The sequence below is a fragment of the Myotis daubentonii genome, chromosome 2 (assembly GCF_963259705.1).
Source record: "Myotis daubentonii chromosome 2, mMyoDau2.1, whole genome shotgun sequence".
NCBI lineage: Eukaryota > Metazoa > Chordata > Mammalia > Chiroptera > Vespertilionidae > Myotis > Myotis daubentonii.
This window is the reverse complement of record NC_081841.1, coordinates 144868852-145013030: the sequence shown is the minus strand read 5'-3', so window position 1 is coordinate 145013030 and position 144179 is coordinate 144868852.

Genomic DNA, 144179 nt, shown 5'->3' with positions numbered 1-144179 from the left:
AGTGTAGATGACAATTCAGTTAAATTTACTGAGATCATTTTCTGAGTTTTTTTTTTAATTCTTTTTTTTCCCCATACTGGCAGAATTGACTGTGGTACATTAAACCAAAGATTAGTTGACCTCTGAGGGTGAAAATCCTCAGATATTATGTACAATAATAATGCACTTGGCAGTACTTGGTAATTCATGGATTTCAAAACATCACCATTTTGCTCATTGCACCAACAAGAACTGATTCCAGAGAAAACTTTTTAATAAATTAAAAATTGTCATCTATTCCCATTCATCTCACATTCTCACATTTGTAAGCTTCTTTCTCTGCCTCATAATTGGGGTCTTTTTTCCATTCCACCAAGGACTTGCTTTCTCATTATTGATATCTATCACAAGCAAATTATAATATAAAGCATTTAACACAATACTAATGTGGTTTAAAGCATTATATTTCATTGTGAATTTTAACTGTAATAGGATCCTTATCAAATGATAAATCATTAATGCCAGGTATCAATAAGAAAGTAATGAAGGCATCTTTGATGGCCTAAGAGCCTTAGCAGTGGTCCAGAAGTAACAGTACATATACTAGCACTAATTTTACTTATAATTTTAAGAATTGTATGACTGGGAAAGAGTCTGTGTTTATTTTATTTTATAAATGCATACAAAATCTATGTATCTAATCTCTCTATAAGCTATGTCATGGCACTTCAACTGAATTAAATTGCTTTCTGTGTACATACACATTAAAGCAAACTGGTTATCTTGTAAAGAATATTCATTCTATATTCTATACTTAAGACCTATATATACCAATACTAATTTCTGAAAACTTTGTGAATAGCACTACTTAATTTAATTTTATTATAATATACTATATAGGATAAGTTAGTGTTCAGGGATTAAAGATTTCTGGAAGGTATCTTTTAACTATAGATATTTTTTTCTTTAGGAATATATTTTTTAAGTGTTTTTAAGGTTTTGTTTTGCTTACCACATTTAAGAGAATATAAATGATGAATGTTTAGAAGTACTGAGTTAAAATTTCCTTCTGTATTGACTTTAGGATATCAAGGTCCTTATAGGCCAATTAATATTTTTGCTCAGATTTTAGCTACTCTACTTGAAGCTGTTTGAAGTGAAGTGACCGTAGCAATGATTTTTGCCTAAGGCTAGGAGGACAAGTCATGGACTTCGTGAATTTTCAACAGAGTGAGAGCTTCCTCAACTGAATATAGCTTAATAAGGCAGCAGGAAAAAAAAATTGTTATTACTGCTACTACTACTGTGATTCTAAGCTTGTATTTGACCATACTGCTATCTTTTCTCTCACTTGTTTCCTGAGCAAAGAGCAACATCACTTGGGGGAGGGGGAGGATTGACTATACAGAATAGACTAGGTACTAAATGGTACTGATCAAGCTTATATATTATAGATATTCAATAATTGGTTACATAAATGAATATATTTTTTCCTGGTTTTCAATGGTCCTGATGGTATAGAGGGGGGAAAAAACCTACATCAAAATTGCACCAAAATTTCAAAATTGCATGGAAATTTTTCTATATTAAAAAAGTCAAAAAAGAAGAGTGGATTTAGAATTTTTAAAGCTTGGACTAAAAACTCAATTCCATTAGTTACTACTGGATGACACCAAAGCAGGCAACTCTACTTATATGTGAAAATAAAATAAAACTCGCTTTGTAAGATTGGTGTGAGAAAAAAATAAAGAACTATAGAAGTGCTTAGCACAGTGCCTGAGGAAGGTTGTTTTTAAGATAAAGTTTAATAGCTAGAAGGTTGACAATTTTTTCTATGACCCTTAATACAATATTATGGTAAGAAAAGAGAGAATAAACCCAAAACAGGCAAGCAAACAAGAAAATGGTAACCAGTGGGCAGTACTTCTCAAATCAAAAACTGGACAAAGTGTTGTTGGATAAAGTGCACTGAGGAAGGTACAGCTTAGAGAAGGAGCCCTCACTGCAGCCAGGAAAGGGCTGATCTGCCCAGTGGAACCATGCAAGGCTGGATTCAAGGCAGTAGATGAGGCCCAGGCCAGCAGCGGCAGCCAAAATGAAAATGGGCATTCCTTAGTCTGCATGCAGAATAGGTTATAGTTCTCCACTCTTCTTCACAACATTGGCTGTTGTAAGTTCTTGGAGCCAAAACTTGCCTGGGCGGGGGTGGGGGGTAGGGAGGCTTCAATATTTCTTCTTTAAAGAAATTGAATAAGTTGGTTTTAATTGGGTCAATTAGCTTTGGTATTGGCTATTTAGTTAAGCCCTTCTCATTTTGCCATTCAGGGTTTTCTCCAGTTAAGAACTCAATCCTCTCCAGACTTCTAAAAATTTAGTGTTGAAGAAGATAAGACCCAAATTTAAATTAAGACTTTCCCATCACAGGAAAGACCCTGAGCACATAATTCATCAAAAAATACAAGTTTTATTTTATACACTTATAAAACTTTAAATCTCCTTCCAAATTGTCTTGTGGTCATCAGGGGAGAGGGATCTTTGACAGTTAGGAAATGAAAATTCATGTTATTCAGAAGTAACATTGTTAAAAGAGCAAGTTCTAAAAAGTCTATTTGAAAAGGATACTGGTAACATATTGGGTAAGGTCACATGGCTTGTGCAGTACAATATTAAGGATAAGGATATATCATTTTGTTACTATTCACAGTAGTGCTGTCTTATTATAGAGGCTAATTTTTCCATTTTGCTTTCTTTATCATTGTGCAATCCAAATATTTAGACCTTAGTATAACGTAGCCTATCTATTCCCAAGATTAAAATTGTTAATTATCACTCAGTAGACTATGAAAGAGAGGAACATATGAAGAAATAAGATAAAATTTTATTCCAACAGGGGAAATTAAAATAATGGTTTCACTGACCATGCCACAATGCCTAAAGGTATTTGTTCTTGATTACCAAGTAGTTCTATAAGTTTTTCCCATAGTCCCCTGGGATTCTGTTGGGTAACTATTTTCCTTCTAGATTAAATCTACCACCAAACGTGAAAACCTAGTGGTTCTCAATTATGCTTTTTTTTTTCTTTTTTTCATAAGTGCAGCTAGCAAACTTTAATATTCTGTTTTTAATTCTACCACATTCTACAATCCCTTCCAAGGGTTTGGTTTTTTGGTTTGTTTTATTTTGTTTTTGTGGGGTTTTTTTTGTTGTTTTTTTTTTGGGGGGGGGAGGGAATTTCAAAGAGTGTACAAAATAGTCAATATATTACCTTTAAAGATTTTGATCAACCCTGGCCGGTTTTGCTTAATGGTTAGATCGGTGGCCCGTGGACCAAAGGGTCACGGACTTGATTCCTGGTCAAGGGCACATACCTGGTTTTCAGGGTCGATGCCCAGCCTGGTCGGGAAGTGTGCAGGAGGCAACAAGTCTATGTGTGATGTGTATCTCTTTTCACATCAATGTTTCTCTCTCTCTCCCCCAATCCCCGTCCTACACCTCCCACTCCCACTCCCTTCCTTTCACTTTCTCAGAAAAAAAAATCAGTGAAAAAAATATCCTTGGGTGAAGATTAAAAAAAAAGATTTTAAACAGTGTATGTAAATTAAATTTCTCTTTTATGAGTTCAATTGTCTGGAAATAAACCTTCGTTATTACTATATAATTCTTATAATTCCAGAAAAAAATTAAAAATAGAAAATAAACCATTCTCTGGGATATTTTAATGCTAAGTGTGTGCTTAGAAATATTTGAAATCATAAAGATAAATCAATTATTCAAAGTATAGTTATAATGCAGTCACTCCAACAGGCTGAATCCTACCTTAGATTACAAGTGAATAAAATATCAAGTATTTAGAGATTCCTTTTTGACATAAAATATTAATATTACTAGAGGCCCGGTGCACAAAAATTTGTGCACTTGGTGGGGGGGTCCCTCAGCCCGGCTTGTGCCCTCTTGCAGTCTGGGACCCCTCAGGGGATGATCACCTGCTGGTTTAGGCCCACTCCCTGGGGGATTGGGCCTAAGCTGGCAATCAGATATCCCTCTGGCAGCCCAGGAGCCCTGGGGGGATGTCCACTTGCCAGCGGGGAGCAGGCCTAGCTGCAGTCGGACATCCTTAGCGCTGCTGAGGAGGCGGGAGAGGCTCCCACCACCACTGGCAGCCATCAGCCTGGCTTGTGACTGAGCAGAGCTCCCCCTGTGGGAGCACACTGACCACCAGGGGGCAGCTCCTGCATTGAGCGTCTGCCCTCTGGTGGTCAGTGTGTGTCATAGTGACCCGGCATTCCCAGTCGTTCTGCTGTTAGGGTCAATTTGCATATTACCCTTTTAATATATAGGATGTTTTTTTAACCTTCTTATATATAATTATCTAAGGTTTCAGAGATATTTGTCAGTATTTCATTGAGGCTGTTTACTAGCTGAGATTTTCGGAATAATATGCTGATCAGTTCTTCTAGACCAGCGGTTCTCAACCTGTGGGTCGAGACCCCTTTGGGGGTCGAACGACCCTTTCACAGGGGTCACCTAAGACCATTGGAAAACACAAATATAATTGCATAGTGTTTTTGTGATTAATCACTATGCTTTAATTATGTTCAATTTGTAACAATGAAATTGGGGGTCCCCACAACATGAGGAACTGTATTAAAGGGTCGCAGCATTAGGAAGGTTGAGAACCACTGTTCTAGACTAACCAATGGTGTATGCTTATTGTCTTTTGTAGTTATGCCAAGGACTCCATAATTTAAAATATGAGTAGTTATTTACCTACTTACCTGGTGTCAAATTATACTTAGTATTCAATGCATCTGTCATTTCATAGAAATCCTTTGCTTCAATGTGAAGTATAATAACCTCCATCTTGGGTAAAAACTGCTGTTTAAAATTTTAACCCTGCTATTCTGGCTTCTGTAAACATTTGCTTGCTTAAATAATAGGGAAAATAAGACTACTCCCCACTCCAGAGAGGCTATAAACTCTGCCCCAGACAGAGTTGTCAGTACTGGCACCAGGCCAGGCCTTGAGATATGGTCTCACGGCCCTGTCCCAGCACACAGGACTTTTTCTCAGAGGGTCCGGAAGTCTCATTCCAAATTTGGGAGACAAAGAGCTGAAAAAAGTATAAATAAGAAAGACTTCCACCATACTGGGCCCCAGAATTTGAGAAGCAATATTTCCTCTGGGCCCGCTAGTGCTAGCAAAATGAAAAAGACTCTAAATAAATTTGACTTATCGATTAAGGTCTCTTCTGATTTACAATATAACAAATGGAGAATGAACTCCTAATTGGGATTGGGATTCTTAAAATGCATTATAACTCCAGAGCATTACACTCAATAAACATCACCATGCTTTTATAATTGATATTTAAAATTATAACTAATGGAATACTGATATCTGATTTGGTTTTGTCATATCCTTAGTCATAAAATGCATTTTATGGAAAGCATATAATATTTATTGGTTTCTATAGTTTTCACTATTACAGCAAAGGTATAAAAATACCAATACAATTTAATAGCATAACTAAAAATTATAATATTTGATGCTATTGCCTCATTTTTGAATACTTTATATTAGCATTATATTAAATTTTTATTTTAGGGTATCAAAGATATAATGCATTATGATCTATAGATATTATACTCTTTTTTATGCTCAAAATAATAATAGTTGGCCTGTAGGAGCCCTTTTAAGTTGGCTTCTGTGTCCTTTTGACAAAGTCCCATTGATCCTTGAAAGCATTCCTGCTTATGGGATAGCAAGATCATTCAGCCTTCCTTTGAACTTGCCTGTAGCAGACATAGAATCAGTCAGTTTTCTGTGAAACCTCAATGGAAAAATATCACTAGCAATCACAATCTGTTCATTTCTCTCTTAATTAAATGATACCTTATTAACAAGTACATACAATTACCTATGTGATGTAAGTAATAATATGACAAAATATTTCTAAAACAACAGTAAAATATGGAAAGAATAAATAAAGCTACTATATGAAATTTAAGATTTTAATTTGTATTTGCTTTGCTCTTAAAGTGCATTTCTCTGTAAAGATGCAATGAAATTTATTCTAGAATCAATAATAAATCCTCACTGTGAGTGAGGTATTATGATTCAGTAGTGGTAATTTTAGCTCAGTGCTTCAATTTGAATATATTGGCATTGTAATAGTTAACAGTTATATTTTTTAAAAGAAAGGAAATGTAGCTACAGAAAAATGGAGTGTCCTCTATGAATTGTTCTTCTTTTTCTTTAACGTGATAGAAAATGAACTATCCAATTCTCCTAATTTATGTTAGAGTTTTATCTTCCCAAAAAATGGGCTATCTTTTATGACCTGATGCTTGTTTATAAGTAAAGAAAATATATTTGGGAGTGCTGGTTGGATAAACCATTCCTGCCTCTTAATAATTTCAAATCATATTAAACCACACGTTTTCATATATACAACTTAGTTGTATAAAATTCTGCTCTAATATTAAAATTTTAAATTTACACTTTGATTTGCAAGTTTTTATTTTAACTTAACACTTTAGACATAATTTGGATTTGAAGTGTATAAACTCAACTGCTTCTCCCAGTTGGCATTATCTTGAGCCAACACCAACTGTAGATAGATTTTCTCCAAATAAGACCAAGGAGATATATGATATCATAGAATTTCATATAATTGGAAAGCATAATACAGAGAAATAAAATTTTTTAAAGTTTGGTTTAAAAACTCATTTAATTATGGTAAACAACATAAAATATCTTTATTTATGGACAACCTTAGAGTAGAAATCCAATTTCTCAGAGGTCTTGGTAGGTATATTTCAACTTTTCAGATGCTAAATCCAAAAAGCAAGTAAAAGTAATAGGAAAAAAAAAACCATAATAATAAAAAAATTAAGAAATAAATAATATTTCAATTATATTTTATATCACTAATATTGTTTTTCAAATTACCTGGTTTTAAAAGCCAGTGTTTTAACAACTATAATATGTTTTAAGTGTATTACATATTTGATTACTATAGTTCACGTATTTTGTATCACATAAAACATTAGTTATTAAGTTTTAGTCTTTAGATATAAATTCTTAATTTGTATTAAAATATGCTATATCTCTCAAGTTCCATTATTTTATTCTGTACAAATATGATCAATGCCAAAAAAATTGCTAGTATGTTATAAATTAAGTAAAAACTATAAGTTTTCTAATGTAATTATATCATGCATTTGAATTATACTTTGAAATCTAATTTAAAATAATATAAAACCTTAAATTCTGAATAAATATTTTGATGAACAATGAGATTAATAAATCATTGTTTCACCAAAAATTTCAGTGGCATATTTAATCTCCATATTTCCAGAATCAGGCTTTGTTGTTGTTTTGTCATTGTTGTTGTTTAATAAGATTTAAATACGCTTCTATTGGAGCAACATCAGTGGCAACAATGAAATAAGAATCTCCAAAAATCTGTTTCTCCATAAGCACAATCAGAATATTGGGAAAAAGAAATAACTTTTTCAGAATTCTTGAAATTAACCAAAGGCTTGAAAAAAACTGCAATGCTTATGCAAGAAAAACTACTAAATCTTGGTAAATGCAGTAAAATTTGTGTCATTTTAACTTGCACAATTTCTATTTTTCCCTCCACTGCTACACAGTAGCCTGGGTTACCAAGATCTCCACACTTATAGTAACAGCCAGCAGTAAAGCAACCCTATGAAAAGTAGATGGATTGGAACTGTGCAAAATCCACATTCCCAGAGAATTGTTAGTATTTGACCTATTTGCCAGTTCCCTGGAAAACCACTCTCCTAGTGGTTGTATTCATTTCACTTGACTCTGAAATTGTTATTTGCAAAGTGTCTTTTCCTCTGGGCATTTGTAGGAAACAATCAACAGCAATTGCTTAACATTGCAGCTGTCTGAGGCAATACAGTGAGGCAAATAGGATTTGATCAAGAAACTTAAAAAGAAGAGCTGGAAAATAAGATATCCTTAGGGGGCTTTGAAAGCTTTGACATATTTATGGAAATAAAAAGTAATGCACATATGTACACCTGTGCACCTACCCAGGAAGACCTGAGAAGGCCCTGAAATCACACTTTAAGATGACCATAAAGCTAAGCGAGAAGTTGAAGTTCAGGCAGAACTGTAGACTGCCTGAGAATCGAGTGTATGGCCCAACATGCACAAAGAGACTTTTTGCAAAGGACTAGAGACTTATTAGTTTAAGATTTTTTATGTAAAACAATCTACACAGTCAAGAAGCTTAAGATCCTAAATAAGATAAACTCAGACATTTCTATCCAAAATAAACTGTAAAATGAGAAAGACCAAGAGAGAATCTGAAAAACTTCAAAAGAGACATCACATAGAAATATTTAATATGATTAGTGATCCATTTCTTATCAGAAACCACAGAAGCTAGAAAATAGTAGAATTCTTATTCAAACCGATGAAATAAAAAAGATAGTCAGGTAAGATTTGATATCCAGGAAAATGAGTATTTCAAAGTAAAGGAGAATTTAATACATTATATGTAAGATAAAACAAAATATATGTCACAATCAAAGCTTGCCCTACAAGAAATGCTAAAGGGGAACCCTTAAGGTTGAAATAAAATAATACCAAACAATAATTAAAATCCACATGGAATAATAGAGATCTGACAAAAGTAACTATAAGTGTAAATATAAAAAGCGATTTTGTTTGAAATCCTTTTGCTCTCCCATATGATTTAAAATATAGCTGTACAGCCTGGCTGGTGTGGCTCAGACCTTGAGCATTGAACTAAGAACCAGGAGGTCATGGTTCGATTCTGGTTAGGGCACATGCCCGGGTTGCAGACATATCCCAGAAGGGGCATGCAGGAGGCAACCAATCAATGATTCTCTCTCATCATTGATGTTTTTATCTCTCTCTCCCTCTCCCTTCCTCTCTGAAATCAATAAAAAATATATATTTAAAAACATAAAATTAAATTTAAATATATATAGCTGTACAGACCTGGCTGGTTTTGCTCAGTGGTTGGACCACCAGGCTACAGACCAAGGGGTTGAGGGTTCACTTCCCAGTCAAGGGCTAAAGTACCTCAGGTGCAGGTTCCCCAACCCCAGGTAGGGCCAGTTTGGGAATAACCAGTCAATGTGTGTCTCTCTCTTTCCCCACCTCTTCCCTCTCTTCCACTCTCTCTAGAAGTCAATGGGAAAAATACCCTCAGGTGAGGATTAAATAATAATATAAATACATACATACATACATACATAAATAAACAAACAAATAAATAAAACATAGCTATACAAAGTAAATACATGCAAATCTGTTTTGAGAGGTAAATAATGTCCAAAAAAAAAATGCAATTTGTATGACAATGATAACAAAAAGGAGGAGGGTAATTGTGCTACATAGGAGCAGAGTTTTTTATCAAATTGAGATTAAGTTGGTATTAATTCAAACTAGACCGTTATAATTAAGAAACTGGCAAATGAAATACATCCAATAGACTGGAAGCATGCAATAGACTAATGACTTTGGGGGGGGGGGGTGGTCCACAGGGGTGGGGGAAGGGGCAAGGTGGGAAGAGATTAACCAAAGAATTTACCTGCATATATGCATAACCCATGGAAGCAGACAGTATTGTGGTGAAGGCTTGGGAGGAGGTGGGAACTGGGAGGAAGGAGTCAATGGGGGGAAAAAAGGTAACATCTGTAATACTTTCAACAATTAAAAGAATTTCTTTAAAAATGATGTTAATTATAATCTGAAGGGAAACCATTCAGGAAAAAATTCAAAAAATTATAGTAAGTGAAGCAACAAGGATATTTAAATGGTACACAAGACAATGTCTATGTAGTTCGAAAAAGGAAGCAATGTGGGATTGGAATAACAAAGAAGACTGCATAAAGAAAACAAATAATAAAATAGAAGACATTAATCCTAAATTACCAGTAATTACATTTAATATAAATGGACTAAAGATTTCAATCTAGAAACAGAGATTAGCAGAATGGTTTAAGAAAAATATAGATTAGCAGATGACTTAAGAAGAAAACATGATCCAAATATATGTTGCCTACAAGAAATAAACTTTAGCTTCAAAGACACAAATAGTTTGGAAGTAAAATGGCAAACAGAAACCAAAAAAAATCTGCAATGCCTATACCAATATCAGGAAGAGTAGAGTTTAAATTAAAAAGAGTCGTTTTGTTGTTGCTGTTATTTGTTTGTTTTTAATATGTTCTTATTGATTTCAGAGAGAGGAAGGAAGAGGGAGAGAGAGAAACATCGATGAGAAGGAAACATCAATCAGCTGCCTCCTGCAAGCCCCCTACTGTGGATGGATCCCACAACCCCAACACGTACCCTGACAGGGAATGGAACCAGAGACCTCCTGGTGCATGGGAGGGATCCTCAACCAACTGAGCCACACCAGCTGGGCTGGAAAGAGTTTTTAAAGAAAAAGAGACTAGGTGGATGTGTCCTGTGCCTTCTCATGGAGCAGATAGAAGAAACAACTAAATTGAATAACATCCACCCGGACTTGGCCAATTAGACACGGCTTGTGAGACAATCTGTGGCCGGAAAGGACAGAGGGCACCTGGAGAATGGTAGGATCGGGGATCTGAGCTGGAGAGAGAGAGATGCCCGCCTACCAGGACGGGAGGGTCAGAAGGAACCTGTGCTGCACCAGGTTCGCGTCCCTTGGGGACACATGTAACACTCTACTGTGGAAGGTGGTCCACAGGGCTGCTGGAAGTCAAGGAATAGATCTAAGTCCATAGCCGTGAGAGGCTGCACCCAGAAAGGCAGCCTGAAGAACTGCCCTAGACACACAGAACCAGGGGGAGAGACACACAGCGGCACTGCTATTTTGCCTTTATATTTCTCTTGCTTTTACTTGCTAAACCAGTTCATAGGAACTTTCAGTTACAAACACTCACCCAGGCTGTGGTGCAGGTGGAGGTGCAGTTTTGTGGAGGCTGGGGATAGGCTATGGAGAGGAGCAGGATAAGGAAAGGTGACCAGGAATCCAACAAGGACACATTCTGGACCTTACAACCCTAGCAGCCATTTTTCTCCTGAAGATCAAACCCCGCCCAGGACCCATGGGCAACTAGTGCAGCCTTGAGCTCTGCAGAGGAAACAAAGACTCCCAGTAGCCCCAGGGAGACATTGGGGACTAGATTGAGGGGCCGGCCGTTTGGTCCTGGAAATGAATACAACAACCCCCCACCTAATGCCTGAGTCAGAAATAGATGCTTGTGTAAATATGACCGTAAGAGGGCAAACAAAGCGGGCAGATTGGTCCCGCCTGCCTGAAAACGAGGCTGTGGAGACAGACACAGAGGAGCAGTGGATCACTGGGAAGTTTGACACAGAGCTGACTACCTAACAGGAAACTGAGAAGTGGCAGGCAGAGCAATAGAGAGGGGTCTTAAAGCAGCCACCATGGAGCATTAAAACTCGGCTGAGGCAAAAGACACTTCAATGTTTTTTTTCTTTTTATCTTTTACTTAAAAAGGGATTTTTATTTCATTTTATTTTAAAAACATTTTTAACATTTTATTTTTGGATTATTTTTCTTCATTCTATTTTATTTTTTATCATTATTTTACTTTATCTTACTTTTTTTTGCAATCCTTTTCTTCCTCACTTATCCCTTTTTTATCCTGTTTTTCTTCTCCTGCCCCTGCTTTAGTTTTTCTCTCCTTTCTTTTTACCCCTTGTTAAAAAATTGATCTTAATTATCTGTTTTATTGACATTTTATTATTATTGTAGTCTCCGTTGGCTTACTCATATATCTTATTTCCTCTCCCCTGCTCCGAGTCAATGAACCCTTCTCTTTCTTTAGTCTTTCTTTGCTAGGCAATTTTTTTTTTTATGCTTTGGTTTTTCCTCTCCTCTCTTGCTTTCCTCTTCTCCTAACTGCTTAATTAGTTTCACTCAATTAATTCAGGCCTATCTTCTCTATCCTCTGTTCTACTTTTCAAAAAATAGATAAATAGCACCAACAGGTTTGGCTCAGTGGATAGAGCATCGGCCTGCGGACTCAAGGGTCCCAGGTTTGATTCCAGTCTAGGGCATGTACCTTGGTTGCAGGCACATCCCCAGTAGGGGGCATGTAGGAGGCAACTGAATCGATGTTTCTCTCTCATCGATGTTTCTAACTCTTCTATCCCTCTCCCTTCCTCTCTGTAAAAAATCAATAAAAAAAAATAGATGAATAGATAGATTATAGAAAAAAATTTGACTTTCTATTTTATGTATTTATTATTTTGTTTTTTACTTTTCTTCTTATCCACTCATTCTCTTTCCACCTCCTCTACATGGAACTGTGGCCTTCCCCCTATTCATTCAATTCCTTTACCTTACTTTCTGAAAATAAGCTCTGCCTCTACAGATTCTGACCTCCCTTTTTTTTCTGGGTGTTTGTTATTAGCAATTTTTGGTTTATTTGTTCATTTGTGGCGTTTTCTCCCCATATATGTATATTTTCCCCTTATTTTTTTTGTTTTTCCTTTCTCTCTTACCTTTTTTCCTTTTAAAAAAATATCATTTTTGCTCTCTTTTATCTCTCCTAATTCTCTTTTCTCTGGTGGTCACTTTTATTAGGTTTATTGGTGTTGTGAATACATTTGTGTTTTATTCCCTCAGTTTCATGTCTTGCCAAGTTGTATTTTGTGCTTTTCAATCAACATGGTAGAGAGTGAACCACATAACCACACACCCTGAGACCCTGAGAGAAAACTCCATCCATGGACGGCATTATAATACTCAAGACCCAAATACCCCAAGAGAACTCAAATATCCCAAGTAGGGACATACCTAGAATACCCAGCCCAGAGAGCTGAGAGATTGCACCACTGGGTCCCACAAAACATCAACTATAAGAGACAGACTCAGAAAAATCTGGGTGACATAGAAGTTTGATCTAATACATAGAAACAACCACAAAAGCACAGCAAAAATGGGGATATAAAGAAACAGACTCCATATGAAAGAAAAGGAGAAATCACCAGAAAAGGATGTAAAGGAAATAGAACCAAGCAATTTGTCAAAGAAAAAATTCAGAGCAATGGTCAAAAGGACTTTTAAAAGAATGGAAGATAAATTCAACAACATATGGAAGAATCAAGAGGAAATGAAGAATGAGGAGGAAATGAAGAATGAGAAGGAAATGAAGAATGACATAGTGGCAGTACCAAACATAATGGAAAGTATCAATAATAGATGAGAAGAAGTTGAGGACAGATTCAGAGAGCTAGAAGACAAGGTAGAAAAAACAACAACAACAACAACACTGAAACAGAGCAGCAACTGGAAAAAAATAAACTTATAAAGCAGGAGAAGAGCCTAAAGGAGCTTTGGGGGACAACATGAAACAAAACAATATCTGCATAATAGGGGTGCCAGGAGAAGAGGAAACTGAGCAAAGAATAGAAAATCTGTTTGAAGAAATAATGACAGAAAACTTCCCTGATATTGGGAAGAAAAAACTCACACAATTCCAAGAAGCATACAGAGTCCCAAACAAGACGAACCCCAAAAAACCGACACCAAGACACATCATATTTAAATTGGCAAAAACCAATGACAAAGTAGGAGTCTTAAAAGCTGCCAGAGAGAGACATAAAGTTACCTATAAGGAATCTCCCATTACACTATCAACTGATTTCTCAACAGAAGCACATCAGGCCACAAGGGAATGGAATGAAATATACAAAGTGATGCAAAGCAAGGGACTGAAACCAAGAATACTATACCCAGAAGGCTATAATTCAAAATTGTAGGTGAAATCAGGAGCTTCACAGACAAAAAATGACTAAAAGAGCTTATTACCACCAAGCCAGCAATGCAAGAAATGCTAAAGGAACTGCTTTAAAAAGAAGAAATAGGAAGGGAAGAAGAAACACAGGCGTAAAGAATAAAAATTGCAACAAACAAGTGCCTAGCAATAACAACCTTAAACATAAATGGATTAAATGCTCCAATCAAAAGACATAGGGCCGCTGAATGAATAAGAAAACATGACCCATATATCTCCTGTCTACAAGAGACCCACCTCAGAACAAAGGACTCACACAAACTAATAGAGAAGGGCTGGAAAAAAATTTTTTCAGGAGGATGAAAAAAAAAAAAAAAAGCTGGGGTAGAAATACTTATATCTCACAAACTAGACCTCAAAGTGAAGGCCATAACAAGAAATAAGAAAGACAACTTCATAGTAGGATGAAGGGGAATGATTTACAAGAGAATATAACTCTGGAAAACATAATGCACCAAATACAGAACACCCAAATACAAAAAAAACAGCAACAACTTTTGGAAGATATGAAGGGAGAGATTGACAGCAATACAATCATAGTAGGAGACCTTCATACCCCATTGACACCACTGGATAAATCCTCTAAACAAAAAATCATCAAAGAAACAGTAATCCTAAATGACTCACTAGCTCAGATGAACTTAATCGACATCTTCAGAACATTTCACCCCAAAGCTACATAATATAAATTCTTCTCAAGTGCACATGGGACATTTTCAAAGATAGACAACATATTGGGACACAAGCAAAGTCTCTTCAAATTCAAGAAGATATAAATCATGTCAAGCATCTTCTCAGATCACAAGGGCATAAAATTAGAAATCAACTACAATAAAAACAATGAAAATAATCAAACACTAGGAGGCTAAATAACATGCTATTAAACAATGATTGGGTTACCAAAGAGATCAAAGAAGAAATAAAAAGCACCCTGGTAACAAATGACAATGAAAACACAACAATTCAAAATCTATGGGACACAGTGAAAGTAGTCCTGAGAGGGAAGTTCATAGCTCTAAAGGCCCACCACAAAAAACAAGAAAAAAAATGGTAATAAATTATCTAACCCTTCAATTTAAAGAATTAGAAAGAGAGCAACAAGAAAAGTCCAGAGTAAGCAGAAGGAAGGAAATAATAAAGATCAGAGCAGAAATAAGCGACATAGAGATAAAAAAAAAAAAGATCAATATAACCAAGTGCTCGTTCTTTGAAAGGATAAACAAGATTAATGAATCTCTAGCCCGGCTCACCAGGAAACAAAGAGAGAGGACCCAGATAAACAAAATCAGAAAAGAAAGAGTTGAAGTAAAAACAGACCCCACAGAAATACAAAGGATTGTAAAAAAAATACTATGAACAACTCTACTCCAACAAACTGGACAACCTAGATGAAATGGATATGTTGTTAGACAAATACTAGCTTCCAAAATTCAATCAGGAATAATAATAAACCCTGAATAGGCTGGTAACTGCCTTGAAATTGAAGCATAATCCAAAATCTTCCAGCAAACAAAAGCCCTGGTCTGGATGGCTTTACAGGGGAATTGTACCACATATTCAAAGAAAAACTAAAACCTATCCTCCTCAGACTATTCCAAAAAAGTCAAGAGGAAGGCACACTTCCAAGGTCTTTCTATGAAGCCAGCATTAACCTAATTCCAAAACCAGATAAAGAAACTATGAAGAAAGATAATTACAGGCCAATATCCCTCATGAACAAAGATGCTGAAATGCTCAACAAAATTGTAGCAAATGGGACCCAGCGTTACATTAGAAAATCATACACTATGACCAAGTGGGATTTATTCCAGGGATGCAAGGATGGTACAATATCTGAAAATCAATAAGTGTGATACATCATATAAATAAATTGAGAGAAAAAATCATATAATCATATCAATCAATACAGAAAAAGCATTTGACAAAATCCAATACCCTTTTCTGATAAAACTCTATTCAAAGTGGGAACAGAGTGATCACAACTCAACATAATAAAAACCTTATATGACATACCTACAGCCAACATCACACTCAATGGGCAAAAACTAAAATCATTTCCCCTAAGAACAGGAACAACAAACGGATGCCCACTTCCACCACTCCTGTTCGACATAGTATTGGAAGTCCTAGCCATAGTGATCAGACAAGAAGAAGAAATAAAAGGCATCCAAATTGGAAAAGAAGAAGTAAAATTCTCATTATTCGCAGATGACATGATACGGTACTAAAGACTCACTCCATCAATAAACTGCTAGATATAATAAATGAATTCTGCAATATTGCAGGATACAAAATTAACACCCAGAAATCTATGGCTTTTTTATATACCAATAATAAACAGAAAGAGAATTTAAAAAAAAACAAAACACCATTTACCATTGAAACAAAAAAAAAAATAAGATATCTAGGGATAAACTTAACTAAGGAGATAAAACCCTGTACTCGGAAAAATACAGGAGGTTGGAAAAAGAGATAGACGAGGGCATGAACATATTGAAGAATATACCTTGTTCATGGATTGGTAGAATCAACATCATTAAAATGGCTATACTACCCAAAGGAATCTATAGATTCAATGCCATTTCCATTAAAATACCAATGGCATATCTCAAAGACTTAGAACAAACTCTCCAAAAATTCATATGGAATAAAAAAAGATCCTGAATAGCTACAGCAATCCTGAGAAAGAAGAACAAAGTTGGAGGGATCACAATACCAGATATCAAGCCACGGTTCTCAAAACTGCCTGGTTCTGGCACAAAAACAGACATATAGACCAATGGAACAGAACAGAGAACCCAGAATTCGACACAAGCCATTATGCTCAATTAATATTTGACAAAGGAGACAAGAGCATACAATGGAGTCATGACAGTAACTTCAATAAATGGTGTTGGGAAAATTGGACAGATACATACAAAAAAGGGAAACTAGACCACCAACTTACACCATACACAAAAATAAACTCAAAATGAATAAAGGACTTATGGGAAATGTAAGATGGGAAACCATAAAAATTTCAGAAGACTCCATAGGCAGCAAAATATCAGACATATGACATAGCAATATCTTTGCCACTACAAATACTAGTGCAATGGAAACTAAGGATAAAAAAAAAAATACATGGGACTACATCAAAATAAAAAGCTTCTGCACAGCAAAAAAAAACATCAGCAAAACAAATAGAAAACCCACTGCATGGAATAACGTATTTGCCAATGTTATCACCGATAAGAGTTTAATCTCCAACCTTTACAGGGAACTCATACAACTTAACAAAAGGAAGATAAACAATCCAATAAAAAAAATTGGCAAAGGATATAGACACTTTTCAAAAGAGGACATACAGAAGGCCAAGAGACATTTGAAAACATGCTCAAAGTCATTAAGCATATGAGACACGCAAATCAAAATGACAATGAGGTACCATCTCATACCTGTCAGAATGGCTATCATCAATAAATCAACAAATGACAAGTGCTAGTGATGATGTGGAGAAAAGGATCCCTCATGCACTGCTGGTGGGAATGCAGACTGGTGTAGCCACTGTGGAAAACAGTATAGAGTTTCATCAAAAAGTTAAAAATGGAAATCCCATTTGACCCAGTAATCCCACTTCTAAGAATATATCCCAAGAAATCAGAAACACCAATCAAAAAGGATATATGCACCCCTATGTTCATAGCAGCACAATCTATAATAGCTTAGATTTGGAAACAGCCTAATTACTCATTAGCAGTACTGTGTACAGCTACACAATGGTATACTATGCTACTATAAAAAAGAATGAACTTTTACCATTTCCAACAGGATGGATAGACCTAGAGAGCATTATGCTAAGTGAAATAAGCCAGTTAGAGAAAGGTAAATATCACAATATCTCACTCATATCTATATCTATCTATCTATCTATCGATATATATATATATATATATACATATATATATATATATATATATATATATATATGTATATATATATATATATATATATATATATATATATATATATATGAAAGCCTAAGCAACTGAACAACTAGTCAACTGGTCGACTGGTTGCTATGACATGCACTGACCACCATGGGGCAGACACTCAATGCAGGAGCTGCCCCCTGGTGGTCAGTGCGCTCCCATAGCAGCAGTGCCACTCAGATGACTGAGCCATCCCAGTGACCCACCAGCCCGGTGGCAACCACTCACTCCCTCAGTAGTCCTGCAGGTTCAATCTCTGGAGAACAGTCCAGGCACCAACAAATCAGCACTGCTGGCATAATCCTGACAGCATTGTTGGCCTCTTAGAAGTCGGCCTCAGGCACTGTGGCTGCTTCCCCCCCCCCCCCCCCCCTAGATGCTTAGCAAGGAAGAAATGATATAAAAGTGGCTCCCAGGTGGCTCCTGACAACCAGCACAAACATCAGTGGGATGGATCCAAATACCAGGCTGGCAAGGTCATCCCACCACCAGACCAGAGGGCCGATCGCATCCCGGCCCACCTGAACCTCCTTCAGATGGGTGGTGTGAGCCTCTCCCAATAAGGACTGACTGGGTGCAAGCACCAGGCAGGTGCAGTGGGGCCGGGATGAGCAGGAGCGTCAGGCAGGAGTGGCAGGCAGCATTGGACTGATGGTTTTGGCCCAAACCCTGCAAGCCATGCCAAGGGACCCCACTTGTACACGAATTTGGGTACTGGGCCTCTAGTGTGGAATATAATGAACAACATAAGCTGATGAACAAAAATAGATCCAGAGACAAAGAAACACTGAACAGACCATCCAACCTCAGAGGGAAGGCATGCTAGGGTGGCAGTGGGGTGGAGGGTAAGAGATCAGCCAAAGGACTTGTATGTTGTATGCATGCATATTAGCACAACCAATGGACATGGGCACTAGGGCAGTGGGGGCTTGTCCTGGGGGGTGGGAGTGGCTGGGGAGATGTCAATGGGGGGAAAAGGAGACACATGTAATACTTTAAATGATAAAAAATAAAATAAAAATTATATATATATATATATATATATATGTATATATATATATATATATATATATATATATAAAGGAAAGGAGAAAATACTAACTATAATGATAAAAAGAGTTCAATCCATCAGGAAGTTGTAAAACTTATAATCATTTACATAATGTTTGCAACATCAGAGCTCCAAAATACATAAACCAAACCCTTATAGGTTAAAAGGAGAAATAAAATACAAATAGAAGATTCTACTGTAACAATTGGAGACTTCAATACTCTATTTTAATAATAAATAGAAATTTAGGCCAATGATCAACAAGGAAGTCAAAGACTTTACAAGAACTATAAAAGAGTCAAACCTAGCAGACATCTATAATTTGAGAACCAAATATAAAACCTATGCTTATGGACAACTGATTTTCAACAAGTGTGCCAAGATAATTAATTATATAGGGAAAGAATAGTCTTTAATAACTGATGCCAGAATAACTGAATTTGGACCCCTACATCATATTTTATACAGAATACAAAATTTCTTAAAGACCTAAATGTAAGAGGAAAATTATAGAACTCCCAGAAAACAAACAAACAAAAAACGTGTAAATCTTTGTGCCATGGAGTAGACAATACTTCCTTACATATGACAATAACAGCACAAATAACAATAACAACACAAATATGAATAGGACTATGTCCAATTTTAAAACTTTTGTGACTTAAAGGACACTATCAAGAAAATCAAGGACATCTTTAATAGAGTCAACTTTAAAAAACAAACATGTTGCTATATACAGATTTTGTAACTGAGAAATCCATGCATGAAACCTATATGTTCATGTTGACCAATGTCACACTAATAAAATTTAATAAAATAAAACTAAAACATACAAACATTGAAACCATGCATAGGAGAATAAAATATTATGATTATTCATAAAAGTGAAAAGACAATGTATAGAATAGGGATAAATATTTGCAAAACAAATGAAAGGATTACAATTCAGAGTACATAAAAAAAAACTTAAACTCTCATAACTCAACAATAAACATTAAAAAACCTGCTTTAAAAATGCATCAATAATCTCTAGCAAAATGTAAACCTAAACCATAATGAAAGACATTCCCACATCTACTAATGGGTCTATTTTAAAAAATAAACAATAACAATGTTGGTGAAAAAGTGGTTAAAAAAAAAGGAGCCTTAATACATTGTTGGTAAGAATGTAAAATGGTACAGTTGCTTTGGAAAACAGTTTGATCATTAATTGAAAAGTTAAATACTCAGCCCCCATATGACCTAGTTTCCAGTATATATGTGTGTGTGTGTGTGTGTGTGTGTGTGTGTGTGTGTGTGTGTATGTGTATATATATATATATATATATATATATATATATATATGCACATACACACACGCACTAGAGGCCTGTTGCAGGAAGATTCCTGCAAGAATATGGCTTCCTGCGGCTGGAGCAAAGCAGAGAAGGGAGCGAAACCTGCTGAGACGGGCTTCGCCCCCGCTCCCAGCCACTGTGGCTGGGTTTGCCCACCTGCTCCGGTTGGGTTTGCCCTCCCGCTCCCAGCTGCTGCGGCTGGGTTTTCCTTCCCACCTCCAACCACCTGCCTCTGCAGCCTTGGCTCTGTGCCTGTCTCTGCCGCCTCTACTTAGCTCCCTTCTGTAGCGTTTCACTTTCATGTTGTCTTCAGTCTTTGCTCCCAGCTGGTATATGCAAATTAACCGCCATCTTTGTTGGTGGTCAATTTGCATATTGTGCTGATTAGCCAATGGGAGGCATAGCGAAGGTACGGTCAATTACCATGTTTGTCTATTATTAGATAGGATATATATGTATATACTCAAGAGAATAGAAAACACAGGTTCACACTAAAAGTTGTATACAAGCTCTAACCAATTTGGCTCAGTGGATAGAGCGTCGGCCTGTGGACTCAAGGGTCCCAGGTTCGATTCTGGTCAAGGGCATGTACCTTGGTTGTGGGCACATCCCCAGTAGGGAATGTACAGGAGGTAGCTGATCGATGTCCCTCTCTCTCTCATCGATGTTTCTAACTTTCTATCCCTCTCTCTTTCTCTCTGTAAAAAATCAATAAAATATATTTTAAAAAAGTAGTATGCAAATGTTCGTAGTAATATTACTCACAATAGATAAAAGGTGACTTAACATAAATGTTCATGAATTGAAAAAAGATAAGCAAAATGTGATCTACCTGCACAATGGAGTATTATCCTATATAATAAAAGGTTAATATGCAAATTCTCCCCTCAGCCAGAAGTTCTACGGGAGTTCAACCAGGGGGTGGGGCCAACCTGTCAACTGCCTGCGGCCCCTCCCCCCAGCTGGCCTGACCCGATAGGACCTGATCAGAGTGGGCCAGCCGGACCCCACCTGTGCACGAATTTGTGCACCAGGCCTCTAGTCCAGTCATAAAAATGGACATAGTACTGTAATACTGTATATTACAACATGTATGTATTTTGAGAACATTATGGTAAATTAAAAAGTCAAACACAAAGGATGGCATACTTTGTGACTCCGAATATCTGTAATAGGTAAATCCAGAGAAACAGAGATTATTGGCTCTCAGGGACTGAGGTGAAGTGGGGAGGGGAGTGACTGCTCAGTGACACAGCATTTATTTGTAGGTAATGAAAATATTCTGGAATTTGATGTGGTGATTAGTACACAACCTTCTTAATATTCCTAAAGCCATAGTAATATACTTTCAGAAAGCTCAATTTTATGGTAAAATCATATTTCAGTAAAAGGCAATTGAAAAAAAAAATTCTCTTTTTCTCCTCTCTATTCAAAGATTTTATTAGTCCAAGCTTAAATTTCCTATTTGACCTCAAAATTAAACTAAAGAGAGCAAGGATGAGAGAGTGAACAAGATAGGTAGAATTATTAGAGTTAAGTGGTTTTAATTCACATCATTTTTAGCATCATAAAATTCACTTGCATAATCTTTCTGCCTTTCTGGCTAGAAATATAACAACATATTCAGTAAGAACATTAAAACGTATTCTCTTCATTATACTTTTACCAATAAGTGTCCCTTCACTTTTATTAAGTACCTTTCAATTTTTACAACTGCACTGACCAGGAAGTTCACCACTTACCATGTAGGGCTCTTAAGCAATTGAAACACAGCATGTGCGTAAGATGCACACTGGCTTTTGCAGATACTATGAGATAAAATCTAATGCAGACATCTCATTAATAATTTTAACTTTATATGTTGAAGTGATAATATTTTTGATGCATTGTGTTAAAGAAAACTTTATTAATATTAATTTATTCTTTATGTTTAAATGTGGCAACTAGAAAATTAAAAATCACCTATGTGGCTCCCGTTACATTTGTATTGGTCAACATTTCTTAGAACATCTTCCCACATAGACATTTGATCTTGAGACCTGAAATGTCTGAACATCATTCTTAATTCTATACATTTTAAAAATATGTATTTTTAAATGTATAGAAATGTATCTCAACACTCCAGTCACTTTTAGAATGAAGAAATACATCTATAATAATAAAAGCATAATATGCTAATTAGACTGGACAGCCAAATGACCTTCCGGACATCCTTCTGAACATCCTTCAGGACGACCTTCTGGATGAAGCCAGGGCTATAAGGTATGAGGCAAGCCGCCACGGCTGTGAGGGCCGAGCCCCTTGCACGAATTTCATGCATTGGGCCTCTAGTTTATCTATAAAACAAAGAATGACTCACAGATTAAAATGTAGTTACTTACAGTTATGTATATTTTAAACTTACCATTTATCTTTAATTTTCTCTAATCCTGATACTTTATTGTAAACTCTGAGTGAAGACATCTGGGATCTAGTATCTCTACTCTGCTAGTATCTGTAATTTAAGGTTAATATAGGAGGATTTATATTTTATAAACTTCTAACTTACTAAAAATTTAGAATCATTAACAGCTCTGAAAATTGTGTTGGATTGTCTCTGTTTTCCCCTCCATTTCATACTTCTTCACTATGCCATCCACGGGAGTCTGTGTCTGCCATGCTGCACCACCAGGATTTCCTGCCCTCGACCTGCAGTGGGGCCTGGCCAATAAGATACCAAGAAGAGAGAGGAAGAGAAACTCCAGGCATTTATTTTCCTATTTCTCTCACTATCAACCTCGGTTTGAGCTTGGCTGTGTTTGTCTGCCTGAGTTCAGAGGTTGAAAAGCAATCCTGTTTTATACCTATGGTTCTCTCAGTGGGATCTGGTGAAGACAGTGGCTGTCAAAGACTTCCTAACTGTATGTGCTTCATCATTCCTTGTCTCCTTACCTATGGCTCTACCTTGGAACCGAGCTCCTGTCTTAAATTATCTTCAGTCACCTGTTTGAATGCACCATCTGTTATCTACCTGGACCTTGATTGACACACAATGTATCTTTTCTATGCTATATCCATTATTTCTGCAGTGGACTTTTCTAAGGACCTTGTATTTAAGGATATACCTAAGGGGACTAATCTTCTGGAATGTGAAATTGGACTTTTGCTCTTAGAGGCTTGTAAAGGTATCTGAAAAGTTTTTATGTCTAATTTCTTTCCTAGGTACTTAATATGATTTTGCAGCTCTTCCTGAATATCTGAGTAAGAGACAAAGATTTTGTTTTCTTTTGCTAAGCTTATTTTCCACAAAAGCTATAACTGTCCAGTATGGAAATTGTCCATGTTGTTTCTCATGTATCACAGAACATCATGATCTCCTAGATAAGTGGTCATCAAATATTTTTGATCATGTATCATTCAGATGAATTTCAAAAGCACATATTTTTAATCACATATTGTTAACTTGACACCTAAAACATTTTATCTGAAGTTTAAACATAGCTGCAAAAGATGTTATTTCTATGCATTGTAAACATATATTTAAAGCATTGTTCTCACATCACTCAAACATATATGCTCAATGGTATCAGAATACCATAGAAATTTGGCATCATTATCATCCAATTTAAATACTAATAAAAAATCCCTTCATCAATAAGTGGAAATTTTACATCATTTTTCTCTTCTACTTTACCCATATTTCCATTTCATTTCCCACACAGAACTATAAATCAATGTATTATGTTTTCACTCTTAAAAGTATTTTATTGATCCTCTTTCATATTTCAGTAAAGAAAAAAAAATGTATATTTAGCATTGAAGTTTTCCCAGTAACATAAGCTCTATGTGTTAAATAGGCCTTGGTGGAGGGGGTCAATGAGGGGAAAAAGAAGACATCTGTAATACTTCCAACAATAAAGATACATTTAAAAAAAACATGTAAAAACAAGAACTATTCTCTGTTTTAAGGTCCAGTTTGATTGCAAATCAACAAAAACATATTATAACGAGAGTCCTGGTGCACAAAATTCATACACTGGAAGGGGGTGTCCCTCAGCCCAGCCTGCATCCTCTCCAATCTGGGAACCCCCAGGAGATGTCCTAAACCGGCAGTTGGACATCCCTCTCACAATCAGGGACTGCTAGCTCCTAATTGCTCACTTGCCTGCCTGCCTGATTGCCCCTAACCACTTCTGCCTGCCAGCCTGATCACCCCCTAACCACTGCCCTGCCAACCTGATCAATACCTAACTGCTCCCCTGACAGCCTGATCGCCCCCAACTGCCCTCCCCTGCAGGCCTGGCCCCCCCAAACTGCCTTCCCCTGCAGGCCTGGTCAACCCCCAACTGCCCTCCCCTGCAGGCCTGGTAACCCCCAACTACCCTCCCCTGCAGGCCTGGTCCCCCTCAACTGCCATCCCCTTCCGACCTAGTCACCCCTAACTGCCCTTCCCTGCTGTCCTAGTCACCCACAACTGCCCTCCCCTGCAGGCCTGGTCGCCCCCAACTGCCTTCCCCTGCTGGCCATCTTTTGGTGGCCATCTTGTGACCACATGGGTGTGGCCATCTTGTGTGAGGGCATGATGGTCAATTTACATATTGCCTCTTTATTATATAGGATTGTAACATATCATTATTGAGACGATACAAGGTAGAATATAAAACTGAGAAAGTACTGACGCTCCTGTTACCCCATGGAATAGCTCACAGATAGAAGGACATGTGGATTGGGATAGACTTGGACTGTCACATTGCTGGTAAAGTTTGAAGAAAATGCTTCAGTAGTACATGGACAATAGGGATGCAAGGGAGAAAGGAGGAGACAGTGATAGGGGTGGGCTAGGAGTGGAAAAGTATTTGGTAGTGAGTCAGAGTGGGGGAAAGTGTCTCTAAGCTCCCCTCCCCACCACCACCACCACCATCACCACCACCACCACACACATAAGGAGGTCTCAGTAGAAGAGCCTGAAGAAGACTTCAGCCCAAGGCTTCTGATAGACAGACAGGAATGAAGACTCCAAGAGCTAGGAAAGCAAATATGCGAAGAGCATGACAAGCCATTGTATGCCTGTGGGGGGGGGGGCAGGGGTGGCGAGGAAGGAGAGCTTGACTTATTGATTGTAACTCCCTTCAGAAGCTGCAATGCATGGCCTGTGCAACAGTTCTGGTGTGGGGAGGGCCCCATTTCCCCATGAAGCCTGCCAGGCAGAGCCTTTGTAACTGAGTATAGACGTGAATTAAAATATCACACATAGGTATTTAACCAGGAGCCAGACTCCTAAGTTATATATTAAAAATCTCAATCTTATCTGTCACTGAACATTATGTTTAATATTTCAACTGACAACTGGATCAAGTCCTCTTTCAATTATGTCAGAATAAAGTTTTCAGTTGACATACATAAAATGTAAAGCACCTGTTTTGCAAAAGTATTTTGCAAAAATATTACCCAGTAGTTAGAAAAAGGTGTTTAGGAAAGAAACCAAACCTCAGCAAAATCAGGTGCCTTCACAGTCAGATCAATTTTGGAAAAGTATATATAAATATAGTTTTGGGATATGGAAATCAATCCCATTGAATAATCTATACTCTTTAACCTCCTCCAAGATCAGATCTTCAGGTACTGCAAAGGGTGCACATACTCAGAATGAAGATTGGCAAGATAATCATATAGGCAGTAAATGGAAGAGCCAGGACACAAATCCTGGCAAACTGCCTGCAGAAGTTCTCTACCCTCTGCACTGCTTGAAGTGTAGGTTTCAAGGTCTGCCTTCCTGATATGACTTGGCCATATAGATAATAAAATATTTTGCTTCCCACACTTGTTTTCTTAGGAAGTGGCTGGACTGTATCTAACAAAAAATGGATATAACTCAGGAGAATAATATTCACAATGAGAGCTGGGCAGCAGATCAAGAGTACAAGTCCAGTTTGAACCAAGAAGAGAAAGGCAGCAATAAAGTTCACTGGGGAAGCCATCAACCAATGGCGCTGCCAGAATTGCATTGTTAATCTCCTGAGAGCAAACAAAATGCTGTCTTTACTCCCACACAAAAGTCTCTTGATGGATTCAATGTGAAATGAAAAATTGTGTACCTTTTAGAAGAAAGTAGAGAAAAATAGCTTGTCCTCAAAATAGGGGAACATTTCTTAAATTAGAAACTAACAAAAAAGAGCACAATCCCTTAAAGAAATGTGATTAAAAAGTATAATCATAAAAACCTGTGTTGAGCAAAATTTTGTTTTAAATAAGTGAAAATTAAAGCCATACAATGGTGGTCAGAGGGAGGGGGGCAGGGGCTGGGTGGAGGTGGGTAAACAGGGGGAAATAGGGGACATCTGTAATAGTAACATCAATTAAAAAAAGAAAATGTGTAAAGTGTAATATATATGTAATATATATATCCAAGATAATAATTTTTGACCCTCATAAGTACACATTTATATAAAATAATTCGTGCACCAGTGGGGTCCCTTGGCCTGGCCTGCAGGATTGGGCTGAAACTGGCTCTCCGACATCTTCCGAGGGACTGTGGGAGAACTCCAGGGCGTGTCCGGCGGGTCTTGTTCAGTCTTGATGGGCCAAACCCCAGCAAAAGCTAACCTACCAGTCAGAGCATCTGTCCCCTGGTGATCAGTGCATGTCATAGCGAGTGGTTGAGCAGCCCTAGCATAGCATTAGCATATTATGCTTTGATTGGTTGAACGGTCAACTGGTTGACTGGGCACTTAGCATATTAGGCTTTTATTATATAGGATGTTCACTGGACAAATTATGTTTGTAAGAATAAAAAACAAAAATCTTAAACATTTGTTGACTCCAGAATACTAAATATCATGGAGTAAAATACTTCTACACAGCGGTGGAAATGAATGATCTAAAATGAGATACTCTTAAAACAATATGAACACAAAAGCAAACTGGTGAATGAAATACACAGTATGGTAATATTTAAATGAGTTATAGTACATAAAAACATGCTATATGTTATTTAGTGGCATGTATGTATAATGATATATTTATTTTAGTCTTCAGGGAAATAATGAACTGCAAATTTAGAGTGGTAATTAGCTCAGACAGGCAGAGGAGAGAAAGAGATTGGGAGCAAGCAAATGATGTCCAAAGGTACAAAACTCTGTTTGGTACCTTTTATTTCTTAAGCTGGCTTGTGGAAACTTGTTCTTCTCTATATCATCATTCATGTAATTTTAAATATACTTGACCCTTGAACAATACAGGGATAAATAGCATGGACCTTGCACAGTAGAAAATCTGCATTTAACTTTTGGATCCACATTGGCCATTTATATCTGGGATTCAACCAACCTGTGCCCCAAAACAGTATTTTTGATGCAAGATTGGGTATCCAAGTTTGAAATCCATGTCTTGGTATACGAAAAATCTGTTTTCCACCCAAGGATGGTTGAATCCTCCAATTTGAAACACACAGATACAAAGGAAGGACTGTATTTATTGGAAAAAAACAAAACAAAAAAAACCAACCTGCTTTTAAGTGTACCTGACAGTTCAAACAACTGTTTCAAGGGTCAAATCTAATGCTTTCAAGAGGGTTGTCCTTTAGGAAAGAAGTAGATACTAAAGGCTATACAGCACTATGGAAAGTGTATAAAAAACATGATTAAAAAAAACAAACAAAAGTAAAGTAAGGAGTGAAGCTGCACCAGAAAGTCATCAGCCAAGTACAGAATACAACCCACCCCAAGAAAAGACCACATTAGAATAAGAAGTAAAAGGTTCCAAAAAAAAAAAAAAGATTCCAAAAAAATCAGAGTTATCTTCCTACCGGTTGTTTAATCTTTTTTACTCAATTACTATCTGTGCAAAATTTCAAAAATGTGAATTGTTACTTTTGTAATAAAGAACTCACCAACTTATTTGCAAATGCCAGCTAGAGAAAACATGTTATAGAAAACTCATCCATACACAATCCCTTTTCTTGTTATCCAGAAGAAGTGAAAAAATAATTCTAAGTAATTTTCCAATCATTTCAGTGATATGAGATAGTGTGGCACATAGAAATTACTAGATAATGGTTTTCTTTTATCCTCATTTAATTATGTTATGGACTATAATGTAGTTATTTTCAGTCTTAACAGAGTAAAGCCTGCATGTGACAGGACAGAAGGCAAGGAAAAGCAGGTGAACAGATGGGTAAGGCACTAATGCCTAATCTTAAGAGCGAAGAATCAGGAGATATTTTTATAGTTAATGGTATAAAACAAAACAAAGTGTTAAATATGCCATTTGATATTGCAACAGTGACCTCTCAAGGAACAAAGATAAGAATATAACAGGAGTGATATTTACATAATATGTCAACTTTTATAGCTAGTTAGACCAAGCAGAGTGCAACTCCCCCTTCCCCCGCCACCACCACCAGCATCAGTGCTGGAGCAGGGCTCTGAAAGACCCTCTGTCCTAGGAGACCTGTGGGAATAGGCAGCAGAGGGCACTCGGGGTCCTCAGTACTGGCTATTTTACTAACGTCCAGGCATATTTAACAACTCTTAAGGCTGTACTAATACATACCAGCTGAACAAAAACCGTACATAAAATTGCTTTTGGAGATTCCGGGGTAGGACTGTAACTGACTTTTAAAAAGTTCTTTCCATCATAGCAGGAAGCCAAACATTCCTTCCTAAAATAAAATAAGCAGCAGATTAAGCATATTATTGAAAATATTTCATTATCTGGAATCAAAAATAAGAAGTGGTAAGCATTTTTTATTACTTATCAACCTTCTCATCATTTTCTATACTAACTGAAGACTGTGGCTTGATCAGATTTTCTATCATATTCCAAAAATATATTATTTTATATATTCTTTGCTCATATATCTGCTGACATTGATTTCCTCTTCTTCTTAGCCATATGTTCACAAATTTACCAATTTCACAATATTTTGTCCCATTCATTTGTCCCAATCTTCTTCTTCTCTCATCTGCTCAAGTATATCCCCATTATTCTCTTCCACATCCTAAACCACCATTATATCTATTAACAGCTTCCTGTCTTCTCTTATGTTGTATCCAGCTTAGATTTTCTGATCCATAAAAATACATGCTCCTTTGCAAACATATATAGCTTCCATTCAACACACCTTCTTCCCTGCTCATCTGGAAGAATCTCAGTAATATAATGACTCAACAGGACATACTCCAACACAAGTGTGGGTAGATGAAAATGAAAGTCATATAAACATCTAGGTCAGCGGTTCTCAACCTGTGGGTCGTGACCATCGGAAAACACATATAGCATATCAGATATTTACATTACAATTCATAACAGTAGAAAAATTACAGTTATGAAGTAGCAACGAAAATAATTTTATGGTTGGGGGTCACCACAACATTAGGAACTGTATTAAAGGGTTGCGGCATTAGGAAGGTTGAAAACCACTTCTAGGTTGATGTAAAGTGAAGTTTTAAGTTCAATGTGTACCATCACATGTCAAGTGGGCTCTCATCACTTTCTCCATCTCTAGAAGGATATTCAGGATTCAAGATGGCAGCAGAGTAGGTGGAAGGCTTACCACCTCCCAGGACCAAACTTGATTTACATCTAACATATAGAACAATCAAACTGAATAACCAACTGAAGACTAGCAGAACAAAAGTCTAATAACCAAAGATTTAGAGAAAAACCACATAGAGACTGGTAGGAATGGAGGAGACTTGAAAAGGACTGGCCTCACTCCCATAGTCAGCAGCTAAGTTCCCAAAGGACTATCTCAGCTGCAAAGGTTCCCCCTGAGGGGTGTGGCATCTCAATCCACATGGGGCTCCCTAACCCAGAGCACCAGAGCCTGGAAGAGGCACCCATGAAACATCTGGCTGTGAAAAGCAGTGGGATTCTGTCTACAAGGGAGACAGGAGTCTGCTAGAGACACAGGTGCCCTCTTAAAGGCCCAGCACACAAAATCCCTAGCAATCACTTACCCTAGGATCTGGTAGAGGGAGGGAAGAAAGCACTAGAGTCATGTAAGGAGAGATTGGGGTTTGTGGCTCTGGGGAGAGAACTGAAGGAACAGCCTTGAGGATCCCTGTGCTGAGTCCCTCTCTCACACTGCAGATGCCATCTTTATTAGGTGGATCACTCCCCTCCTTATCACATCAGCATGGGGAAATGCATTAGTCCCACCCTGTGGAATCTCTGTTGCTCACCTTGTGGAGTTCACAACCTGCTGATAAGTCAGCTCCTGGGACAGGGTATAGAGGTCTGAGATGACTCAAGGGATGTCACTGGCTGTGTGAGTGACTTTGAGGCAGGAGCCATTCTCCCCACTTTCCCATGAATCTGAAAAGTGGCACCTGCTCCACATGGGAGATCCATTAGCCACACCCTTCAGGCTCCCAGTGGCTCCACCCTCCCAATGCCTTGTGGCCCAGCCCTGCTGAGCCCAGTCTCTTGACGGAATCTGGGGCAGACTGAGTTGTGTGGCTCTAAGACAGAGGCCATTTTCCCCTCACACACTTGACCAATGCAGAGCCCTGCCTTCACACCGCCAAAATCTTTGTCTGATTGGGCCTGATAGACTGACTCCACTGGCCTCAACCTGATGACACCCTGAGATCACCACAAAGGTCTATGGGCACCAGGTGGGGGGCAGGACAGTTAGACTTGGTATACCCTAAGATTTTTCTGAGTGAACTCAGAACCAGCACTAGTACCGAGTTTGAACCTGAATCAGTCTGGTAAACACCACTCATCCCTACTTTGTGACTGATTGAGAACCTACCTCATGCAACTCAAGTACTGCCAGAGGCTCTCTCATAGCCAGCAGTGAGAGGAAAATGAAGGTGGATATCTGTATGTCTTGAGACTTTTGCTGGCCAGACCCTGAGTTCTGCGCAGATGGAAGCTGGCCTCGTGGTGCAGCTTGATACTTCCCACACACACCAAGGCCCAGCAGGGGCAACCACAAACTGTGAATTGCTTTGCAGCTTCAAACAGGTTACTCAGGACCATTTACAGGCAGCATCTGACATTGACCTGAAACAGAGATCCTCCCAAGAAGCCCCAAAACAGACACAGCCAGTGTCCAGTTTCAGACAAAAGATCAGGATTCAATTAGCTTCACAAGTGGCTTATCCAAAAGAAGATCTCAGAGGGCACCAGATCTGCTGGGATGAAACCTGCTTCATGCGGTCAGCACCTTCACAATAGCTTACATACTGCGGGCAGGGTTGATTCTCACAGTCAAATAGCATGAGGGTCATTCCCACACACAAATGGGCCAGTAGCAATCAAGACTGGATTACAACAAAAGGGCTCACATATTACGCTCAAGGGACATTTATGAGCACCCGACTCGGGTAAAAAAAAAAAAATGGTGCCATTGGGTCCTATAAGACAGCTACAACAGTAGGTGACCCTACAAAGACTTGGAAACATAGTATATCTACCTAATAAATAGAGACAAACACAAAGAGGCATACAAAATGGGGAGACAAACATGTCCCAAATGAAAGAACAAAAAAAAATTCATAAAAAGAACTAAATAAAATAGAGGCAAGCAATACAGCAGATGCATAGTTTTAAAAAAAGTTATAAGGATTTCCAAAGAACTTAGTGAGAACTAAGCATAAAAGATGACATATAAATAATAAATATAAGCAAGAAATAAAGAATACAATATCTGAAATAAAGAATACACTAAGAAGGAATAAACAGTAGGTGCAATAAAGAATCAAATCAGCAATTTGGAATACAAGGAAGCAGAAAACACCAAATCAGAGCAACAAAAACAAACAAAAAATAATTTTAAAATAATGAGAATAGTTTAAGAGACCTTTGGGACAACATGAAGTATAAAAATATTTGTGCCATAAGAGTACCAGCAGGAGAAAAGAGAAGCAATGTAATAAGAACTTATTTGAAAAAATAATGGCTTGAGAACTTCCCTAATCAGATGAAGAAAAAAGACATGCAAGTCCAGGAAGCACAGAGATTTCCAAACAGGATAAACTCAAAGAGGCCCACACATCATAATTAAAATGGCAAAGGTTAAAGATGAAGAGAAAATTTTAAGAGCTGCAAGAGAAGAGCAGTTAGTTACATACAAGGGAGCTCCCATAAGACTATCAGATGATTTCTCAATATAAACATTTTAGGCCAGGAGGAATTGTCATGAAATATCTAAAGTGATGAAAAGCAAGAACCTACAACCAAGAGTATGTTATTTGGTAAGGCTAGCATTTAAAATTGAAAGAGAAATGAAGAGTTTCCCAGAGAAGTATAACCTAAAGGAGTATAATACTACCAACTCAGTATTACAAGAAATGTTAAAGGGTCTTCTTTAAGAGAGAGAAGAAAAAAATAAACAAAGGAACATAGTTATAAATAATAAAATGGCAATGAATACATACCTATCAATACTGACTTTAAATGTAAATGGCTTAAATGCTCCAATCAAAAGACAAAGGGTAGTTGAATGAATAAGCAAAGATTCATATATATGCTGTCTACAAGAGACCCACTCAGCATAAACAATATATACAGACTAACAGCAAAGGGATAGAAAAAGATAATTCATGCAATTGGAAACTTTTTAAAAAGCCAGGGTAGCCATACTTATATCTGACAAAATAGACTTTAAACAAAGGCTATAGTAAGAGACAAAGTGGGACAATATATTATGATAAAGGGATCAATCCAACAAGAAGCTATAATACTCTTGTAAAAATATATGCACCCAACATAGGACCTAAATATATAAAAGAATTCTTGTTTGCCATAAATGGAGATATTTACAGTAATGCAATCATTGTAGGGAATTTTAACAATCCATTGACATCAATGAATCAACCTTCTAGACAGGAATCAACAAAGAAATGGTGGACTTAAATGACACATTATATCAGATGGATTTAATTGATATCTTTGGAGCATTTCACCTCAAAGCAGCAGAATATACATTCTTTTCAAGTTCACATGCAAGATTTTCTAGGATAGACCACATGTTGGGACATAAAACAAATCTCAAAACATTTAAGAATGAAATCATATCAAGCATATTCTCTGACCATAATGGAATGAAACTAGAAATCTATCACTCACACACACACACACACACAAAACACACAAAAAACCTCACACATAAACATGGAGGCTAAATAACATGTTACTAAACAATAAACAGGTTAACAATGAAATAAAGGAAGAAATCAAAAGATACCTTGAAACAAATGAAAATAAAGACACAACAACTTCAAACCTATGGACACAGCAAAAGCAGTCCTAAGATTAGGGAAATTCATAGCATTATAGGCCTACCTTAAGAAACAAGAAACAATCTTAAATAAACAATCTAACTTTACACCTAAAGGTACTTGAAAAAGAACAATTAAGCCCAGAGTGAGTAGAAGGAAGAAAATAATAAAGATAAAAATAGAAATAAACAATAAAGAGACTAAAAATTTACAAAAAAATCAATGAAACCAAGAGCTGGTTCTTTGAAAAGATAAACAAGATTGACAAACCTTTAACTGGACTCATCAAGAAAAAAAGAGAGAGAGAAAGGACCAAACTAAGTAAAATCAGAAATGAAAGAGAAGTACTAGTAACAACTGACACTACAGAAATACAATGGGCTGTAAGAAACTATTATGACCAATTATGTGTCAACAAATTGAACAACTTGGATGAAATGCATAAATCCCTAAAACTATACAATCTTCCAAAATTAAGTCAGGAAGAAGCAGGAAACCTGAATAGACTGAATACAACTAATTAAACTGAAGCCATAAAACAAAACAAAAACAACGAACAAAAGTTCTGGACCAGATAACTTCGCAGGTTAATTTTACCAAATATTCAAAGAAGAACCAATCAATATCCTTCTCAAACTATTCAAAAAAACTCAAGAGTAGGAAAGACTCCGAAGCTCATTTTATGAGGCCAGCATTATCCTATTTCCAAAAGCAGATAGACACTACAAACAGAAAAAATTATAGGTCAACATTTCTGATAAACATAGATGGTAAAATTCTCAACAAAATATTAGCAAACTGGATCTAACAACACATTAAAAATATCATACAGCATGATCAAGTGGGATTTATGTTGGGGATGGAAAGTTGATACAATATCCACAAAGCAATAAACATGATAAACCATATAAACAAAATGAAAGACAAAAATAACATGTTCATATCAATAAATGCATAAAGATAATTTGATAAATCCAGCACCCATTTTAGGTTAAGTCTCTCAGCAAAGTGGGAATAAAGAGGGAACATAATTCAACATACCAGTAATAAAGGCCATGTATGACAAATCAGTCAACATCTTACTCAACAGGCAAAAACTCAATGTATTTCTCTTAGTATCAGAAACATGATTGGATGTCCACTTAAATCACCCTTATTCAAAATAGTAATGGAAGTCCTTGCTGAAAGGGCGAGGGCTACACTCTCCATCTTGCCCCGGATCCTCCATTTTTTTTGGCAGCAGCCATTAGCCATGTGCTCAGCAAGGAGCTTTTTCCCGGAAGCCCAAGCCTCTGCTAGCCACATCTAGGATTTCTTTAAACAAACCAATGACGATCAAGGGAAGCGCGCGCCATAGACACAACCACATTCTGTGTAACAAGACCCAGACTTGTGCCTGGCCAATCGGCAGGGCCCACAGTCCTCTCTCCTCCCTTTACTCCAACCCCCCTATAAAGCCCCTTTTCCCACAGGGCTAGCGCTCTCTGCCCCCTGCCGCTGCGTCGGCAAGTGTGGTCGGGGAGCACGAGCTAGCTCGAATAAAGACTCTATCTGCTTTTGCATCGGACTCGACTGGCTCCCTGGTGGTCTATTGGGGATCCTGAAATCTGGGCTTAACACTTGCCATAGCAATCAGATAAGAAGAAGAAATAAAGGAATCCAAATTGGAAAGGAAGAAATAAAACTCACTATTTGCAGATCATATGATGCTCTATATATTAAGCCCTAAAGATTCCACCAAAAAACTACTAGAAAGGATAAATACATTCAGTAAAGTAGCAGAATCCTATATAATAAAAGCCTTGGTCTAGGTGGCGTCATGCGATGTTGTCACAAGATGGCCGTCCACGTCATCACAAGATGGCTGCCACAATATGGCCACCCCCATGTCGTTACAAAATGGTTGCCATAAGATGGCCATCCCCACGTCATCACAAGATGGCTGCAACAAGGTGGCCACCACAAGATGGTCTCCACAAGATGGTCATCACAAGATGGCTGACAGGGGAGGGCAGTTGTGGGCCATCAGGCCAGCAGGGGAGGGCAGTTGGGGGCAATCAGACCAGCAGGGGAAGGCAGTTGGGGGCAACCAGGCCAGCAGTGGAGGGCAGTTGGGGATGACCAGGCCAGCAGGGCAGGGCAGTTAGGGGCAATCGGGCTGTCAGGGGAGCAGTTAGGCATCAATCAGGCCAGCAGGGGATCAGTTAGGGGGCAATCAGGCAGGCAGGCAGGCGAGCGGTTAGGAGCCAGCAGTCCCGGATTATGAGAGGAATGTCTGACTGCCAGTTTAGGCCCAATCCCTGTGGGTCCCAGATTGGAGAGGGTGCAGGCTGGGCTGAGGGACACCCTCTTCTGTGCCCGAATTTCGTGCATCAGGACTCTAGTAGAAAATAAATATCCGTAAATCATTTGTATTTTTATACACCAATAATGAACTATCAAAAAGGAAGACTAAGAAGACAATCTGATTTACAGTTGCATAAAAAACACACACACACACACAAATAACGAGGAATTAATTCAACCAAGGATGTACAAACCTGTACTTAGAAAATTATAAGAAACTGAGGAAAGAAAATACAAATAATTGGAAGCATATACTATGTTCATGGGCAGATAGAATTAACACCATTAAAATGTTTGTACTACCCAAAGCAATGTATAGATTCAATGCAATTCCTACCAAGATTCCAATGATATATTTCACAGAACCAGAAAAAATATTCCAAAAACTTATGTAACCACAAAAACCCCTGAATAGCAACAGCAATATTGAGAAAGAAGAACAAAGTTGGAGGAATTACTCTTCCTGATATCAGACTATTCTATAATGCCATAGTAATCAAAACAGCATGGTACTGGCATAAAAACAGACACGAAGGTCAATAGAATAGAATAAAGACCCCAGAAATAAATCCATGCCTTTATGGTCAATTAATATTTGAGGCAAGAACATACAATGGGGTAAAACTAGTCTCTTCAATCAATGGTGCTGGGAAAATTGGACAGATATGTGCAAAAAAAATGAAACTAGACTACCTTCTTACACCATATAAAATAATAAACTCAAAATGGATTAAAGACTTAAATGTTAGATTCAAAACCATAAAAATACTAGAAGAAAACATAGGCAGTAAAATCTCAGACATTACTTGTTCTAATATATATTTTTCAGCAAGGAAAATAAAAGAAAAAATAGACAAATGGGACTACATCAAACTAAAAAGTTTCTGCATGGCAAATAAATCTTCAACAAAATAAAAAATATATAATCCACTGAATGTTGGAATATGTTATCTGATACATCTGATAAGGGATTAATTTCCAAAATATTTAAAGAACTTAGACAACTCCAAAAAATCTAACAACTCAACTAAAAAATGGGCCAAAGATTTGAATAGACACTTCTCCAAAGAGGACATACAGATGGCCAATAGACACATGAAAAAATGCTTCCCATCACTAATCATCAGAGAGATGCAAATTAAAATTATAATGAGGTACCACCTCACCCCTGCCAGAATGGCTACCAGCAATAAATTAACAAGTACTGGCTAGACTGGAGAAAAGGGAATTTTACACTGTTGGTAAGAATGCAGACTGGTGCAGCCACTGGTGTAGAAAACAGTATGGAGTATCCTCAAAAAATTAAAAATGAAACAGCCTTTTGACCTAGTGATCCTGATTCTGAGAATATATTATAAGAATCCTGAAACACCAAGAAAAAAGAATATATGCACCCCTATGTTCATTATAGTGTTATTTACAATTGCCGAGACATGGAAACAGCCCAAGTGCCCATCAGTAGATGAGTGAATAAAAAAACACACGTTATTTTACATTTACACAGTAGAAGACTACTGAGCTGTAAAGAAGAAGGAAATCTTATCTTGTGCAAAAGCATGGATGGACCTGGAGATTATTATGCTAAGTGAAATAAGCCAGTCAGAGAAAGACAAATACCATTATTTTACTTACATGTGGAATCTAGCGAACAAAATAATCTAACAAACAAAATAGAAACAGACTCTTAGGTACAGAGAACAGAATGACAGCTCTCAGGGGAGAGGAGATTTGTGAGGCTGAGTGAAAAGGATGAAGGAATTAACCAAAAAAAAAAAAAGAAAAAGAAAACCTCATAGACAGACAATGTACGGGGATTACCAGAGCTAAGGGGGCTTGTGGGAGATAGAAGAAAGCAAAAGAGGGATAAATGGAAGAAAACTTGATTTGGGGCAGTGAACTCAGGGTACGATATACAGATGATGTATTATAAAGTTGTACACGTAAAACATATATCAGTTTATTAACCAATGTCACTGCCATGAATTCAATTAAGAAAGAATATTCATATTGGCATACAAATGTGCCTTATTATTTCATATTATTTAAGAAATAACTAGTTACACATACAGACTTCACTTACTTTCTCGCTTTCCATTTACTCCTTGAAGTTCTATAATTTAGCTTGTGTTTCCATTATTAGACAGGAAAGTCTTTCATCGAAATCTCTAGAAACTTTACTTTTGCCAAATTCAGTGGTCATTGTTGTCCTAATTTTACTAATCCACAGTCTCTATCACAGTTGAATGTTCCGTTCTTGTGAAAACCATCTGCTTTCTTAGCTTCAAAGACATTGATCATCTTGGTTTTTCTAATAACCTTCCAATACCCTTCCTTATACCTACATGTTGGAGTCGCCAGGGCTTATACCTCAGTAATTTGCTCTTTTCTATGTCTGCTAATGACTCTTAAATTTCTTGTTGTAACTCTTTATTCTCTATTTTAATGGAAACTTTCTTGTTTTACTTACAAATATCAAAAGTAACATAACCACAGTGGACATGATAATTTTGCCTTATGAAACTTGGATGTGTTGCTTATTTTAGTAAATGACACAATCATTCCTATAGTTTCTCAAGTAAAAACAAAACAAAACAACAACAAAACAAAACAAAAAAAACCCAAAAAACTACGGGGGGCTTTATCTCTCTCCTTCATATCCCTCTCTATCCAAAATATTGGCAAGTGCTGTTAATGCCATCATTAAAAAAAAATTGCCTCCATGTGTTTCTATCCAGTCCACTATTAACATTCAGGCCACATATCGGCTGAACTGCTGCCACAGTCTTTTATTGGTTTCCTGATTTTCCACTCTTGTCCTCCATACTCAGAACTGCCAATAATCGTTAAAGCACAAAGTAGCTTGGGTCATCTTTTTTAAAGCCATAAATCAGACTGTCATACCTCATGAACTTTTTTTTATTGATTCTTATGTAACTTTGAATGTAATCTAAAATCCTGCACATGGCATAGAAATGCTGCCCCTTATGTACCTTTCCAACCACACTGTAAACAACTCTTAATTAGTTCTCTATGCTCTAATCACATTGGACCCTGTAGATTCTTTAAATACACCAAATCCTGTCTTATCCAAGCACAAACCATTCCACTGCCTGGAAGGCGTTATGTGTGTTCAGTACATAGTTGTCTCTCTCTTCATGTCTCATCTTAAATGGCACCTATCTGAAAGGCATATGCTGCGCTCCCTCTCGTCTAATACGTTGCCCCTCTCATCTATTTTTCTGTCACTAAAATCTTTTCAATTTCTTCGGAGAAAAATATTTCTAATTTTAAAGTTATTTTTTGCTTGCATGCATATTTTGTCTTACTCTTTTAAGAGTAAATTCCATCATGGCAGCAATGATGTCTTTTTTTCAGAACGAAGTATTTACTGAACTTGTTTATTTATAGAACAATAGACTATTATAGGTTTCAAATAAACTCATATGTTTTCAAACAACCAGCTTCATTGTGTCTAAACTCAGAGATGATACATACGCTTCTTTGTATTTCTATAAGGCTTCTAGCTATGCCTATATATATTTGATTACATTTATGAGATTACATTGGTTAATAAAATTATATAGTTTTCAAGTGTACAATTCTATAATACATCATCTGTGCATTGGATTGGGTGTTTACCACCCAAATTCACTAAATCTTTATGAACTTTATAAAATTCACATTCACACGTAAAGTTAACAACTCACACAATGTTATACCATTTTTTATAATTAATTTCTGCTTAGGTAGTATTTTCTGCCTTGGATTCAGTACTCCTCTTCAGGGCTGTCTAAATGAGCAACATACAACTAACTAATAAATATTTTTAAAAAGTTAGTTTTATTCCCCTTCTGTTATTGCTAATTTGGAAGCAAAATGTACATTCTAATTTCATTGACTTTTTATAGGAAAAATGAATTAGTAACATTCCCTTCCAGCAAAATAAAGAAACCCACATGGCTTCTATTTTTACATGAAACCCACATGGTTTCATTTTTTATTGTAATTTTAAACCACCCAAAACAATTCAAACAATCTGTGTGCTTTCTTCTCTGGGGAACTTGCTAAATTTGCAATTGAGATAAGCAATCAATACTCACCTCTGCTAATCTGTACATAAATATTATTTCAAAATGAAATTCCTTGGAGGAACTGCTTTATGGAATGTAACTTCATTAGTAAGTAATGGATTGCTCTATTGTAGGTTTCCTCCCATCAAGCTAATTTGGAAACTGTTAATTGTCCTACATTTCTTTTATATGGTAAAATGAATGATATCCCTGTGTGAGAATCGACCTCATTATAATTATGCTTTCCATGATAATGGTATTGACTTCATTTGACTTTCATGTTCACATTAATCTATTTATTATAGAATATTTGCAGAATTAAATTGCAATGGAATTCATCCTCATATCCACTTTGTTTCTTCAGCTTTCATAAGTCTAGTAATAGAGAAAAAGTATAGCCAGAATTAAAGAAAAAGATGCAAGTATTCTTTTACCTTTTCTCAATGTTCATCCAAATGCTTTTCACTGTTCTTATGAGTTTACCTAAAACTTTGTTTATTTTTCTTAAAAAGAAAATTACAAGATATAGCTCTTGATTCCCATTAGAAATTTGGTTTTCCCAGTAGAAAAATATTTTTCACTACTGATTTTTATGCATTTGCTTGGTTAATACAGATCAAATCATGATTTTCTCCTCAAAATATATTAATAACATTTTCACTGAAGTATCAGACTACTATATAACTTTTGATATAAAAGAAACATTTGAGGAATATAAGTTAATTACTTTTATAGATAATAAAACTGAGGCATGGAGAACTTTAGTTACTTGCTTTAGTCCAAACCACTAAGACCTTGAATTCATAATTCTGGAAGACTAACAGTAGGAAAATTTCATCTCTTCCTATCTGGAAAACATCTTGGGTGGATGACAATGCTATTATTTGAGATATAATAATGTAGAAAGTGACACAAATTTGAAACTAAAATTTAATTCATATTTTTATAATTTCAAGTTAATATTTGCAAGTTGATATTGAATTTTCCCAATAACCCATTTATGCATTGTAATATGTCATAGATGAACAATGAACAATAGAAATTATAAAGTTGTATCTAGAGCTATTCCTTTGAATCTCTGCCTTAGTTTTCTATTGCTGTGCAACAAATTACTAAACATTGTGTGGCTTGAAACAACAGAATTATTATTTTATATTTCTCTGGGAAAGGAAGCTGGCACCCCTTTGCTGAGTCTCAATGCTCATTGTGTCACTTGGATGGAATCAAGATACTTGTCAGCACTGCAATCACCTGCAGCTCAGGACCTCTTCTAAGTTCAGTAATTGTTGGCAGAATTCAGTTCCCGGTGACTGAAGAACTGAGGTTCCTACTTTCATATTTGTCATTAACCAACGGCTGCTTTCAGCTGTTAGAGGGCCCCATCATTTCCTGCCACCTGGCTCCTTCCACCACTTTGGTTTGCTCCTTTAAAACCACTAGGAGAATCGATATTACTGCTTCTTTCCCTTTTGATTATCTACACATACTGCTCAGGGGCCTTAATAACATATGCAAAAGCCCCTCTGCCATAAAATCTAACACAATCAGTCTCTCCAAGACTTTAAGAATTAAGTATTGATAAAAAGGTACAAACTTTCAACTATATGATGCATTAGATATGAGGATTTAATATGAAACATGGTGACTAAAGTTGATAACACTGTATTATATAATTTAAATTTGCTAAGAGAGTAGAACTTAAATGCCCTCACCAAAGAAAAGTTTAAAAAAATAATTATGTGAGGTGATAGATGTGTTACTTAACAAGATGGAGGAAAGGTAATCCTTTTGAAATGTATACATATATCAAATCACCACAATGTACATATTAAATATCATGGGACAATTGTGCCTCAATAAAGTTGAAATAAAAAGAAAAACACATATCCATTACTCTTTATTGTAGATTTTTTTTCCTCCTAAAAGGCATAATTCATACAAAATTTGCCCTCATTTAGAAAGGATATTTGTTGTTCAAGTTTAGGCTTCCAAATGAAGAGAACTCTGTTAAATAAGTAGTACATACAATATATAGTTAGGGGCTAAAAACATAATTTCACTGTTGTTGAAAACAAAGGGACAAGGAACAATAAATTGGTACTTAGAAAATGCAAAGCAAATGACAAAAACATGGTTGTTAAATATAGGATTGTATTCAAGTAGCAAATGACCATATACTGACCTTTTTAAAGTCAGCTGGCAGTATTCTATTAAAATTAATAAAAGAGCAAATGTTACAGAGTGCTTATAGAAATCAGTAAAGAAAGACTTTCAACCATGATTGGCCATGTGACAAATATTAGTGAACTGCCCGCTGCTTGACAAGTTGTCATGTGCAGGAGCAAGTCATCCTGTTCATGAAATTGCATACATGCTCTGGAACTCAAAATATCTAACTGTCAAATACTCTGAGTAAAAGTAGGATGTGGACGGTTTTTAATTTATCATAGGTCCTTTGAAATCTTGACTTAAAGAAAAAAACAAAAGAGCTATCATGTCTTCATAAAAAAGTAGAATTAGGAAGTTTTATCTCTCTTCTTTAAGACTCTCTAAATTGTCAAGAATGCTGGCAACTGTTTTTTTTTTCATATATACATTATAATTGATTTCAGAGAGGAAGGGAGAAGGAGAGAGAGATAGGAGCATTAATGATGAGAGAGAAATCATTGATCGGCTGCCTCCTGCATGTCCCACACTGGAAATCAAGCCCATAACCTGGACATGTGTCCTTGACAGGAATCAAACCTGAGATCCTTCAGTCCACAGGTCGACGCTCTACCCACTGAGCAAACCGGCTCGGACTGAAAGCAACTGTTTAGATTATATCAGTGAAAAAGCTGACTAAGACAGTATTTTGTGACTATTTTTAGATTGTTCTTTCTATGTAAAAGTCTTTCTCATAGATGGTGTAGTTACCAGTTTGCCTATCAGTTTCAACCTATTAATTTAAGGCATTAATGAAGAGGAGGGAAAAAGTTGTGTTTCTGGTAGATTTACCAATTGAATGTTCTTCCCATTATGTTAAAGGTAAGCATTATTTCAGAATAATCATACTTCTACTATATAACTTATATTTAAGAACATATTATTCTAAGAGAAATAAGCTAGATACAGAAAGACAAATACTGTATAATTTCATTACAATCTAAAAAAAGAAGTAAATATTCCTGATAAACATAGATGCTAAAATACTCAAAAAAATATTAGCAAATTATACCCAGCAATATATTAAAAAGATTATACACCATGACCACATGCCATTTATCCCAGGGATGCAAGGTTGGTAGAATATTCTCAAATCAATACATGTGATACATCACATAAACAAACTGTAAAACACAATTTACATGGTCATATCAATAGATGCCAAAGAAGCATTAGACAAAATCCAACACTCATTTTTGATAAAAACTCTCAGCAAAGTGAGAATAAAAGGAGCATATCTCATCATGATAAAGACCATATATGACAAACCTACAGTGAACATCATATTCAGTGGGCAAAAACTAAAACCATTTTTCCTAAGAACAGGAACAAGACAAGGATATCCACTTTCACCACTCTTATTCAACACTAGAAGCCCAATGCACAAAATTTGTGCACGGGTAGGGTCCCTAGGTGTGGCCAACCATCAGGGCCAATCAGGCTCCCCGTCTCTCCGCCTCCCTGCCTCCTCCTTCCCTCGCTCCCTCAGTGTCCTGCCACCGCTGGTCACCTGACATGTTCTTTGCTGCCCCCTGGTGGTCAGTGCACATCATAGCAAGTGATCAAACTCCTGGTTTCTCAGTCGAACTCCCGAGGGGACAATTTGCATATTAGCCTTTTATTATATAGGATACTACTGGAAGTCCTAGGCACAGTGATCAAAGAAGAAGAAATAAAAGTCATCCAAATTAGAAAGGAGGAAGTAATGCTGTAATTATTTGCAGAAGACATGATATTGTACATAGAAAACCCTAAAGACTCTACCTGGAAGATAAAGTAAGGTCTTACAAAGGATAAACATTCAGTAAGAAAGGACGTAGACAAAAGACAGGGCACCTTAACAAGGGATTGAATGAAAATGCCCAGAACTGAAGAAAATACTTGATTCAGTAAAAAATAAACTTAACCAATAAAATCTCAAGGAGGGCCCTAACCAGTTTGGCTCGGTGGATAGAGCATCGGCCTGTGGACTGAAGAGTCCTGGGTTCGATTCTGGTCAAGGACATATACCTTGGTTGCAGGCACATCCCCAGTAGGGGGTGTGCAAGAGGCAGCTGATTGATGTTTCTCTTTCACCGATGTTTCCAACTCTATCCCTCTCCTTTCCTCTCTGTAAAAAAAACTCAATAAAATATATATATTTTAAAAAAAAATCTCAAGTAGGATAAGTAAAATAAGCCTATGTCAATGTCACTATTTAGAACACAAAATAAATCTTATATAATAAAGAGCTAATATGCTAATTAGACCAAATAGCAGAACAACTGTCCGGATGACATTCTGGACGAAGACAGGACTGTGAGGGCTGAGTCCCTTGCAGAATTTCGTGCAATGGGCCTCTAGTAGATTAAAAAGGCATCAAAAATAAGAAGAAATTATCTTCAGATGAAAGGAAACTGAATTTCTCAATAGCTGTCTCCTCAACAATAAAAATCTGGAAAAAACTGAAAATTTGCATGCATGTCTCAACATGGAAGTAAAATATCAAAAGTGAATTTTTACTTGATTTTAGTACTTCATTATTTAATATTACCTGAGTGAATACAGTATATACCAAGTGGCTGTTTAGTTTACAAAGTATTCCCTTCTCTAATTACAACTCCAAGTGGCTATTTCTGTGCTCTATAAATCTGTCTCTATCTTTTATAGCTAATGTACCAGAGAATTTGATTTTCCCTAACATGAATACTCAATTTCTTTCTTTCAGATATTAAATTTGCAAAGAGATAAATGGAATTTGAAGATGAGTTCTTGATGATAGCCCCCTACTGAGAAGACTCTTGGCTTATTTTGTTTTTAAACAAATACATCTAATATAGCAACTTATTGAATCTTTCTGAGCAATAGAGAATAATAAGATATATTAAATCTGTAGATTTTATATCTATTATAAAATAGATATAACTGACCAGTAATGTAATATCATATAAGCAATAAGTGGTATATATTTCATTATATATAAATGCCTCCAAAAATTAAGGTACATAAGAAAAGCCCTAGTTCTCAATTCTCACTCTCTTATTGGTCTGTGTATATGTGTGATGGAGGAGTGGGTAGCTGTTATAAGATGAAAAGGATCTGTGAAATTGTCCCTTCCAATGTGATGGAATTCTATTTAGCAATAAGCATGTTCCCTTTATTCAAGCAGTTCATTTAAAAATGTGAGAAAGCAAGGAAAAGCAGTACTCTGTGTATAGACTGTATACAGTCTATCAACAAATGCAAACACAGAGATTACAAAGACTTCTTTGAATATATAATATTGCAAATCATCCTGGAGGGTTGCGTTTGCAAACTCATGAGCAATATTGGAGTTAATACAACAGTTCATGTTGGCAGGATGCATGAGGTAGAAGGTCTGAGGTATGAGGGTACTGGGGATTCTGGTTGGAGAAGTGTTGGAATGATTAATTCTTCAGGCTGGGAAGAACAGGCTGTGAAATTAGATGAGAATTTATATATTAAGGAAGGAATGCTTCTCAATAGTGATAGTCACTGATATAATTATCAAGTATGGATTGTCTTCAAAAACCACATATCCCTGTTCCTGAAATATTCCCCAAACATTCTTAATATATATTCATTAAAAACTATAAGAAAAACATTACTTACTTGTTTTTAAATATTTTTAATTGATTCTAGAGAGAGGACTGGAGAAAGAGAGAGAAACATTGATGTGAAAGAGAAACATTGATCAGTTGCCTCCAGCATGCTCCTTGTACCTGCAACTTGGATATGTGCCCTGGCTGGGAATCAAACCCATCACCTTCAGAATATGGGACAATGGTCAACCACTGAACCATACTGGCCAGGGCCGGAAAGCAGTTTTTAAAAGCAGGATACTCCACACAGAGTTTGGAGAGAGAGAGAGAGAGAGAGAGAAAGAGAGAGAGAGAGAGAGAGAGAGAGAGAGAGAGAGAGAGAGAGAGAATCTACACTAATGAAAGAGAAAAATGGTAATTGGCATACGACGATACCCTTTTCATTGGCTAATCAGGGCTATATGCAAATTAACTGCCAACTATGATTGGCAGTTAACTGCCAACTAAGATTGGCAGTTAACTGCCAACAAGATGGCGGTTAATTTGCATATGTAGGCACAATGCAGGGAGGCGAAAGGGAAAGCAGGAAGAAGCCCCCTGCCACTGACAGTGATCAGAAACCCAGGGGGGAGCTAAGAGCTGGGGGGCAGGGCAAAGGCGGTCCTGCGGCCGCCTTTGCCCTGTCCCCCAGCCATGATAGGAGAATCAGGCGCCTTTGTCGCCCTGGCCAGTGATAGCAGGAAGTAGGGGTGGAGCCAGCAATGGGAGCTGGGCACGGTCGAAGCTAGCAGTCCCGGGAGCTAGGGGCCCCTTTCCTGGGCCTAAAGCGAAGCCCACGATCGCGGGGCCGCTGCAGCTGCGGGTCCCCGCTGCCCAGGCCGGACGCCTCAGCCAGAGGCGTTAGGCCTGGGCAGGGGCGGAGCCTGCAACCGTGGGGAGCTGGGGGGTCCCCTGCCCAGGCCTGACACCTCTGCCGGAGGCCTCAGGCCTGGTCAAGGGGCCGATCCGGTGATTGGTGATTGGAGGGTGATGAGGGTCAACTCCTCTGGCTGAGGCATCAGGCCTGGGCGGGGGGCTGAGCCGGGGATTGGGGGGATATGATGGTCCCCTTGCCCAGGCCTGAAGCCTGGGTCAGAGGCATCAGGCTTGGGCGGGGGGTGGAGCAAGCGATCAGAGGGAGATGGGGGTCCCCTGCCCAGGCATGATTCCTGGGCCAGAGGCCTCAGGTCTGGGCGGGGGCCAGAGCCAGTGATGGGGGGGAGATGGGGGTCCCCTGTCCAAGCCTGACACCTCTGGCGGAGGCGTCAGATCTGGGCAAGGGGCCGATCAGGTAATCAGAGGGTGATGGGAGTCTACGCCTCTGGCTGAGGCATCAGGCCTGGGCAAGGGGCAGAGCCAGCAATCGGAGGGGTCTGATGCCTGATGCCTGGACCAGAGCCATCAGGTCTGGGCTGGGGGCAGAACCAGTGATGGGGGGAAATGAGAGTCCCCTGCCCAGGCCTGACGCCTCTGTCAGAGGCGTCAGGCCTGAGCAAGGGACCGATCCTGCGATTGGAGGGTGATGGGGGTCAACGCCTGAGGGCTCCCAGTATGTGAGAGGGGGCAGGCTGGGCTGAGGGACACTCCCCCCCCCACACACACCCAGTGCACGAATTTTGTGCACCGGGCCCCTAGTTTTAAATAAGTACAGTATGTATATTGTTCAAGTAGGCCAAAGTATATTTAAAAATACAAAGTGTCCCAAAAAATGTATATATACTTTAACAGCTGATAGCTCAATTGATGTTTCTTTCTTTTCAGATTTTATCCATCTGAGTTGCTGATTATTCAAAGTATGCATACCCTGTTTGGGACACCCTGTATATATTATAAAAATTATTAGATTTAGGTATTTGGTTAAAACTTCAAGATTACTCTCAAATATAAATATAATTTAAGCCTAATATTATTATTTAATCTAAAGGTTTTATTCCAAATGATTTAAATGTTTTTAGGGCTGATGAAAAAGATGATTGATCATGAACTAATAACTTTTATAAGTTGTAATTGTTTTCAAGTAAAATATTAAGTATTATGGTTTCTGTGTGAGGATGACTGAATTATCTTTAAAATATATTGATACAGTTTAATCAGCCATGATTAATCAACACTTGTCAATAAGAAACTGTAATTCATATTCTGAAAACCCTTTGTAGTAAAAGTATCATCACCTTTTGTAAAATAGCTGTGATAAAGTAGCATTTATCACAGCTAGTTTACAAATCAATGCCATATTATTTAAAAAGCATTCATTCAGAATTTGTAGGAATTCTTAAGCCTTAAAATAAGAAAGCTGAACTTTTTAATATTTAATAAAAAGAGAATTTTCCTAATCAAATTAATAATTTAAATAAGATTATCCATGGGGATTACATGCATTTCAGAAATCAATGTGTTTTAAAATTGATTTTCTTCTTTTTGGAGAAAGAGTAAGGGAGAGAGAGGAAAGGGAGAGAGAGAGAAAGAGAAAGAGACATCAATTTGTTGTTCTACTTATTTATGCAGTCATTGGTTGATTCTTGTATGTTCCCTGACTGGGGATCAAACTATCAGTGGCTGCCAGTCACTTCCCTCTGCAGCGGTGGGGCTATCAGGGGTTGGTCAACTCCCTCCACAGAGGGAGGCGACCTGCAGTGGCAGCAGGGGGTGGGGCTGGTGAGGAGGCAGCACCAGGCCAGCCAAGGTAGGAGCCAGCAGGGCCCCCTGATCACCCCGCCAGTTGCCCTACAGATTGGCTGCAGGAGGCAACTGGTGGGGTAATCAGAGGTCAGTGCCAGCCCACTTGCTGGCCGACCCTACCCCCTGCCACCACCACCGGTTGCCTTCCTCTGCAGGGCAACCAGCAGGGCAATTGGAGGGAGGGCCCCCACTGGCACCCTCCTTGGCTGGCCTGGGACCTGCAGGCTGGGGGTGGCTCCTGCACTGAGCATCTTCCCCCTGGTGGTCAGTGCACATCATAGTGCTGGTCGTTCTGCTGTTCAATTTGCATATTAGGCTTTTATTATATAGGACTAGTGGCCTGGTGCACGGAATTCATGCACGGGTGGGGGGGGCGGTCCCTCAGCCCAGCCTGCACCCTCTCCAATCTGGGACCTCTCAGGGGATGTCTGACTGCCAGTTTAGGCCCGATCCTTCTGGGATCGGGCCTAAACCGGCAGCTGGATATCCCTTTCACAGTCCAGGACCACTGGCTCCTGACCTCTAACCTGCCTGCCTGCCTGATCACTTCTAACCACTCTTCCTGCCAGCCTGATCACCCCCAACTGCCCCTCCCCTTACAGCCTGATCACCCCCAACTTCCCCCCCTTGCCGGTCTGCTCGCCCCCAACTTCTCCCCCCGGCCAGCCTGATCGCCCCTAACTGCTTCTGCCTCAACCCTGCCAACATGGCTTTGTCCGGAAGGTCTCCCAGAAGGTCTCCTGGTCTAATTAGCATATTATCCTTTTATTAGTGTAGACTAGAGGCCCAGTGCACAAAAATTTGTGCACTCGGGGGGGAAGGGGGGTCCCTCAGCCCAGCCTGTGCCCTCTAGCAGTCTGGGACCCCTCGGGAGATAACCACCTGCTGGCTTAGGCCTGCTCCCGAGTGGCAGAGGGCAGGCCCAATCCCTAGGTGCAGCCCCTGGTCGGGCTCAGAGCAGGGGCAATTGGGGAGTTGGGGCGCCGCCCCCTGTCATGCACAGAGCAGGGCAGATTGGGAGGTTGCGATGCCACCCTGAGTCACGCTCAGGGTAGGGCCGATTCAGGGGTTGGGGCACCGTCCCCTGTCACACTCAAGGCAGGGTCGATGGGGAGGTTGCGGCGCCACCCCCTGTCACGCACAGAGCAGGGCCCATCAGGGGGTTGGGGCGCTGCCCCCTGTCACGCACCGACTAGGGCCCATCAGGGGGGTTGGGGCTCCGTACCCTTTTACGCACAGAGCAGGGTAAATCAAGGGGTTGGGGAGCTCCCCCTTGTCATGCACAGAGCAGAGCCCATCAGGGGGTTGAGGAGCTACCCCTGTCACTCACAGAGTAGGGCCGATAGGGGAGTTGGGGCACCGCCCCCTGTCACACTCAGGGCAGGGCAGATCAGGGGGTTGGGGCGCCGCCCTCTATCATCCACAGAGCAGGGTCAATCAGGGGGTTGGGGTGCCGCCACTGTCACACTCAGGGCAGGGCCGATGGGGAGGTTATGGCTCTACCCCGTCACACACAGAGCAGGGCCCGTGGGGGGGGGGGGGGTTGGGGCGCCACACCCTGTCACACACAGAGCAGGGCTGATCAGGGGGTTTGGGCGCTGCCCCCTGTCAAGCTGATCCCGGTGCCAGGAGGCCTCTCAGCTCCGCTGATACTGGTGCTGGGAGACATATTACCCTTTTACTATATAGGATAGAGGCCTGGTGCATGGGTGGGGCTGGCTGGTTTGCCCTGAAGGGTGTCCTGGATCAGGGTGGGCATCCCCACTGGGGTTCCTGGCCAGCCTGGGTGAGGGGATAATGGCTGTTTGCAGTTGGTCACACACCCTTCAGGGTGGGGGTCTCCACTGGGGTGCCTGGCCAGCCTGGGTGAGGGGAAGATGGCTGTTTGCAGCTGGTCACACACCCTTCAGGGTGGGGGTCCCCACTGGGGTGCCTGGCCAGTCTGGGTGAGAGTCTGAGGGCTGTTTTCAGGCCGACTGAAGCTCCCAACTGCTCCTTTTTTTCTTTTTTTAAATTCTGGGCCAGCTTTAGCTCTGGCTCCAGCTCTGAGGCTTCTGCTGCTGAAAGAAGGTATCTGGTTTGTTTCGGTTCTATAATCGAAACACTGTATAACTCCAGCTCCAAGATTCCGGCCTCGCTGAAAGCAGGTTTCTGGGGTTTTGTTTAGCTTCTATATTCATTACAATGTTTCTTAAACTGCAGGCTCAGAGGCCGGCAAAGCAGGCGGGGAGCGTTGGTTTCCTCCGTCACTGAAGCAAGCAAGCCTCATGTTAGTTTTAAGCTGCCTGGCTGCTGGCCACCATCTTGGCTGGCAGTTAATTTGCATATCGCCCTGATTAGCCAATGGGAAGGGTAGCGGTCGTACGCCAATTACCATGTTTCTCTTTTATTAGATAGGATAACTTCTTGTGGCAGCCCCTCGGGGTGGACTTTGTAGCTCCATCCAAGTTAGTGAGAATGGGTCTTATAAGATTACTGTTTAACTAGATACTGAACTAGGCTTTAAGCCCCCAAAGTTGTCCCCCAATTTTCCTTCTCAAAATAATTTTTTGTGCTTTGATGAAACCAGTCCCAAGGACCTCAGCAGCTCCCGCTCCTGAGCCTCAGCTCAGGAACGGGGAGCCTGTCTGCCTGTACCCCCCATGCCTGGGCAGTTGGAGATCCCCATGGCAATTCCGACCTTCAGGAAGCAGCTACACTTGGCTGTCCTTCTGCTATATCCTCAGCATGGTCATTATAAGTGAGAATAGTGATTTTTTTTTTTGGATTTCTCTACTGTTTTATATTATTTATCAAATTAAACAGTTTTCAGGAAGTTAAGAAAAATTTTACTTACTGTGCACTGACCAGGACAAACCAAGAACACACGGGGGGAATGTAACCCACCTAACCATTCTTTTAGCATCTTTTTGTAAATGTTGACTCTAATATGTCGCTTGTAGGTAAATAGTAGGTTTGAATAAAAAAAAACCTAGGAACTGTCTTTAAAAGGAGCAGACTCAGACCTTCAGGCATTCCAGCTCCGGGAGATTTGCTGACCTTTAGCTGTATTTTCAGGATGAAGAACACCAGACCATCACTTGGCCAGTTTCAAGGTACTTATTATCAGAATGCACTGCGCTGGTCTGCATGTGGAGAACTTTTCAAACCACTCCCCTTGATCTCTCTGTCCTGTTTTCCCTCTCCTTCTTTACAAAAATACGGTGCCTGTACTGAGATGTCAAGATGGGCTTTGGGCCGAGAGTCGCCCATCTTCTCTGGTGGCTGGCACTTGAGTAAACCATCTTTGCTTACAGCAGCATCTGCCTCTGGAGTATTGGCTTTCGGAGCTGCAGGCAGCTGAACCCGCCTTTGGTTTCAATAAGGTGCTAATCATCTAGAATCTTACTGCTCTTTCAAAGAAGTGATGGGAAACATTTCAAAACTCAGTTTTTACTTTGCATTACTACTGTATTTAGCTAACAATATAGAAATAAATTATTTCCTAATTGCTCAAATCCAATTATTTTGCTTCTTGGAACTGGAGCCAGCTCAGAGTTTGGCAGTTTGGTAGCTTCTGTGTGTTTCCTGATCTGGGAAACTAAGAAAATGTTGCTTTTGCAAGGCTCCCTCTTTCTAAATGTGGGTGCAATTTTAGAATATATGGCTACAGTGAATGTCTGAACAAAGGTTGGATTTCAAAGTGAATAATGGATCAAAAGCAGGTTTGAAACCAAATAACAGATTAAAGACAGGGGTTGTTTTCAAAAAAGTGATATGAAAAGCTACAGAGTATGCTGTCAGATTTCATCTAAGGTTTCAGAGGGACAATCATTATTTTTTTTCCTCCAGACCTGTGATTAGCAGATTCAATTCCATTTTTTTTCCAGTAACTGCAAGGATAATGTGTGTACCTGCAATTGAAAACATCCAAAGTGCACCTTAAATACACAGTGTATGGGGCATAAGTTAAGGACAATAACTGGGGTAGAAAGTGGGAGTGAAAAGCCATGGATCTATATATTTCAGGTACATTGTGTGAACCAAGGTACATTGTGTGAACCAAGATGACACTGCAAAGAGAAAGTAAAGAGATGCTTCATGTATTTTTAAGTGGTTTGTACTCAATATGACCAATTAATCTATTGAAAACCATGTTTGCACAGACCAAAGAGTAACCAGATAACTATCCTTCCTTTACAAGAATCTACATGAGACAAAGGCCAGACATTGTGAATAAAAGGCAACAAAAATAAAAGGATATAAATAATACTATAGTGTGATACAGGACATGAAAAAAATTCTAAGCCAGATAATACCCAGTGTTTTATACACTCTCAGCAAAATGTACTTGTACAAGCAGAAGTAATGAGAATTAAAATCCGTAAACTCAATGGAGTCTCTGTTCTCATTGTGCTATGCAACCAGATGCAAACCCAGGATGAAATGGCCAACTTTTAACTTGTAATCATGCCAATCAGGGAAAAAATGCATTAACGTGCTGTGTGACTTTGTGAATGTCCCTTCAAGCTGTCGGTCTTCTTGCCAGTACTACAGCAGTAGCATTAACCAACAGAGTATGGACTTATTTCAAGCCCAGGTGTTGAGCAATTTGAAATGCATGAGTTCCTTGTTGTGAAACAATCATTCCCTCTGAGGCTTATAGTGTCCTCATCACTCCATGAACTATGCACGTGGTGAATGCATTTACTTGCTTTCCTACATGCAAATTTCTAGGGAGAATAGAATATTGCTGTCTCTTGCTCTCTACAAATGCTTGCAGCGGGAACCAGGAAGACAAACTACAAGAAAGTAGGGAGTCACCGAATTTCAAGACTGGCCTAGAAAATGACGACATCACTCATGAGCCACATCCCTCCAGCTAATGGCCTCTTAGAGTAGGAAGGGTAGTCCAGGTGCAGAGTGTCACCAGGGCAGAGAGGCGGAGAGCCCTGGGTGCCTAGCAAAACTATAAGCCCCCGCATGACCTCTTCCTTTAGCACTAATCCCTGAAAGATGACATCTAGGCTTCAGCTGTGTTTCATTTCCAGGTCCAGAGAAGTAGCAAAATCAGACCAGGCTGGAGAGATGACGTGACTGACATCAGGACCAGCTGCACTGACTAATGATGCCCTGGTGCCAACCAATCAGTGAAGACCCTGAGGGGGCACACCTAGAAACCTAATGAACATTCTACTGAGAGAGACACTCCCCGGAAGCCCCAGCCTCTCTCTCTTTCTTTTCTGGAGTATGCCTGTGCCTCTCCTCCCTCTTTTGCCCCTCAAGGCTCCTGTCTCTCTCTCTCTTTTTCCTAAGTTTCAAGGCCCTTCCATTACCTCCTAACTTTCTAAATTAAATCAACTTTCCCTTACAGTTTGAGTTCCTTGGCTCTGAATGCTTTCAAGTCAAACTCAAGTACCAAGGTTGCTAAACCCAGGTTTCACCTAACTTGTCGCTAGTGCCTGGTGCCATTTTTACGCCACTAACACTGACTTAGACAAGTATAAGATTTAGCATTTGTTTAAGAAAACCCCACACAATAGAAATAAACTGAAAGATTTCAGGCTCTAAACACAATGGGGATTTCTATATTGGTATTACTAAGATTTTTTTTTTCACTGTTTCTTAGTTGATTGGCATTTTCCATTATTTTCTTCTCTGCCACAGAACACCAAAGGAAATTATGTCTTTAATGTGTTTAACTTGGAAGCAAGGCTTCTAAAATAATGTCTAATTTTCTTTATATCTCTTACTAGGCTCCAATATTCTTTCCTTAGGGAAAAATTAAAGTGATAATTACATAGAAATGAGTTCCCCAAATTATGGATGCTTATAACTATTTCCTAATATTGTGCCAATATCTAAAATAAGAACATTAGATGACTCAATTTAATTATTTAAGTTAACTTTGGCAACGTTTAATCAACACTGATAAATATATTTGTAAAATCTGAATTTGTAGTAGGCAGTCAGATAGGCACTTGCAGAGTAAGAGCAATAGCCCAGGTACCGCAATGGGCAGACAAGGGCCTTGTTTGGGAAAACAAGGACCTTGCCCCCAGCGTGCTCTTTCCTCCCCTAGCATATCACTGGTCATGCAGTTTAGACCCCTGGCCTTTCATATCACTGGTCATGCGTCTTGGACCTTCCCCTGGCATGTCTATCATGTAGTAGACCTGCTTAGAGGAATGCGGGGGGCCCTGACGAAAGTACACCGGATGTTAAAGGCCCTTTTGCCACACACATGCACCAGTGCAATGACTCAGTGATACCATATATACTGCTCAGGCACACCCTTATACAGGGTGTCCCAAAGTTCACGCAAGATTTGCAATTCAATTCAATTGCAAACCTTGCGTGAATTTTGGGACACCCTAGATAAACCCCTAGATTAACCTTATGTTAATGTAACACAAATGTCACTAACTAGCACAAAGTCTCTTTTGTTTGAGCGAGTATAAAAGCCGCCACTGGTCAGCCAGTCATTGGCTGCTTTGTTTGCAATTAAGCATGACCCACCTACCGACAGACACTCATGTCTTTTTCCAATTCCCAGCATCCAAAGAGGTCAAATCTCTGGCAGAGGAACTTGGACCCAACAAGGAAGCACAAGGGGACTGCAGAATAACCTCATATGACTTGCTTGCACCATCACTCCCTTAAGCATTAAGCCCTAGAGATAACATTTAGCCCTCAATTGTGTTTCAGCTTCTGGTCCAGAAAAGCCACAAGGCCAGGCAGGGCAATGCCATGGCTGACATCAGAACGAGCTACAATTACTAATGGCCCCTGCTCTGGTGACAACCAATCAGTGGAGATTACTACCCTGAAAGGACACACTGGGAAATCTGATGAATATTCTATTGAGATCCTTCCCTCAGAATCCCCTAAAAGCCCTGCCTTTAGAAGTCCTGAAAGCAGATGACCCTTCGCAGCTCTCTCCCTAGAGTACACCATACCTTTCCCCACCCACATCTTTCCCCAGGGTAAGCAGGTATTCTCTCTCTCTCTCTCTCTCTCTCTCTCTCTCTCTCTCTCTCTCCCCCTTCTTCCTTTAGGTATCTCTTTGCTTTCTTTCTCCTAAGATCCAAGGGCCCTTTTTTTGCATCTGTAACTTCTCGACCCCACAGAGCTCAGCTGGTTCACTTCTTCTACCTCTGTGACTTTCTAAATAAACTTTTTCTTGTATTTGAGTCTAGAATCTGAATTCTTTCTTAGCTGGAACTCAGGTACTGAGGTTGCTGAACCCAGGTCTAGTAATATTCTGGTGCTATTTCACCACTAATAAGTTGATCATATATAATATATTGGAAGGTCATATAGAGGAAAATTTTATAGTTGAAAATCCTTTCTTCTTTTAGGAATAAGCAATTTGTGATGGAAAATAAACTAATTTATTAGGCTGACTGGAATTAGTAATGTGACTAGGTTTTTTTGATAGAAATATAAATTGGGATTCAGTCTATGATCAAATAATAGCTCTACAATACCTGTATGTTTTGAGCAAGTAAATAATTCTGTGCCACAATGTTCTAGTCTGTAAAATGAAAGTAATAATGAGGAGACAGAAGAAAGCTAGGCAGACAGGGAGGAGGCCCAGTGGAGGGGGTGGAGCTTGCAGACTTGGGCAGAATGTAGTTTGCTGATTGTACCACAGAGACAAACAAAAGGACCTAGAACAGAAACCAACTAGGCAAGAGTTGCTAGGACAACCCAGCTTGGTGGGGAAAGAAGGGAACATGGGGGACCTGAACTTTAAAACGTATGGATGTTGCTAAGACAGGCAGCTCACAGATAACCAATCACAATGCAGCGAGGCATATAACCACTCCCAAGGATGTTGCGGAGGCAGAATTCTTTGAAAGGACCAATCAGGAGCTGGTAATGCATATATCTACCCATAGACAAGACGCACACTTTCTTATTCTTCTTCTCTTTCTGGTGCAATGGGTTCCTGCCTCTCCTGTAGCAGAGGACCTGCTCACGCACATGTGGGACTCCGCAGGTGGATTAATAGATATACTTTAATTAGCTTGGATGCTGCACTACTCTCTGCTGCAACATGGGATGGAAGCTCTGGACACTGGCCTGCTTTTGGAGCCCCAGCTGCCCCTTTTCTGGGACTTTCTTGAAGGGCACCGGACTTTGGAACCTGAGACAAAGAAGCTTCACCAGTAGCCTGCGTTGGGGACCCCTCCTGTTGCTCCTTGCTACAGGGAATCCGTCTATCTCTCAATAAACTTTGCTCCCACTAACCACGTTTGTCCGCAAATGAACTCAGACCCACACAGAAATTTTGGCATCAATAACAGTCCTCATATTATAGAGTTATGATAATTATACTCATTAACACAATATTATTTAAACAATGGCTAGAATACAGCGTATGATCAGTATAATGTAAATGTTAAATAATGTTTTGTTCAATTTCATGACATATATATCTGCAATACACGTAGGAAAATATAGAAAAAATGTCTGAGTTTACATAAGAAGTTAAGATAGATATCTAAGTCCTCCCTAAATTCTCTTTAATGATGATTTATGGTGGTATTTAGAAAGTTCATCCAGACAGATATGAGGACATTTTAGAAACAAAAAAGGATAACAACTATTGTTTATTAATCCATCAAAAATATACATTTATGAGCTCTTTGATATTCATTTAAATATTTGTTAGAAAAGTGCTTTATGATTCCCAGAAAGAAGTTTTAAAAACTGTTAAACACGTTTGCATATACATGGATATATAAATAAAATATGCCCAAAAGCTTTTTTGGAAGCTGTAAGCTGAAAATTTTCCCATAAGATGAGTTTCTGAAGTGGATGTTTTTATGGCTAAGGTATAAGCACTATACCTTAATATAGCAGCAGAAATAGTGCTGGTCTCATGAATTTAGTAAACACTTTCTCTGGGAAAAATATATCTCTGCTAAAAGATACATAGTCTTACAAAAACATTGTGCTAATAGAATTTTCAGTGCAAATTAAAGTTGCTTCTAAAACAAGGAACAATGTTCAACATATTTGCAAGCATAAAAAGAATTTTGAATTGCATCTGTAGCTTTGTTTTCAATTATAATACAACAGTCATTTATCCTATTGTAAAGGAGTTTGTGAGCTCTGTTAGCTCCTTATTGGTGCTATGAGGCAGACAAAAAATTGCATATTGTATGTTAAGCCTGTTCATAAAATATCTGAATTTCCTCCCCATCTCAAGCTGTGCCTTAAATGTTTCACGTAGTATGAGGAAATTGTCCTTACTCTCCAAGCACATTATGAGTATATTCCAGGAATAACTTCTAAGGCTATGTGAAATTATAACAGAAAATGTTGATCCTCCACCACACATAATATTTTCAATATTTTAAAATTAACAAATAATGATTGATCTCTGAGTTTTATAAGGGTGGGTTATTTAGGAGTCTGAATATGTTTGTTTTTGTTTTGTTTTGTTTTTATTAAAAGTTCAACACTATACATTCTCTTCTAATACAAACTCTGCTAGAAACATAAGTATTTTATGGACTTTTATTTATTGAGGTAAATGGGTGTGCACAATCATCACTGAGGTGGATGGTTGTCACTTTCTACTAATTGCATCCTTTTTACTGGGTCATAACTCAGACTTTTTTGTTGTTGTTGTTGGTAGTTCTTACTCTCTGTCATGAGTCTTCATACATGTGTCTTCTTAAAAAAAAAAAAAAAGAAAATAGATTTTAAAGAAAAGTGAACACTTTCCACATGTGATTTTTCTTAGATTATTCTTGACTGTTATTATTGTAAAGGTCAAAAAACTGGCATTTGGGCACTGACGAAGCAGGGAAGGCCCCTGTTGCCCCAGGTCCCAAGACATTGGCCAAGACTGCTCTTCTCCATTCTTGGCTTCACTTTCACCAGTAAGTGCTTGCTCCCTCAGATTTACTGATTTGAATGGGCATCTTCAATATACACAGTCCTGGCTAGACATGGTGAGAAGAGAAGCTTGAATATGCCACATAATTTTTAACTATAATTGCCATCCTTCCATCCTGTTACATGAGACTTTCAATCAAGGGAAAACAGTTGCAATAAAAGTTTCCAAAATTAGGCATCTATCATCGAAGGTAACCTGAGAAACAGCACTGCCAGAAAGATATCTATGACCGACCAATCAATCAATAAATCAATCTAACACTAAAACCAGAGTTTGGTGTAATGAAATAACTGCAGCAATCTTGAGAAACAAGAATAAAGTAAGAGGAATCACAATGCAGGATATCAAATTATACTACAAAACTATTGTAATCAAAACAGCCTGATACTGGCATAAGAACAGACATACAGATCAATGGAACAGAATAGAGAACCAAGAAATTTACCCACACCATTACCCTTAATTAATATTTGACAGGAGGCAAGAGCATATGATGAAGTCAAGACAGTCTCTTGAATAAATGGTGTTGGGAAAATTGGACAGATACATGCAAAAAAAAATAAAATAAAACTAGACCACCAACTTATACCATATACAAGAATAAACTCAAAAGACTTAAATGTAAGATGTGAAACCATAATAATCCTAGAAGACACCACAGGCGGCAAAATCTCAGACATCTCTCAGAGTAATATGTTTGCCGATACATATCCTAGGACAAAGGAAATAAAGAAAAATATAAACAAATGGGACTACATCAAAATAAAAAGTTTCTGCACAGCAAAAGAAACCATTAACAAAATTAAAACGGGTCCCACTATATGAGAGAACATATTTGACAATGATACATCTGCTAAGGGGGTAAGTTCCAAAAGATATAAAGAACACATACAACTTAACAAAAGGAATAAAATCCAATTAAAAAATGGACAAATGAGTTAAATAGACACTTTTCCAAAGAGGACATACAGAGGGCCCAGAGACATATAAAAAAAATGCTCAATGTTACTAATTATCAGAACTGCAAATTAAAATGACCATGAAGTCTACCTCACACATGTTAGAATGACTACCATCAACATATAAACAAATGACAAGTAATAGCAAGGATGTGGAGAAAGGGAACCCTAGTACACTGCTGGTAGGAATGCAGACAGGCATAGCCACTATGGAAAACAGCATGGAGTTTCCTTAAAAAAATTAAAGTTGGTGCCCTAACCCATTTGGCTCAGTGGATAGAGTTCGGCCTGCAGACTGAAGGGTCCCAGGTTCAATTCAGGTCGAGGGAATGTACCTTGGTTGCGGGTGCATTCCCAGAAGCGGGTGTGCAGGAGGCAGCTGATCGATGTTTCTCTCTCATCGATGTTTCTAGCTCTCTATCCCTTTCCCTTCCTCTCTGTAAAGAAATCAATAAAATATATTTTAAAAAAATTAAATTTGGAACTGCCACTTGATCCAGTGATCCCACTTCTAGGAATATATATTAAGAATCATGAAACACCAGTCAGAAAGAATATATGCATCCCTATGTTCATAGGAGCTCTATTTACAATAACTAAGATCTAGAAATAGCCCAAGTGCCCATCTGTAGATGAGTGCATAAAAAAATGGTGGTACATTTAAAGAATGGAATGCTATGCAGCTGTAAAAAGAGAGGATCTCTTACCCTTGGAGACAGCATGGAAAACCTGGAGAGTATTATGATAAGCAAAATAAGCCAGTCAGGGAAAAACTAGTATCACATGATCTCATTTAAAGGTGGAATCTAATGAACATAATAAATTGATGAACAAAATAGATCCAAAGACATTAAAGTATGCAACAAACTGACAAATTTCAGAGGGAAGGTGGATGGGGAGATTAACCAAAGACCTTATATGCCTACTAGAGGCTCAGTGCATGAAACTCGTGCACTGGGGGGAGGTATCCCTCAACCTGCCTGCGCACTCTCGCAGTCCAGGACTCTTGGGGGGTGTCTGCCTGCTGGCTTAGGCCTGCTACCATAAACCAACAGTTTCACACCCCTCTCACAGTCTGGGACCCCTCGCTCCTTACCTAAACATAGAACCATATCATCCCGCACATTTTGCTTCAAAATATGAAAAAAAATATGTGCCTAATCTAGAGGATCCTGCCACCACCACTGTGCTCGCCAGCCATGAGCCTGGCTTCTGGTTGAGTGGCACTCCCCCTATGGGAGTGCACTGACCACCAGGGGCAGCTCCTGCGTTAAGCATCTGCCCCCTGGTGGTCAGTTTGCATCATAGCGACCAGTCGTTCTGGTTGTTCTGCCATAACAATCGCTTAGGCTTTTATTATATAGACTAGAGGCCCGGTGCACAAAAATTTGTGCACTCGGGGGGAAGAGGGGGACCCTCAGCCCGGCCTGTGCCCTCTCGCAGTCTGGGACCCCTCGGGAGATAACACCCTGCTGGCTTAGGCCTGCTCCCGGGTGGCAGAGGGCAGGCCCAATCCCTAGGTGCAGCCCCTGGTCGGGCTCAGAGCAGGGCCAATTGGGGAGTTGGGGCACCACCCACTGTCACACACAGAGCAGGGCGGATCTGGGGGTTGGGGCGCTGCCCCCTGTCATGCACAGAGCAGGGCCCATCAGGGGAGTTGGGGCTCCGTACCCTGTCATGCACAGAGTAGGGCCAATAGGGGAGTTGGGGCACCACCCACTGTCACACACAGAGCAGGGCGGATCTGGGGGTTGGGGCGCTGCCCCCTGTCATGCACAGAGCAGGGCCCATCAGGGGAGTTGGGGCTCCGTACCCTGTCACACACAGAGCAGGGCTGATCAGAGGGTTGAGGAGCTCCCCACTGTCACTCACAGAGCAGGGCCCATCAGGAGGGTTGGGGCACCGCCCCCCATCACCCACAGAGCAGGGCTGATCTGGGGTTGGGGCGCTGCACCCTGTCACACACAGAGCAGGGCCAATCAGGGGGTTTGGGCACTGCCCATCACGCTGATCCCGGTGCCGGGAGGCCTCGTGGCTCCACTGATCCCGGGAGGCATATTACCCTTTTACTATATAGAATAGAGGCCTGGTGCACGGGTCGGGGCCTGCTGGTTTGCCCTGAAGGGTGTCCTGGATCAGGGTGGGAGTCCCCACTGGGGTGCCTGGCCAGTCTGGCTGAGGGGCTGAGGGCCGTTTTCAGGCTGATGGGTGACTGAAGCTCCCAACCGCTCCTTTTTTTCTTTTTTTATTCTGGGCCAGCTTTAGCTCTGAGGCCTCGGCTGCTGAAAACAGGTTTCTGGCCTTTGTTTACTGTCTGTATTTGATATAATGTTGTGGTCCGGCTGGCTGAAGCCCATCTGAGTAAAGCAGGTTTCTGGGATTTTTTTAGCTTCTATATTTGCAACATAGTTGCTTAGAGTTGCAGCTGAGAGGCCGGGAAGTCAGGCGGGGAACGTTGGAGTCCTCCATCACTGAAGCAAGCAAGCCTCCCTGTTCGCATCAGCTGCCTGGCTGCCGGCCGCCATCTTGGCTGGCAGTTAATTTGCATATCTCCCTGGTTAGCCAATGGGAAGGGTAGCAGTCGTACACTAATTACCATCTTTCTCTTTTATTAGATAGGATAGTATAACCTATGGACAGATAATATTGAGGTGAAGACCTGGGGAAGGTGTGGGAACAGGGTTTAGGGAAAAATGGGGGGGAAAAGAGGACATCTGTAATACTTTCAACAATAAAGATAAATTAAAAACAAACAAACAACAAATGATTGTATAGATGGTATGGTACTTGCTAAGAAAAGGCATAAATAAAAGCAGATATATCTTTAAAAAGTAAAAAAACTTACCTCAATAATGGCCCTCAAGTGTACCTGCAAGGTGATTTCTTTCCCCTCAGATTATAATAAAGGAGAAAATGATATGTCATATAAATAAGTAAGGTGAAAAGATATGGGAGTTGAACAAAAACCTAAAGGAAATATTAGGTATTGAAAACAGATATATTAAAAATAGGTAATTAAGAAAAACTAACTCCAGGTAACCTTTCATCTGAATAAAAACTGTCATGAAGTACACCAGAGCTTCATTTTGACAATGTCTATAGTTAGTAAAGACATTGGAGTGGCTCCAGGACCGAAGGAATGTCTGTAAGATTCCAGGCTGAAGTGACCAGGGGTGGAATTCAAGCTATAAGAAGTCCTTGCCTTTTGTCCATTCACATGTCTTTGCTTGCCTCTGTTTCTTCAAACATGATGGCCAACTCTCTACTAAGACCCATTTTCTCCACATAACATGCAGGCTGACAAATACCTAATGCCTACAGGAAAAACCTCATGAGTCAAATAAAAAATAAATCTCACTTTCACCTCCAGTTCAGGAAATGTAGAGGAAGGGCACATATTTTTTTCCATATTTTTAACCAAAATGTGCAGGATGATATGGTTCTATGTTTGGCTCCATCATAAGATGAGGCTGGACACCAGGGATGAGAGTCACACAAGACCACATGGTGAAAGGACCCTTTTCACAAAGGGATCTTTGGTGTCTATCTTTATATCTCCAGCACCAATCTCTGTGTCAAGCATCAGAACTGTTTTTATTTCTTGCCAGCTGGCCATTACTAGAATTATTGTGAGCTCAAAAATTTAAAGCGCCGAAACTGGTTTGGCTCAGTGGATAGAGCGTCGGCCTGTGGACTGAAAGGTCCCAGGTTTGATTCCGATCAAGGGCATGTACCTGGGTTCCGGGCATATCCCCAGTAGGAGATGTGCAGGAGGCAGCTGACAGATGTTTCTCTCCCATCGATGTTTCTAACTCTCTATCTGTATCCCTTCCTCTCTGTAAAAAATCAATAAAATATATTAAAAAAAAATTGAAAGCATTGCTACATATATACGCTTAGGACAATCCTTCCTAAAACAATTTTTCTCTCAATTTGCTAGAATTCAATCCAAGGGTGTGGCTGACTTCTAGTAGCAGTAGAAGTAATAGTATGAAGGTAATGAAAGTTATGAATTTTCTCTGCATCATATTTTGCAAGATATATGATATTGATATTTCTTCTTCTTTTTAAAGTCACACAAAATTCTATTTTTAACCATTCAGAGATGACAGGAAACTCTATACCAATTTGATTTAGAGGACACGCTTCTTTATTCCAAGGTACTAAAATATCTTGACAATAATTGATAAGCTGGTCTTTACACCATCCTGAGTATCACTCACATTTCACATTCTCAAATTCCTGTGGTTGCTCTTATTTCTGCTTTGATTTCTGTTGGGAAAAACAAATCATATTAACATTCAGTAATGAAGATTGGTGAACCATTGTTAAAAAAAACCACGTTGCATAAAAGAAGACAATTATATTAGGTGATGTAATTATTGAAGAAGTTGAGTTACCCCCAAATGAAAATTTAGGATCATATTTGTATCATTCTTATATTCTTCTATGTATGATCATTGTATTATTGGATGGAGCTTCTTATTAAAATAGTTGTTTAGAAAATTATTTTGTTCTAATTATTTGCTGAAATATCTAAATTTATTATTAGATTATTTAATCCTTAAAAATGACTACTAGGCATGTTTTCTCTGATAATGGAGTAAGGTACTAAAAAATGAGAACTGTCATATTATATATATATGTAAGTGTATGTAAATCTATATAAATATCTATACTAATAAAAGGGTAATATGCTAATTAGACTGGACATCTTCTGGACGACCTTCCAGACATCCTTTTGGACAAAGCCATGGTGGCAGGGCTGAGGCAAAGGTGGTTAGGGGTGATCAGGCTGGCAGGGGAGAGCAGTTCGGTGGATCAGGCCAACAGGGGAGAGCAGTTAGGGCAATCAGGCTGGCAGGGGAGAGCAGTTAAGGGGAATCAGGCTGATAGGGGAGAGCAGTTAGGGTAATCAGGCTGACAGGGAAGAGCAGTTAGGGGGATCAGGCCAGCAGGCAGGTGAGTGGTTAGGAGCCAGCAGTCCAGGATTGCAAGAAGGATGTCCGACTGCTGGTGTAGAGGGTGCAGGCCAGGCTAAGGGACCCCCTACCCATGAATGAATTTTGTGCACAGAGCCTCTAGTAATCATATAAGTTTAAATATATTTTAAATGTATGAACACATTTCCTTTAAAGGATTTTTATTTTTTTTTTTATTTTTTTTTTGGATTTTTTTTTTTTATTGCTTAAAGTATTACAAAGGGTATTACATATGTATCCATTTTATCCCCCCGCCCTAGACAGTCCCCTAGCCTCCCCTATCACCCAGTGTCTTATGTCCATTGGTTATGCTTATATGCATGCATACAAGTCCTTTAGTTGATCTCTTACCCCACTACCTCCTGCCCCCCAACCCTCCCCGGCCTTCCCACTGCAGTTTGACAATCTGTTTGAGGCAGCTCTGCCTCTGTATCTATTATTGTTCAAAAGTTTATAATGGTCTCTATTGTCCATGAATGAGTGAGATCATGTGGTATTTTTCCTTTATTGACTGGCTTATTTCACTTAGCATAATGCTCTCCAGTTCCATCCATGATGTTGCAAATGGTAAGAGTTCCTTCCTTTTTACAGCAGCATAGTATTCCATCGTGTAGATGTACCACAGTTTTCTAATCCATTCATCTACTGATGGGCACTTAGGCTGTTTCCAGATCTTAGCTATGGTGAATTGTGCTGCTATGAACATAGGGGTGCATATATCCTTTCTGATTGGTGTTTCTGGTTTCTTGGGATATATTCCTAGAAGTGGGATCACAGGGTCAAATGGGAGTTCCATTTTCAGTTTTTTAAGGAAACTCCATACTGTCTTCCATAGTGGCTGCACCAGTCTGCATTCCCACCAGCAGTGCACAAGTGTTCCTTTTTCTCCACAACCTCTCCAGCACTTGTCGTTTGTTGATTTGTTGATAATAGCCAGTCTGACAGGTGTGAGATGGTACCTCATTGCTGTTTTGATTTGCATCTCTCGGATGATTAGTGACTTTGAGCATGTTTTCATATGTCTCTTGGCTTTCTGAATGTCCTCTTTTGAAAGGTGTCTATTTAGGTCCTTTGCCCATTTTTTGATTGGATTGTTTATCTTCCTTTTGTTAAGTTGTATGAGTTCCCTATAAATTTTGGAGATTAGGCCCTTATCAGATATGTCATTGGCAAATATGTTTTCCCACACAGTGGGTTTTCTCGTTGTTTTCTTGATGGTTTCTTTTGCTGTGCAGAAGCTTTTTATTTTGATGTAGTCCCATTTGTTCATTTTTTCTTTAGTTTCAAGTGCCCTAGGAGCTGTATCAGTGAAGAAATTGCTTCGGCATATGTCTGAGATTTTCTTGCCTTTGGATTCTTCTAGAATTTGTATGGTTTCCTGTTGTACATTTAAGTCCTTTATCCATTTTGAGTTTATTTTTGTGTATGGTGTAAGTTGGTGGTCTAGTTTCATTTTCTTGCATATATCTGTCCAATTTTCCCAACACCATTTATTGAAGAGACTATCTTGGCTCCATTGTATGTTCTTGCCTCCTTTGTCAAATATTAATTGAGCATATTGGTTCGGGCCGATTTCTGGGCTCTCTATTCTATTCCATTGATCTATATGCCTATTCTTGTGCCAGTACCAGGCAGTTTTGAGAACAGTGGCTTTGTAATACAACTTGATATCTGGTATTGAGATCCCACCTACTTTGTTCTTTTTCAGGATTGCTGCAGCTATTTGGGGTCTTCTTTTATTCCAGATGAATTTTTGGAAAGTTCGTTCTAGATCTCTGAAGTATGCTGTTGGTATTTTAATGGGAAGTGCGTTGAATTTATAGATTGCTTTGGGTAGTATGGACATTTTAATGATGTTGATTCTACCAATCCATGAACACGGTATGTTCTTCCATCTGTTTATGTCTTCCTCTATGTCTTTTTTCAACGTCCTGTAGTTTTCTGAGTAGAGGTCTTTTACCTCTTTAGTTAAGTTTATTCCTAGGTAGCTTAATTTTTTTGGTGCAATGGTAAACGGGATTGTTTTTATAATCTCTCTTTCTGAAAGTTCACTATTGGTATATAGAAATGCCTCAGATTTCTTGGGGTTAATTTTGTATCCTGCTACATTGCCAAATTCATGTATTAAGTCTAGTAGCTTTTTGATGGAATCTCTAGGGTTTTGTATGTATAATATCATGTCGTCTGCAAATAAGGACAGTTTTACTTCCTCTTTTCCAATTTGGATGCCTTTTATTTCTTCTTCTTGCCGAATTGCAATGGCTAACACTTCCAGTACTATGTTGAACAGGAGTGGTGAGAGGGGGCATCCCTGTCTTGTTCCTGTTCTTAGGGGAAATGGTGTTAGTTTTTGTCCATTGAGTATGATGTTGGCTGTGGGCCTGTCATATATGGCTTTTATTATGTTGAGGTATGATCCTTCTACTCCCACCTTGCTGAGAGTTTTTATCAAAAATGGGTGTTGAATTTTGTCAAATGCTTTTTCTGCATCAATTGATATGACCATGTGGTTTTTTTCTTTCAATTTGTTTATGTGATGTATCACGTTTATTGATTTGTGGATATTGTACCATCCTTGCATCCCTGGGATAAATCCTACTTGGTCATGGTGTATGATCTTTCTGATGTACTGCTGGATCCGATTTGCTAAGATTTTGTTGAGGATTTTGGCATCTATGTTCATGAGGGATATTGGCCTGTAATTCTCTTTCATTGTGTTGTCTTTACCTGGTTTTGGTATTAGGGTGATGCTGGCTTCATAGAATGAGCTTGGAAGTGTTCCTTCCTCTTGAATTTTTTGTAGTAGTCTGAGGAGGATAGGTTTTAGTTCTTCCTTGAATGTTTGGTAAAACTCCCCTGTGAAGCCGTCTGGTCCTGGGCTTTTGTTTGATGGAAGCTTTTTGATGACTGCTTCAATTTCTTCCATAGTTATTGGCCTGTTGAGATTTTTAGATTCTTCCTGATTGAGTTTTGGAATGCTGTATTTTTCTAGGAATTTGTCCATTTCCTCCAGGTTGTCTAGTTTGTTGGAGTAAAGCTGTCCATAGTATTTTTTAACAATCATTTGTATTTCTGTGGGGTCTGTTGTTATTTTGCCTCTATCGTTTCTGATTTTATTTATTTGGGTCCTCTCTCTCTGCTTCTTGGTGAGTCTGGCTAGAGGTTTATCAATCTTGTTTATCCTTTCAAAGAACCAGCTCTTGGTTTCATTGATTTTCTGTATTGTTTTTTTGGTCTCTATGTCATTTATTTCTGCTCTAATCTTTATTATCTCCTTCCTTCTGCTCACTCTGGGGTTTTCTTGTTGCTCTCTTTCTAATTCTTTGAGTTGTAGAGTTAGATGATTTACTACCATTTTTTCTTGTTTTTTGAGATAGGCCTGTAGAGCTATAAACTTCCCTCTCAGGACTGCTTTCAATGTGTCCCATAGGTTTTGGATTGTTGTGTTTTCATTGTCATTAGTTTCCAGGATGTTTTTAATTTCTTCTTTGATCTCATTGGTAACCCAATCAATATTTAATAGCATGCTATTCAGCTTCCAGGTGTTTGAGTATTTTGGGTTGTTTTTATTGTAGTTTATTTCTAATATTATGCCATTGTGGTCTGCGAAGACGCTTTTTATGATTTCAATCTTCTTGAATTTGGGGATACTTTGCTTGTGACCCAGTATGTGGTCTATTTTTGAATATGTCCCATGAGCACCTGAGAAGAACGTATATTCTCTGGCTTTGGGGTGAAGTGTTCTGAAGATGTCTATTAAGTCCATCTGATCTAGTGAATCATTTAGGATTGCTATATCTTTGCTGGTTGTTTGTCTATAGGACTTATCCAGTGCTGTCAATGGTGTATTAAAGTCCCCTACTATGATTGTATTGTTGTCGATCTCTCCTTTGATATTTTCCAGGAGTTTTTTTATGAATTTGGGTGCTCCTACATTGGGTGCATATATGTTTACCAGGGTTATATCTTCTTGTTGTATTGATCCCTTTAGTATTATGAAGTGGCCTTCCTTATCTCTTGTTAAGGCCTTCACTTTGAGGTCTATTTTGTCCGATATAAGTATTGCTACCCCAGCTTTCTTTTCCTTTCCATTTGCCTGAAAGATATTTTTCCATCCTTTCACTTTCAGTCTGTGTGAGTCCCTTCTAATGAGGTGGGTTTCTTGTAGACAGCAGATGTATGGGTCATGTTTTTTTATCCATTCAGCCACTCGATGTCTTTTGGTTGGAGCATTTAGTCCGTTTACGTTTAAAGTTATTATTGAAAGGTACTTGTTTGTAGCCATTTCTTTTTTTGTGTGGCTGTTTTCTTTCTGAACTTTTTATTTCTTATTTTTATATCAGTCCCTTTAGCATTCCTTGCAATGCTGGCTTGGTGGTGACAAACTCCCTTAGCCTTTTTTTGTCTGTGAAGCTTCTTATTTCCCCTTCAAGTTTGAATGATAGCCTTGCTGGATAGAGTATTCTTGGATTCAGTCTTTTGCTTTGCATCACTTTGTAAATTTCAGTCCATTCTTTTCTTGCCTGATGTGTTTCTGTTGAGAAGTCATTTGACAATCTAATGGGAGATCCCTTGTATGTAACTTTCCGTCTCTCTCTTGCAGCCTGTAAGATTCTCTCTTTGTCCTGAACATTTGCCATGGTGATTATGATGTGTCTTGGTGTGGGTCTTTTCTGGTTCACCTTGTTTGGGACTCTCTGGGCTTGTGTGACTTTTTTCTTCCCCACCTCAGGAAAGTTTTCTGATATTATTTCTTCGAGTAGGTTTTCTAATCCTTGTTCATCCTTCTGTTGTTCTGGTACTCCTATTATTCGTATGTTGTTTCGTTTCATGTTGTCCCAAAGCTCCCTTAGGCTCTCCTCCTGTCTTTTAATTTTTTTCTCCAATTGCAGTACATTTTGGGTGTGTTTTGCTTCCTTGTCTTCTAATTCACTTATTCGGTCCTCTGCTTCTCCTAGTCTACTGTTGATACTTTCAATGGAGTTTTTCATTGCAGCTATATCACTCTTCATTTCCTCTTGGGTCTTACTTAGGTTGTTGATTTTTTCATCTGTTTCTTCTAGCTTCTTCCATATGTTATCGATTTTTTCATCTGTTTCTTCTAGCTTCTTCCATATGTTATCGATTTTTTCATCTGTTTCTTCTTGCTTCTTGAAGAGGTTGTCGATTTTTTCCTCCATCCGGTTTATGCACTCTAGGACCCTTATTCTGAATTCTTTATCTGTCATGTTGCATGCCTCTGTATTACTTAGCTGCTTTTCTGGAGAGTCCTCCTTCTCTTTCCTTTGGGGGTTTCTTTGTCTACCCATGTTTGATCTCAATGACATATCTAGACGTTGAGTTGTTCAGTGGTTGCTCCCTTGGTGGCAGTGACTCCTTGGTCTGTGGTTGCTCTTCGGGCGGTTGCGGTAGCAGCTGCTCTTCAGTTGTCAGCAGCTCCTCTGGTGGGTGCTGTTCACAGCTGTGGTGGCTCTTCTGGCTGGTGGGGCGAGGTTTCACGTACAGCTGCTGTTCCTCAGCAGAGGATGTGGTGCTCAGGAGGTTGCTGTTGCTTGGATCTGCTGCGTTGATTTAAAGGCACAAAATACAACACACAAGGCACCACGTACCAGGCACTATACACAAATATATTTACGATATTAATAACCCCAAGTAAAGGTGACCACCTGAATTAAGAGAATTAGGGGATAAGGAAGAAGGAAGAGAAAAAGATAAAAGAGAGAAAGGAAAAGAAAAGTAGGGACCAAAAAAAGGGAGTGCAAAAATGAAATTGGGAAAAAGGAAGGGGGAAAATAAAAGCGAGAAAAGAAAAGAAAAAAAAAGAGCGAAAAGAGAGAATGAAGTGGAAGAGGGGAAGAGACTTTTTATATGAGGAGAATACTCCTATAGAACAGCCATTAATCCCAACAAATTCCAGCAACAGCTCCCTGGATATGAATGCAAACTAGAAACAACCAATAATATAACGATGAAAATAGAATGGTGAACACTAATCCCAAAATAAAATAAAGAAAAAATAAAATGGCACTTTAAAAAATGGTAAAATGGTAGCAGTAATAATACTGGTTAAAAATAAGAAGGTAGTAATTAAAAGGGTAAAATCAGGTGATGGAAAAAGAAGAAAAAAAAAAAGAACAGAAAAAAAAAATTGGTTTCTTAGTTAAAAAGTGAAAAAAGAAAAAAAAATTGCAGTAGTGAATGTCCTTCGTTTCTTCTATTCTTCAGTGTGGCTCGCCTTAGACCTTCCAGGTATTCAGGAGAGTGTTGAGTTTCCCTGCGATATACTGTTCCTCTGTGTTGTAAATCACAGTCCTTATTTTAAAGCATGCCGCATTTATTTCCCAGACTGCCTTATTTTGTGTTTAGCAAAGAGTCAGTTTGTGGGTCAGCCTCTGGGTGGCAGTGTTCTGGGGTTGGCCTCTGAGGCTATAGGGCCTCTCTGTCGAGTGGAAGTTCACTGCCCAGAGCTGACTGTGTAGTAGTTAGTTACCGGCGCTATGTTGTTGCTGGGATTGAAAATCCCCCTATAGGCCAGACCCTGTTAACTCCCAGGGACTGATCAGGTTATCTTAATCCTTGATCTCGTTCAGGGTGGAATCTGGGTGTGGCTGTGCTCCTTGCCTGGGGGCTGGGGGGAGGAGACTCACTCTCAGGAGCGGGTGGCTGCCCCAGTCCTGGCCTCAGGGGTGTCTCAGCACTCAATTCACTACCACCTCTCCCGGCTCCCCCTCTTTCCCCAGTCTCTCCCCAGATTCCACTCCTCAGCACACTCTCCCTCTCTTCAGCACAGGTGAGTGTCTGTATCCGAAATGTCCCATGAACAGGATTCAGTGTAAACAAACAAACAAATGCCAGCCGCGGAAACGGGGAAGGCTTGGTTTCTGTAAGCTTCTTCTCTTACCGGGACTGCATGGTCAGGTCAGCTCTTCAGGCTGCCCCCTTTAGGCTCAGTCCTCCGTGATCACAGAACCCAGCTCTCAATTTCCCTGGCGGCGCCAGGAATCCCGCAGTTCTCCTTTCCCCCGTCAGGGGCTGTGCCTGTCCCAAAGGACGCGGCTGTCTGCCACGCGGTCTCCCTCCGACTCTCTGGGCTCAGAGGTCAGGCAAACTTTCCTGCCCAAATCCCTGGTTTTTTTTTACCTTTCCAGGGGAGTTCTGCTCTTCCCGGCTGCAAACCCTCTCACCAGCTGAGCAATTTCGCCAATTCGGTGTGAGTGTTACTAGCTTCAGCTTCCATTTGCTCCGGGACACGACCTGGGACACGTCTGCCTATATTGCCGCCATCTTGGTTCTCCCTTTAAAGGATTTTTAACTTTAAAAGTTTAAAATAGTTTTTAATAATTTTCAAATATTCTCCCCAATTTTGTGAGTTAATTACCTCTCAGATTATAGACAACTAGAGGCCTGGTGCATGAAATCCATGCACAGAGTGAGGCATGGTCCCCCAGCCCAGCCTGTACACTCTCTCAGTCAGACATCCCTCTCACAATCTGGAACTGTTGGCTACTAACCGCTCATCGGCCTGCCTGCCTGATTGCCCCTAACCACTCTGCCTGCCTGCCTGGTCGCCCCTAACTGCCTGTGCCTTGGCCCCCGCCACTGCGGCTTTGTCCTGAAGGACGTCTATAATGACGTCCAGAAAGTCATTTGGCTGTCTTGTCTAATTAGCATATTACACTTTTATTATTATAGATAATATATTGCTTCTTCTCTTGAAAATTTTAGTTTATTTAAAAATAATGCACATATCATATAGCAAGTAATTCGTAAATATTAAACCAAAGATGATATTAAACCAATGTCGAGGTTCTATTTGAATTGTCAAACTTAATAGAATATTTGAGTTATCAGATATAAGTGATAGAACACCCAAGTAGAATGTGTAAAACTTATTTGGAACCTGATACATATAAATATACTCTAATAATGTTATTTATAGAAAAATCAGGGAAATTCTATTATGAACTGTGTATTAAATAATATTAAATTTTTATTTGTAACTTTGTTAGGTATGACATTGTAGTTACATAGAAAGTCTTTCCTTTGTCACCAACAATCTCACCTCCATTACTTAGTCCTTATCCCACTCTATCATTTCTCCAGTTCATATTTTAATCATGGTGAACTGCTTCATTCTTTCCCAGTATGCTCAGTACAATTATGTTGCTTTTAATTATCCAGGGAAAAGGGTAGAAGGGGAAAGGTGTGGGGAGTAGAAATAAAACTACAACTATGGTAAAGATAATTGAGTGATTACCTTTAACCTGAATGGGTAAGCTACTAAAGCTCATGGGTTCATAGGAAAAAGAAAAGTATCTTTGCTACATACATAAAATCTGGGCATAAATTCACTCTAACATTAGTACAAATGTGGTATGATTCTTCCTTACATTTTCTATGCCTACACTATGCACCTCTCTCTTTTTCTCTCTGAAATTCACTTTACTTTTTTTAGCCTCTCTTACTAAGCACTGTAAGTCCTTTTTTTTTTTTTTTTTTTTAGTAGAATGGGGCTCAGTGGGACATGCCCTATATCCTGATATGAAGCTACATTCTTTTTTCCCTCCAGAGTCCAGACAATGATAGGTAGTTCATTAGAAATATTCTCTTCTTTATTTCTCCGTGTGATAGCTAGCCACATGCCAGTCCATATGCACAGGAAAGTCTTCCCAAATCTCCTGCTCCAGGAAAGCCCGTGCCAGGAGCAGCTCCCTGCCTGGACTCAGCCGCTGGCAAGAATAACTCTTTGGCCACACACAGCAGCAGGCCAGCCTCCCAGGCGCACATTTCTTGAGTGCACCATCATCCAAAGCATTTATGAGCTGCCAATTTGCTCAGGCAGGGCAGCATGGAGGAGCAGGCCAGCTTGATTTTTGATACATCTCTTTCATCAGAACCTCAATCCTCTTCTTTGGCCAGGCTGACACATAATTATTTAAAAAGATAAGCCCCATGTTAAAAGTCTTAAAATGCTTTTACTTTAATTTACTAAGCATCTATAACATTTGAACCAAATGATAACATTAATGTATATGACCAAAATTTTCCATTCAAAAATAAATTCTAAAATTATAATAATCATTAAATTTAGCCTTTCCTATTTTTTGAAGTATAATAAAAATAAAGGTTGAGAATTGGAAAGAAAATGAGACAAAAAGAGACATCCTTCAAAAACCAAAAATAATTAGAAAGAAAGGGAAGAAGAGAAAAAGAGAGAAGAAGAGAATGATAATAAAGGTAAAATAAGAAAAATAAGATGGAACAAAGATATTAGTGGAATGATGATGAAAAGGTATTCTGAAATAGAAGTTATGCTCATATTTTTACCTTTTCTTCTTGTTCAATTCTCAGTCAGGTGGCAATTTTGGAATTATCTTGAATTATTCATAATTGTTTTGTAAAAAATGTATTCATACTATAATTTTTTATTGATTTTAAAGAGGAAAGGAGGAGGGAAGAGAGAAAGAAATAGATTGGTTGCTTCCTTTATGCATCCCAAACAGGAATTGAACCCCACAATATAGACATGTGCCCTGACTGGGAATGAAACCCATGACCTTTTGGTGTATAGGGTGATGCTCCATCCAACTGAGCCATACCAGCCAGGACCAAACTATAATTTTTATGTTGTGTCTCAAAACTCTTCAAAATCTTTACTTATAATTTGAACAAATATGCAACTTTACCAAAAATGATTATTTTATGTGTAATGTGTCAGAAATGTTGACTATGAACTATTATTTAGCAGTGTTTTAGCTTCAAAGATACTTATGAGGTACTATAGCTTCAACCAAGAATGAGCTCGAACAGTGTATATTCAGCTCTACAATAAGGGAAGATACATACTGTGATTCATTCATTTTCTCTGAAATTGTTTCAGTCTCTCACTAACCCTACGTAAATAGTAATTTTCAGATTTTAAAATAAAGTTTTTGTTCATGCTATAAAAATGGTCTATTGAATGACATCTTTTTATTCATTCTTAAGAACAGCAGTAATTTTCTTTTATGCCTTTTCATCATTATCCAGAGACTAATCTTCTCCTTGTGTATTTATTTTAAGAACAAATATAATATTATGTTGGATAATAAATATATTAAAAGCAATATTCAGATGGTGACTAATTCTTAAAATTTTCCAAGTTTATATTATATTTAGACAACCCCACAGTATTATGTGCAATGAGGTTTTTAGCATTCAAAAATATGATTCTTTAATTTTATCATGTACTGCTTATAACACATTTTTATCTTTTCTAAATAGACATTATTTGGTTTACAAGAGTTCACAGACAGTATTTTAGTCTTTTATTTTCAAATAATATTATATCTTTTCTGCTAAAAATAAATAAATAAAGTAGGCTTGGATACAGTAGAATTGCCAATCAATAGGTAGAAGCAAAAGTGAGATGATAAAGGGGAGAGATCAACTAAAGGACTTGTATGAATGCATATAAACATAACCAATGGACACAGACACCAGGGGGGGTGAGGGCATGAGCAGGGGAGCAGGGGCAATGAGGGGATAAGGACACATATGTAATACCTTAATCAATAGAGAGAAGGGAAAAACTAAGATGGCGGCATAGATAAACACCGGGAAATTGTCGCCTCCCACAACAATTGAAAAATACCGCAAAGGACAGAGCGAACATCATCCAGAAAAACAGGAAGGCTGGCTGAGTGTAAATTCTACAACTAGAAGGAAAGAAAAGCACGCTGAGAGCCAGAGGAACTGCAGAGGTGAAGTGCAGAGGTAGGGGGCTTGCGCGCGCGCGGCGCGGAAAAAGGGTGGCACCTGAGAACGCAGCTGTCTTTTTGAATCACAAGCTCCCGACTGCTCTGAACTCCGGTTCCGGGAAGTCTCTGGGGACCCAGGACTCATACCGGGAGAAGCTGCACTGTCGGGCAGCAGGCGAACCTGAGGGCGGCTTTCCCTCAGAGGTGCTTGCAGCAACTATCAGGTCACTGAGACCCGCGACTCCTTAGGGCTGGGCAGAGAATCAGCCATAGCTCTTTGCTCCACCCTTTGATTCCCTGAGACCCCGCCCCACCCAGGCTGTGGCAGAGGCTTTTGCATGTGAATGTACCTAACTGCAGCTGAGCCAGGCAGACCCGGAACTTCCAAAAGAAGGCCCAAGGCCCGCAGCGGCTTGCATTGCTTCACAGCTGAGCCTCTTCGTGGCTCCTGCTGTGTGGCCTCAGGCAGAGGCTGAATCAGCATCTCCTTAGATCCAGGAGCCACTGTACCCAGTGGTCAGAGGGCGACCATCCAGATTGCAACTCCTCAGATCCATAAGGGACACACTCAGGGAGCAGACTCAGTGAGCACCAAAGCCCCACTGAAGCAAGTCTTGCCCCAGAAGGGTGTCTTCAGCACAGAAGTTCTCCCACTGCAGACACAGCTGATTCTCACTGCCAATTGGCCTGTAGGTCAATTCCTCCCAGTGATCCTACAACAACCAAGGCACCAAGAGTGCACCAAGAGTGTCCACCTCAGGTAACTGGGGAGGCTGAGCCACTGGGCCCTACAGGACACCTGGCGCGCAGGGCCACTCTGTCAACACAGGGAAGCAGCCAAAATGCGGAGACAAAGAAAAAGGTCACAAATGGCAGAAATGGAGGAAAGCAAACGACTGGATATAGAGTTCAAGGCCACGTTTATAAGGTTTTTCAAGAATTTTATGGAAACCGCCGATAAATTTAATGAGTCCCTCAATAAGTATAGTGAGACCATGGAGGACATGAAAAAGGACCAACTAGAAATTAAGCATACACTGACTGAAATAAAGAATAATTTACAGAGATCCAACAGCAGACAAGAGGATCCCAAGAATCAAGTCAAAGATTTGAAATACAAAGAAACAAAAAAGACCCAACTGAAAAAGAAAAAAGAAAAGAGATTCCAAAAATATGAAGATAGTGTAAGGAACCTCTGGGACAACTTCAAGCGTACCAACATCAGAATTATAGGGGTACCAGAAGGAGAGAGAGGGCAAGATATTGAAAACCTTTTTGAAGAAATAATGACAGAAAACTTCCCCTACCTGGTGAAAGAAATGGACTTACAAGTTCAGGAAGCGCAGAGAACCCCAAACAAAAGGAATCCAAAGAGGACCACACCAAGACACATCATAATTAAAATGCCAAGAGCAAAAGATAAAGAGAGAATCTTAAAAGCAGCAAGAGAAAGACAGTCAGTTACCTACAAGGGAGTACCCATACGACTGTCAGCTGATTTCTCAACAGAAACCATGCAGGCCAGAAGAGAGTGGCAAGAAATATTCAAAGTGATGACTAGCAAGAACCTGCAACCAAGATTACTTTATCCAGCAAAGCTATCATTCAGAATAGAAGGTCAGATAAAGAGCTTCACGGATAAGAAAAAGCTAAAGGAGTTCATCACCACCAAACCAGCATTATATGAAATGCTGAAAGGGATTCTTTAAGAAGAGGAAGAAGAAAAAGGAACTCTTACCATTTGCCACAGCATGGATGGAACTGGAGAGCAGATAAATACCACAGGATCTCACTCATTTGTGGAATACAATGAACAACATAAACTGATGAACAAGGGCTGATCCAGAGACGGAGAGGCATTGATTGGACTGTCGGGCCTTGGAGGGAAGGTAGGGGAGGGTAGGGGTAAGGGGGTAAGATCAACCAAAGGACTTATATGCAAGCATATAGGCCTAACCAATGGACATGGACAATGGGGGGGGGGGTGAGGGCATGAGCGGGGGGGCGGGTAGAGGGTAACGTGGAGACAAGGACACATATGTAATATCTTAATAAAAAAAAAATAGAGAGAAAAAAAGTTAAAAAAAAAAAAGAAGAAGAGATGACGTTACATGAGCTAATAACTTCCTGGTTTGCTTTAAAAAAAAGAGTTTACACATTTAAAATGTTTTTACCAAATATTAATTTGCACAGTGTAACCATATGAATAACAATATGTTGTTCAAGTGTTCAAACCTGTTTGAACATTTAACATTGTTTTCTTAGGATACTGATTAATATAAAAGGCTGATTTTCATTATTTAACTAGAGGCCCAGTGCATGAATTCGTAGATGGTGGGGTCCAGCCACCCACCTCATTGGGGCTGATTGGGGCCAGGCTGGTGGGGGGAAAGGGGCCGTGGGCTGTTGGCTGGCCGGCCCTGCCCCCAATTGAGGTGGGGGACCGATTGGGGCAGGGCTGGCCAGGGGAGGGTCCACGGAATGTTGGGGGGCTGATCAGGGCCCTGACTGGGTCGGTTGGCCACCGCAATGTCTCTTATAGCAACCAGTCGTCTGGTCGTTCCAGTCGTTCTGGTCGCTTGGCTTTTATATATATATATAGATTCGGCTAGTAGAAAAGCAGAAATACAGAAACATGAATAGAGCTTAAAAATATGGATTAACCCATGAATTTGGTTTTACAGACGAGAAAAACTCAATTCATGGGTTGTATGCTGCAGGTGTATGTCTACCAGATGGCAGATTTCTGAAATCTGAATTTCTAGTTCGAATGTTTTGCTTCTGATTTTAAATATTACTCTTTTCATTTATTAGGCTTTCTCACTCAATCTTCTTTGTACAATTACACATTATGAACATGCAAAGTCAAACAATCAGACCACATCTAGACTAAATCCACCAGACAAATTCACACTGGGTATTTACTTTGATGAATAAATATGTAAGCAAATATATCTTGCAAAAAAAAAAAAAAACTAATGCAAAGCATGAAGTTAAAATGACAGAGGAGGAAAGGGAGGACAAGAGAGGAGAGAAAATGAAAGTAAGAACAGTAGAGGCTCCCCAATAAACTCATGGGCTCCAAAAATTTGAATTACAATATGAAATTAAGAAAGTTTGGGAATAGCAGGAACAACCAGAGAAGTTGAAGGAAATAATGGCGAACCATATGATTTCATTCATATGAAATGGAATTTAGTGAACAAGCTCCAAGCTCCAGGCATTTTACAACCGAGACTGAACTACCAAGCAAAATAGAGACAGACTCAGAGATAGAGAGCAGCCAGACAGTTTGGCAGGGCCAGAGGTGATTGAGGGTCTAAAGAGATGGAGCAAAAAAAGAAAAGAAAAAAAAAGAGAGAGGGAATTCATAAACATGGACAACAGTGTGGTGATTATGGGGATGAGGAGGGGGAGGTGGAAGAGGGCATAGAGAAGATAAATGGTAATGGAAAAATTAAATTTTATAAAAGAATGAAGAAAAGTGTCACCAAATTCAGGATAAAAAATGAATTTTTAGTAGAGTAGACCTTAAAACAACGTTAAATACTCTTTTAAAGTTTGATTATATAAAGGTTACCTGAAAATAATTTAGTCAATCAGGAAGCTCAGATTATAGTACCAATAGGACACAAAACTGATATGCTAAGGTGCTTATATTTTGCATATTGTACAGGATTTCAGTGTTTATACTTGCTGGCAGAAAGAATTTTAGTCCAGAGAAACTTTGTTTCTTTATTAATTTTTATTTTTTCTACAAATAGACTTTTCTATTTCTAAAGGGCTCTCAATTAACACAAAAGCTATACATGTAAAATATGTATTTTAAGCACCCGCATTATGGGCTTGAATCACATTGTCCTGATTCAATCTTGACTATAACCATCAATACCTTACCCAATGTCTGTGTGATATTGGGCAAGAAACTTGCTATCTGTGGTTCATTTTCATCATTGGTAAAAATGGGAGTAGTTCTTGACTTATCAGATTGTGACTTATCAGATAAGTCATGTAATAAATTTGAAAAAGTGCCTGACTCATCAATGGCCAATACATTGCATTTGTTATAATCCCAACAAGCAAAACAGTTCCTCCCAGATGTATTTACCTGAAGAGAAGCTGGTGGAGTATCTATTTAAAGACGTGTGCTGAAAGTTCAGGGAGACAATGAGGAATCTGAGATGCTCATGGATTAGCATCAGTAAGGAGTCATTACTATTCCTAGGCTTGAAGCGGGAAAGAGGAACTAACAGTACCAGTATATAGGAGACAGCTGCCTGGAGCTTGGAGCACAGAGGAACAGAGATTATATGAGGAAATAACATTTCACAACCAAAACATTCAACTCCTTTTGTCATTCAGCATCCATTTGTGTCCTTTATTTGGATAAATATATTTCATCTCCCGAGAGGTCCTTTTGACCATCATGCCATCATAGGATGATGTCATTTTAATTGTACTTCCTTCTAGAACATAAATTGTAACACCATCCATAGCAATTACAGTTCATATATGAAGACAGAGAAAGGACAAAAAGAAACAAATACTTAACATAAAATATAGCTGCAACAATGCCTACTGTAGCAGATCATAAAATCTAGCTTAATAACCATGGCTTTCTTCTTACCTCATCTATTCTATGTTCCCCTTAACCTCTGTCAGCACCTCCAGTGGTCTGGTTTCTTCACACAGAAGAATAACTCCAGTCATCATTTTTGTGAGATCCAAGGTCTTAATGATCCTATCCTCAGTGGGTTGCTGCAATTTAACTTTTGGTCATTATTATTGGATGCGGATTGCTAAAATATCTGCCAGTGAGTATTCATTTCAAAACCAGCTTCTTTTACTGGTTATAGAACAACTACTCAATTTCCCTTCGGTAACTGGGATTGGTCACTCCTGCCAAATCAATAAGCCTCCCCTCTGCTTGGCATGTAGTGGCAGCATATAGAGGCCAAAATAGCCTGAGATAGCATCAGTTTCGAAATTACAGAGAGAATGACTATATTTCTTCATGAAAACATTCTCTAGGATCCTCAAACATGCCATACCTAGGGTTATAGAGATGCAAAGTAAAGGAGGAAGTACAACTTCTGTAAGTACTATATATTTATATATATAGACAGAGAGAGAGAGAGAGAGAGAGAGAGAGAGAGAGAGAGAGAGAGAGAGAGAAATACCAGCATGTGTAGATTTTTTAGTTTAAAGCTTATTCTGAATCTTCCAGGGCAGTATTCCTGTTTTACAAGATGCATTCCCCTAGTTGGCACCATAACCAGGCATTCAGTATCCATTTCACCATTATATCAGGTGGACTACTTTAATGTAATTGGGAATACCACTAAACCAGTGAGATGGTCTGTGAACATGAGCTGGTTGCTGTACTTCTTCTACCAAAAAGTGACTTTCTTGTCCAGCTGGTGTGGCTCAATGGTTGAGCATCAACCTATGAACTAGAAAGTCACAGTTCGATTCCTAGTCAGGGCACATGCCCAGGTTGCTGGCATGATCCCCAGTGGGGGTTATGCAGGAAGCAGCCGATCAATGATTTTCTTTCCTAATTGATGTTTCTACCTCTCTCTCCCTCTTCCTTCCTCTCTGAAATCAATACAAATATATTTTTAAAAAATGAGTTTCTGGTTCAGTGTCAAAGTTATTCCTTTACTTGGTTGACAAAGGTCATCTTGAACTCTGTTATACTGTAAGATAGAAAGGTATACTTATCTTCCTAGAAATTGAAGGTGAAATGCTTCTAATTGCCTTCATTGATTAGGATTAAGAATATTCTTTGCTATCTAGGAGGCAAGATGCTTTTATTGTTTGCTCCAGTAAACAAAATGTTTCAAGGGAAGTCCTCTAAAAGGAGACTTTGGGATAAGGGCCCAAGAATATGCAATGAATTGAGAATTATTTTGAGAAAAGGAGTAAAGCAGGCAGGATAATGTGGGAAAACAAGTTATGCCAGGAATGATCTCAGCCTGAATCTATCAATAGGCTTATCTTTTTGGCAATTTTGCATCATGATTTGTGCCACAGAATCCATCTCACTATTAAGGCAAGGGGGCTGGACTTTTGTAACTTCATAACATGGTACCTCTAAACCTATCATAGTATTCCCTAGGAAAAAGAGGTCAGCTCTCTCAAGAGGACAAATGTAACAGGTTCACCAGAGACCATAGCTCTTGAGAAGGAGCATTTGTAAACCCTTAGCATCTAACACACCCAGAAGCTGTGATGCACAGAGCTGGTAAAATGAATCTGGTAGGGGCATATTAGTAGATTGCACAGTTATTTTATTTCTAAGGACCCTGATATCAATTAGTCATTGTTAAAAGTCCAGGATGTCAAAGCACTCTGATTACTCCCTGTGGCTTATTGTGGCAATTGCTACTGCCTTGCCACTGATGATTATGTGCTGCTCTTTCTTGGGGAGCAAATTATTAAAATCATGAAGTACAATGCTGTACCTGCATTTCCTACCATCATCTGAAACACATAGAGTGCAGAACTTTCCTAAAGGATGTTGGTACTTCTCTCAACAATGCATTTCTCAGTTCCTTGGTGAAAGGAATATAGAAGTTGGTATGCACAGGCAGTGACTGAGTGATTGATCCTAATAAAATCATGATGGCATATTCAGCATCTGCTTTTTACCTCAAAGTGTTTGTACTTAGGCTTATATGGTCTGTGAAAGATATTCTTGAGTCTCAACCTGATTGATCTAGGACACTTTTAAATATAGGCTACAATGGGCCAACAAAGCAAATTATTAGAGTCAATCTGTGATCTTGAAACACAAATGCCACGATAATGCTATATTCCTGGTGAATGTAACCAATACCAGAAAGGCATCTTGATATGCCTGGTTCTTGGGAACCTGTCTTAGTGTGCCATTTATTATATCAATAATGGTCTCAATAGGAAAGACAATTCTACTAAAATGATTAACTGAAGATTTTAAATGATGACACCATTTACAGCGTAAAGGAACCAACAATATGTGTCACATGCCCAGGGGCTAGAATAGCGGGAAGCCATTTCTACCCATTGGTCTATATTGCTGTTGGAGCCTGAGAGCTGACTCTCAGCCACTGCCAGATTGCTAAATTGAAGAAGAAAGGGGCATAGGAAGAAACAGTTGGCTACTTTCTCATTCCCTCTTATTTCTGGCTTATGTGTCCCATTGACTGAAACAAACTGGAGACCAAAGTGCAAGGAGGCTGGGTTGATAAAACCCACCATGACACAAAGTAGATCAGAGAAGTGGAGAATGGATCTGGTTGGGCAGATAGAAAAATAACTGAGCTATTATTGTTATTTTATTACTATTATTAATCTGTCTTAAGTCTTATTTCTACTGTATCTAAGCTACTGGTAGGTAGGTCTAGTGATGGACAGCCTTTCAAACAAAAATAAAACTAGTTCTATGACATGGGATACACTATAGAATCTTCTTGAGAAAAATTCTCATTTGACTTTAATTTGTTTGGGTTTTTAATGAGTTGGATTATAAGACTATTTTTATGTGACAACACTGTATTCCTTGAGGGGCTATTGATAAAGTAATTCATTATAGGAAACCACAGCTATACACTAAAACTTTGAAAAGAATAATCTGACAATCAGCTGAGGTCATAAATAGGTGAAGAAAATAGTCCATATACATGGTAAAGTCATGTAAAGGGAAATACATGAAAGAAATATGTATTGGTGGAACAGAGAAACATCAAATTTGGACAAGGTCCACCCTTGAAAAGAAGCAAGGCTTAAAACTCTGCAAAATGTTTACTAATTTTCTAACTTTTACTGGACCTTAAGTCTTGTAAATTGGATTCCCTAATCATTTAATCATTTTAGTTAATTACAAAATATTGAAAGTTAGCTATAGTTTGTATTTAAGCAAGCAAATTTAAAAATAAGGACAGCACGAGAGCTCATCTGTGCAATCCAATGCCAGGTTCTTCCACAATGAAGAAAAGGGATTCATATGATCATGGATGGATAAGTAAGACTTTGTAAAATGACTAGATTTTGTTCCCGAAAGTTAGCACTTTTACTGTTTCCCGAAAATGTATTTGAATTTCTCTTCTCCATTTAGAAATGAATTTAGAAAAACGCTTCATGTTTTGTGATACAGAATTCCCAGTAATAAATTACAAATAGAGATATATTGTTTAGGAAATACTTTCCGTAGCTTTTGTTAGTAGTCAGCCATAATTCTAGATGATTAGGTTGGGAGGCTACAATGAAATACGATGCTAATGAACCCTACAAGGTGCTCTTGTCCTTCATACAGACAACTGGTCACTCAATAAAATATCTTGAATCTTGGGAAAATGATAACTGTTACATATTTTTAAATAAAAACCAAACCCTACACTAGAATGATGCACACTAATCACTGTATCACTGTGAAGCTTATTAAAAATGAATGAAATCAAATGACCAGCTTTTTAAAAAATATATATTTTATTGATTTTTTACAGAGAGGAAGGGAGAGGGATAGAGAGTTAGTAACATCAGTGAGAGAGAAACATCGATCAGCTGCATCCTGCGCACTCCCTACTGGGGTTGTGCCCGAAACCAAGGTACATGCCCTTGACTGGAATCGAACCTGGGACCCTTGAGTCCGCAGGCTGACACTCTATCCACTGAGCCAAGCCGGTTAGGGCAAACGAACAGCTTTTCATCAAAATATTCATAAGACTATTCCTCTCCCCACAATGGAGAAGTATTTTGCAGGCTCAGATCAGTGCCTTAAAGGCTCCCTCAGTATGCATTGACACAGTGGACCATAGCAGCTCTGAAAGAGTCATTATAGTCTGTCATGCCAATGGTCTGTGCCCGAGAACTCCCTTAGTATGCATTGACACGATACACCATGATGGCTTCAGAACATACAATTATGATTTCATTGGAAGAACCATAATGGTTCCATTAAGATTTCAGTGAATTTCACTTCACGTGAGATCATGACTCAGATAGGTTTGTTATAAAAAAGGTGTTCCTCGTCTGTTTAAAGTATTTTATTATTTTACACAAAAAATAATTAGGGATAAATTTACTGACAGGTTGACAAAGAGGATGTAAATAATAATAATAATAATAATAATAATAATAATAATAAGAAGAAGAAGAAGAAGAAGAAACATTTATTGAGCACATGCTAAATTGCTGTTCCAGGCACTTAGATACTAACTCTGGGGGTATCATCTCCTTTCATACCAAAACTACCCCTGAGGATAATACTATCATTTTTTTCTTCATCAACATATGGAATCAGGGCCTTAGAAACAGTAACTAGCTTAAGGATCTACATGGTCAAATGCTCTAAGAAAATGAATTTAACACCTGAACTATTCTTACTTTGTCAATTATATAAATTCAAATTTCTGCATTTCAGAATTCACATAAATGATATTGCCATACAATCTGAGTATGCAGGCAAGTGTTAAGCAGGAATGTATATACTAGTATAATAAAAACGTAAAAAATCGAGAGCTATCTGTTGCAAAGGCCTCTCAAAATGTCCTCATTCAGTTCTCCTAACAACATTAGAAAAGGTCTGACTGGTCCCAGAGTGTAAATATGGAGATGAAAGCACAGACCTCTTACTTAGGTCCAGTTTATGAATATGCCTCAAGGAAAGGAAAGCAGCCCAAATCATCGACTAATGAAGCTGAACTTCATGTTGTTCCCTGTATTCACATATCTTTCCTTCTAACGAAATCTTAAGTGAAAGTTTAATATTAAAAAAAAAAAAGAGCTGAATTTCTCCTCCAGTGGTGAAACTCAGTCTGTTAACTCATATTCAACTCTATGTCTATTTTTAAAGGAACTCCTTACAGTTAAATTATTAAAACAATGCTTTAACTAATTTTAATATTTAACAACCTGTGTCTTTGTTCAAGATGGTAATTGAATCCTACTTATAAACTGAATTTGTGAAAGTGATAAATAGAAACAAGTTTGTACACCCACATGCATTCTCATCAAACTCTGGAAAAGATATAAAATTTTAAATTGCCTCATTAGAAAGTTCCAGGTGAGGGTTTTCCTCTAGAAGCCAAAAAGGTGAAACTCAATAAGGTGATATTCTTCCCAGTGTCAGAGGGTTCATTAGCAATCAACTTTAACAAATATTAAATATCATTATATCATGTAGGCAAGAGGAATTTTAGTCAATATTCAATTTGTTCTGATAGGGACAAAGTTTAAGAACATTTTTGACTGGGAGGAATTATTTTTTATTTGCCTCATGTTGTTATAGCAGGGACCTTGAACCAGCCAGTGATCCATGTCATTTTACTGAACATGTCACATTAGAACAGCAGAATAATTCACAGCCAACAATAAACACTCAGGGCAGCTGTAAGCAGCCTCCACTGTAATGTCCAAACAACTGCGAATGACATTACACATTAATATTGCTAACCCTGGTGGTAACTCTTTTCATAATAAGAGAGTCATTTTACTCAGAAAACAAATCACACGGAAATGTCATAATGTTCCAGAATAAAACTGCACATGATTACAGATATATATTGAGGTTGGCCAAACAAAAGAAAAATAGTTTGTCATCTTGGTTGTCACAGTTGACTCAGGTAGAAAGAGAAGGTCTTTTGAAAAATAAAATTCAGGCAGAAATATGGTGAATATTATTATTTTTTGTTTGTTTAGGTTGTGAGCTGCTTAAATCTAACTGGGGAATTCGAGCGTGCAAATGATATTCACATTAACCTGTAAGGGTATTGCTGAAAGAAATATGTACCTATTTTCATCATAAATATTCCATCTCCTATACACCCTTGAAAAAGTAGAGGACATTCAACTGCACTGAGAAACCAGTCGCAACCACAGTAGTGAGAATACTGTCCCTGGGTTATGATTGATGCTCTAAGTTCACTGTGTGATTTGAGACAGGCATCGCCGTGTTTCAGTAACTCAACCAAAGGCCTCAGATTCTGATCACTGAGAAGAATGCTATTTGCTCCTTTTTACCCTCATAGGAATATTGTGATGTTTTGAGATATGATGTCTGTTAAGTGCTTGCTTAGAAAGCGGGTGATTTATAAAAACTGATCTTACAGAAGAAATATTGCTTTTGACAGTCAAAAGAAAATGCAGTGAAAGATCTTGCTCTTTCTAAAATGCAAACCAATATATTTCTTTTTAACCAGGATATTAAAAGCTTACTTTTTAAAGGTGTGCATATTTAATGAAGAAAAAAAGAATTAAGAATCTATTCTGATAAATCATAAGCATCCTAACACTACTGTCTTTAGCTGTAAAAAAAACTTTAAGAAGTATATATTACTATTGTGTGGTGCAACTGCTTTCCAATTTGCATGCTTCAATAATCATATGTACATACATTTACACATTAGCCCACATAAACATATATATATACACATATATATGTGTATATATATATATATATGTGCATATTGAATATAATTTCTGAATATGGACAGGTGTGGAGGATAGTTATTTTTTAAGCTGTTTTGATTTTGAAAGTTTCAGAATTCCATATGCTTTAGAAGACAATCTTTTTTTCTTTCAGTTGTATTTCTGGCTAACCAGTTTTATATCCCAGTAGCACAGCAAATATCAATGCAAACGGTCCGATGCTCCTCAAAATAACGCATATTATTCTTTTGTTTAAAATTTTTAGAGAAATTTATCTTTAATTATTTTACTTAGGACTCCTCATAAAGCAGCAGTATTCTCATAAATAGAAGGAAAGGCAATGCTCTTCATAAGGGTTTGAGGGGAGCGCCCAGGCCCACCAGCCGCTGCAGTTTTAGGGATATATAGTCAAGCACTCCCATTCCACAGAGCACTTCCTTTCCGTAATTTGGTTGTACTAAAAGTCTGCACATTTTTCCCCAGAGGCCCCGGCATCTCCAGATCACATTTTCAGCTTGGTTACACAGTCAGAACATGGTCTACTGATGAAAATAATTATTTTATGTTACAGAAAGAAAATGTTAATTACCATTGCTCAAAGGCCAAGATGCCATTCAGGAAAGATAGCATTAACCCTGATCTGTTCCCTTCCCATTTGACCTTCTCCCTTTCCAAAATTCATCTTTCATCACAGTTAATGGAAGAGTCCAGGTCTAACTGCATGTTCTACGGATTGAAATATCTTATGAAAAGGTACACAATGTATGGCTTTCCTTGACCCCTAAATATAATTAAGCTTCATTAGTTTATTATTGAAGTACTTAAAATAGTTTGAGGAAGCCTAGAAAAGTCAAGTCATTGCATAGCACTCTCCTTTCATCCTCAAAATATAGACATACAGGGATCGCTTTCCCAAACCTGACACAGCTTCTGTCCTGGAGGTGTGATAAGGCAAATTCTTTGCCAACAGCTGAGAAGCAGATTCCCCAAGGGGTGAGACAAGCTGAGGAGCAGTTTTATCTCCTCTGTCCCTGAAGAGGCAGGATACTCCAAAGAATAAAAGGGCAAGTGAAGCTGAGAAACCCTGCTCATTTACATAGAAGTTCCAAGAAGTTCAGAGCACTTAATATATCATCAGGTCAGTGCTCAGAGGCAAACTGAATTGACCATATTCCTGTTTTCAGTTCAATCATGAGAGTAAGTTAGGTACCTTAGAATCTGCAGTTAACTTATTCAGAGCATTGGGGTGTCATTGAGCCCACTGCAAGGGCAATTTGCTAAATTGTACTCCAGTGACCAGAAAGAGAGAGTGCAGTTCCCAAGTGCTAACTTATTCCCAGGAAGTCATTTGCACACTGGAAGATTCCAGCTGATTAGAGCTCATTTATCCCACAATGTGTTAGATATGGCAGAGTAGGCAGAGTCAGTTAAATGACCTCAAAATCAAAGCTACACAAACACAGCACAGACATTGCATTTGGAACCCAGATACCAGTGTGAGTAAGAAGAGTATAGCTTTAAAATATTTGCGGTAAACCATGTCTGTCCAATATATTAGGTATTAGACAGTCTTTAATGTGAAGTTATACATCACCTAGAGGCCAGTGCACAAATGCATGCACAGGTGGGATCCCGTGGCCTGGCCAGCTATTGGGGCCAATCAAGGCTGGATGGCTGGGGGGAGGGACAGAGGAGGTTGGCTGTGGGAGTCCACTGTGCATGAACACTACTGTGTTGAGTGTCTTCCCCCTGGTGGTCAGTGCACCTCATAGCAACCAGTCAACTGTTCATTTGGCCGATCAGTCTTAACGGTCACTTAGGCTTTTGTATGTATACTAGTGGCCTGGTGCACAAAATTTGTGCACGGAGGGGGGATTCCCTCAGTCCAGCCTGCACCCTCTCCAATCGGGGACCCCTAGGGGGATGTCCAATCCCTGGCAGTCAAACATCCTTCTCGCAGTCTGGGACCACTAGCTCCTAACCGCTCACCTGCCAGCCTGTCTGATAGCCCCTAACTGCCTTTGCCTGCCTGCCTGACTGTCCCTAACTCCTCTGTCTGCCTTTTTGACCCTAACCTCTCTGCCTGCCTACCTGATCGCCCCCAACTGCCCTCTCCTCCCAGCCTGGTTGCCCCCAACTGCCCTCCCCTGCTGGCCTGATCTGCCCCCAACTGTCCTCCCCTGCCAGCCAATTTGGTTCTGACTGATCGGTTTCTATACCAGTCAACATCAAAAGCTCTGCCTCCTAGGCAGCCATTGGCTTCTCACAGTTCACCCAGATTTGGTTCTGATTTGTTGGTTTTTATGCCAATCAGCATCAAAAGCTCTGCCTCCTAAGCAGCCATTGGCTCCTCAAAGTTCACCCAGATTTGGTTCTGGTTGGTCAGTTTCTATGCCAGTCAGCATCTCTGGGCCTGATCAGAGAGGCAGGGCTGATCAGCAGCACCACAGTGGAGGCCCAGAGAGAAACAGAGGAGCAGCTGTTGGCGAAGCCTGGAGAGAAAGAGAGAGACAACAGCTGATCAACAGCTGCCATGGAGGCTGTGGATCAGACCTTACTTCTCACTCTGGGCCTCTCTCCAGGCCTGATCCACAGCCCCCTCAGCAGTCAGTGCTGGGTCGCCATAGCAACCCAGCACTGACTGCAGGACAGATTTCCAGTGTTTGGTCGAGACTTCGGTTGGTTGTTACAGACCCTGGGTTTTTATATATTAGGATTATAAAATATACATATAGTTACCTGGAGGTTGAGAAATTTAATAGAAGTTTAATGGACACACATAATTCAAAGCACACAAAAGAACAAGCTTTCTAACATCAGTCCTCTTTGCTCCTGACAATTAGGAGTTCAATAGAGCATTCAAAATTAAGAAATAATTGCATATAATGAATTTTAGAACATTTAAAAGAGATTGAAAATAGCATTGTCATTGGTGGGTGAATGAAAACAGAAGATATGATATATATATATATATATATATATATATATATATATATATATTCCCCCAAAATGTATACACACACTTTGAATAATTATAAAGGCAGTGTTTATCAAAATACATTTCATTTTCAAAATTGAGCTATCAGCTGTTAAAGTGTATACATTTTTGGGGGGACACCCTGTATATCTCAGCCATAAAAAAAGAGTAAAATCTTACCACTTGCAACAACATGGATGGAAGTTGAAGGTATTATGCTAAGAGAAATAAGTCAGATGGTGAAATGCCAAATTACAAATACCATATGATTTGACTCATATGTAGAATCTAAAAGATAAAACAAGAAAATGAACAACAACAACAACAACAAAACAGAAACAAACTCAGAGTTACAGGGAATAGATTATTAGTTGTCAGAGGGAAAGGGGTTGACAGTAGGTGAAATGGATGAAATAGTCGACTATATGGTGATGTATGGTAACTAGACTTCTGGTGGCGATCACTTTGTGTCAAATTATAATGTTGTCCATGTGAGAGTGATATAATGTTATTACCAATTTTACCTCAATTATATATATATATATATATATATATATCTCATTATGTTCCAAACTAGAGACACAAAATTTGCAAATTTAATTCATGGTTCTATTTGTTTGTTTGCCATGTTTAAGTTAAATATTACCTATTCTCTGTATTTATTAATGGCAAACACTTTATTTGCAGAATATGTGAAGATAGATTTTAAAACTGTGTTGTTGTTTTTTTAATCTGTCATACCATATGAGATAACCAGTTGTATACTGTATGGCTCCTTAAAGAGTCTTTGAAAAATATGCAATGCAAATTTACTTTCTGTTTATTATGTTACATACAGTGCTCACACAAACTGGAAAATATTTATTTTCAGAAGGAACGTTATTTTCAACATATATTTCACGCTTGCTGGTTCAGAATTAGCTGTAAGCTTAAAATTACATTTATTTAAACTGTGTAACCTATTATGGCAGAGGAATTGTGCTGAGTGTGTATTTGTGATAGAAGGGACATTTAGTATAACTGCCTAAGAATTTTTCCCACAAAGGAGAAAAATTCACAGTGACTTAAAAATTCTCCTCTGGACAATGTAAAACATTTACTCTTCTTTTTTTAAAGGCATGGCTTATGACTTTATTGAATAATTATTAATATGATCTACAATATTCAGGAGTGGGAAAATGAAAATCAGAAGACAATCTTTTAAATAAAATTAGATATGTAGCAGGGAATGGACATCAAGGAGTTATTATTATCTAGTTTATAAACTTTTATGAGAGAGAACTATTTCAGAAAAAGCAAAACAAAGAGAAAGAGATTAAGCATTTGAATGATACTCTTCCATAATTTTATACTATAGAAATGTATGCTATAGACATGTATACAAAATATAGATTTCTGCACTCTAATAAATGTAAAATTTTAAAGAAATTTAAAAATATATTGTGTATTATAGGAATACTAGAGGCCCGGTGCACAAAAATGTGTGCGCTCAGGGGGGGTGTCCCTCAGCCCAGCCTGTGCCCTCTTGCAGTCTGGGACCCCTCAGGGGATAACCACCTGCTGGCTTAGGCCTGGTCCCCGGGGGATTGGGCCTAAACTGGCAATCAGACATTCCTCTAGCAGCCCAGGAGCCCTCGGGGGATGCCCACTTGCCAGCAGAGAGCAACCCTAAGCTGCAGTCGGACATCCTTAGCGCTGCTGAGGAGGCGGGAGAGGCTCCCACCACCACCGCTGTACTGGCAGCAGTCAGCCTGGCTTGTGGCTGAGCAGAGCTCCCCCTCTGGGAGTGCACTGACCACCAGGGGGCAGCTCCTGCATTGAACATCTGCCCCCTGGTGGTCAGTGTGTGTCATAGTGACCAGTCATTCCCAGTCATTCTGCTAGTAGGGTCAATTTGAATATTAACCTTTTATTACATAGGATAGAGGCCTGGTGCATGGGTGGGGGCTGGCTTTTTTGCCCTGAAGGGTGTCCCGGATCAGGGTGGGGGTGCCACTGGGGTGCCTGGCCAGCCTGGGTGAGGGGCTAAGGACTGCTTTCAGACTGGCCACACCCCCTTCAGGGAGGGGGGTCCTGCTGGGGTGCCCAGCCAGTCTGGGTTAAGGGCTGATGGCTGTTTGCAGGCTGTCCACAGCTCCTTCAAGGTGGTGGTACCCCCTGGGGTGACTGGTCAGCCTGGGTGAAGGGCTGATGGCTGTTTGCAGGCTGGCCATGGCCCCCAGCCACCCAACCTCCCTGTGGAGGCTGGCTGTAAGCAGGTATCTGGGGTTTATTTAGCTTCTATAATTGAAATTTTGTTGCCTTCAGCAGAGGCCAGAGCTGGCCAGGGCAAGAGGGAAACTTGGCTTCCTCCATCACCGGGGCAACCAAGCCTCCTGCTTTCTCCAGCTCCGTGGCTGCCTGCCACCATCTTGGTTGGGTTAATTTGCATATAGTCGCTCTGATTGGCTGGTGGGCATGGCTTGGGGCGTAGTGAAGGCACAGTCAATTTGCATGTTTCTCTTTTATTAAATTAGATTGTGTGGGTAATAATATAATAACTAGTTGAATATTCTCACAGAGCAATTAAAATTTTCAACAATGGACAAATGTTCCAAAAGAGGAAAAAACAACAACTGGTTTTGCTCTGGAAATACATCCCCTATATCAGAGAATTGGATAAGAACATAAATTCAAGAGTCTCTTTTTTGCTCAGTCCAGTGGGTATGGCTCAGTGGTTGAGAGCCGACCTATGAATCAGAAGGTCAAGGTTGATTCCTGATCAGGGCACATGGCTGGATGTGGCCCCGATCCCAAGTTTGGGGCATGCAGGAGGCAGGCTATGGACAATTCTCTCTCATCATTGATGTTTTTATCTCTCTCCCTCTCTTTTCCTCTCTGAAATCAGTAATATATATACAAAGGTTTATAAGTAGAAGATTAAAAAATTACTAATCCCTTATTTTATACCAGGCACTATGGTAATAATTACATGCATTATTTCACTTTATTCACAGTACTACTTTGATAGATGTATAGATGTACCATTATTATTATTGCATTTTTAACTGAGAAATAGAAAGCTTTACAATTCAAATAATTTGCACAAGATGCCATATCTCGCTGACAAAGTTCATTTGAAATTTTGACTAGAACACAGTTCTCTAACTGCTGGCTGCAGAACTGGGATAGCAAGATACCTATCTGCTCACTAACATCTGTGGAAGAACTAAAATTACAAAATGTGAGACAGGAATTTCTCTCACCATTAGAAAAGGCACATTTTTTTTTTTTCAAAGGAGGTGTATTTTTTTTCAAGAAACATGCCAAAGAAAATACTTTCTTAGTTTTTGTAAAGTTCTTATTATTATTAAAAGATAAAACTCTGAAAATAAAAACAAAAGCTAGAGATACATTTCTTTCTATCTGTATTCTTTTGGAGCCCAATAGAAAAATGATAAGATAGTGAAGACTAATCAAAGAACACTAAACAAAACTGTTTTACAACATGTGTCTTTCAAAAGCATCAGTTTTCTCAAGTGTTCCCACACTTAAAAAAAAAAAAAAGGTCTTATTAAATTTTCTACAGACAAGTTTGCTAAAAGTAACACACAGCTAAATAATTGAGCTCTTAACCAATGTGATAAAGCAGTCAGCCTTTCAATTGGAAGTATATTCCTTTGCAGGAATTGTGTGGTACATTCTGCAGGAAACTAATGACTTGTAGAGACATACAGACTTGAGCTTTGCAGTTCAGTAATAAAACCAGCCCAAATTTATTTTTTATTCTGATCAATGTTGAGCTTATCCACAATGTACAAGTAGGACCAATCTAAGTAACTTTTCATTACATTTCCAGACTCTGAGATCTGAGCAGAATGATCTGAGAGAAGGTTGTTATTCTTGGTAGTTTTCTAGTAATATATATATATATACTAATCAACCCAATAATCTCAGAAAATTATTTAAAAACTGAAGATGTAGAATTGTGCTAGTTTAAAGTCTACTCTTGCTCACTTGTGATAGCCTGTGTATATTTAAATTATTTATTTCACATAAATCTTACAGAAAAAACACATAATTATATGTAATTATTTTTAATTAGCAATTTAAATTGAATTCTAATGTAATTCCTTTTTTTTTACTACAATGATTTGAATGCCCCCGACTTTATTTTGAGTCAACATGCATTTATTGCCACATCAGATACGTATTTGTCTAAACATTTAGGTACTGATAGTGAAAAAATACAGGGTATTACATATATGTCCTTATCCCCCCATTGCCCTCCCCCCTCATGCCCTCACCCCCCTGGTGTCTGTGTCCATTAATTAATTAATAAAGAAAAAAAATACAGGGTAGAAAATACATTGTCTCCTCCTTCAAAAGCTTATAAAGATATTTAAATATAATAAAGAAAAGTGTATCATTAGAGAATTGCAAGGTAGCTACTACAGGGGAATGGGTGGGGGGAGATGTTCTTGAGAAAGAAAAAGGAGATCCATGGAATCTGAGGATGAATTAAGTTGGGGAGATGGTAGGAGGTGAAGTCAAAGAGATTGCAGAGTCGAATTGTCTAGCTCTGTAGGCTCTTGTGAGGACTTAAGTTTTGCTCTGTGTGAAAATGACAGACTTGGGAGGGTTTTGAGCCAAAGAATGAAATCATCTGATTAACATTTTAGAGGATCAATGGTGGCTGTGTTGAGAATAAACTAAAGAAAGAGATAAGACTGTAAGCAGGGAAGGCATTTAGAACAGTGATGACGAACCTATGACACGCGAACTCATTTTTTTGGTTGATTTTTCTTTGTTAAATTGCATTTAAATATATAAAATAAATATCAAAAATGTAAGTCTTTGTTTTACTATGGTTGCAAATATCAAAAAATTTCTATATGTGACACGGCACCAGAGTTAAGTTAGGGCTTTTCAAAATGCTGACATGCCTAGCTCAAAAGGTTCGCCATCACTGATTTAGAAGGATAGTTCACTTATACGGGAGAGATAAACAAGGTGGGAACCAGAGCAGAAGAAATCATGGAAGGAAGGAAAAGTTGTTTTAAAAGAAATCTCAGGCTTCTGGTGAAGGTGGCAGCATAGGTAAATGTGATACTGGCATCCTCCCACAACCCATCAAAATTACAACTTAACTACAGAATAACCATCATTTATAACTGCCTGAAATATAGCTTAACAGAAGTCCTACAGCTAAGGATATAAAGAAGACACATGTGGCGGATAAAAACCAAGAGGGATATCTTTACTCAGAGGTCCCCCCTGAGGAGGGAGGGGCCCCAGTGCCAGTTCAGGGTTCCAGTGCCTGGAAGAGAAATCCTCATAACTTCTGGCTATAGAAAACAGCAGGGATTATGTCTGAGTGAGATGGAGGGTTATTGGAGTCCCAGAAATCCCTGTTTAAAGGATCACACACAGATTTACTCAAACTCACTCAGTCTGAGCTTTAGTGCTGGGTTAGAGGCTCCAAAGGCACCAGGGCCATATTCAGGGCAACTTAATTGTCTGGTATCAGGGAGAAAGCTGGAGGGGGGCAGGGGGAGAGAAACCCAGCTTTCTCTCAGACAAAAGTGCTGGCACAGGCCATTGTTCTTTTTCTGAGCTTTCCCCCACAGATTCAGCAAGCATGTGCCATATCTGAGTCTCTTTCAACCTGGCTATCACTGTTTTCCCAGACCTGGTGATTCCCGAAGACATCACTCTGTCCAACTTTTGGGCTTAACACAAGCTATTTCCACTGGCTTTTCCATATAAATTTCCTGTCTTGACTCATGTTTTGGATTTTCATAAAATCTCTCAAACAAGCAGCATCTGGCCTCAGTGTGCCCTGTACTTTCACTAAGTGGCCCCAGGCGTGGCACTAGTGGCAGCTGGCTTTGTTCACAGCTTGGCCTCTCCTGGGCACATGCAAGCCCAACACAGGTAGCAGCAATATGAAGATTGTTTTGTAGCTCATGTTGGGCAGCCCTGGATAGAACACATGAGGACCAAGACCAGCACATCTAGTGGGTAGTTTCAGACCATATCAAAGCACCACTCAACCAACTCCAGAAGAAACACACTCAAGGGATGGATTCATCAGTCACCAGAGCCCAAATAAAGTAAGCCCTGTTCTGGGAGCCAGCCCTTACACAGCTGATCTTCCACACTGATTGAAGCCAATCCTTTCAGGAGATGATCCTGGAGGTAAGTCCCTCTTATTGAGGTGCCAACATCAATTGGGGCTCAACTACAACAGGGGGCACACCTGGAGTGCCCAGCTCAGGCGTAAAGGGAGGCTTTGCCACTGGGCCCTATACAGTGGTTCTCAACCTGGGCTGCACATTAGAATCACCTGGGAATCCTTTTAAAATCCTGATTTCCGGGCCTTATCCTCCGGAAATTCTGTTTCTTTGTTTTGGGGTGGGAGGGTGGGACCACAACATTAGTAACAAAGAAATAGAATTTTCAGAGGATGAGGCCCAGAAATCAGGATTTTAAAAAGATTCCCAGGTGATTCTAATGTGCAGCCAAGGTTGAGAACCACTGCTCTAGGACATCTACACATAAGGCCACTCTACAAAGACCTAGAGATGTAGCAGCTCTGCCTAATATATAGAAACAAACACAGGGAGGCTGACAAAATGAGGAATCAAAGAAATATGTCCCAAATGAAAGAACAGAACAAAACTCCATTAAAAGAACTAGGCAAAATGGAGGCAAGCAATCAACTAGATGGAGAGTGCAAAAACAATTGTTATAAGGATGCTCAAGGGACTGAAGGGAAGAGTAAATAAACTTAGTGAGAAATTCAATAAAGAGATAGGAAACATAAAAATGGAACAAAAAACATTTTTAAAAAATCAGAAATAAAGAATACATGAACTGAAATGAAGAATATATTATAGAGACTCAATAATGGAGTAGATGAAGCAGAGGATTAAATTAGAGATTTGAAAGATAAGGAACAGAAAATGCCCAATCAGAACAGAAAAAAAAAAAAAAAATAGTGTAAGGAGCCTTTGGAACAACTTCAAACATACCAACATTCACACCATAGGGGACTAGGAGGAGAAGAGAGACAGCAAGGAATTGAAAACCTATGCGAAAAAAAATAATGACGGAAACTTTCTTAACCTGGTGAAGAAAATAGACATGCAAGTCCAGAAAGAAAGTCCCAAACAAGGGAATCAAAGAGGCCCAAACCAAGACACATCATAGCTAAAAAGCAAAAGGTTAAAGACAAAGAATCTTAAGATCTGCAAAAGAAAATCAGTTAACTACAAGGGAGCTCCTATGACTGTCAGCTGTTGGCAAGAATTTTTGAAAGTGATGAAAAGCTAGGACCTATAATCAAGATTACTCTATCCAGCAAAGCTATCATTTAGAATCAAAAGAGAGATAAAGAACTTTCCAGAAAAGAAAAAAAAAAAAGAGTGGACTTTTCATCATCACCAAACCATCATTGTATGAAATGCTTCTTTAAGAAAAAAATATCAAAATTATGAATAATAAAATGGCAATAAATACATATCTATCAACAATTGAATCTAAAACCAAAATATTGTAATAACTATATATGGTGTTAGATGGGTATGAGATTTATTGGGATGATCACTTAGTTAGATAATGTGTAATCACTGGGTTGATTGCATATCTGAAACTAATATAGTATTGTGGATCAACTATAAATGAAAAAAAGTTAAAAAAAAAAGGAATCTTAGTCAACTAAATCTAGAAAATAGCTTGAGATCAGATTGAAAACTCTTTTTTTACTTTATTTATTTTTTCCCATTACCATTTATCCCCCCAAACTCTCTTCCACCTCTACCTACCCTTCTCTCCCTGACAATCACCACACTTTTGTCTGTGTCCATGAGTTCTCTCTCTCTCTCTCTCTCTCTCTCTCTCTCTCTCTCTCTCTCTCTCTCTCTTTGTCACTCTCTCCACCCTCCTAACACCACCCCCACTATCTGCCTGCTCTCTACTATGAGCCTGCCTCTATTTTGCTTGTTAGTTCATACTGTTCATTAAATACCACATGAGTGAAATCATATGGTAATTGAATGTGGCCTAAGGTGCTTGAATCTTATTATGTAGTCAATTGAGAATCTCTGAGGGTTAATTTAATTTTAAAACACTTTTAAAGGCAAATTTAAATAAATTCATAACAAGTATGCATCAATAAAAATTAGAAAGATAGTATGATAGTAACATAATATAGAGAACTAATGAAAAGTGAACATGTAAAAGAAAACTCAGGGATCCTTTAAAAATACTGGTAAAATTATATGTTTCTAAAAGATCAAATCAAGAAAATAGGAAAATGACACAAATAACTAAATGCCATAAAGTGATAAAGGGTACATTAACACCAATATAAAAGTCAAAGTTATTAATGATCACGTTGCACAATGCATGTAAAAAATATAAATATCTTAATGACATCTGCAGACCAATAGTTAAAGCATTTCCAGAAGGGTGGGCTGTAATCAGAGTTGTGCTTCAGAGGGTGATATCCTGTGTATAATAAATTTTTGAGAGTGAGATGGGATGTATAAATTGATGAGCACTTTGAGAAACTACCTAAAGTTATGAGGTCTTGAAAATTATTGTTGCCATGGAGTTCAATAAATAAAAATGTGTTTCAGGCAGGACAAGCAGGGTTTGGTTACTGCTTACTCTGGGATCACAGAAAAGCAGATTCCTATTTTCCAACCCTGGTGAATGCCATTAGTAGAATTAGGGATGTGAAAGGAAGTAATTTGAATGGGAAAGACAGTAAGCTCTGTTTAAATGTGTTGAATAAAGCATGACAAGCAAGTGGAATGGAGTATTAATAAAGAGAAAAGATGGACTGAGAGGAACTATTCATCCCTGATACATTTTAGGCTGAAAAACAGATTGTTTCATTGGTCACAGAGATAAATTAAAAGAAACACAGGTGACACCCTAGCTGGTTTGGCTCAGTGGATAGTATGTCGGCCTGCTGACTGAGGGGGTCCTGGGTTCAATTACAGTCAAGGGCACATGCCCGGGTTGTGGCTGGATCCTCAGTAGGGGGTGTGCAGGAGACAGCCAATCAATGATTGTCTCTCATCATTGATGTTTTTTTTTTTCTCTCTCTCTCCCTCTCCCTTCTTCTCTGAAATTAATAAAAAATATATTAAAAAAAACAAAACATGTCAGTATGGATGGACTATCCCAAGTATTAAATGGGGTAAGTTAAGGCTGTTGCAGGGGCCTATATATGTTTTTATGAAAGAAAAAAGAAAGAGTATATTGTTTCAGGACTCCACCTGACAGCCATGGCTTCTTTACATTAGGATTGCACAAGCTGGTCTCGTATGAAATGTGGGGCTGAAGTCACAGTCTGAGGCTCCTTCACTGCTTTTTCTTAAGTATGGGAATTCTAAGTCTCCTGGGATTTAGGGCATCACTTAGTACTTTATGGGATTCTAGTTGGCATAATATTCTGAGAAAGTACATTTTTAAAAAATGAAGACCATTATAAATATAATAATTTGTCTTTATACAGATTTTCTACTCACTAATATTTACCTCAAATATGTTACATCAATAGTATATTATTCTCACCATTAATAATTGTCAGTTTAGCAATAATACTATACATGGAATATTTCTGTGATAATTACAATTCACCTAACTACCCAATAATTTCATGAACTGCATTACTGGGTAATTGGGTGAATTGGAATGTATATATATATATATATATATATATATATATATATATATGGCACTATTATGAAAAAAAATCAGCTTTAATAAAGCTCTTCATGTCTTTCTAAAATTAATGGTAATATATAATGATGAAGAAAGTCATCAGGGACATAGAGGATTAACCTTTATTCCTAGTTTAATTTTAATTGATTTTCTTTCTTTGATTTCCATCTAAAATAAAAACTTTAAGATGTTTTTTCTTAAGAAATGGAAAGTTATTTTAAGATGTCATTTGGTTAAGCCAAACTAGATCTAAAATAAAAAGATAGGATAAGATTTTTTGAACGTATATTAATAGTATTTCTAGTAATGATTAAATTGGCATTTCATGGTATAAAAAAACTGCTTTTGTTCTTTGTGGAGTGCTCAGTGTCATTCTCCTTTTGTTAAAAAGTAAATTAAATAGTTCAAAGAGGCTTTGTGCAGAAATGTGTGCTTCTTTATTAGGTTCCAGAAGGTTGGAAATACAGATATTGCCTTTCTTTGCAGAGGCAGTATAATAACTGACAAGGATGTCAGCAGAGTTGTTAGCAAGGCTAAATGCAAATAATATGGCTAAAGTCCTAGCATGGGAATAACTAGCCCAAGTGTAATTCATTTGTAATATGTGTTAAAGGTTTTATATAAAGGGAGGGTATTTGATAAAGTTTCAAATCTAAAATAAACTCTCTTCCATTTGTTTTCTTGAGTATTTAAAACTAGACTAGTGGACTGTCTTTCATACACTTTTAAAACCCTACTTAACTTTTCATCGCTTCTCGGCCTTTTGGCTAAGATCAAGTGTAAAACCCTACTTAACTTTTCAATGGTTTACCAAACTGGAGATTTATTTTAATTCAGTAAGACTCTAATGTCTCTTATCATTACAACTGAAAACCTGTAACAAATTAACACTGAAACACACCCACTGCCATTGCTGTATTTTCTAAACAATCATGGGATATTACATGAAATGCCACAATGGTAGGCGAAACTTATGGGGAAATCTGACATATAAGATTTTGAGCATATGACTTTCTCAATTATTTCACCTACTTAATCTTCTTTCACTTTTACTTTCAATTAGTATTGCTTCATGAACCCAAGACTTTTTAAAATAAAATGTACTACTTGCCCTTATTAATAAATTATTAAATGTTCATAAAGTTTGGTCTGCAATTCATGAATTTACCCATTCCATGCAAAAATCAATATTGTTTCATATAATCTTCAAGACTAACTTCATCGTATTATTTTTTATTGTTTAAAATATTACAAATAGTAGAAAATATGTCTACTTTTCCCTCTATTGACCTCCCCCTGGCCTCCCCCATCTCCCAAGCACATGCCCTCACCCCCTAAGTGTCATTGGTTATGCTTATATGCATGCATATAAGTAATTTGGTTGATCTCTTACCCCCACACACACACCCTACCCTGCCTTCTCACTAAAGTTTGACCATCTGTTCAATGCTTCTTTGTCTTTGTATCTGTTTTTGTTCATCAGTTTATGATGTTCATTATATTCCACAAATGAGTGAAATCATGTGATGTTTATCTTTCTCTGACTGGCTTATTTCGCTTAGCATAATGCTCTCCAGTTCTATTCATGCTGTTGCAAATGGTAATAATTCCTTCTTCGTCATATTCTTAAATAATGATAATGCTTGGAGGTTTATTTGGAGCCTATCAAGGTAATCTATAGAAATGTTTTATAACTTATTTTTCTACTTCATGAACCTTTATACTGTATATTTTATTAGGAAGAAGCCAGGAGGAAAAATATAGGTTGAACACAATTTATTAAATACCAGTTAAGACCTGGTTCTTCAATGACATTGTCAGCTGTTCAAACTACTTGAAGAAATCTTGAATTCAATTTTCAAAGTAAACAAAGTTAGTCAAAATCTAGAAGCTAAAGGATTGTCCAGTATTTAGAAGCAGGTGTGGAAATGTTTCATTGGAAAATACAATATTGAATCTCCTGAATGCATTGAATTTCGTCTTTTATTCACTACTAGTAGCCCATTACGCGATATCACGTGCAGTGGGCCACCCACCACTTTTGCGGGAGCCGGTGGGAACCGCAGCTCGCTGCAGGGAGCCGCGCTGCTCCCACTGGAGTCCTGCGGCTTCTGCGGGAGGCGGAAGAGAGCCGCCTGTGCCCATGGGAGCTGGTACGGAGCCCTGCTGCTTCTGCGGGAGCCAGGAGGGACCCGCACTGATTCTGCGGGAGGCAGGAAGGAGCCGCGCTGCTTTCGCGGCTCCTTAGTCTCCTCTCTGGGCCTGTGCTAGGCCACAGAGGCCGCAGGCCGGCCCCCCTGTTGCTGTCCATGTCCGCTCTCACTCCTGGGGGCCTCCTGAGCCAGGGTGCAGCGGCATGCTGGCCCCTGTCTCTGTCTCTCCATCTCCACTCCAGGCCTCACCTGCACGCACAACCTCCTCTTGCCTGGTCGTGACCTGTGACGGAGTCCCAGCCTAATTTGCTTATTTCTTCGAGAGAGAGAGAGAGAGAGAGAGAGAGAGAGAGAGAGAGAGAGAGAGAGAGAGATTAGTCTTCTGTTATAAGAAGCGATTGAAATTTTCTAGCATTTTCTTTAAAAAAGCAAACATTTTGGGGGGACTTCCACATACTGCCAATACTTAATAAAAGTACCCACAGTATAATAGAGATTAGTTGAAATCTCCTTCCTCTGAAGCAAGAATTAGAGTATTAATTGACTGTGAGCGTGTATGTGCATGTGTATGTAAGTAAAGTAGACTGGGAGAGGAAAGAATACTGGAAGGAAACATTGATTATGCACCTAAGGAATCCACAACACTCTAAGAAAAAAAAATAGTGCTTAGTATTTTAACTTTTAAAGAAAGATTTTCTTTTTTTGTGCTTTAATAAATGCTGCTCAAGACTTTCTAGCATGTCGCCTCAAGTGGCACACGCAATGGGTAAAAATCAAATCCATTTGTATTTCACTCCACAACTTTCAACATGAAGATGCAGGTGTGAAAATGTACTGGTTTTCTTGAATGATGATTTGGAAATAAGAACAACATAGACATATTTTAATCTTCTCAACTCTAGAAAAATAGGAATTTTTAAAATTACCATTTTGTTAATAATTAATTTTATTCTAAGCTTATTGAAATATGGTTTTCATTTATACTCAATGAAATAAAGTGTTTATCTTTGGAAAAGTGTAATTTCATGCTTTATTATTTCAGGAATGCCAAGAGAAATCACAAAATGTTGTGTTAGAAGAATTTATGTGATTTCTCAGTGTTCAGAAAAAAAATCACCTTTATACTACTCTTTAACTAAGAGCAAACTCATAAAAACTATTCTGTCAAGGATATATTGCTTTTATAAGGGCAAAAATGACATCTACCCAGGAGAAAATCACACTTGAAAAATCAGCATTTGGAAGCTGAAATTGTGGGATCATTTTAATTTCACTTTTAGGTGGGGATGACAGTGATTCTCTTCAATTGTCTTTTGATTCTACAGCTTTTGTTCTGTTTTTTGAGCTTCCAAGATTTAGAAGTCCATACTTATTTTGAATCCTGGTGGTAGTTTACTACAGATTTAAATATGTGCTGAAGTCTTATTGTTCTTGCCTTGACATATCCCACCCAGCTGAGCTATGGTATTGGTTCATTGTAAATCACAATAGGAAGAACAAAGTGAAAGGTTCTGAATAAATGAAGTTAATTTTTCTTGTCTGTGCCCCTGGACAGAAGGAAGCTGAAGCTTCAAGGGAAATTCTGTATCACATACAAACTCTCAATGGGGATTCTCAACATATTGGGTAAGAGGTGTTTCAAGGAAGATATTTACTACAGAGTTCTTAGTTTTAAGTTAAATATTTATGCTCCACTACATTGATGGATTCAAAAAGGATCCAACCACAAATTACTTACTCTTCCTGGTTAATCAGTTTCCTCTGTTGCCTTCAGGACATCATTGAAGGAAAAGTAAACAGTCCCAGGAATTAGTAATGTAAATTGCCCTTCATTCAAACAATTTATTCAAGGAAATTAGTTTAGGCCATGAAATACTGGGTTGTTAGCTCTCATCTTCTGTATTAACCTCCTTTTTATTGGCTTCTCCTTTACATGGACAAATTCCCATACCCTCTCCTCTTTGCACGTACTTATATACAACGTCTTCCTTGACGCATTTGTGCCTCTTCTTACACTTTTGTTTGACCAATGTTGTTATCCATCTTTGATAATTTCCTCATGTAGACAATATTTAATATTTTAAATACTTATAGTCACTGTTCCAAGTATTTTACATAAGTTATTTTATTTCATCCACATGGCAATTCTTTGACATAGATAATAATTTCATTCTCACGTGACAAGTGAGGAAATGGAAGCAAGATAGAGTATTAGAAAATGTCCATCACAATTTCCATTTGTAATTAAAGTGTGCTTCAGGACTCCACTTCTGTTAAATCCCACCAAAGTTTTTTGGTTTTTTTTTTTTTTTACATCTGCTCTTCCCCTAGTACTTAGTTACCAATAGATGATCCTCAGAAGAGTTACATATCATTCTTTTGTAATGGGTTGTAAGAATAGACACAGAGAAATATCTAATCCTGGAAAGGTACATTATAAATAATTATCTAGTTATGGCTATGCCATCCTAGAGAAGAACTGTTCCTTAATCACTAAGAAAATTGAGTTACATTGTGATTATTTTTTATAAGCCTATCATCTTTTAAAACAGTAAATTCCTCAAAAATAGATCTTGTCCCCTTTTTTATGTGAATTACCAATTATGATTACTAGGACTTAGGATGTATAAGATTTTATGAAAGTGTTATTTTCTTAGCAGTTTGTGCTTGAATTCTTTTGAAGTGGGAGACAAATTTTGATGCAAAGAAGCTCTGAGAATTCCTCTGGAGATATAAGTTGGCCTGAAGCTGAGCCTGCGTTATATATTTTACAGGAAGTATTTTTGCATACTAAAGAAGACTGGTCAGATTTACAGTAAAACCCCCAGGATGGTGGCAACAGAGACCTTGGGAAGAATCGAAATATCTATTGGGGATTAATTAAATAGTTCTCTTTGTTGTAAGCAATGATCTGTCTCCCCTAAGATATTTTCAATAAGCTCTATAGCCTTACTCACTAGAGTGGATATTTTATGGTGAATATGAAAAATCACTGAGGCATGATTCTTTGTTGGAAGTCAAAGTAAGAACACTGGACATTTTAGAAAACTATTCCTGCCTCTATGAGTGTAAAGAGGAAAATCAAACTAAGCAACATATTACCACACATATTTATATATAGATGGATATAGATATGAATATATCTATATATGGATATAGATAGCAGCACATTCAAGTTCCTTTAAATTTCCAGGACAGACAAAATAAAGGGCATGAATTGTGATAGCTTTTCAGCAGTGTTTGGGTACAGATGTGTGTTCTTGAGTAAAATTTCAGTGGAACAGCAACAAAAGTTTGAGTATGTCAGAATGACTAGTAAACTAAAAACTAAAAAAGTTTTCTAAGAAGAAGAATAAATAGTAAATGATGTGGGGAAGCATGAGACTTGGTTGTGATGTTTGTAAGGAAGAAATTCCCAGAAAAGGAAAGTGTGCTGAAAGCTGCCTTCCCTGTTTATCATAATTCTGACTTAGGGCAATGCTGAAGATGGCACCCCTAATTATTCTTTGACCTTTCCAAACAAGTATGTGCATGTGCAGAACCCTGGGTGTTTACTGGAATCCTTATGCTTTATCTTCGGGTGTCCTTGCTTACTGGACACTACAAACACATGTGTCCTCCCAATATTACTTACCCTATTGATTGTATCTAAAAGATAAACTTTATCTCAAACTGCTATTATAATAAAAGCCTAATGAAGCAGGCAATCGAGGCTGTCTGGTTCCTTTAACCAGACAGTCCCTTAGCCCTCTCTTTCACAGCAAACATTGTGTCAGTGTAATCATTCATCCATCAATCAGGGTCTGCTGGTCAGCCCCAGCAAAATTGCAAAAGTAGCAGTGTAAGCCAAGCTAGAATTTTACAATTTGATGCATATAGAAACACATAAATAAAATCATAGCATAGGTATTAGCAAACATTCACTTGGCACATATTCTGTTATATTCATATATATAACTATTCTACACACATTATCTCCTTAATTATTATAAAACTCAGTGAATGCTATCATTTTATTTTACAAATAACTGAGGGTGAAAGAAGCTAAATGTCATTCAAGACTGTATACTAAGCCACATTATAAATGTTCTAGAAAGAATTTTTTTTCTATATACCATTTATTTAATTCCAATATCCAAGAGTATAATCTCCATACTAAATTATCAGTTGACAATGATTACATATGTTCTATCAAATTTCATTTTGAAACAACACACTGTAGAGCACAATAAACATTTTTATAAATGTAACAAATTTAGAAAGGTGGCTTTTTAGAAAAAGAGAAAATATACATTTTTTCCTGAAAAATATTACTCAATAGAACAGTTTTTCTTGCTCCAGTTACCTGAATATATATTATTGAATATATTTCAGCATATCCTAGACAATGCATTAGAGTATTTTATTTTCTTAGTGATTTTTTATCCCTCATTTCCTTTCCTCCAGGCTCTCAGGAAAGTCAAGATTAGTCAAAGGCTAGAGGAATGAATTGGGTTTTCTAGTAATCTTCTTTTTCAAATTACAATAAAAGAAACGTTTGTGAACTCAGATGGAGTACTTAATTTGATGTCCTCAACAGTTTTTCTAACTGTAAATGTTGTCACAACAGGGGCTATACTGTATTTAACACTTAAATTTGCCTATGCTTTATTTAGTAGGGGCTGGATAATACTGGTCACTGTATTTAAAACTGTTTTTTTTAAATGTATATGAAAATATATAACTGACACTTGGTAAAGGAGCTAATAAAAGAGAGATTTTCAGAACTTTCCAAGAATGAAAGCTCTGAGAATATTTTTTATACAGCGGATACCACCAGTGTGCAAAGCATTTCATACATAAAAGCCAGCTCAGCCATCACTTCTGTCTCAGAAGAAAAAGGAGAGTTTTTGGCTTTTAAGTCAAATGTGCCCATTTATTGCAATCAATGGTTAGGGAAATTCCAAATACTTAATTCTAATCCTTTACAACCAATGCTATTAAGTCATAATCTAAATTATAACTGCTATGGTGATTGCTTCACACTTTGATTACAGGTTGCACTGTGAGGAGGCAGTGACACAGGTGTTAAACGATCATTCTAATGGACTCTCCACAAAGTGTTTAGCATAATAGGGCAAATGCAGCCCAGAATGTCATAGAATTTCTTCTGCATATTTAAATAATGCCAGAGAAAGCCTTTAAAAAAGTTTTTTAAATTTTTTCATAGAAAAATAATCATTTTAGTTAGACTTTTTTTGTTACCATTGAATTCGGAGTAGTTATATAAAAAGCAATAATTACAATTATTATTATAAAGACCGACACTATTCTAGAATATACCATGTTAGAAGCAAGAGGAAGGAACCAAAACACTTTCAGTACCTCAGACAATTATTTTCTCCAAATGTAATTAACCATTTATGTTCAAAATACTTTTAATTATGCAAAATTATTTCAATGCCCCTAAGGGGAAAAGACAAAAATTTACGTTTTTCAGACAGATATTCCTTTATTCTGTTCTAATTATAGATCTTAAATTAGATGTCTTATGTGAAGGACATATTTCTGTTTTACCAATCTAAATTTTCACTTTGTTCAAGAAATGATACAGACATTTCTTCTTCCACCTCCCTTCTTCTCCTTCCTTCTCTCCTCCTCCTCCTCCTCCTCCTGCTCCTGCTCCTCCTCCTCCTCCTCCTCCTGCTCCTGCTCCTGCTCCTCCTCCTCCTCCTCCTCCCCCTCCTACTCCTCCTCCTCCTCCTCCTGCTCCTGCTTCTGCTCCTCCTCCTCCTCCTCCTCCTCCTCCTGCTCCTGCTCCTCCTCCTCCTCCTCCTCCTGCTCCTGCTCCTGCTCCTCCTCCTCCTCCTCCTCCTCCTGCTTCTGCTCCTCCTCCTCCTCCCCCTCCTCCTCCTGCTCCTGCTCCTCCTCCTCCTCCTCCTCCTCCCGCTCCTGCTCCTCCTCCTCCTCCCCCTCCTCCTCCTCCTCCTCCTCCTCCTTTTTCTCCTTCCTCTTTGCTTTCACTAGAAATGATGCTTTTAGCAACCCACAAAATTTCAGTATGTAGTGAGACAATGAACACCATTTCTTCAGTCTGAACTGTTACAGGACACAGGCTGTATATTAATCATTATATAATGATCATAGCCTGCTTAGTGCCTGGTTCTCAAATGTTCCAAAAATTGCAGTGAAATTGAATTTGTGAATGAGGAAATTGAGACCCAAAGAAAGAAGCTATTAATCCAACGCCTTGTAAACACTGAGAAAATGAGCCAGGCAAAAGTATTAGCTTTTGGAATATTAGTTCACTATGATTTTCTACTGTAAATATCAACAGATTGAGGTAAATTGTAATATGGTAAAACAACAATGTTTTTTATTACAATGACATTATTTACTGCTTGTAAAATGTAAGTGGACACCAAATAGAAATGTATATTAGCTAGATTCTGAAACTATCAATAGTGAGAACTACAGTGCTTACAAATTCTCTAAACTCTGCCATATAAAGTATAATTTAACATTGCCGGCAAGTTTGAATTAAAAGACAAACCATCACTCTCTAGTTCCTTTTGTGTTTGCTTAACTAAAAACACTGGAAGCACCGAAATCACTGGCTATTGGTACTTTCTGGAATTGATAGGGTGATAACCAGAAGAAACTGAATTACATGTTTGCAGAATGCTAACTTATTTAATTGAAACTTTAATTAAAAGAACATCAAAAGTACATATTTCCTTCTGATAGATAACACCTGCTACATATGAAAATGATTTGTTTGGATTGTTATATTTTCAATGTTACAGAAGCAATTGAGTGCACCCATATGCCCATTAAAGATATTTCCTGTTGAACAAATATATATAAATTGAAAGATGATTCATTCCTGAAAAATGATGAAAAATGACTCATTCCTTGAAAAAGAAAATTGTTTGTGATATCTGATATAGCAATATGAACATCATTAACATCCTCCCTGAGATCTACTGAGTTTGGACACAAAAATTAGTATTCCAGGTTTAATATTTTGTGAGTTTTCTCCTTTAAGATACTTAGTAAATCATTTAGGAAAATTACCTCAATAACACAGGATTTTATACTTTATCTTGAAATGAATATCATAAATTGCACTCTCCAATTGTTAAAAGTATCTGAATACTGTTTTACTCAATATGCTAATTTATTAAGGCAGCCTCATACACCTGCCAAAATGAAATACAATGTGTGCCCGGCTGGTGTGTCTCAGTGGTGGAGTGTCAACCCATAAACCAGGAAGTCACTGGTTTGACTCCTGGTCAAGGCACATGTCCTGGTTTCAGGCTTGATCCTCAGTAGAGGGTATGCAGGAGTCAGCCAGTCAATGATTCTCTCTCATCATTGATGTTTTTATTTCTCTCTCCCTCTCCCTTCCTCTCTAAATCAATAAAAACACATTTTTAAAAATACAATGTGTATGCTCTAATTCTATTATAAAGAAAACTTCTAGAAATTTCCCAAACAACTATTACTAAATCTATCCTCTGACATGAAAGTAAAGCTCTTAGAAAAAAATTAATATTTACTTATATATTATAGCGATTAGAACTTGGTACATACTAAGGACATATTCTAACATTAACAAAAGGGAAGAAATATACTTATTATATTATTACTAGTGGCCCGGTGCACGAAATTTGTGCATGGGGGCGGTGTCCCTCAGCCCCGCCTACACCCTCTCCAATCTGGGACCCCTCAGGGGATGTTCCACTGCTGGTTTAGGACATCCCTCTAAACCGGCAGTAGGACATCCCTCTCGCAATCTGGAACCGCTGGCTCCTAACCGCTCATCTGCCTGCCTGCCTGCTTGACCCTAACCACTCTGCCTGTGGGCCTAATCACCCCCAACTGCCCCTCTTTTGGTCTGATCACCCCCAACTGCCCCCCCGCCGGCCTGCTTGCCCCCAACTGCTCACCCCCTCCCCCCCACCCCCCCCCCCTGCGCCAGCCTGCTCGGCCCCAACTGCACCCCCTGCTGGCCTGCTCACCCCTAACCACCTCTGCCTCAGCCTTGCCACCATGGCTTTGTCTGCAAGGACATCTGGTCTCCCAGAAGGTCTCCCAGTCTAATGAGCATATTACCCTTTTATTAGTATAGATATGTAATATAACATGAGAAGGTATGATTATGCATATATAATTATGTGTTTAATAAATTGGCTCATTCTCTCACTTATTTCCTCGGAAAGAGCAAACTCCAATTATGGGACCTGTGAATGGACTGCTAAATTGGGAGTTAGGAGCCATGGCTTGTGTGTCCTGCTTGGTTATTGGTTTTCTGGTGTCTATTATAAAAGTCACAACTTTTCTTCACTTCCTTCAGCTGTGATGTAAGGATCATACTTCCCCACAGGAAAATGTATATAGTAATAGGAATTCCACAGATGAGACCCATGTTATTTCATCTGATGAACTTAAATTCTCTTTCTGACTCCCATACAATCTCTGAAGTATTAACGGTATCTAAGTTTAGCAAATGTACAGGGCACATATTCAGAGTCAGGACTATGAAAAAAAACCTGAGCTAACTCCCTTGAGCCCACAAATGGCCACATTACATGCTTTGCAAATGCATTGCTTTTCTTTCCCGCATTTCCCATCCACAGCCTGGCACAGACCTCATAATTTTTCAAGGGCCATTTTAAGCGTCAGCTCTTTGAATGTTTGGCCAAAATCCATTGGCTCTGTTACGCAGTTTGAATCTCTCCATCCATCCTTTTTAATTCTATGGCATTTAATTGGTGTGATTAGGATGATATAGAATATATACCACATTTTATTACAGTGCAGTTGTTTACATACCTGTCTCCCATCTTAGACTGGAAGTTCTATGATGGCATAAACCTGTTTTCTTAAATGACACCCTGGCATATAATAAGTATTTATAAATTTTATTTAAATTAAACCAAGATCTTTTTAACTTATTGACATTTCCTCTAAGCTATTTTACCTCATTGAAACAAAGGCTATTATTAAATAATCATATTACTGGATAAAGACAGTTTTCATTTTCCTGTTTGATGATCATTTGGAATTTCTGATGTAGTTTGTACTAAACTGAACATCATGAAGTCATTGAGGTAAAGGGAATAAATTCTCTTTTAAATTCATTTAAAAACATGAAACATGATCAAACTGCCAGCTCTATGTATTCTGAGCCGATGTATGAATATTCACACAAATAGTAAACATGCACACATAATTTGTAGAATTGGTACAATGCAAGAGATGGCTGTTTCAAATAAAATTTAACTCACGGTTCACAACTTGGTCCACATATGATAAGTGACTCTACTTTTAATTAAAACTACTAAGCTAAATATTATTATTGACAAGAAAAAATATCAACCAATCAAATGTTGTTATATTATAACGTTTCCACAGAACAAATAGTTGTTCAAAAAATAAATAGCTTGGGCACTTACTAGCTGGTTGCACTATTGTTTTCAATGCATACATTTAAGTTGTAGCTACATTAAACTAAATAACTGGTTAAATGAGTAAACTAATATGTCTTTCTCCAGAATCAAATGACAGGTTTTGTTCCATTCATTTCTGTATAACAGGAAACCAATCTTAAGACTAAAGATTTTGTAATGTTAATTGGAAGGGATAAACACATTCTAAAAAATCAGCTGTTCACTGATCTTGGCTGTGCTGCTTTCCAATTAGTGCTGGGTCACCAATTAATTCCTTTCCAGGTGCCCAGGCTTCCTGGATACCAGCACTGGGCTGAGTTCTCTTGATCCTTTCACCTTATGCTCCAACTATATTAATGATTTTGACCTTGCTCAAACTTAAACAGCAGCTTTCTCAATTTAGAAAAAAAGTATTATTTCCATTTATTTTAAAAGAATGAGACAAATCATAGTAACCCCCAAAAGAGTTTTATTGTAATTCTTTGTTAGTCATGTTATAACAAATTCACTTGGACACTGGCTTCCTATACTTATCATGTTTGTGTTTCCTTCACCTGTATTCTGTACCACAACACTTTAGGCCAGTGGTTCTCAACCTTCTGGCCCTTTAAATATAGTTCCTCATGTTGTGACCCAACCATGAAATTATTTTCATTGCTACTTCATAACTGCAATGTTGCTACTGTTATGAATCGTAATGTCAACATCTGATATGCAGGATGGTGTTAGGTGACCCCTGTGAAAGGGTCGTTCAGCCGCCAAAGGGGTCGCGACCCACAGGTTGAGAACCGCTGCTTCAGGCCATCCATCTGGGATGTTGTCCTGCAACTTATTTCCTCCAGTGCCTCCCCCCGCCCCCCATTTTCTCACTCTTTCAATTTTCTGGTCTTCTGTGTTTTCAGGTTATTCAAGCATTTCCTTCACCAATAAGCAAAAGCCTCTCTTTGTAATGTTCTATGTCTCTAAATAAATCTAGCTTTTATAGCTAGGTTTGTTTTCAAGGGAATTTTGCAGTTGCTGTCTATAAATATTTATTTTATTACTCCCTAATTCATTAATACAGGGTTATCTATTTCTTCCCACTGTCATATCGATTCATTCTCGCCGTTAAGTCGGAACCCGCCTACATAAATAAGCACCTACGTCACTCACATGGAGCACATACACAGCAGCAATGAAGTGAAAGGAAGAAAATGAGTCAGCAACATGTAGTTGAGCCACAAATGTAGATAGGAATAAGCTAATCTCTTAATGATGAAAGGGGAGTAATGTGACCTAATGTTTTGTATTAATTGGATAAATTTCACCTCCCTCAGAAGTCAATTAATTTCTAACTCTCGAAATTAATCCTACAATCAGAATGTTCATCCTGGAACTAACAGCGGTATAAGAGTTCCAAAGGATGCTCTTCGAAAATGAAACAAACAATCCATTTACTTTATTCCTCATTTTTGTAAGATTTCCTTTGAAAACTAAAAGAAGCAGCAACATGTTGATTGCACCTATCCTTCTTTACCTCCATTTCCTGAAGTAACAATGATGTAACAGTGCATAATGGTCTGACCCCATTTGGAATATGAGTGTTGACAGCTTGCAATGCCCATAACCCCCTCTTCTCCTTTGGCCCCACATCTGAGGACAATTAGAAAGCCCAGTGCTCTCTCCTTTGGAGCCTGCAAGATGTCAATCCAAGTAAACCCTGGCCTTTGCATGAGACCCTCATCCCTGGCCCACCCCCTGACCACAAGAAAACCCCAAAGCTGATACCCAGTATCCTCTTTCTGCTCTATCAAGCCAGATTTAGGTCCTCTGAAGCCTGCCCTGCTCTCCCTAAAGAGCTCTCCCCAAAATTATGCAAAACATTCTCTTTATATCCTCTTGGTGCACATGTGGCATCGTCAGTCTAGACTTCTGAACCAAATTTTGGACAAATTCTATCTTGCTCTGCAGGATGATCACAACATTGTGGGTTAAAACTGAGGTTAAAAGTCTCTAAATTTATATAGACATGTATGCTTCTGGTGTGAGATATTTACACATCAAAAATAAAAGAAGGGATTTCATGACAGATTTCACATATTTTAAAGGAATATCAGGAGATATTAAGAAACACTGTAAGCCAATAAATCTATTAACTGAGAAGAATTAATTTTAAACAAAACACAACGTATTAAGATGAGCATATACTGGACTTAAAGCCAGTTTGTTTTCAATACTGCATATATTTATCTTGCTATTCCAAAATGTGCGGTCACTGAGGTAACTGTAAGAGAGCTGGGTCTCAGTGGAGGTAAGAATGTAAGTTATATGGGGGTTATATGCCTAGTTTATCAACAAACATGAAAACATTGATTTTAAGAATTCAGTATTGGTTCTTTGATAATCATTTCATATAAGCTGAGTATTTTTTTGTATTATCATTTGCAGTTTCACAAGAAATTATGCAAAACCATGATAATACTTTCAATACTATTAAATATTTTGACTATTATTTCAAAAATAAAATTATTTAGTACATTATATAAAGGTAAAACAAAATGAGGCCAAGTAGTACAAAAGAAAGAAAGAGGAGAGGAGAGAGAGTAGATACATACGTACATACATACATAAGATTAGATAGATAAAGATTAGATAAATAGAATATGATACTAGATATTTACCAACCAATCAATTATGAAATTGAAGCCCATTTTAATTGTAGTGCATGCGGAGGTTATAATGTAAAAATTTTTTACAAAATATAAAAAGGTCTTAATATCAATATAACTTTGAAGATAAGATTTCTAGTATCAGTAAAAATTTGTCACTTTGGAAGTAAAAAATGAATTTTGGAATTTCTATTATAGTAATAAGTAAAACACGTAAATTTAATAGTAAACAGAGAGACAGAAGAAGAAAACAAGGGTGTTTTTAAAATACAGCATGAGTGTGCCATAGGACACAAACACAATGGGCCTATATTTATTTTGTTTTCACAGCATATCAATGCTTTAGTTACATGAGCAAGTACAAAATAAGAATTTCCATAGTTATTCCTGAAAGTATATAAATGGCAGTATTCATTGCGAGGATTGCTAGACCCTCAATGCCTAATTGAAATTTTCCTCTTGTAGTTTTTGTCACACAAGGTTTTCATTATGTGAATAATGTGCATGTGGTGATGATTTTTATGCTCACTCTGTTCTTTGGGGTTTTTGTCTTAACATAGTAGGGGAAAGATCTGGGAGAAATGGGACAGTATCCAGAAAAAAAAAAAAAAAAAAGAGTGCACTGGTTTAATAGTTCAGGAGCTTCATGTGCTCTGTTTTTTTTTAGTCCCCAGTTGTCTAAGCTTACACAGAGAACTCACTTATCTCCATTGACCTTTATTTTGTCATCTGGAAAAATGAATACAGATTTGATTAGATGATTTCTTCACATCCCTCTTTCCCGGTTTTGTTATTTTTCTTGATATGATTTTTTTAAACATGCATGGCTTTATATATAAAGTAGAGGCCTGGTACACGAAATTCATGCATGGGTAGGGTCCCTAGGCCTGAACAGCGATCAGGGCCAATCAGGGCCTTCTGGCTGCCGACTGGGGCCTTCCTTCATTCTGTGTCACCCTCCAAGGGGACAATTTGCATATTAGGCTTTTATGTATATAGGTAGCTCTCTAATGTTTGAGGATATGTTTAATGTTTCCAAACAGCAATACCATTAAAGTAGATGATTTAAAAGCCAAAACTTTTGCTTAAAATATAATTCACAAATTTATTTAGTAAATATGTATTAAGTATATATTATGTGTCATCTCAAACTTAACAAATATAGACCAGAACAATTGATGTCTGCTTCCTCATCTAGTCTGATCCACAGTTTTCCTTATCTCATCAAAGCACATCATCCATCTCTGCTCCCACTTTCTCAAGTCAAAAATCAAGGGATATCCTTGATTAGTTTTTCTTTTCCCCATCAGATCCACTTCATGAGTACATACTTTCAGGTATATTTAAAAACATAGTGAATCCACCCAGTTTTCTCCATCATTTGTTACCTGGTATTCCAACTGGTTTACTGTTTCAACACTTGACACCTCCCCACAAAAAACATAATGACAAGAGTCATCTTCTAAAAATGCATATCAATCAGATACAGTCACCACCTGCCTGAAGTCTGTCACTGACTACCCTCCCTACTTGAAATGAAACCTGACTCCTTATCCTGCTAATGAAGTCCTACAGGCTTAAACTCTGCCTTTTTCCCAATCTCCTTTAGCGCTCTCCTTTCTAATCACTTTGTTTATCCTACACTGACTATGTATTCAATAGGTCGACTTCTTTTTTTGACCTTTGCACCAACTCTTGCTGTGCCTGGAATGTTATCCTTCCTGATTTTCACATTGCTGGTGCTTTCAAGACATCCATGTCTTAACTTAAATGCCATTTTTCTGAAAGACCATCCACTTCTGACCACCATTCTCAAGTCATCACCCAGATACAGATTATGACATCACCTGTTTTAATATCTACATAACACTTACTCCTATCATATATTTCTTCCTTCTCTAATTGTAAATGTTTCCTTTGTCATCCACTGGAATTTAAGTTCCATACAGACTGGCAACATGTCACTTTTGTTCACCACTATGTCCTCAGACCTTGACACAGTGTAGGGATGAAGGACTGTGCCCATTTAGCTGCTCCTCTTTGTGAAGCTCTTTTCAGCTTTATCTATAATAATAAAAGTGTGATATGCTAATTAGACTGGATGTCCTTCCTGATGTCCTTCAGGATGACCTTCTGGACAAAGCTGGGGCTGTGAGGGAAGCCCGGGTCCCGGGTGCCAGAGGGAACCCGGTGCTAGTAGCGGGGTGGAAGGAAGGCCTACTCTTGTGTGAATTTTGTGCATTGGGCCTCTGATTAAAATATAATTGTCAAATAAAATTGCAGAATATTTAAAGCATACAACGTGATGGCTTGATATACATATATGTTATGAATGAATTTTCCTCATTGAGCTAATTAACACATCCCACAACTCACATGTTTATGTCTGTATGTATTTATTTTGGTGAAAATACTTAAGTTCTACTCTCTTAGCAGATTTCAGCTTTACAATACAATGTTACCAACAATAGTCACCATTGTGTACATTAGAACCTCATACCTTAGTTATTTATAACTAAAAGTTTTTACCCTTTTACCACTATCTCCCTATTTCCGACACTGCCCCCTAAGACCCTGGTAAATACTTTTCTACGTGGATTTTTTTTATTTCTCTTTTTAGTAGCTTATTGTTGAAATATAGAAACAAATGATTTTTGTATATTGATTTGTATCATAACTTTACTGAATTTGTTTATTGCTTCTAAAGATTTTATGGTGGAGTCTTTAGAGTTTTCTATGTATAATATGTCATCTGGAAATAGAGACAACTTTACTTTTCCTTTCCCATTTTGATACCTTTTATTTCTTTGTGTTGCCTAATAGCTCTGGCTAGGACTTCCAGCACTGTGCTGAATAAATGTCAAGTGAGCACCCTTGACTTGTTCATGATCACAGAGGAAAAGATTTCCACCTTTTAGAATTGAATATGATGTTAGCTGTGGGTTTCTTATGAAGTTTTATAGGCATGTGGTTTCATGTGAAAAATAGCCTATTAATGGAGCAAGAATAAAAAGTAATGATTGACAGTGAAGCTTTTCTCTTGCTGCTAGGCTGGCTGCTGGAACTTGGGGTTTGGAAATGCTTAAAAAAAAATGACTGCAAATAGTAGATTCGTGAGTACATTCTAAAACAACATTTAGTTTAATGTAGACTAATGGATGTTTGAAAAAATCAGTCTCAATTGTTGATATTCACAACTAGTAGGCCATCACATACAAATAGGTGTAGCCTAGGACTCTTTCAGTAGCAATACAAACTCATTCCAATTGCCTAAAGAGAATTTTATTGAGAGGATCTGTGTCAGCTCACAGAATTAAAGGAAAATTAAATCTAACTAAAAATATTACTAGTATTGAAAGGACATAAATTAGAGACCCTGATCAGTTTGTTTAATATGTCTACTAAAAGTATCCAATATTATCAATACCCATGATTTTCAATAATTTTTTGAGATTATTTTAAGTTCACTCATTAGTTCATAGAGTATGAACATGAACCCTGATGCCAAATACTGTTTGCATGATTCTGAGCACTAAAGTTAGTTAAACTAATTGAGCCTCAGAATATTTATCCATGGAAAGGGGGTCTTAAATATTCTTTCATTAGTATCACTGTCCTGATTTCATAAGATAATGTAAAGAACTTACAGGCATTTCAGTTTAGTACACAAAATGTAGCAGTCATCACACTCAAATATTTATAGTGGCAGGCAGTCCTTTGCTTTTATCTGCTTGGTAAAGTATTGTCTCCTAGAACTATCCAAGAGAGATCTTCCCATATCCTTAAAATGACAGTACCTGTTAGAGTTTCATTTAAAGCTAACTGTAAGTAGAGTTCAAGTACAATTACTGTTGTTCTCTCTGGATGCCAATTATTATAATTTTCACATAAAATTCAGATGTTCTTCTGCTGTATTTATAAGATGGTGAATTTTGGATTGTGTCTATATTATATAGATTGACATACTGCAAACTGAGTGAGTCATGTTTAGATAGTTGCATGAATTGGGGATAAGAAATATATAACTTCTTTATTTCTTTATATTTCTCAACTTAGCCTAGCTAAAACACAAAACAAAAACAACAGCAACAAAACAACAACAACAACTTGCACTCATCAACTGAAATACTAAGCTTGCCTTTTCAAGTAACTTAGTTATTTCTGGTTGAAAACAATCTCTTTTGACAGTACTTTGCCATATTCATTCTGGATTTCTCACCTTTCTCTTCTTTTTTTTTTTTAATATATTTTATTGGTTTTTTACAGAGAGGAAGGGAGAGAGAGATAGAGAGTTAGAAACATCGATCAGCCTCCTCCTGCACATCTCCTACTGGGGATGTGCCCGCAACCCAGGTACATGCCCTTGACCGGAATCGAACCTGGGACCTTTCAGTCCGCAGGCCGACGCTCTATCCACTGAGCCAAACTGGTTTCGGCACCTTTCTCTTTTTTCTTTCTCTTCTCTGATTTCTCTAGCTCATAACAGAGTCCCATCAAGGTGGAAATTGAAGTACCACTATTACAGTCTACGTTTGGGAGATAATTTTATACATGGAAGCTCTCTCCTCGTTGACTATTACTTACTGATTGGTGTCCCACCAGAGCCTTTATATGTCCAGTTCACACGTTCTTCTCAACCAGGGAGCCTCCTCTGACTTGCCATGTCACTCAGTCACTTCTGCATTATTTATTGGGGTAGGGAAACTCAGGAAACTTTGAAATTTTGGCTCTGATCTCCTCATCACAGTGAAATGCAAGAAACTCTGGATAGCACCACATAGAGGTCTTTGCCCCCACCCCCAACTATGAATACTTTATGTTTCAGGAGCCATGTTGGAGGAGATAGATTACTAAAGCTTTTTATCTCCCAGGTTACATTTTAGGAGGCTGGGCAATCTTCCTCTCTGCTCTGAAAACTCCCTAATTGTACAGGGTTTCTATTGTTTCCAACTCTAACTTAGGGAAGTGGTCCAAGAGAGGAGGTTGAGGAGCTACACCTTATCAGGAACCAGCCAGCATCTAAACACTAATCACATATCTGTCACATTTCTGAATTTTCTCTTGTTTTTACTGTCAGATAAGCTTTAATATACTTTGGTGCAGAAAAAAAAAAGACTTAGTTCACAATGCACTCTTCCCTATTATATGTCTTATGGAATAATCTCTATACTTTTAGTCTTCTTAATCTTTGACAGTGATATTTAAAGCCACCTCAGAATAATTAAATGTTCTCTCTAATACACTCCTGCTTGCTGAAAAGAAGGGCTATAAAACTCAAGACAATTGATTCTACTATAGATTTCCAAACCATCAATATGAGCCCAAAACTCAAGAATAAAATTTTTTCATCCCAAGGAAATTTAGAAAGAATTCCTGACTGTGTGACCATTTTGGTGTAGTATTGAATAGTATGATAAGGAAAAGCAAGTTATGGACCTAGTTTCAAATCCAATCCATCAGTTGTTTTCATAAATAAAGTGTATTGCAACACAGTCATGCATTCATGTATTATCTATGACTACTCTCATGTTTCAATGTTGAAGTTAACCACCTGTCACAGAATCCATATGGCCTGGAGAGCCTAAAATACTATCTGACCCTTTATGGAAAAACTTTGCTGACCTATGATATAAATTTAATTTTATATCAAAATATAACACCACTGCATAAATGAAATTTACTCCTTGCTTTTCTATAGTTCATTAGATTAATTTTAATAATACATGTCACATAATGTTCTTTTCCATTCATGCAGGCAATGCCTAAATAAGAGCCTCAAAGTTGTGCTTAGGAGAATTGGAATATACAACGGGAATTAACGTTCATTGAAACATACTATGCTATTGTATTATCATGATAATAAAGTTAAATAAGTAACTCTGTTAACCTGGGTTCTCATCTCATATTTGCCAGATGGACATCAACAGAAAAGATGGGTCACAGAATCTGCTAGTTACTATATAGAGAGCCCTTCCTATATTATTCAGCTTTTACACCCTAACAATTCATTAACAGAGACTTCATGGTAGGATAGTAGGAATGAATGGGATAATCTGACATAAAATTTGTATTACATTAGATGGAATGTGATTTGTTTTCTGTTTTTTTAGTTTTTAAATGTTCCTCATTGTGTGAAAATATTTCGATATTAATACTTTTAGAGAATAAATAGAATTATTCCTTTTGGGTATTTTCTTTCCTCTTGGGGGTCAGAGTTATGATATATCTCCACAATGATACTACCATTCTTTTTTTTTTAATATATTTTATTGATTTTTTACAGAGAGGAAGGGAGAGAGATAGTCAGAAACATCGATGAGAGAGGAACATAGATCAGCTGCCTCCTGCACATCTCCCACTGGGGATGTGCCTGCAACCCAGGTACATGCCCTTGACCGGAATCGAACCTGGGACCCTTCAGTCCGCAGGCCGACGCTCTATCCCCTGAGCCAAACGGGTTTCGGTGATACTACCATTCTTTTGTCTCATTTCTTTATTATCAGTCAAGCTTGAAATTTGGACAGATTTTCCATTCAGGGTATCTTTCAGATTTAAAATTTAGTGATTTTTTTAAGTGGGATTTTTAGAGAAGCCAGATGTTACTGAGCAGTCCTGTTTACTCATTAGCAACTAACCAACAAATATTGGTGCTATCAACTTTACTCTTAATTTTGAGCATTCCACTGCTATAAAGACAAATGACAATAAACTTTTTCTAGAGGGAAAGAGATTAGTTTTTTTCTGATGCATCTACCTTCTAAATCCAGGTCTCTCTTATTTTTGAAATGAGTATCTAAGATTAGCCATCTTTATCTATGAGGTTTTTCATTCCTTTTACAATAAAACTTATGTGCCCTTATCTTTTGAAGTTTATTACTGTCAAAGTTGACCATACCACTTATTGGTGTTTTCTATTAGCTTAGTGATCATGAATCAGTAATTTTTTTTAAAAAATTAATCTTTATTGTTGAGATTATTACAGAGGTCCCTCTTTTCTCCCCCAACAGCTCCCCTCTACCCAATTTCCACCCCACTCCAGGTCCTCGCCACCCTATTGTCTGTATCCAGTAGTGCATACATACATATAAGATCTTTGTCTAATCTCTTCCCAAATGCCCTTCCCTCTGAGAATCCTCAGTCAGTTCCATTTTCATGCCCCTGATTCTATTCCATTCACCAGTTTATTCTGTTCACCAGACTTTTTATTCATTTGATTTTTAGATTCAATTGTTGATAGATATTTATTTGTTGCCACTTTGTTGTTCATATTTTTTTATCTTTACCTTTTTCTTCTTCTTCATCTTCTTAAAGAATACCCTTCAGAATTATAATACTGGTTTGGTGGTGATGAACTCCTTTAGCTTCTTCTTGTCTGTGAAGCTCTTTATCTGACCTTCAATTCTAAATGATAGCTTTGCTGGGTAAAGTAATCTTGGTTGTAGGTTCTTGCTATTTATCACTTTGAATATTTCTTGCCACTCCTTTCTGGCCTATATAATTTCTGTTGAGAAATCAGCTGACAGTCATATGGGCACTCCCTTGTAGGTAACTAACTGTTTTTCTCTTGCTGCTTTTAAGATTCTCTCTTTGTCTTTTGCCCTTGGCATTTTAATTATGGTATGTCTTAGTGTGGTCCTCTTTGGATTCCTCTTGTTTGGGGTTCTCTGTGCTTCCTGGACTTGTAAGTCTATTTCTTTCACCAGGTAAAAGAAGTTTTCTGTCATTAATTCTTCAAATAGGTTTCATTTTTCAAATAGGTTTTCAATATCTTGCTTTCTCTCTTCTTCTGGCACCCCCATAATTCAGATGTTGGTATGCTTGAAGTTGTCCCAGAGGCTCCGTACACTATCTTCGTATTTTTTGTTTCTTTTTCTTTCTTCTCTTCTGGTTGGATGTTTTTTGCTTCCTCATATTTCAAATCATTGATTTGATTCTTGGGATCCTCTAGTCTACTATTGAATCAAGGTTTCAACAGGAGGTTCTTTGAAGATGAGCATGCCAGAAGCTAGTTTCAGAAGGTCATAAATGCAAGAAGTTTATCAAATGGTTGGTCGACCTTGAGTCTTTAGCAAGGGCTGGAGAATCATATGTTATTACCTATTGGAATGGCCAAAGGCATTTCCCCAAACCTGAAAAGGATGCATAAATGATTGCTTGCTGCCAGACAGCTAAGGGCATTTTAATGTACATATTATTGCCTCCTACTGGCCAAACACCTGAACAGCCATAGGCAATTCCCCCAGTCTGACAATGGATTCTGCATACCAAACTTTGTCTTTGATATGTATATCTACCTTGCCTTAGGACAAATTGTGTTGATAAAGAGCAAGGGGTCTGGAGATACAAAGAACTTGGTTCCTTTAGCCAAGTCTTCTCTGGCTCCCAAAATGCCTTCCAAAATTATGTTTCATCTCTAGACTCTTTAATAATTTATAGCAGCCACTTCTCCAGATTCCTGAACCCTTCTAGATGCCGAGAAAGACCCCCGGCATGAGCATACCTATAAATGATCTAGGCCCTTTGAGACTTACTTACAAATAATTTTTCAGAACTTTAGCTATCTTTTTGAGCAAATAAGAAAAATAAAGTTCTTTATCCTTCAGACACTCTAGAATGCAATATTGAGACAGAGGGTAATGAAAAAAAATAAAAGCATGTTCAAGAAGAAGAGAAAATATAAAAGATAAAGAAATTTAAATTTTTCTAAAGAGTGTTTTATATATCACTACCAGGCTGCTGTTTCATTGAGCCTTCCAAGCAATGGTTCATAGAATGAGACACTATACACTTCATTCTCTCATCTTTAATATCGTCTTTACAACATTTCTGATAAAAAATTAACTAAAATTGGCCTGAAAATTCAGTATCATAGAACTACTTACCAGAATAACTCTTTATTGCTATACATTTTTAAAAGTGATTCTTGATATTGATTTAAGAATTTACTATCCAATAATGTATCCCAATCTCTGATTTTTTTCTTTAAAGTAAAAAAATGAATATGTCTACTCCCTCATGTTGACAGCTTTACAAAAATTTTCAAACTGTTATTATGTTTTTTTAGTCTTCTTTTTCTTAAACTGAACACTCTACATCAATGCAGCATGGTTTCTAAATCCCTCATTTATTCTGTTTGATCTCCTTGGTGCAGATCAATTTTGCAATATACCTTTTAATGTGAACACATTACTGTATATGATGATCTCCTTACATTTATGTCTGTAAAAATCTATAAGGAAATCTTTACAATATTTTAGATATTTTTCAGCTTTAATCTTTGTGTTCAAAGAAGACATATCCATAAATTTATTTTTGACAATATTAAAATTACATGTTTACATTCACATCCCACTAAAGGAGTGAGCCAAAGAAAAAGTTTGCCTGCATAAACACTGTCTAGAATGCAAACTTAATCTAAATTGAATAAAACATTTTTTCTGTTTCATTAAATAGATTTTCATTCCTGAAGAACAGCTAGATCTGGATGATTGTTGTTTTTCTGTCAACTCTTGAGCTCCTTATCCTTGCTTTATTTTCAAGCAGACTATTTCTATTTCAAAGGAAAGATGAACACTCAAAGCCCAAATTAAGTAGTCACACCATGGAAGGAGGAAGACCTGACTATAAATGTTTATAGAAATCATTCCAATCTAATTTTGATTGGCTTTGTTTGGATCATGAGCCCACACTATGATCAGCCATTCACTCATAGGAAAATTCTAATTGACCAACATTGGTCTCACACACGTATATCTATGTTGGAATAATCAGCGCCATTTAATTGACAGTCCAATAGAAGGAGGAGGCTAACTCTTAAAAGGAAGAGATGTTTTGTAAATTAAAACCTAACAAGAGGATTATTCTATTCACTTTACTTAATTTTGTACTAATGGATAAAACTTTCAAATTACTCCTTAAGATTTCATTAACTTAAATTAATATCAATTGGTCTGGGTATCAAAATAAGGGAAGACCAATCATGGCCAGAAAATAAAAAAGAAACTAATAGAAATTAATTCTATTATTTCATATGCACTTGTTGTCACCAACTCTAACACAACTTTTAATTTGTTAGAATTAAAGTATCATTATTCAATGCAAATAAGTCCTATCATTAGGTATTATATGTTCCAATTTTTAAATTTCAATCTTGTACATTATTTATTCATGTATTCATTCATTCAACAAATATGTATTGCATTTCTACTCTGTACTTAGCACTTTTTCAGCGCTTGGAATATAATGTTTAATAATTCCCATAGGATCTATAACATTATGGGGTTTAAGCACAATGCAGGCCACAATCTTAAGTAATTTATTATTTTACCTCAGTTGTGAGTACTACAATATTCTTTGGAATCAGATAAGACATTATGGAGAAATAAGATTTAAAACTTAGGATTTGGTTGAGAAATAAGGGTAGCTAGGTAAAAATTTATCTGGGCATCTGTAAGTGCTGGTGGTAGTAGATGAAAAGCAAGAAAGTTATTCAGTGATTCAAGTTAGTAGGAAGACCTGAAGGGGATGGTAGATAGATGACTATGTTAAGTTGAGAAAGAGGAGTTAGAAAGAAATGGGGAAGTATATGCCAGACTACTATGTAGGTCTTTTAAACTAATTTTTCATTTTATTCATTGCTTACACAGATGAGTAATGTGGACAGATTTGTTGTTTTAAAAAATGACTGTTTGTGTGTGGGGAATGCTTTTGAATACCTATTAGAAAAGTATCACAATAGTTCTTTAGAGAAAGACTACTTATAATATGGAGGTGACAGTGAAGTCAGAGGTCTAAAACACACAAATAATGGTCTGAGACCATTTTTGAAAGTAAAATCATCAGAACTTAGTGAATGCCTGCTTTTAGGTGCACATATAAATATAACTCGTTCTTTTAACCTAATTTTAATCATAATGAAGAAATGTTTTTAAATAAAAGTAGCTGTTTATGTTATTTATTACATTACATGAGGAAACTATTTAGTTGTTGTGATCTGAATTTTTAATGGGTAAGAAGTTTATTAAAACATTTTGAAACAATTTCTCCTATTTTGGAATAATAATTTATTTTGTGGCTTTAAGAAATATAATATTTATATCTGAGAAGCTGAACAATATATTTAAACGTAACAACCACAATTCTGTCTCACTGGATTTCTGGAAACCCAAGGAAAACACAAATTTTCTCAGAGTAAAGGAACTAAGACAAGTTATAAGAAAGAGAAAGACAGTTGAGGAAAATAAATAGCAGAACAAGGACACCCAGGGGGGACGTGCAGTCTACCCAATTTTAGGTCTTACCTAAATTTGAAATATCCAAGGAGACACCTCTATATTCAGGAGAAAAAGGTACCCAAGCATTCCTGACTCCTAAGGTTGCACTGGTCGCTTTTAAACGCTCCACAGTTCACACTTATTCTTCTCTAACTGAAACTGTCTGACTATACAGAAGCCTCTCCATGAGTAATGCCCTCCACAGGCTATTTCCTTTTTTCTTTCTACATAAGGACACAGCAATAATATCATATTGAGAATATATATATATATATATATATATATATATATATATATATATAAACATGGCATGCTTTTTTTAAGTGTTTTACTTATATTTAACTCATTTAATCTTCACAACAAATCTTTGAGGCAGTTACATTGCTGTCACTGATTTTCCAATGAAAGGAAGTTGCTGCTTTAGTAAATAGCAGAGCTGAGATCTGAGCATACATTGTTTGGCTTCAGAGCTTAAGCACTTAATCACTTGCTCTATTCATCCCAATATAGCAGGTACAGTAACAATACCTACAATCTGTGGAGGGTTCCTTATGCCAGACACTGATGGTTTAAAAAACATATCTTGAATGTTGAAAATAACCTAAGAAATACTTTTAAGTTAGGTATTATTATCCCCATTTTCAGAAAGGGAATTGGTGGCCCAGGGAGCTTAATCTGTTTGACATGGGTCATACAACTGGTAAAAAGCAAAGTCAAATTCCATAGTCAGACATGTCTGATTACACAAACTATTCTTGTTTAACATCAAGCAAACTCAGATCCTAGTTTCAGCTTTTTTACTGACAGTGTGACTATGAGAATCACTTATTCTCCCTACCTTTAGTTCATGCAACTATAAAATAAGGGATTCAAACTTAAGTAGTCAGGATCTGCTTTGGATATCTATACTAAAAAAAATGGGTAATATGCTATTTAGAGTGGATGTCTTCCAGACTACCTTCCTGATGTCTTTCTGGAAAAAGCCACAGCGGCTGTGAAGGGCCCAGGCTCAGGCCGGCTGTGAGATAATGGGGGCGGCACCTTCCCCTGATCCACCAGGTCGCCTCCTACAGAGGGAGGCCAGACTGTGGCTTAGGCCGGGGGCCAAGGCAGAGGCAGTTAGGAGCAATCAGGCTGGCAGGGGAGCAAGCTAGGGGTGATGAAGCCAGCAGGCAGAGGGGTTAGGGGTGATCAGGCAGGCAGGCAGAGGGGTTAGGGGTGATCAGGCAGGCAGGCAGAGGGGTTGGGGTGATCAGGCAGGCAAGCAGGTGAGTGGTTAGGAGCCAGTGGTCCTGGATTGTGAGAGGGTGCAGACCAGGCTAAGCCCCCGAATCCCCCCATGCATGAATTTCATATACCTGGCCTCTAGTTTGTTATAAATGCAGATGTCCCAGTTAATCCTGAAGAGCTTATCAAGCAGATCTGAGGTGGGAGTCCAATCTTTTACATTTTGAACAAAATTCCTAGAGATTCCGATCCAGGTGATATGTGAACTATGTTGAAGCAGAGGTACCTGACCTTCCATTAAATAGTTATTAACCAAATGCTGCTTTTGCATTGTTCTGTTATGACTTTGACTGAAACTTAAAAATCCTAAAGTAACCCATATGTCACCTGGACCACTTGGACAAGGACATTTAAAGTTAATAAATACTGATATATGCATGTCAACTCTGTGAGTAAATAGTTTATAAATCACTAGAGGCCCAGTGCATGAAATTTGTGTACTGGAGAAGGGGTGTCCCTCAGCTAAGCCTGCACCCTCTCCAATCTGGGATCCCTCGAGGGATGTCTGACTGCTGGTTTAGGCCTGACCCTTGGGCATAAAGGGGGATTGGGCCTAAAGCGGCAGTCGGACATCCCTCTCACAATCCAGGACTGCTGGCTCCCAACTGCTCGCCTGCCTGCCTATCTGATTGCCCCTAACTGCTTCTGCCTGCCAGCCTGATCACCCCCTAACTACTTCCCTACCAGCCTGATCAATGCCTAACTCATCCCCTGCTGGTCTAATTGCCCCCAACTGCCCTCCCCTGCTGGCCCGATAGCCTCCAACTGTCCTCCCCTGCTGGCCCAGTCACCCCTAACTACCCTCCCCTGCTGGCCTGGTCACCTCTAACTGCCCTCCCCTGCTGGCCATCTTCTGGCTGTGGGCACCATGTTTGAGGGTGTGACAGTCAATTAGCATATTCCCTCCTTACTGGCTATGGGCACTGCCATCTTTTGCGATGGCATGAGGACCAATTAGCATATTTCCTCTTTATTAGATAGGATAGCCATAACTTTATTTAATACGCAAGCTGGATTCTACCATCTAGTCTGGATTCTTTGCACATGACATCAGAATTGTTGCCACAGTGGGCCATCCTCCCAGGGGTCATTTTTTTATAATTTCATCCTGAGAATATATTTTCCTATTATAATTATCCTTAAATGTTATTTAATAAACACTTGTACAATTATCAGAATCTTAAATTGCTCTCTAGTTTCTTCTCTATTAAGTGTACATTTCTTATTCTTAAAGTTATTATGCATCTAATTATAAATGATTTTTCCGCCTTTATAATTCCCTCATGCTTAAACCACATTTTGTACTTCAACCAGGATTGTCTTCTCATTATTCTGGAAACAAAATATTTATATTTATTCCTATGATTTGGCCTTTCCCATTTGTACCTTCATTTTCCCACTCTTGTTCTTTAAATCAGGCTTAAATCTCATGTTTTTGAAGATATTTTCACTGACTCGAATATTAAACTCTATTTTGTTACATATAATTTTTTCTCCTGATCTAGTTATAACCTCCTCAGGGACATAATCTTTACATATTCTAGAGCAGTGTTTTTTTTCAATCTGCTGGTCTTGAGTGCCAATCAACATTTTAAAATTATCTATACTAATAATAGCCTAGGGCAGTGATCGGCAAACTGCAGCTCAGCAAACCGCGGCTCCCGAGCCACATGCGGCTCTTTGGCCCCTTCAGTGTGGCTCTTCCACAAAATACCGACTTCTGCACATGGGCCACGAAGTTTCAATCGCACTATATGTGCATGCCCGCATGTGGTATTTTGTGGAAGAGCCACACTGAAGGGGCCAAAGAACCGCATGTGGCTCGCGAGCCACGGTTTGCTGACCATGGGCCTAGGACTGTCATGACCTAAATGACCAGATGGATGACTGGTCACCAGGAAGTGAATGGAGCACATATTGGTCCCTCTCCCATGGCCCACAGGCTCCTATGACAGCAAGGCTGGTGGAAGGTGGGAGGGGGGGCAGTGGGGGGGCGGTAGGGTGGTGCGAGGCGGGGGAGACGAGGTCATTAGCCTCCGGCTTGGGGCCAGGCCAGAGGCCTAATGACCTTGTTGCTGCTGTGGCAGCAGCAGATCAAGCCCAGAGAAAGGCCCGGAGAGAGAAGTAGGACCTGATCAGCAGCCTCTGTGGCTGCTGGCAAGGCCTGGAGAAAGAGAGAGACCATGGCTGCATGGCACCTGATAAGCACTTGCTGCAGAGGCTCCGAATCAGGTCTGGAAATAGGCTGGGAGAGAGAGACAGCTGTCAGCAAGGCCATTGTGGATTTCCTAGAAGAGCCAATGGCTGCCTACAAGGCAGAGCTTTTGACGCAGATTGGCATAGAAACCAACCAATCAGAACCAAATCTGGGTGAATTGTGAGGAGCTATTGCCTGCCTAGGAGGAGGAGCTTTTGACACTGACTGGCATAGAAACTGACCAATCAGGACCAAATCTGGGTGAACTGCGAGGAGCCAATGGCTGCTTAGGAAGAGATTTTGACACTGACGGGCATAGAAACTGACCAATCAGAACCTAATCTGGGTGAACTGCGAAGGCAGAACCTAAGATGGGGGCTGATGAGGGGTTTTAAGGGCAACAGCTGTTTGGTGTAAGGTGTAAGAAAATGGTTCAATTTATTAATGACCGGTTTGGCAGGCTAGTGCATGTGGCTGGCTATCAGTCCAGATATAGGGATTATGTGTTTTTCTCTTCCAAGAGCATCTCCTCCTGTTGTAAAAGGCCCCCACCCCCATTTAAGCAATCCTATCCTATATAATCTATACTAAGAAAAGGGTAATATGCTAATTAGTCCAGGTCGACCGCCCATCTTCTGGATGTCCAACTTCCTTCCAGACAAAGCCATGGTTGTGGGGGGCCAAGGAAGAAGCAGTTAGGGGCAACCAGGCTGGCAGGGGAGGGCAGTTGGGGGTGATTAGGCTGGCAGGAGAGCTGTTAGGGGTGATCAGGCAGGCAGGCAGAGTGGTTAGGGACAATCAGGCAGGCAGGCAGGTGAGTGGTTAGGAGCCAGTGGTCCCAGATTGCTAGAGGGATGTCTGACTGCCGGTTTAGGCCCAATCCCACAGGGTAGTCAGACATCCCCCAAGAGGTCCTTGATTGGAGAGGGTGCAGGCTGCGCTGAAGAAACCTTCCCATGCACAAATTTCATGTAGCAGACCTCTAGTATTGAATAAAATAACTGATTGAAGTAGAGTAGAAAGCAAAGACAACATCAGAGTGTTTCACTAACCTACACTTAGGTTTTTTTCTTGAAACTCTTCTTTCTGTTAAAATGTCTGTATGTACATGGGTTCACAATATAAAAATGTATTTCTTAACAGTCGATCTTAGTTCTAAAAGTTTGAAAGGTACTTCTATACAACCAAATACAGCATTGATCACATAGAAATTTAGCAAGCATCTGGCATTTGGTTGAAATGACTCCCAATTAATGGTAGGAAATTAGGTCCACTGTTAGACAAAATAATTACATCAGTGTTAAAGCAGTGTACTAAAATATTTCATCTTTAATTATGCAACAACTGCAAAGATGAATTTAGGTTACTAATGTAATATGACTCATTTAACATCATTTAAACTTTCTATTATTCTGTGTGTGTTTTTTTAATTTAATCTCGTCTCTAATGAAAAATCAACTTCAGGTTGTATATTTCACAAGAACAGAAAGACTAATAGGCTTGTGTTATTTTTTTAAGCCACTAAGTAAGAAAGGGATTTAAAGTTGACCTAATATGTTTTAGTTTAATGAGTTTTAGACTTTGGGGCTTTATTACACTTTACTACAAACATCTGAATTTTATAACTAAGACTTCTCTCTATGGAATTTTCTGTAATCTATGAATAAGAACAAAGGTTTTGAGCTATTAGGGTTGGTATAGAAAGTGCCCAATTTCAGAAATAAGTCACCACTGAAGGCTGAATTAAACGAAATCAGTTGATAATGAACTCCATATCAGGCACAAATTTCATTGGTTTATATTTCAGCCATAACCTTTGAATGAAGCAGGAAAATGGCAAGAGAATAAGAGCAGGTCTTTATCTATAATAATAAAAGCATAATATGCTAATTAGACCGGACAGCTGAATGACCTTCCGGACATCCTTCTGGAAGACCTTCTTGACTAAGCCGGGGCTGCGAGGGCCAAGGCAAGCTCCCATGGCTACAAGGGCTGAGCCCCTTGCATGAATTTTGTGCATTGGGCCTCTAGATAGCTAATATTTAATGATTTGGTCAAATATGGAATGCTGTGAATCAGTGGCAAAGTTCTCTGAAATACCATCAGTGAATGAATGATAACCACTGCAAAAATATGTCACATTTTTCTACCCAATGCCTCAGCAATTTTTAAGTGATAGCATTTACAGTAATTGTATTGCCTAATGTCAAGATTTGTATACAGACAGGCAAAATAGGGGTTTGTTTATATGTTTCTGTTCTGTTTTGTTTTGCTTTACATAGTAAATAGGAAAGTCAAGGCCACACAGAACAAATACAAATATTGCAAATACAGCAGACAGGAATTTTTTGAGAGCAATAATAACTTGTAAAATAATAAGGGCTTTAAGGTGTACCAAGTCAGAGCTGAGAGGAAGTGAGACTTAGCAGGGCCGGCGAGGGCATCCACAGCCAGCACGGAGGTTTTAGATAACCAGGCATGACCAAACACGAGGAAGAAAAAGCCTGCACGAATCACAGATCATATTTCACTTGGGAATCTGAAACCTTTGCATTTTAAAGCTGGAAGGGACTTCGTTCAACACTCTCATTTCACAGGAGAGGAAATTGAATCATGTTCTGCTAAGTTATATGGGATGTATTCCATGTTGGTAAAAATTTCAAGCAGCTTTTCAGGGCTGGGATTACACACTAAATAAAATATGCATCGGCCTCCCTCCCACAGACCTCTTTCCGCTGCTTATCCTGCAGACTCTCTTTATCTTTCCCTCTCGCTTTATTTTATTTTATTTTATTTATTTTATTTTATTTTATTTTATTTTATTTTATTCACTAATATACTAAGTACCTTTAAATTTCAAGTACGGTGCTGGGCATTGGAAATATGTGATCCTCACCTTGAGGAACTTGATGATCTAATGGCTGAGAAAGATGAAACAAGGCTGTTACATGGAGAATGTGATATTTAAGCTGAATCGTAAAGCATTGGGAGGAGTTAATAGCATTTTTGTAAGCAATATGCAATGAAATAGTGTTTTGTTTATATTAACATGTATATGTACAGAGATGGGGTAAAGGAGAGATGCAGTTATGTAGGTAGTGATTTAATGACAATAATCTGAATAAAGTCTATCCTATTAAATAGATTTGTTTTTGTATCTGTATTTACTTCCCAAGTGATCTCACCCTATGTCATGACTGTAAGTACTATGTATTTGCTGATGACACCCTAATTTATACCCTCCGCCTTACTTCTTTCTTGAACTTCAGACTTATGTGTATCCAGCTGCTTACTCAGAATCTCCAGTTAGAAGTCTAACAGGCATTTTTTAATATAATATATGCAAGGATTACCTTCCAGTGGTTCTCAACCTTGGCTGCACATTACAATCACCTGGGAATCTTTTTTAAATCCTGATTTCTGGGCCTCATCCACTGGAAATTCTGTTTCTTTGTTATGGGGTGAGGCCACAACATTAGTAACAAAGAAACAGAATTTCTGGAGGATGAGGCCCAGAAATCAGGATTTTAAAAGATTCCCAGGTGATTCTAATGTGCAGCCAAGGTTGAGAACCACTGTTCTAAGCCGTTACTTATTGAAAATTCCCCATATCTAGTTGCTCAGGTAAAAACCTTGGAGTCAGCCTAAACTTCTTTCTCCTTCAACTCAGGTCTTCTAACTATACTTTCTTAAGTAATCCCACTTGATTTTTTCCATCTCTGCTGCAACTATCAAAGTCCAACCCACCTGAATATTATAATAGCTTCCTAATAGGTTTCATTGCATCCATTCTTATTCCTTCCCATCTATTCTCATCATAGCAGTCAAATAGATCCCATTAAAAAAATGAGTTTCCACATCATTCCTTTGTTTAGAATGTTGGAACCCCCCTGGTATTACCTAGAGTAAAAGCCACAGTTCTTACTGTAACCACAAGGCCCTCCATGATCTGACCATTTGTCATTTCTATGTTCTATTCGCCAACTCCTCACTCCTGTCTCACTCAGCTCTACCCATGTGGCCCTCACTTTTTCTCTAACAGAGCAGGTGCCTCATACCACAGGATCTTTGCACTTGACATTGTCTCTACTGGGGATACTCTGCTCCAGATATCGACAGAACTCACTCTCTTGCTTCCTTCAAGTCTCAATTCAAAGATCACCTTCTCAATAGGCTTTCACTTTCCATCTAACCTTAAATATATTTTATATGTGTATCTTTTTTTTTTTTTTTTGCTTTGGGGGTTTCTCTTTGGTGGAAGGTGAGGTAATTGTTGTTGATGTTGCTACCATTCATTAGAATGTAAGATCTATGGAGACAATGTCCCTCACCATTAACAATCAGTTCATGCAAGTTAGCATGCAGATCTTACACTTTTCTGTACCTCAACCCTAATCTTAAAAAAAAAAATCAGTGAGCATTGTGAATCTCACATTTTATGTAAATCTCACATTTTATGACAAAGGAAAGCAATAAGAAATCATTAATATTTGATGTAAAGAAGTCAGAAATAACTCAGAGGAAGCAAAAAGTAGAAAAGCAAGTGATGAAGAAGATTGATCCAAATGAGTGAGCAATTATTAAGGAATCTTGCTTGAGCCAGAGAGTCAGCATTGTAGGGGGCATTAGTTGAACTAAGGAATCAGGACTGATTAAGAACAGCTGGTAGAAGGAGGAGCCGAGTGCATAATAACCCTATGTGAATTCAATATAATTGACTCAGATTATCCCAGTAGCCGCAGCTACTTTCTAGCTCCAAAAGGCACTTTTAGAAATAGAATTAACTCTTTCTGTTATTAATTTCTTTGATGTCCTACATAATTATCTTGAAGTAGCTCACAGATGTGTCTTTGCTAGAAAATACCCAGATTCATTATGAAATACTACAAGAAATAGTACAACTCAAAACAACTTGGAAACAAAATGCAGACATTTCATTTTCTCCTTTTTGCCCCAAGAAAATGCCAGAAGTTCAAATGTATAAGTCTGAGAAATTCCATTACCATGTTGTATATTGTATTACACTTTGTTTCCAACAACTGTAAATTATTTTCAGTGTGAATTTCTCATTCCTACCAGACCTCTAGAGGGAATAAGTAACTTTTTTTCCTCATTGCTACTGTACTTAAAACATCACTGAGACCCGGGAAAAATCAGAATTTAACTTGTGCGGATTATGTGGATTAGTTCCTCTGCATAGCATACATACACATTTGCTCTCAGAAAAAGAAATGCACAGTGTGAATACCCAAAGGGGATTTCTATAAGATCTTTGCCATTTAGAATATATCAGCAAAAATATAATTTGAGCTTATAATATTAAATAATAATTTGAGATTTAAATAATATTAAATAAAATTTAAAGCACATCTATATTTACAAATATATGAGAAAAGAGACCACATACACACACACACACGTTTTTTTTCAGCATAGAAAAATTTATCCATAATGAAATAATAACTCCAATTAATTGGGGGGGAAATGTAATATAAAAAATAAAGTGTTTTAGAAATGAAAGAAAATGGGGGAATCATTTTATTTAACATATTTATTTCAAATTTAGACCTATCTTTTACATAAATTATTTTATACTAGCTCTAATCATTTGAAATGTTACAGAACAGGATGATAAAATATGCTGTGACTTGAAAAAACAAACAAACAAATCTTACTAGTTTCCTGTAATGAGCTAATTACTTGAGTTGGAACATATCAGCTGCTGTACTTCTCCAAGAAATTTATGCTTATATCATAGGATATACAATTCTGAATTGTGAGGCTACAACTCATGTCCTCACATTTTCTTATATTTTGTTGTCATGTTTCAGCACCTTATCTAATATTTGTGTATTTAGGCTATTGAACCAGCATTGTTGGGTCATGATAAATAGAGTTTAACTGGTGCCAAGCTGAGAGTATTTTAGCCAAGTGCTTCTCAAATGACTCTGAATGCAAATTGCCTGGAGAGCTTGTTAAAATGCAAATGATGAGATAGGCCTCTGAAGTGAAGCCTGAGATTCTGCATTTCTAAGCTCACTCAGGTACATCATGTGGACACTATGGACCCATTGCCACACTATATAGCAAGTCTTTCCAACTTAGTTGCTGTTGACCTTTGTTATCATTAAAAATGTTGAGTTAAATACACAAAATTACATATTACCTCACTTTAAGACAATTCTCTGAAATTTAGAAGTAGAGTTAACATGTATAGATGAGAGAGTGATAAACAAAAAAAAACCTTTGCTGTTCAGTAATTCTACCTTTAGATACCTTACTGCTTTTCTTCTTTGAAGCTAGAGAACAGGTTAACAAGAATGAACTCGTAAACAGGAAGTGACATTAATGAAAATAAGCATAAAGCCCCCACATTACAGATTATTAGCTTGGTCTTTTGATGTCAGTCTCTATTACCTTTGTAAAATTTCAGTGTCAAACAAAGTTTAGTTCTAAACTTTGACGATCATTGCATAATATGATGTCAATGTGGAAATTTTAGAATAAAATTTCAGATCTATACTTACCAAATATTCTTAAGATTGAATCTATTAATGTTTTGGTTCAGGTTACCATATGCATTCCTTGGGTCTATTATATATGTAAGCCTTGGAACTCTAAAATGTCTTATTCAATTGTATTAACTTGTAGATTTGTACAAAATTCATGACATGTACGAACTGTTACAGGTATTCAATAGTTTAGCATATTTTGCATCCTTTCCATGGTAACATATCCTATATAATAAAAGCATAGTATGCAAATTGTCCCCTCAACCAGGAGTACTTCTAGGAGTTCAACCAGGGGGTAGGGCCAGCCAGGAGAATGGAGGGAGGCCCTGGCCAGTGACAGGCGGCTGGGGGAAGGGAGGGAGTACCCAGCCGGCAGCCACAAGCTGCTAGGGACCCTATCAGATTTCATGCACTGGGCCTCTAGTAAAACATAAGTGATTGTGTATTTTTCTAAAATAATATTTCCCTGTATTGGAATTGGCTAATGGATCAGATAATGTATCACCCAAATGACAGGGTCAACAATGGTATTAATATTGCTGCAGATACTAAAGAAACCCAGGGAGTGTTATATATACACTCAGAAAAATATGGATTATGGAGCAGAACAGAAAGCAAATTATGTGAACTCACATACTGATTGTAATTGCTGGCCTTTCAACAATTCCTTCATCATCTTCATATTTAGGAAAGCACAAACATAGCAAAGACAAACTTCCATGCAAATCGGTCTTCTTTCTTCCCGGTCCTCAATTTATGTTTTTTTACTTTGCACTTGTAAACCTAAGCAAAGCAATATTCTGATCCAATGTGCTAAGACCTTTTGAACATGAAATTGTAACAAAACGCAGGAACGCACAATGTCAACTGGGATCCAGACCTCCATCACTTTAAATTAAATGACACCTGGAAACCAAAAGCATTGTCTACAGTCCGTCAAAGTACTTTCTTATGAAGACTTCCTGCATGCATTGCTAGGAAAGGAGATATGCAGAATCGCTCCAACTACTTGCCACAGATGAGCAAATCTCTGACCTCAGATCACAGACCTGAGGCACCAAAGGTGACCTTTTCCAGCTGGAAGGAGAGTGGCGCTATGTGGAAGAATACATTAAATGTAAAAGAAACAAATGCCATGTGGGTTTTTATTTTTCAAGCAGAAATGGTGGAGGTAAGTTATTAATTATTATTAATAGAATAACAACAGAAAATATCCTAATCTGAACCAAGGAACTGAATGAAAGATAAAAAACACGTTAAATAATGTTCCCTAAGGTTATTTTAAAAATGGTGTTTTTTTTTAAGCATCGCAAAATTACACATTCAGATAATATATACTCATTTTGTAGCCATACATGTATATGTACATTATTTAAAATATACAGAATGATACAAATCATGTACATACCTTTTAGAGTTTATTGTCACTAAAAAAAAAAAAAAAAAAAAAAAGCTCACTTCAGATTATAGAAGCATTAGCATTACACTATTGGAGAATTAGTCAAACTTTATACTATGTTCATGAAAACAGGTTCATTCTCATCACTCACTATGATCTGTTTTGGATTTTGACATTTTCTATATTCCTGTTACAAAAGCTAGTCAAGATGTGCCAGAAAATTCGACACTTCACTGGCAGAAAAAACAACCAGAACTTAATATTTAATGTTCTTTAGTCTAATCTAACCATTTTTTGCAAGATAAAAATTATTAACCTTAGATGCAGCAAGGATCAATACAAAGCCCAGTATTTGTTTAAGACAAAAGTTTGTTTTAAAGTTGAATTAACAATATTTTATGCTGAGCTGAGTTGAATGTGGAGAATCTCTTTGTGCTGCATGTTCCTTAATTTTAATTGCCCAATTAGCTAGGGCTGCTTTCTTCATGCTTAACAGGAGCAAGCCAGATCACTTTAGCAAGCAGCACAAGGGTGAGTCTGGCAGTTTATTCATGTATAACTAGAAAGCAAATTATCTTGGATCCTTTATAAGCAATATGGTAGGAGAACCAATACCTAAAAAACTAAAAGAAATGATAACAAGAAATTGGTGTTAAGAGTGCATCATTACTTTACTCATCATTTTTTTCCTCAAAGAATATTATAAAAGGATACAATTCATCATTAACAGGCACTTTGATTAGAAAAGAGAAACTATTCCATAAAAAGCAGCTCTGTGAAAATGACTAACTCCAATGGAAAATAGAGTGAACATATATAAATGTTTTTAAACATTATAAACATCTGAATTCATATACTTCATAGTAACTGAAACTTTTCCACCTGACCCTGAAGGCAGTAGAGAACCTGAGCCTTCGCGGCCTGCCTCAACTGGAGGGGCTTTCCCGCACTGTGCAAAGGGACCCATGCCTTGCCGTGGACACGGTTAGTGCAGCACTGAAAAATATTTGGATGTTTTAAGAAATCATGCCACATCATTTTTTACAACAATTTTTATTAAAGAGAGTAGAGTTCCACCTAAAGATCTTTGCCCTGTGGGGCTACAGTGAAAACCTTTCCGTCAGATTTTGCAATATTCTTAAATTCTATTTGCACCCCACAAGACTCAAATAGAAAGACAGAAAAATAAAATAAAATGAGCTGTGAACAGATTATATTAAGAATCAGAAAGGCTATATATTTTTTCTAACTTGAACTTCATTACAACAAATCACAAGCTTTAAAGCAGAGTAGGTATTGAGTGTAAATTTGTTCAATGACTAAGTGGATACCGTTTTTTATTACCCCGGTTTAAAAGTTAAGGCAGAAATAAGGAAGAGCTAAAGCAATTAAGCTTTTTGCATTTAATGTGCTGCTTCAGATCATAAAAACATGGGCAATTCCTACACTACCAACACCAAATGCAAAGAGGAGTATCAGGGAAAGAAAAGCTCATGCAACATATATGAATATATGAATGATTTCAAAGCTTGACATGTGGAAGAAAAATATGATAAGAAAATGAAAGGTGGCAAATGAAAAGAAGATTGCAGAAGACGTTTAGACAAATAATAAGACATTTTTCAAGCAACGAAGTAACAAAAGGTCAGTGACAGAGAGAGTGGAGTTTCTTATAGATGGCTAGAGCAATTTGCTGACTGAAAAGACAGGCATTGCTAAAACAAAAATCAAATGAGTTCATTGCCTTTCCATTCTCACAGAGGACTTGCGGAACAGAATCAGAAATAGACATAACTCTCAGGGGAATAAGAAAAAAATACAAAGAAGGACTGCACTGTGCTGAAACAGGTGCCTAAAAATAGGATCCATTTTTTTAAAACAAGAACTAAAAATTGCTTATATCCTTAACTAATGTAGTATTTTATAGTTTTTAGATGGAATTCTATAAGGAGTTTTTGAAGCAAAATTAAAGCTCCCTGAGTAAATCTACTCTACCCTCCTATTTCAAAACCATTGTTCTAGAACAGGGTTGGGGTTTGGTTTGGCTCTGCCAAGGCAACTGCAGGCAGGACTTGAAATTCAATAAACCTAGGAGCTTTTTTTCATACAACATAAATTTATATTAAGTGAATTATATCAAACGAATGACCTTATAAATATCCAAACGGCCCCTGGCAGAAAAAAAGGTTCCTCGCTCCTGATCTAGAAGAATCCTAAGGCTCTGCTACACCTATCCTCCCCATCTTTAAGAGCAAAAGTTAATATGCATCAGTTTAAGACAAAGTAGATCAGTGAGCCACCTTCAGTGCTTAGGATTGGAGATTACTATCAAAAGAAAAAAGAGCTACTATCTTTTCATCCTTATTCTGTGGAGTCCGAAATCTCTCTCTTAGTTTTTAGCTTTGAATTATTATTACTTTGAAACTGACTCTGGTTTCTCTATAGGATACACTTCTGATTATAGCCTTATTTGGCTAGTGCTTCAACAGGATATGTTCAAAGTGACTTCAGAGAGAGAGGAGAGGAAGGGAGGGAGTGAGAGAAACATCAATGTGAGAGAGAAACATCAACCTGTTGCCTTCTGTATGCACCCTGACTGACCAGGGATCCAGCTGGAAGCCTGAGTATGTGTCCTGACCAGGAATTGAACCCACCACTTTTAGGTTTACAGGACAATGATGCTCTAACCAACTGAGCCATGCCATCTAGGGCTGTAAATTTTTTCTTAAGTCAAATTTAAAAATAAGTAAATAATCATGTCAAGATGTGCTATCCTTTTTTATACTGTCTATTTCCTCTTTATAAAGGCTGGATTTACACAACTTTTAAAAAAATTGTTTTTATTAATTTAAGAGAGAAAGGCAGAGAGAGGGAGAGAGAAAAACATTGATGTAAGAGAGAAACATAGCTCTATTGCGTTAGAGTGCCTAATTCACTGCCACTTTTCAAGTGAAAATGCTCACTTAATTGAGCGTTCATTACCTTTGACTGGCAATGCCCTCTAGTCAGTGGCCCTTCCTAAAGCCATTTGTCTACAAATGATGCCAGGGCCCAGATTCATCTACAAATATTTTCTGTTTTTCATGAACCTCTTTCTAATTTCCTTTAGTAGAAGATTAAAGCAGAAATAGACACAAAGACATATAAATAATTGCTACTAGCAAGGGAGAAACAAACTCTGGGAAAATATCTGTAGCATATTTTCAAATCTTCAATTTATAATAATAACTATATGTTATGTTTATAAAAACGACAAATCCAAAAATAGATAATTGGCAAGACAATAGCTGATAAGTATTTGAACACCTGTTTAAAACAAGCAAGTAAGAACAATGAGAGATCACTTTTGCCAAGTTATATTGGTAACTACATATTTAAATGTCATTTAACTTGAAAAGTGGCAGTGAATTAGGCACTCTAAGGCAATAGAGATCAGTGTGCAGCCCTGGCTGGGTGGCTCAATTAGTTGGACATCGTCCTGTACACCAAAAGGTTTCAGGTTAGATTTCTGGTCAGGGCACGTGCCCAGTTGGAGTTCTATCCCCACTTGGGGTGCTTGCAGGAGGCAACTGAGCTATGTTTCTTTATAATCAGAAAAAAAGTGGTTTAAAGTTGATTTGGTAAGTACGTAACCTTTGGGTCAGTAATTTCTCCTTTGAGATTTTAACTCTAATGAAATATTCTTAAGAAAGATTAACTATATATGCAAAAACATATTCATTAAAATATCACTTGAAAAAAGAAAATATGTAATTAATTTTAAGTTCTTGCCCATAGATTTGCCAGCGTATTATATCATGGACAATCCACAGTATACTATGGTCAAAGATGGGTTTGTAGATATGTAGAAGTTTTGGTTGCTTATATTAAATTCAATAGCAAACAACATCCAGGGGTCCTCAAACTTTTTAAACAGGGGGCCAGTTCACTGTCCCTCAGACCGTTGGAGGGCTGGACTATAGTTTTTTTAAAAAAAAAACTATGAACAAATTCCTATGCACACTGCACATATCTTATTTTGAAGTAAAAATCAAAACGGGAACAAATGCAATATTTGTATTTGCATGTGGCCCCCGAGCCGTAGTTTGAGGACCCCTGATAGATGTTGAGGCTTCTTTTTCCCAGCTGTAATGACCCCATTTGAACAACTGTATAAGGCAAAGTTTTCCTCCACACTGTAACATCTTTTTGGCTCAGAACACTTTAAATGTGTCACTAACATTTAGAAGAAGCATTGCTAAGAGATGCGGAGGAAGTGAAAACTGGACCCTTGCCCAAGACTTGCATTCATCCATAGATAAAACAGGAACTAAAATTATTTACTTATTCTATCCTTCATCATATGCTAATAAAAAAACCACTGCAGTTAGTTTGATAACAAAGAAAAATGTTCCGCCCTGTGGAAATATCCAAAATTATGAAAAAGAAGCAGGTAAGAATGTCACAAACTCAGGCCTGAGACTGGGAGTAGGGGAGTGACTAGGGATAGCTTTCTCTTCAGCTGAGCTCAGTAGATCTTTCAAATTCCATGATTAGAGTGAGCATTTAAGCCTCTACTACTTATAATTTTTAGTCCTTAATTAAATAAAAATTCACTCTGGAGAAAAATGAAGAATAGAAATATTTTATATTCCTGAAGACACTGCAAAATCCTAGCCTCAGTTTCTTTATCCCTGGAGTAGAACAACAGTACTACTCATGGTTTTTGTTTTCTGGGAGTTAAAAGTTTACAGGGCATGAAATCCAACACTGTGTCTGGCACATAGTAGTTTTGACAAACATTTTATTGCTGTTAATCTGTTGTACATATACTGTCACAATCAGAGCCGGCCTCAACAGCATGCTATCTGTGCGGTTATGCAGGGAACCACAGTCGGAAGAATTTTTATGCTTGAATGCTTTGCTGTCACCAACTTGAAATCCTTAATAATTTGGTAACAAGGAGTTTCAAAATTTATTTTGCATTTTGTCTTAGCAATCAGAATAAGAAATCACTTGACTTTAATCAATGCGATTAGATTATTTTGACTTGTTGCAGCACTATTTTATGGATTCTCACTCTTAAGTAATCCAGGGCAAGTATCTACAGTTAATGAAATTTATGGCCACTTTTTAATTAATTTAGCCACTTTTTTACCAAATCTCTATAGGATAAGGATATGTCTTATGGATTCAGTTTGGTTTCAAAGGAGCAAAGTCTTCATTGGACCATAATGGTTTGGAATCACCCTGAAGATTTATGGTAATTTTGGAAAACGACAATTTACAATTTATTTAATGGATTGATGTCATTGTGAAAGAACTTTGTAACCCACACAGCGCTGTGCTAAAAGTACTTTATTTAATTAATTAGTGAAGACATGAGGAAGGCTTATGCTATTTCTTAGGGCAAAATAGAACACTTGAGTATTCACCATTATAGGAAGTCACATTTGTGCAAGCTTCTGCAAAGTCATACATTGGAATCTAATTAGTAATAGAATAATTATTCATCTACTTTTATCACTTAAAAACATCTACTATTATGTGTGTGTTTTTAAAAACCCACTTTATACAAAGCAGACTTCAATAAAGGGTAGAACTTCTTATCTGCCTCATTTAAATTGTAAAGGATCAGGATCAGATTTTTCAATTGGGTCTGACAAGAAATTGATAGCAAGTAAAGAAGAGTGCTTAGTTCTGTTCAAAATCCATAGTAAATGACTTTAGGAGACTCTTTCTAGGTCAGCATTCTGAAAACTGTTGTTCAAAGTACAAGTTACAATGTGTTGCTAACATTATGATGTTAAGTGGTATCAGTTTGAGAATCTTTCTAATATATTCCATACTCCAGAGTTGTGATTGCTATCCATATTCCACAATGTTTTTTAAATTCCTCATTATATAGAAATTATAAACAAGATGTCATGACATTTGAACAAACAACTTATGATAATAATTCCACTGGCAATTCCCAGAAATAATGTACATTAACAGTTATGCTCTAGTGCTCTTATAAAAGATGGCATTCCTTTAAAAGCAGAAAATAATAAATTGATAAAAATATATGTATTGCAGCATATATTTTTTTTCTTTTTGCTAGTCTGTCTCCGACAAGTAGCAGGATTGTTAAAACATTTATAAAGTGAACCTTCATCCATGTCTACAGTAGCAATCTGAATAGGTGAACCACGGTGATAAAATGAGGTCCAAGGGGAGGATGAGAATAGAATACTACTTGTTTAAATTTACCTTTATCACTTATTGCTGGAATTATTGCAATTATCTTCTAACTAGAGGTCCAGCACATGAAATTCATGGGCAGGTACAGTCCCTGCGATCAGGGCCATCTTCCCCAGCTGCCCACAGCCGGCCCCGCCTCCCGGCGCCATCCACCCTGGGTTCCGCGTTTGCCATCTTGTGATCAATGCCTGTTAGCCGGGGGAAGGGACTGAGAGGTAGGCTGTTCCCGCCTGCTCATCAGCCCTGCCCCCGCCTTCTGTGTGTGGGGCGATTGGGAGGGCGAGGGCCTTGGCCTGCTGCCTCCCGCAACCCCCGCCACCCACCCCTGGATTCCCATTCGCCACGAGGTGATCAGAGCTTGCTGGCCAGAGAAAGGGACTGAAAGGTGGTCAGTGTGCCTCATAGTGACTGGTCCAGCAGTCATTCTGGTCATTCTGCTGTTAGGGTCAATTTGCATATTACCCTTTTATTATATAGAATAGAGGCCTGGTGCACAGGTGGGGTCAGCTGGCCTGCCCTGATGGGGGCCCCCGATAGAAGCGGGGGTCCCCGCTGGGGGGTAGGGCTGGCTAGGGAGAGAGGCCATGGTCAGTTTGCAGGATGGCCATGCCCCCAATCAGGTTGGGGGTCCCTGCTGGGTGGTGGGGCCAGCCAGAGCAAGGGGCAATGGTCATTCTGGTCTCTGGTCATTCTGGTTATCCTGCTATTTCAGTCCCTGGGCTTATATTATATAGGATTGGTTTTCATTTTTGAAAATTTACTCCTCCTACTTAGAAGAATTCAATGACTGCTCGGATCTTTTAGGTAAAACATTCTAACTTCTTAGGTTGACTTCCACACAAGGAAGGCCCTTTATTATTATGCAACCACTTACCTCTTCAAGTTTATCAGCACAAGTAGTGTCACCTTCCATGAACTTTAAATTTCCTACAGAGACCATACATTCCCATACTATCGTGGTTTCATATATTCTGTTAGCTTTTCTTGGAATTGCCTTTTCCTTACTCCATATTTCATCTGCCTTTGTTCTGTAAGACCACCTTCCACAGTGCGTCATTTCCTAGTCACCTCCAGTTTGTCTTATGTGGTCCTTTTCTACACTTAATTGGAGTGGTGCCTATCTAGTGAAATTTGGGTGTTTGGGGGAATATTAGAACTATCTGTATTTATCTGTTGCTACATGCTTAATTTTCCTGAATCATAAAGGCTTAAGACAACAGGCATTTATTTATTTCAATTTCTGTGGATCAGAAATTCAGGAACAGCATAGCCAAGTGATTCAGGCTCCAGGTCTCTCATGGCTGTTATCAAGATGTGGGTATGTGCTGTAATTATCTGCAGGTTTGACTTGAGCAAGAGGATACTCTTCCAAGGTGATTCACTCAATGTCTTTTGAAGGAGGCCTCATTTGTGGCTACAGGCAGAAGGCCCTAGTTCAGCTGTGGGCAAACTACGGCCCACGGGCCGGATTCGGCCCATTTGAAATGAATAAAACGAACAAACAAAAGAGACTGTACCCTTTTATGTAATGATGTTTACTTTGAATTTATATTAGTTCACACAAACACTCCATCCATGCTTTTGCTCCGGCACTCCAGTCCAGTTTAAGAACCCATTGTGGCCCTCGAGTCAAAAAGTTTGCCCACCCCTGCCCTAGTTGCTTGCCACATGGCCGTCCCCATAATGAAAAAAATTGAGTGTTTATTATTATTATTATTATTATTATTAGGCAGTGGCTTCTCTAGGAGCAAATAAACTAAGAGTGAAACACAAATTGGGGTGTTTTTTATGACCTACCCTTGGAAGTCACACTCCATCATTTCTTCATTTCTTCAGTATCAGATTGTTTACACAGGTGATCCTTACCTATTGTGAGAGAGGACTACACAAGGGCATGGATACCAAAATTAAGGATCATTGTGGGTTATCTTGGAGGCTATGAAATTGAAAAGCTTTAATATTACAGAAGATTGTGTTGATCATTTCATATCTAGAGGCCCAATGCATGAAGATTCATGCAAGAATAGGCCTTCCTTCACCTGGCTGCCAACACCGGTTTCCCACTGGCACCCAGGACCTGGGCCTTTGCTCTGGCCGCCACCTCCCGCCTGCACTCT